Below are 101,830 nucleotides of genomic sequence, written 5' to 3'. Positions count from 1 at the left end.
CAATGACCTCCACATCAAGGCCTCATGCTTAATTTTTTTTTCCCACTAACTATTTTCAACTTTTATTCCACTCCGACGTTGCAACTTAACCATATGTTCCACTTATTTATACCACTTTTTGTAATCATCGTCATTTAATCCTAGATGTCAAACTCAAAATAATATCACCTTACAGTTTTACCAACTTCCACCAAACACCTTGGGACGAATCATTTTCCAAACCTATTTCACTACTAACTGATGGACCCTTACAAATGCCATGTCTCTCACATGCAAGTCTCATCCTATAGGAATCTTTGAAACTTCATTATCAAGTCACATAAAACTAAATCCATCCTTGCCACTACTTATACAATTTCGCACCGATTGGTATATCAATCTCTCAGAATATTCAAAGCTACCACAAACACTCGACCATACCTCGTCAGTACTTAACCAAAACAACATCAACATTGTGCATTTTCCACGCAGTTTACCCTTTATAAGGACTAATAATTCACCGTTTTAACCTGAACTCTTGATCATCGCCAGCTTTCGTAGAAGGACACTTACTCCATCTGTCAACAATAAATCACATTATTATCTCTTTTATCATAAGACGAGAATTTCAACAAATTTACTACCTCACTTGGAGCCGAAATTATTTCATCAGACTTACTTTACACCCACAATAGTGCTTCACTATCACACTTAAAAAAAATTTACACACTATGTCTCACCTCTTATATCCAATTATGACATACTATTGTCCATTTACAAATATCTGACCTTATATTTTGCGTTAATCATATGGCAAAACTCTCCCAATGCAGTGGGTAAAAACATTCTTAGGTTTTAACCGCTCGAGCTCTTGCTGTCCTCAGGGCCCCAGATGTAATGACCCACCGATCAGAGAATCCACCCATATGATCCATGCAGTAATGATAACCTACCACCTGCTGACCCTGTTCTATTAGCATTTCCAACGTTTCTTATTGGTGCATTTATATAATTCAACTCAACTATACTAATCAATGCAGAACACTTCCCCGTCACCCATTACTCATATAAGATAACAATTGTCTCCGGGAACGTAATCCGCACGGAGATAACCATACCCTCCGGGCACATAAGCCACACAGAGATATCCATAACATCACGTCGTACCACATGCACCCAGTGCATAGAGAAATTTATATTCACAATATATCTGTATATCACAACCAACGTGTACCCAGTACACACCAGATCACACTTGGACCCTGTCCATTTAGTATCTGTATCATACCCGTATATAACGGCAAAATGTTTTGTATATCCACATGGGGTTGTCCCCCATAATCATAGTAGTAGTAGTATTATACTCATATCTCATATACATATAGTCCCTTAATTCTTCCTTGATTATTCTTCTCAAAGATTGTTTACTTCTTTTACTTAGACTCGTCACCTGACTTGGTTCATATTACAATCTTGATTCCGTGAATCCGGAATTTTTCTCAGAGTTCTGTACACATCTCACATCTCATAATATAATGTATTATACTTCCCACCTATAATTACCATCACACAGGGATCTTCTAAACATATCCGTCCTATCACAGAAAACTAATTTCACCTCCATTCTTACACTGGAAATTTTACATCAATCCTTGCACTGACACTCATACCTCAGCTCATTAACTAATCTTATCATTTTTCGTTTTGACATTACACATTAGCTCTTTTGCTAAACACATAATTCCACACTCTATGCACCTTTGGCAATTCAGTTCTCTTACTAACTACTTAATTTCACACTTTATTGCAACCTAGTTCATATAGTAATCACATGATTTCACCTTAGGTTATACATTAGCTCATTCTCCGATCATACTCTCTCACTTTGTGATAGTACAACAATAACTCATAAAATCCTGTCTCTGTTCTAATCCATTGTCTGCTACAGCTCACATATAAGCCTATACTCAATATTATAAAGCAACCCATCAATTTTCCTAATCACTTCCACCCTTGGTGGTTGTAGAATATTCCTTACATTGAAAATACCTCCACACTGTCTATCAATCCATATTAAATACCAACGATTTCACAAGCACACTACTATTAGTAGTACCTATATGTAGACCACAAGATTATAATTTCTTTACAATTCTCCTTACTGTCTTACACCTAACTATACAATTCAACCATACCATTCATTTATCACTGATAACTCTTTCAATTTGAATCAACGTTCATTAACCACATTAGTGCCTTCATAGTACATTACCTTATGCCATCCATGGCGATTTTCTCAATTTCTTCCTTCCACTCATACTTCATAATTATTTCATCTCATCTATGTTTACTCAGTACTAACTCCTTACAATGCCATATTTCAATATCTCTCAATTTAACACTTCACTAACATGACAAATTTTTTAAATTTCCAATCCCTTAGGATCTGATATCAAACATTCCATCTGTTTCTATATATTAACCATCCAGTTCATTCGAGTGTACACCATCTATCAGGGACTTATAACTCCTAATCAAACATAACATATTTAACTCATACTCACGCATATCTGTTCTCATTTCTCAATAATTCCTCAGGTTCTAAATCTCTCATCTTGATGAAGTTTATTCACCAAGTCCACTTGTACATACTATACTACACATTTATTTGGAAGTTTCACCAATACCATTTTCATATTATGGACTCATCTCAATTACATATCTTTACTATTCATAGTACTACAAGGTTCACCCATGCAATACCGTACATATCATAGATTTGTTTACAACTTTCACTTATAATCCAGCTTTATAAATTTCATCTACAAGGTCAGACAAAACATTTAAGTCTGTTTCCCTTAAGTCCTATAATATTCATATTTTACTTACTGCCATCTCTTGTCCATGGAGCAGTCAATACTGCAGCCACAACATCAGGCTAAGAACTTACACTCGGTGCTTCAGGGTTGCCATGCAGGCTTCTTACGATGACCACGCATGTAACACAAAGGAATGGGTTGATCAGACCCACACTAAGGAATCACATATGCAGTAATCGATAAGGATCTACATACAACGATGTAACACACAACACAACAATACACTATCAGAGTTCCCTAACAAAACTGCTCTGATACCATGAGATGTAACAGCCCGTTACGTACCGGTATTGTTAAAATTAATTATGATATTAAGCGCAGTTACAATCACAGCAATTCATTTATAAAAATACGAATAAACTTTTTCCGATTATTACGCGAGCATTTAAAACAATAAAACGCGTAATAATTAAAAGTTGTGACCATAACTGTTAACTCTTGCGGAATATTTATTTTATCTATTTTTACATCACACTTCACTTATTATAAGTTACTAAGGGGTTCTCATAAACCCACTTAGCCAATTACCAAACTTTACGTTTTTACCTATTCGAACATGGTTCACTCATAAATTTTCTTCGAACACACCGTTCACAACCAGACCTTCTTCTCAGATTATATCATTTTTTTACTTAATTCCCTTTTCAACAAGCTTTCACACGCTCAATTCGGAGCTCATTTGCTCCGGTTATCACCGTTTGAAGTTGGACAAGCAAAACAGCCAACCAACCCCAAAACTGCTCAAAACCACTCACACTTCTCGAATTACTGCACCCAATCCACTCATCCAATTGCTCTCAAATTTTTATCCTACAAACTAGACATCTCAATCTTCGATTTTATATATCATACGCTTAATTTGACTAAGAAACAAAGCGGAAATTAATTTCCCAAAACTGGACCAGAACTGCCACATGTGCAGTAGGCACATGAGCAGTCTGCGTTCCTCTAATTTTTCCAGGTCGAATACCAACCTCGATTTTATCCAAATTTTGACACAAGGTAGAGGACATCTCGACCTTCAAAATGGCGTATGGCACGTCCCTATTGGACCTCTGTGGAGGGAGATTTGCTCTCCCGAAGTTCGCCTAAAATCTGCCAATTCTGCAGAAAATTCGCGAGAGTTTCCTTTGTTTTTCCAATAATCCCAAATTTGTACAAGATCATTTAAGCCTCAAAGGTACCTAATAATCACATAATAATACAGTAATAATCCAATGGGTGGCACACACAAGGACCAACAACGCCTTGGGGCACTTACAACCCAATCCAGTTTATAGTTATTAGACATATAGCTCATATTTATCATTCTTAAATAGTTGCAATCACTAACATTATTTTCATGCACATTTTCATCATACATTTAATCATAACCTACAATAAGCCTAAGGCCCTTCCAACATAAATAGAGATGCATCAAGACACGATTACAATATTGCTTTACAACTTACAACTCCCAAAGAAACTTAATTACAATCTTCCAATATTACAACATAAATACAAATGGTAAAATAAACTACATGGCATGACCACTAGACTTAGGCACAATGACATGAACAAGATGCTAATGAAGCTCCTACAAAATACAAATGAGATGTTCATGCCCTAAGTCTAGCCTAGGCCACATGGCCAACAAAATGCAAAAGGCTAAAGCTCCACTGAGTCACTCTGCGGGCCTCTTGCCCGCTGCTCCAGCTCCACTGCTACCTCCTGAAATAAATGCCCCGAGACGGGGTGAGATATACGAATATATCTCAGTAACCCAGAGGTTCTGGAGAAAACTCCGCCCAATTGTTCACTTCGATGCATATGAATAGAATACAACAACCACTTTTTAAAACGGGATATAGCAAGGGTTTTAGAGAAACGGGGAATATAGAGATACAAACTACGACGATACGGGATGGTAGCTACCAATACCATGTACGCCCTGGGCATATATAAGCCTATGGGTATCATCCAAGGTGCGTTCCAAAAACCACAACCATGATGCCCCAACCATCCAAAACGTCAGAGACATTCCTATTGTGCTCCTACCCGGATCACACACCATGACCCTCGGTCAACTGGAACTCCCTCTCGGAGACCTATCCAGTGGAAGTCCGAAACTGTCCGAAGGCTAAGAAAAACTGTCTACTGGCCAGAGACTGGCAAGGTGGAACAGAAAAGGGAAATAAGCCCCAGTACCAAGAGGTTACCTTAAATATGATTCTCACTTAGCTCCGCAACAGCTTAAGTTCCAAGTCTGCTACTCAACAGAACGCCTACACATAGGACGTTCCCACTTACTCAAAGTTCACAAAATGCATGTTAATTCTCAATTTCACATGCATAATACAATCACTTACCTCAATCCACTTGGTCCAGGACCAAGGGCAATTCACTGTTTCACTGTTCAGGATTCAAGTCGACGTACGGCAACCTATACAACCATGTACAGCCGTCAGTATACGTCAATTTACTTCAAAACGCGAAAAAACACAAAAATCCTTCCCATCACCATGATGGTTCGGCCCTTGTAGTGTTATTTTAGGATTTATTTTTCTAAATTTTCTTTCTCATTTTATTATGCTTCCTTAGGTTGCCAAGAGGCCAATTCAAGTGTCATTTTTTCGTTTTACGTCTTTTACTCATCGTTTTGTTAAATAATTCACTCTAGGTTCATTTATGTCCCTAAACACAAGTTATTATTTTCCATTGATTCTAACACTTTCCAACCACCAAACAACCCATCTAATCACCATATAATTACACAACACATCATCCAAATGATTTTTCAACATCAATTCACTCATTTTCCTTAAAGGGTCGAATTGTGTCCTATGACACTCCAAGGGGTTTCCAATCCATTTCAACCATTCCACACCTCAACCAATTACATTATATCATCATTCAATCATACAAAAACTCATTAATCAATTCTAACACATTTCCAAAAATGCAAGTCATGACAATCCTCAAAATTTGTAAGTTATAAATTCATATTTTTCACCAATAAATTTCATCGCATTTCTAGCTCTAACACATCATTCTAACACATTATCATCTAATACACATTTTCCAATTGAGCTCTCTAACATCACATATCAACCATGCAAGGTCTAGGGTTCAAAATTCAAATCATCACATTCAATCAATTAAAATGCAAGAACACTCACCCAAATGGAAGGTACAAGGCTCCTCCTAAACATACTCCACCATTGGAGCACTTAGAAGCTCCATGAACACAAATCTCCAACTATGAGCCGCGGCCTTGAGGAGGGATTTTCACAAAATATAGCTAGATTCAAGGCTTGCCACTACTGCCAATGTGTTTAGAAGGTATTTTTCAACAAATTTCAACTCAAAAATCACTTGATTTGGTTAAGAAATGATGGAGTTATGGAGAAATTAAAATTTGAAGTGAAATGGTCCATGGGAGGGGAAGGGCTGCTTGTTTGCAAGGAAGGAGGGAGAGAGAAGATGATGAATAGTGAGGGGAGATGATGTGGCTTAAGTGAATTTGAGTGGGGTGGGTCCCACACCACCTCACGCGATTTAAAACTCATTTGAATTTCCCTTCGATACCACTAAACGTCCAAGATTCACAACCTATTTTGAAACTCTAATTTTTAACATTAACCATTCTCCTTTAATTATACTTGATCAGATAAATCCGGAGTTTTCCGGTCATTCGGAGAAAACACTGTTTTAAGCTACTGCGCGCGCTGTTGGCACGCTTCCCCAAAATGACTTAATTCCATCAAATTTTATCAAAAATCATATTTCCTAACTCAATAAACCATTTATAATTCATATTTGAAACCTAGAGCTCAAAACTCAATTGGCATGTTTTACGGTGCAATCGTACCGCAGTATTTTTACCCGCGAAAAACACTATTCACTGATTTTTCTGAAACTTGCCTGTCCACTCAATTTTTCGTTCTGAATCCATTTCCAGGGTTATTTTTACCATCTGAGACCTTCTACTCAATTTTTATCTTCCTAGGGTTGTGTGTTGGCAATTTACCGTTTTACCCTTTCTTTGTATTTTAGCCTAATCTTTAGGATTTTCACTAATCCATCACTTAATTATTTACTCAAGGTATTAATTACTTAATTTAGAATTGTGAGGTGTTATAAAATTTATGCGGAATTATTAATACCATAGCCTAATACAAAACAACTTTCGTTTAAAGGTTGCTAAGTGGTTCCCATAAACCAACAAAGCTAAAAACTCAATCTATCCATTATTAACACTATATGCCTTCGCCTTCTTATTTACTCTTACAATTTTATACCTCTCAAATGATTCTCATCCTTTAATATGTTATATATCTTTTCATTAGCTTCGTGTGAGTTTAAGCCGCGCTCAAATCGGAGCACCGTAGCCCAAGATATGGAACTTTTAAGAAACAGGATTTCCTAGTACACAGGAGCCCCGCGCAGACCGTGCCTGTCCCACGCGATCCGCGCCATAGTGCGCCAGAGACAGTAGCTCCGCGCACATTGGGCCAGAGTTGGCGCACCTTGTGCCACAGCCACTGACATCCCCCCTGTGGTTGGCACATTTTGCGCCACAGGTCTGCTGGAAAATGAATCAAGGGACCAAAAACCTATCTTGCCATTTTGTTCATAACTTGAGTTGTACTAAGCCAATTGATACAAAATTAGTCTTGTTGGAAAGATAAGACGAAGACCTACAAAATCCATGAAGTCCAAGGGTTCCAATTTATGACACCCTCCCCAGTACGCGTCCAAGGGAGTTGTCTGCTAAGCGGATTAGAGTCGAATTGTTAACGAGTAAAATTTCTTGTTCAGTAAAAACTTTTTCATTAATACCAATTAGAAGAACTTGCTTAGAAGACTGACTTTGAAAAATAAAACAGCAAGTAAAATTCAAAAGGCTTTCGCTGCGCAACTCTGATTTTCCTGAAGACAGCCTGTCTTGAAAATATCATGAAAAATTCGAATACAAAAATTTACAAAAATTTTCTTTGCTACGAAAAAACTAGACATCTGGGGCTTCGCGTACATATAAATTATACGCGAATAGGAGGAGAATAGCCCCACGAAACTGAACTCGTAAAGTTCTCGAAAATCCAGTGTGTTTTTCTAAAAACCTCCTGACTTGTAAAAATCATAATAATTTGAGTTTTCAAAATTTCATTGTAAGGTTTACATAATATGAAAGTACACAACTGGGGCTTCGCATGCATATAAAGTAAGCCTCATTCGGAGGTCTGTAGCCCCAGAACGACAACTCGCAAAGTGCTCGCAAAAACCGTTCAAAAACTCCGAATTTGTGGTCTTTACATGCTTAGTTTCATGACTTTCATCTTTACATGCTCAATATGTTGTTTGTCTGCTACTTAAAAGCCTTACTTCTTTCTTAATTGTTTTTGTTTTGTCTTGTATGCATAAATACTTATATGTTTACTTGATTAGATGAAAAATAAAAGGATGAAAAGTTCAGGGTAAAAATCACGTCACACATGCTTGGTATTGAGTAACTCATTTTGCACTGCTTCCAACCAATTTTGGTAATATGAAAGCAAATTTTCTACTTTCTACCATGTAACTAAAATAAAACTTCTTGTCATACTCAAATTTCATAACCTTCTTCAACCGTATTGCTAGAGAATAGTATAAACCATTAAAAAGTGCTCAGCCACTAGCTTAAGTTTTTGGGTTAAATTAGTTCTTTACATGGTATCAGATTTTCGGTGTCACGGATTCGATCCTCACTGCCTCCCACTTTCTCCTGTGGAATTTTTTTAGAACAGGTAGATGGGCATGTGCATTGTCTACCCTTCAAGCCCAGTGGGCTCTCTTGTAAGGAGGCGTGTTAGAAAATAGTATAAACCATTAAAAAGCTCTCACCCACTAGCTTAAACTTTTGAGTTGAATTGGTTCTTTACACGTCTCAAATTCTGGTTCTAGATTTGTTTAAAGTTGGGTTTCTGAACCTGTTTTTCCAGGGGCAAAAATCGTACAACCCTCTGCATTTTACTGTCAGCATAATTGGACTTGTTTTACAGTTTTAGGTATAACTGATAAGGGAGTGTAAGTGAATAAACATGTTAACAATTTAAAAGATAGCAACTTATTTGATGACTAGCAAGAAGATGGACAAAAATAGTATTATGTAAACTGTATGTAACTAAAGTCTAAAACTACAAGTGAAATTTTTAGTTAAGGTTGCCGGTGAGATCTGTAAGTCCATGATGACTTGAATGAAGAAATTTTGTTAAGGTTAATTTTGTTAAGGTTGCCTCTGAGATCTTGCGTTTCAGATGTGTGTAAGTCATACTCTGCAGCTTTTTAAAGAGAGCACATCACAGTCTGCTATGTATAGAGAGAGTTTACCTTCACTCCCTAGTGACTTTGGGGAAGCAAGGGAAGATGACCAACTGTAACAGACAAGAAGAATTTAGGTATGCAATGTTCTCTAATCCTTTTGACCATTTTATTCCTATTCTCTTGCATTATACCGTATTTTGGTTAGTTAATGTGCTTTGCTCGTTTTGACTTAAAGTTGTGGAGCTATTGTTGATCTTAATCTTCTAGGAGTTAATAAAGGGATGGGGTGAAAGGGTTGAAACTAATCAAGTTGTGATATGAATTGATTATAGTTTAAATTGTTCATCATACTGATTTATTTTGATAAGGTTTCTGTTAAGGTTATCCCTAAAGATACTTCAATTGCCTTTGGTAAGGATGATGCCACGTAATATATTAAAGCTTCAAAATAAATGGATGCTTCAGCAGAACTCGTTAATTTTGTTTTTATTGCATGCATGAATGCTTATTATGTTTATCGGAAATCATTTTTTTATGCTGATGGAAAAGAAAATCTCTCACAAAAAAAAAAAATTATGTAAAAGAAAAAAATATTTTTACCCTTATAACTATGAGAAAAATAAATCTTATGTTGTAGGAGAATTCTAATCTCATGTCATAGATACATCAAGTGTAGGACTCATTTATTTAAAAAAAAAAAATGAGTGGCACACTTTTTATGGTGTGTGTAAGAAGGGTTTGTTTTCTTATGCAAAATGAGAAAAACAAACCCCTATAACTATATAATATCTTTAATACATAGTTTTTTTTTGACATGTGATAATTTTCTTATGCAACATGAGCACAATAAAACCATTAGATGAAAATAAAAGAAAGAAAATTTCTCTATAAAATTCACTTCTCACTTGCTTAGTATAAAGTAACTCATTTACAATGCTTCCTGCCAATTTTGGTCATTCTTATATATCATGGAAGCAAATTTTCTAGACTCTTCAAAGTAATTTAAAAATTAAACTTTTCGTCATATTATCTTCTGATGGGACGTAAATTCGTTCCCATCTAAACTCATTTTGATGGCAAAATACCATACGTTCCTTCATCTGATGAGCAACTTCAGCATGAAAATCACTTGTTTTACACATTTGTGACAAAAACACAGTGGGGGAACGGATGGTAACGTATTCCTTTAAAATATATTAAAAGGGGAACAGACTGAGACGCATTTAATGCACCTGCTCCATTCATTTAATGCTTCTGTACACTTTGCAGGTAACGTAGAGTTAAAGACTTCTAAAAAGCCAGGCGGTGTACCAACTGAGCAGCTGGAAACGTGAAGAGCAGAGAATCAAGAGTTCTCATTGGCTGAAAACAGAAGCAAAACATGGGAAGGCCTGCAAACGACGACTAATCATCACCAAACCCTGTTCCATTCAGCAATTCACGCAAGCTTCGCACTCTGCTGCCACCGTCCCGTCCCCTCATTCAAGCAACTAGCTCCAAGGGAATTACAGCCTTGCCCTCTTCCAGCTATAAATAGGACCTCCCTCACACAAAAACATCATCGAATCCTGGAGGGTTTGCAGTCCGAAAGGAAGAGATCACTTAGTAGTAGTTAGTAACTTAGTTTAATTTTTAGTTGTAATTATAGTTAAGCGACAACCCCTCTTCCCTTCTCTGTAAACAACCATCAAGACTCCTCACGAGCAATTACCCATCTTTCTCCATTTTCTGTTTCTTTTTGTAAACTGTCTTTTAAATTAATATAAGTTTTTTCTCTTCGTTCCAATCGTTATCTCTTGACTGAATCTCGGGTCTATGTGATCTCAGTTGAGAATAATTATGTTTAAACTATCAGCCATGAGCTGAACTATCTGTGGAACGGGTAAACTGTGAAACTCTTAAAGAACTGTTTTCAAAACTCTTGACCGAAACTTTTTGTATTTCTTTGGCTGAGTAAGCTATATTCATTGTGCGCCAATGGAAATTGGGTACATACTGAGAAAGGAACTTCCATAAGGAAGGGATTTCAGACAGCTTAGCCATTGGGGGAAGGTAGATGTCATGGCAAAAATGCTACTGGTCACCTTAGGAATAAGGGGCCAACTCGTCCATTTTAAGGTTCTGAACTAAGTACCTGTTAGAGTCAAGGGAGCCATAGGAATATGGAAACTTGTGAGCCATCTAGACCATGAGCTGAGGAATCAAAGTTGGCAAGCAAAAAAACTGGGACAAAGCCAAAAGGTGCTAAGTCTTGAGCAGAGAAAACAACCCCTTTAAGAGTGAAGCAGTGAATCCGTTCATTCTGTTAAACTGTTTTAACCACCACCCTGTTGTCTCTTGATTATGTTATTTCTGTTTTAGTAATTTTATTTTATTTTATTTAGTACTTATAAAAACTCCAATGATTGTTATCTCACCTTCTTCTAAACAGGAAGGATCACATACATAACGCAGCGAGCAACTGTTTGCCATCAGGTTGAACCTACTGTTCCTGAGGAACGTTGTCAAGACAATAGGGAACGTTTGACCAGACAGTTCATTTACTAACTCTTCTTCTCATTTTCACTCTTTATAAACAGTGATAAAACAATAATTAGCACTCTATCCTCGTGGGAACGATAATTTGGGCATTAATACTCCCTTTATTACTTGATGTGTGCACTTGCGCACTTGGGTTGGAACTAAGAGACGAATCTGTGTTCTGCAAGAACAGAAGAACGTCCCCTATCAGAACTTATATTTTTCACCATCAGCAAACCACCTAACATCTTCTACATCTGTTACAAATTATGGTTAGATTTTTTAGATTGGGGTTTGAATTACCCGCGCGGGGGATTGAGCTTACTAAAACAAATTAATGTTATGTAGGCATGTGTGAGGAAATTATGGGTTGAAATTTGTAATGTTAAAGTTTGACCAATTAATAAGTGCTTCAAACGATAGAATTTTCTGAACCTTAAAACCCATGACCTCGTAATTACATCACGATCATATACACATCAATATATACATTGTTATCGATATTCAAAACATAAGTATTGTTCAGAGAAGCATAGTTTTATTACAATATACTAATCATCAGTAATAACTTCATTAAGATCAAGAATTTAAGAGTGGGTGAAACACTGCTCCCTTGCATATTAATCACCACGATCATATACACGTCAATATATTCGTGTCGGAGCATGTCGGTGTCCGACACACATTTTTTTTCAAATTTGTGTGTGTCCGTGCTTTTCAGCCTCCTTATTCCATCTTTGAAGATGGGTAGCAAAATCGCCAAGCATGTGGTTGATGTCTAAATTTTTATTCCATTTAGTACTCATCAAACTCGCAAAATTAGGGTGATCCAGCCAAGAAGCAAGAAATCTAAAAGGCCTCATCTGTCACTAGTTCAATGCCGAAGATGTTGGACAAGTGTGGCTTCAATACTCAAGAGGGGGGGGGGGGGGTGAATTGAGTTTTATAAAAAAAATTCGCAAAATGTCTCCTTTGATATTTTAAAAAGTGTTTCTTCAATATAGTGATTTAATAAGGAAAAATCTAAGTGTGAGAACAAGTGTGTGATCAATAAAGTAAGCAAACAAATAGATAAGCACAATCTAAAAATGCAATTTCTATACTAAAGTAAGGAGTTTAAGGTTAGAGAAATTGCAAACTAGATGTATCCTGGTTCGGTCACCACCATCGTGACCTACATCCAGACTGAACTCGCTCGATCAAATCTTTTCACTAGCTATCAAGCTTGAGGGTGCTTGACAAACCACTATAATCTTTCAAGACTTCGGGCTCTTGATGCCTCACAATGTTACACTCTAAATTTTCTTAGGAATTTGATGACCTTTCAAGTGTAAGGGTTCACTGCCCTAACTATTCAAGAGATCAAATGGAGGTGTTTAACAATAGCTAAGTACTCTCAAAGTATATATTATACAAGTTGAAGAACTATGGGTGTTGACACTCTCACAAGAATAAAGCTCAAAGATAATTTATGATCAAGATGATTGAAAATAAGCAAATGATATATATGAATTAAGACAAAAATTATGATCAAGAAGAGTTGTCCAATCAATGGAACAATGGTCTCTATTTCTAGAGGGCCCCCAAGAGCCTTTGTACACCTATTTTCGCAAAACTAGTCGTTATTTTCGTCTTCTGGTACAATAAGAATCGATTCCTGCTCATAGGGAATCGATTCCCAACCTGTTGAAAAGGTTGGAAATACGTTTATAAGCAAAACATGTTTAATTGCTTGATTGAATGTTGAAAACATGTTTTTATAAATACGTGATGCTATAAATTCTTTGTGTAATCAAATGATAATTTAATGCATGTATTTCAACAGAAATATGTTTGAGATTATTCATGCAAGAACTCAATTACCCTCACAATTAATTCTAAGTCCTAAAGTATATTACTTGAGATTTCTTGGACTTAGATTCTTCTCTTGAAGCTTGAATCTTGAAGGACTTCATGAGTGTTAGTTTTTTTTTTTTTTTATTGTTGCAACTTGAAGCTTTCCTTCCATGCTTTGTTTGTTATCATCAAAATCCTAGAATCTTTATGTTCTGCATTGGTTCCATATAAGAGAGTTTCAATAAAAGAGGCTTATGATCTGATAACAACCTAGGAAGCACACGTACCTTAGAGTCTTGAAACATAGTCTCCAATTTAAATTAGTACAAACCCTATCGAGTTTTTTGTAAACTCTATTCGAGTGGTTCCACTTAGGGGTGTGAATGGGCTGGGCTGGGCTGGGCTTTGGCCTTCCTGGCCCAAGCCTACGTAAAAAAAAATTCAGCCTATCTAGCCTACTGGCCTATTAAAGGCTTTATTTGTAAGTCAAGCCCGGCCCATTTTTAAAAATAAGAAAGTCTGACATGGCCTACAGGCCTTGTAGGCCTACCACTGTAGATACTAAGCAAAAAAAATAATTGTGCAGAGCAAAGAAAGTTCTACTCATGCATGCACTAGTACTTCTCATAAGAAAAAAATGACAAACAAGAAAGAGTTAACATAATACCCCAGCTCTAGAATGTATATCATAGAGGAATAGAGTCAAAGAAATGGGGAAAATAAGAAAAATACAATTACTGGATGCTGAAATAAAGTCTACAAGAGAATGTCATTCATCTAAAAATCTTTAAACCACCATCAAGACAAGGGAAAGAAGAGTATTATTGAAAGATCTTCATCAGTAACATCATAATCCAGAAAGGTACCCATTGCTCCATGGTATTAAGCTGCAACAACATGTAAAAGACGAAGCCGAGAGTGAGAAGCGGCGGTGCACATAAAAATTAGGGTTGGTATTGGTACTTTGCCACATAAAATAAATATTATTTTATTATTTTATTTTAATAAATTAAATAGGCCAGCCTACAAGGCTGTAGGCCGGGCTTGACAAAATTGGCCTATGGCCTATTTGTTATAAAAACTTTTTTATAAGCCTAAGCCTACTCTATTTTTCTTAAAGGTCGGGCTAGGCCGGGCTTAATGTAGGCCGGGTCGGGCTAGTTGAGCCCATTTACACCCTTAGTTCAACTTAGGGCCTTGCAAAGTGAACTTGGGACCAAAGCACCTCACATCCTCCACATGACAGTTATTCAATAAATTATCAAACCTATCACATATGGCTTTATCCGGTTGAGAACCTCCTATTTTCTCTCCACCATTTTTAATGTCATTAAAATCTCCTGCCATGATCCATGGACCATTGACAGACTGACTAATTTGGCTAACGGAATCCCACATCTCATGACACTCATCTTCCCGTGGACTTGTGTAAATAAATGGTTGTGCAAAAAAATTCAGCGAACCCATCAATCCCAACCTTTAAATGCAGGAACTGATTTGATTATGTTATAAGTTGCACCTTAACACGACTAGAATTCCACATGGCCCATATTCCACCAGAGAAACCAACAGCTTCCTCAAAACAAGCTTTATTAAACTTAAGTTTTCTCATAATCTTCCTATTGTTATTACTACCTGTACGTGTTTCCATTAAAAATACCAAAACATTATCATGTTTTTCCATCAACATCTTTAGAGTTTGGCCAAGGTTGGGTTTAGTCGCACCCGTACAGTTCTGAAAAAGGACAGACATAAAATTAAATAATGGAATGTTGTAGGCTGAGCATGCACCTGCGACATGTGACCAAAACCTTCTTTCTCGTTCCACGCTGAGAACCAACAACTTTACCTTTATTAGGATTAATCCTCTACTGACTTGATCTTTCTCGTTCCACACTGCACCTTTGTCTTGCCATCCTCTCGAACTTCTAAAGTTACCTCTTCCATCGTTTGGGACAGATCATCCTTACGAGGATTGCTTTCATTTAATGGCATCTCGTCTCCTCATCAAACTCTTCTTCCTCCTCTGATCCCCAGTCCCCATTATGCTTCATGAAGACCTCTTTAAAGCTCGCTTCACCTTCCACCCAAGACTCATGTCTCTTTGCAAGAGACTGCTCATTGGAAAAAGCCCCCTCTATCTTTCTTCCTCCAATTCTCATATTTCCCCCCTTTTCCCTTCTATAGATATGCATTTTCAATATATATATATATATATATATATATATATATATATATATATATATATATAGAAAACTAGATAACTAGTAATATATATGATATTTTTCAGGCATCCTCCAAACCTATATTACTGATGTTTCGTCATTGAGCATAGCTAGGAAGCATGTTTCTAAGGGGGCGTTTTGTTGAAGAGAAATTTTTTGAATATTAGAAAAATGTAATTGATAGGGAAATGGTTGGAAAGTGAGTTTAGTAGGAAAATTTAAAAAAAGTTGTTTGGTTGACCAAAATATTACGGGGGAAATTAGAGTAAATTATCTGAGTCTATGTTTGGTTAAAAGTAAAATATTGATGGGAATATTGGTATTAATTACAAAATAACCTTTGATTTAATTTTTTAATGTTACAAAGCACAATCCCGTGTCTTCAACATATGCAGAAGCAACGTCTCCATATCTAGAACACACTCTGCTTCTTCTTCAATCTTCCTCTACAACTCAATAAGGACCAACAAAGTTTCAAGGGATGTTGAAGGCAGAAAAGGTGAAGGGGATCAGCTACTCCAACATGAAAAGATCAAGCCCTATACTTGAAAATGGGAGACAAGTGTCAAGTGTCATGGACACCATTGATGAATTGAACTTCATCTCAAAGAATGTGAAATTAGGTGATGCTCGTCATTGAAGCGTGTCCAACATAATGTTCAATATTATCCTCCGCATTTCTAGTTGTGTTCCCTTCTCGGTCACGCACCCCGCGGGAAGGCTCCTCCACCTTATTACCGAACTCCACTTTCAAATCCAAGTTTCCTGCACCCCTCATCCTGAAACAGCCAATGCAGCTTTCTTACTAGACTCTGCCTTACCACCACTTGGCACTGCAGACCCACCAGTACCCACATTATCATGAAAATATTTATCATGAACTCAATGATGGAATCAAGGTCTATATATAGATTTTTGCAAACTCTGTCGCCGAAGAGTGATGTGGTTTGCAACCCACAAATTGATATTTCTCACAGATGTTGGCGTTGTTTGAGGGTTACTTTGCTCATTGGTAAGAGGGGTAGTTTTGTCACAATTTTCATCCACTTGGTTTCATTTAGCAGGTTTTATGGAAATACCATGTTCTAAGTGGTTAAATCGCACATTGAATATCTTGCTTTTTTGCATGTGTTTGTCGATGGCTGGGGAACCAAGTTTCATGGGTATATTTTTGGTTTTCTTCTACCAAACGAAGACAAGTCATAATACCAAATATGGATGGCTGGGAAAATTCACAGAAAGCTTGAACCAAACGGCCCCTAAAAGCAAACATCTCTAGCTTTATTCAATGTACTTGATATTTTATGCTGATCTTACTGAATTTAGATTTGGTTCGAAGTTGTCTATTGCCAAATCACATGACAATTGACTAAAACCAAATCAACAGAAAAAGCTATTGCACTTGAATGTCTCAGATACAGTGATTGTTGAATATCATATTAATTGTACTTGTGTTCAGGGGCGGATCTACATAATGCTAGGGTGGGCCACCGCCCCCTCTAAAATTTGAAAGAAAAAATTGTGACAGATAAAGAGATATATGGTATTATCCAAAAAAGAAGAGAGATATATGGAGAAAGCTTTGGTTAATAATTTTGCTAAAAGGAAAAGATTCAGTTGTGACCTTATCCAAAACCAAAAGCCACACAGGTTTACTACTTTTGAATATGGCGAACTAGTCTATGAAATATACTTTAGTCTAGACAGGCTCTATTGAATGAGGAAGACGAAGAGATAGGAAAAAAGAAGAGAAAATGGTAGAGAAACGTAATATTATTTAATTTGTTAAGTGCCTAGAGTCTTAACAAACTATAATATTAATGTATTCCATATTCATTCATATTTTTCTAAATAAAATGGTTATTTATACAAAATGAGTAATATATTTGTCAAAATTATTTAGCTATGTTATAAAGGTGAACTAGGTAGATTGATTAGACTTGTCCTCACTCTTTAAGCTTCTACTTTCTCAATCATAAATATAATCAAGAACAAACTTCGAAATAGAATGGAAGACCAATTTCTTTCTTGATGATTCTTTAATTACATACATTGAAAAGGAAATTGTTTTGAGTTTTAGCACAGATTCAATTATAGATGAGTTTAACAATATAAAAACACATAGAATAAGAGTCAAGTGAAGTGATCTTAATTTCTATAATAAATTTCTTTAAAACTAGGTCTGTATTGTATATTTCAAATACTTTTATTTATAATATAGTATATTTTATTTTCGCAACCCAAAACCCAAATTCCTGTGTCCGCCCACCTTGTGTTAATCTTCAAAAAATATCCATATCAATCGAGCTAACGAGCACCCCATCATCTTCCCACTTCAAATCCTTTGCCATTGAATCTTTTCCTATCAATTGAAGAGGAACATCTAATGGGGGTGGACTCTGCACGAAATAGACAACTCAAAGTGGTCACTGAAATAATAATTTGAAAATAAATTGAGAGGTAGTTTTTCTTTATTTTTGGCACAAAAAGTTTAGGATGAGGGGTGAAACAACTGTTAAATTTTACTGGTTGAAACACGTCTAAATTGGCTTTGAGAGGACTTCTTTGAAAAGAGTAAATATGTTTCTAATCACTAACTCTAAAAAAGAAATCACAAGGACACTACCATGTTGCGGATTAAAGGCCAATTGATTCCGCGGAAAAAGGGATGTTGTTTGATTTCATTGGCACCAGTAATTGAACCTAGACGACTGGCAGGGTCTCTTTGCAATAGTGCATTAATCAATTGCCTAGCTGCAAGACTAGCCTGAAAATTGACGCATGATCAGAACAGTAGGTAACTGTAAGAATTTATATATGTAATTCATTTATTAGGCAATGTATTGCAGTAGTTGATGCATGATCAGAACAGTGCATTTACACATCTTTTTAGGTGGTATAGTTTATATGTATATGGATATCAATGAAATATATTATTTTCCACGAAACAGAAATTTGAAAGCAAATCCCTATATTTTTGCGTGCTTATGCTTTTCTATATGTATTTTACTACCCATTATTTGAAGTTGGGAATTGCATGTATTTGATGCAAAAACTTCTTAAATAGGTACCACCTTAAGAAAACGTCCCATAATTTTCAACTAGTAATATCCATCATTTTTTTTGTTTACCGGGATGCTGCTTGGAAAGGTAAGATCCTTGTGTAAGATGTTGGAAAATGTCTTCTGTCTATTCTTTCCTCTAAATGGTGTACGACCGTAGAGCATCTCATACAACAAGATACCTATATTCAGAACATGAAAAATAAAGTTGTGAATATTAAAATAAGGCATCAAGACATCAAAATTAAACATTAACTTAATAAAAGAGGATAAGGAATCCAACCAAGACGAGGGAATGACAAGATAAATCTAACAAAAAGGAGGAAACCATTAACTTTCATGTGCAAGCCCAGAAATGACTTTATATCTCCTATACACCACAAAACGAAAGGCCTTCAGGTTTGCAAAGTGAACCTGTATTGGCCCACTCGAACCTTGTGATGAATAATATTTAATTAAAAGAATGTGGGCATTTGATGAAAGAGGCTATGGTACTAAGTTAAGAACCAATTGAACCTATAAGTTGTTAGAGGGATGATAGGAGTGGTTTTCATCTTTAACATGCCCCCTAATGCAAAATATATGCAGGAAGCATGAATAAGGTATATTCTTCAAATTGTGTCAAGAAGTAATCATTTGGTTATTGTTGGAAACTATGTAAATAGTGCTTAGATTCATTGTATTAGAAAACCAAATCATGTAATTACATTGTGATATTCATATTTCTTACTATTTGACTATATGATTCATTTTCCGTTGCATAGTTCAAGCACATAGATTTCAGCACACGTCTCTCTTTTCTCTCTCTCAACATGGTATCATAGCCCGAGAGGCAACCCTCAGTCATGTACTCGTGTTTATCCAGTGGACCTATTGCCCACCAATGCCTTTCTCCCTCCGGCAAACGTGTTTTCCACTTCAGTTAGCTGTCGAATCACTGTTGTGTCATCTTTTCAGCAGTCTCCTGCCTCACCGTCATCATCAGCCATCACTGAAAGCCTTAACTAAGTTATGTTTTATGATTTGTTTCCTAGTTTAATTAGGATAGAATTAGTATAAATAGAGATTAGTACTTTGCAGTTTATATTACATCATTAATTTTATTATTCTTGGTACTCGTTTCTCTTTCTCTGTACCTAAATCCCTATGATCTCAACAATAGCTATTTATCCCCTCATAAATTTGAATGATATAACCAGAAAGCATGGTACAGAAATTCATTTGGATACTTAAACGAACAAAAAATAAGGCATGCCCCATTATTCGGATTCAAACACAAGGATGGAAGTGCTTACCGAGGGTCCACCAATCTATAGCACTAGTATGCCCAGCTCCGGTTATAATTTCCTGATATAAAGTACCTTTAAACCTTGAAAGATGATAACGATACTGATAACAACAAAAATAATAAAATAATTTTTTTGTGGGCATTATGCTTTTAAGTAGATTACATTAATATGCCCTCATGTTTGATGAAATTATAGTGATGTACCTCCCTTATTTGAATAAAAATTAATATGAAATCAATGCCAACTAGTTTCAAAGTTACAAAGATCTCTATTTTCTCTTTAGTACATCTCTACATGCCCACTTACTTATGAGCCCTGAGGATGAACCATGAACTATGCAAAACCCACCTATACTATGCTGAAATTATAGGGACTTAAGCGCGAAAGGAAGAAAATAGATAAAAGACTGAATAATATAAAATTTATATTGATTTGATATGTTATGATATGATACAAACTACGAAAACTGATCCATTATCCTAATATTAAACTCCATATCCTAATTAATAAATGAGGAAATAAATCATGAAGTATAAAGAGATAAGGACACTATTCCTAATAGATTAATATGAATCTTGGGAGAGCCTTTCCTCAATAGCTATCCCATGAGGTAGGAGAGTCCAAAATCCATATAAACCTTATATTAGTCACCCATATAACCAATATGGGACTCAAGTCCCATACCTTACAATTAGATCGTAACATTCCACCACACTTTGCAGGCTAGTTTTGCACTAGTCTTTTACTAGCCCTGGGCAAATATAAATTGATATGAACTTTGGGAGATATAGTAGAAGGCTCTGATATCAATTGATATGAACTTTGGAAGAACCTTACTCCAAAAGCTAGTCCATGAGGTAGGAGAGCTCAAAATCCATATAAACCCCAAATTAGTCATCCATATAACCAATGTGGGACTCAAGTCCTGTACCTTTCAATTAGATTATAAAATAGATCATCTAAGATACTTATTTTAAGATATAATCAAGATATTATGAGATATTTTTCATATATCCTAATTCCTAACTACTCTGATTACACTAACTTCATGATTTGTTTGACTATTGTATATAAAATAAGCCTAGACAATGTATACCCTTAATATATAATAATACAGTTTTTGAAAAGTTGTCCAGATAGCTACATTAATAATAAGCTTAATGCACATGATTTATAGGCTTCAACTTAAGGGGATGCATTGAAATAGATTGCATTAGCGTACAATTACTTCATTTATTGTAGATAGTTATACTGTTCTACTACAAGCTGCACATAGCCCACTATTTTCGAAACAAACATAAGGGGTTATAACACTTAGGTATTCAACTTACAATTGTTTCTTTCTCCCTCTTTCATTTCACATTTTCAATTTTAACATGGCAAACCTATTTTAAATTTAAAACAGAGGGATGTCAATGTAACTTTAGAAACGGGGGAGATTTACACATTAAACCTTAAGGGTGATCTTTGTCGTTTACTTATATAGTATGAAGCAGAATTGAAATTCACCATACAGGGGCAATGTATTCTTCAGTTCCAACAAAAGAGTTTGATTGTGTAACCGGCTCTGCAACAAATATCGGTGGTGGTTGACTTCGTGATCTTCTTCTATTAGTAGGTACTGAGTGCTTCACAACCTGCAGGAATAACTTCCAATTTAAGCATCTGATAATTATAAAGAAGAAAGACAACCCTAGAATATAAGTTCCTTTACTAATTCTAAGATGCAAGTCCCATAATGACGATGTATAGGAAAATAGAGAAAATTTTCTCAAGCTATGGAACATACATGGCAATACATTTTGTTTTATGTAGTAAGAGTTAACAAAAGTGCTGTTACTAAAATCAAATTGATTGAGATTGAAAACAAAAAGACTTGACATTTCCTGTAAAAGACTACAAGGATATGGTACAAAAGAAGAGCATCTAGACAAACCCAAAATACCATGAGACTTAGCTCAAGTGGTAATGAGAAGAGCAGTTGGGTTTTGATACCTTGTAACTCTCTTAAAGAAGTAACGAATAATCAAAATAAATTCTTTTAAAGAAAAAAATCAGAATTTTTTTTTTTTTTTTTCAAAAAGGAGAGAGAGAGAGAGAGATATTTGAAGACCTGAGTAATACATTTTCTACCAAACTAGATCACTGAAAATATAAAAAGTGTGTGTGCCAGGAACGCCATTTGATTTCTTATGGGTTCAGAATTTCCAATAATTTATATAAATTGAACGTGTTTATACAGGAATAAGGATACATACCTGGGGTTTACAATATGTCATAAATGAGAGGTCAAAATCAGTTAATACAACATGGCCATCCTTCTGAAGTAAGATATTTTCAGGCTTTAAGTCCCGATAAATTATGCCTAAGACAGATACAGTAAAAAGAAAACAATGTTCAGATAACTAAAGAATCAGACTCTTATTTTTTTTCGCTCTCATTATTGTGCATAATGGAAAATTCTTTCAAGACCAATTGCTTACAAGAGAATCACATGCAATATGTCATTGTAACATCCTAAAAATTTATAGGAACGATTAAGAAAGTATCATAAAAAGCCTACAAAAGGAATAAATACCATTAAAGAGTAGGTCATTGGACCATGGAGGAGAATTGGGCCCAAAAACAATGAAAGCCTTTAGTAGGATTAGCTCAAAACCAACAAGATTGACCCAAGAGCCTTAGGCCGCGTAGCCCAATAAGCCCATTATGGGAAGCCTTAACTAAGGTATAATGGAGGTTTAGTTAGTCTTTGAGCTAAAAGTTGGAACCATAGTTTATTAGATTTGACCCTAGTTAGAATAATCAATGTTAGATTAACTTAAGTAATGACTGAGATATACGATAGTTGAGTTCGCAAGCTAAGCCTAGAGCTTAGGACTAACCTAGGCATCATTTTCTCTTACCCTTAGTTAGTTTGTGTACGCAAGTGACCCTTGGTTTGTCTCTTATTAGCCGAAATCTATGAAGGACTAGGAAAACAAACTAGGTTCTAGGAAATCTTGGCTATATGATGAGTTGGTTGAAGTAAGAAAGGTCCTCATTGGCCAATTTGATGAAGGAGGATGTTATGAATGATGGGCCCAAGATGAAGAGAAGAGCTGGAGCCCTTTCTTAGGCCAAAGACTATGTTGTGTAGTCAGCCCAAGAATTGCAATACTGTCATTAGCTATTAGGCCATCACTTGGAGTGTCTGTTGTTATTAGTTGGACTGATGTGTGAGTCATTATATGGTGTCTTACGTGTCTTGTTGTCAATTCTGTTAGAGTATTGTTAGAAAACGCGGCATATATGCACGATAGGTGTCAATGGGAAACACACTTGAATATACAGAACTTTTTTCCAATTGTTTTTCTCTGATCTTCACGCGTTCTTCTTGTTTTCTTCTTTGAGATATCAGTATAGGATCCGCTATCCTATCATTGGTGCTTTCATCTCTTTGGAGCTCAACAAGATTTCACCATGCACGTTCAAGACTTGGCAGATGAGTTTGGAGCGTTCCAAATTCGTATTGATCGTAGCTTGGAAGGCATGCAAGCTAGGGTTGAGCAACGATTCAATGAACATCAAAATCAGTTCATCAGTATTAATGCTCAATTACAAGAGATTCACGCAGCGGTGGTAGGGGCAAATGTTCGAACACATGGTGTGCATTCTGTTTCCGGTACTGATTCTGGAGGAACTTCACAGCCGCGATTTGGTGCTGATGATCCTCGCTTACTCATGAAATCAATTCAGATGGAGTTGCCGGTTTTCAATGGCACTGATCCAAATAGTTGGAATTTTCGTACGGAATTGTATTTCGGGTTGCAGCAAGTTCCTGATGCACTTAAGGTCAGATTGGCTGGAATGAGAATGGAGGGTTTAGCAGGGCCTTGGTTCCAGTGGCTATTCAATGGGGGTTTAATCCAGTTGTGGGAGCAACTGAAATTAGCAATCCCTCAGCGATTTGGAGGTACTGCATATACATATTTGAGGGGAGTGCTTTCAAAGCTCACACAGGAGGGGAATTTGAATGATTATATCAAGAATTTTGAGGCTCTCATTAATCAGGTCACCGAGTTCTCTGATGAGGTGCTTATGAGCTTTTTTGAATCAAGATTGCTACCTGATTTATGAAGGGCAATTTAGCTACATTCCCCTACATCTCTCCATCAAGCAATGCAACTGGCCATTACATATGATGCCCATTTTGTAGATCTACGTTCCTCTTTTACATCTCCAGGGAGCAAGAAGAGTTTCACTAAGAGCTCTTATACTGTGGAGCAACCAAAATCGTTGAACTCCATCATGCCAAATCAGAAGCCTGTGTTTTCCAGCCCTGCCTTCTAATGTACCATTCAAGAAGTTGAGTAATGAGGAATTAATAAAGAAGAGGGAGTTAGGACTATGCTATACGTGTGATGAAAAGTGGAATTCTCGCCATAAGTGTAAGTCCCAGCATTTCCTAATGGTGGGAGATTGGGAGGATTTTGGTGATGAGTCTGAAGAACAAATTGTTTGGAAACCAGAATTGGCACAAGAGGTGACACATGAAGCTGCTTTACACTATCTGAAAGGTGAAAAAATCCTAGAGCTCTTCAATTTCGGGTTGAGTTCAAAGGTAAGTTAATCCCTATTCTGGTAGATTCAGGGAGTTCCCATAACTTCATCCAAAAGCAACTAGTTGATGATGTTGGCTTGCCAACTGTGAAAGTTCCTCGGATGCGTGTGTTTTAGGGGAATGGGGAGTTCCTCATTTGTGACAGGAAATGTTTGAGTGTACCATTGATTATTCAAGGGTATTCTTTTGTGGTCGCTTTGTGGATTATTGAGCTATCTGGCTTTGGAATTATTTTAAGCATTTCATGGTTGAGCCAACTTGGCAGGGTTATACATGACTATGCTAAGTTATCCATGGAATTTATGACTAAGGAAGGAAGGGTGATTTTACAAGGTGAGACTAATTGTAAAGCCGTGGATTCTGTTGAACAACAATGTTTGAGTTTAGAAGGAGAAGAGGAGAGAAGGAGGTGTCTGACATTCTACCAGAACTGTTGGAATTGAAACAAAAAATTCCTATTGCTATTTGGAATATTTTGGTGCAATTCCAACCTGTTTTTCAGTTGCCAAGAGGACTGCCACCTCCCAGGAGCTATGACCATGCCATTCATTTGGTAGACGGAGCACGACCAGTTAATGTCAAGCCATACAGATATGGTCATCATCAAAAGGAAGAAATAGAGAATCAAGTCTCTAAATTACTGGCTTCTGGATTAATTAAGGAGAGCAGGAGCCCATTTTCTTCACCTGTTTTGCTTGATAAAAAATAAGATAATTCGTGGAAAATGTGTATTGACTATAGGGCTTAGAACAACATTACCATTAGAGACCGTTTTCCTATACCAACCATTGATGAGCTACTAGATGAGCTCAAAGGAGCAAAGATTTTTACCAAGCTAGACTTGAGGAGTGGTTACCATCAAATATTATTGGTTCCAGAAGATACTCCCAAGACTGTATTCAAGACTCATGAGGGGCATTATGAGTTCTTGGTGATGCCCTTTGGGTTAACCAATGCCCCCTCAACCTTCCAGGCAGCCATGACCCATATGTTTAGGCCATATCTTAGGAAGTTTATTATAGTGTTTTTGATGATATCCTCATTTATCGTAGTTCTATGGAGGAACATTATAATCATCTTGTAATAACTCTGACTTGTTTGCAGGATATGGTGAAGCTTAGTAAGTGTGGGTTTGCATTGGCTGAAGTGGATTATTTAGGCCATTTGGTTTCTGGAGAGGGAGTGAAAGATGATCCCAAGAAGATTGCTGCCATGAAACAATGGCCACAGTCGAAGACAATTAAGCAGTTGAGAGGTTTTATTGGCCTGCCAGGGTACTATTGAAGATTCGTCAGACATTATGCAGCCTTAGCATCACCATTGACTGATATGTTGAAGAAGGATTCCTTCTATTGGACTGAGGAAGCTGCCCAAGCATTTGAAGCTTTAAAGGAAGTTATGTCTAGAACTCCTGTACTGTCTCTCCCTAATTTCTCCTTGCCTTTTATAGTAGAGACTGATGCTTCAGCTGTTGGTATAGGGGTTGTTCTCCAACAACAGAATCACCCTATTGCCTTCTTTAGCAAGAAGCTTGGACCGAGATGAGGGTAGCATCAGCTTATGTTAGAGAGTTGTATGCCTTAACTGAAGCAGTTAAGAAGTGGCGTCACTATTTGCTGGGCTCCAAATTTACCATTCGTAGAGATCACAGGAGTCTAAAGGAGCTTTTAACTCAGACTGTATAAACAGTTGAACAGCAAAAATATGCTTGCAAATTAATGGGTTATGATTCCTCCATTGAATACAAGCCAGGGACAGCCAATGTTGTTGCGGATTCAATATCAGAAGCTACTTTTTCATTAGTTGATCAAATCCGAGAGGAGAACAAAGTTGATTCTGAATTAATTACTATTCGCCTGAAGTTACAACAAAATGAATTGATAGATCCAGAAATCATTGATAGAGATGGTATCTTATACCATAAAAATCGATATTTGCTGGGAACAAATTCTGCATTGAAGGAAATTATTATGCAGGAAGCACACTCTACTTTGATAGGAGGGCATGCTGGAATTGCTCGAACCTTTTTGAGGTTATCTGCCTCTTTTCATTGGAAGGGTAAGAGGAAGGATGTCCATGAATTTGTCAAGAGATGTTCTACTTGTCAAATGATTAAGACTTCGACTTCACCCCCTCCAGGCTTGCTTCAACCGTTACCTATACCTGATGGGGTATTCGAAGACTTAAGCATGGATTTTATTACAGGAGTGCCAACATCTAAGGGGTTTAATGTTATATTGGTGGTGGTGGATCGTTTAACCAAATTTGCTCACTTTGGTGCCTTAGCCACCCCCTATACAGCTGCAAAGGTGGCCTCTCTATTTTGTGACATGGTGGTCAAACTATATGGGTTCCCAAGAACCATAGTTTCTGACAGAGACTTAGTCTTCTTGAGTCATTTCTGGTCACAACTTCTTAAATGCAGTGGTACAACGTTAAGGACCAGCACAACTTACCACCCACAGTCAGATGGGAAATCGGAGGTCATCAATCGTTATTTGGAGCAATACTTGAGAGCTTTTTGCCATGAGGAGAACCATAAGTGGGCATTGTATTTAGGATGGGCAGAGTATCATTACGATACTGCTGCACATTCAACCATCGGAATGACTCCTTTCCAAGCCCTTTATGGTAAGGCTCCAACAATGATTCCACCCTATCTTAAGGGTTTCTTCCGAGTTGAAGTCGTTGATGCTACACTGAGCCACCAAGAAGAGTTATTGAGGCTTCTCAAGGATCACTTATATAGTGCTCAGAATCGGATGAAGACACAAACTGATAAGCATAGGAAGGATGTTACCCTTTCTGTTGGTAATTTGGTGTTGGTTAAATTGCAGCCATACAGACAGATCACATTAGCCAATAGGAAATGCCAGAAGCTTGCCAAGAGGTATTTTGGTCCGTTTCCTATCACTAAGGTCTTGAGTCCTGTAGCTTACCAAGTGGGGTTACCTGAAGGATGTAGAATTCATTCATCTGTTCATATTTCTGTACTCAAGCCATTTAAGGGTGATGGAGCCACAATTGCTCTACCTTTGCCTGAAATCAGTAATGGTAATCATCTTGTTCAAGTTCCTCTGGCAGCATTGATGTCTAGAAAGGATTTGGAGATGCATGGAGGTAAAAGGCAATGGTTGATCCAATGGACAAATTCTCTTCCTGAAGATGCAACTTGGGAGGATGATGAGAGTGATGTCAACATGTATTATCCGGATTTTGTTTTTCCAGAAATGAACCTTGAGGACAAGGTTCCTGTGGAAGAAGGGAGCAATGTTATGAATGATGGGCCCAAGATGAAGAGAAGAGCTGGAGCCTCTTCTTGGGCCAAAGACTATGTTGTGTAGTCAGCCCAAGAATTGCAATACTGTCATTAGCTATTAGGCCATCACTTAAAGTGTCTGTTGTTATTAGTTGGACTCATATGCGAGTCATTATATGGTGTCTTGTGTGTCTTGTTGTCAATTCTGTTAGAGTATTGTTAGGAACATATATGCACGATAGGTGTCAATGGGAAACACACTTGAATATACAGAACTTTTTTCCAATTGTTTTTCTCTGATCTTCACTCGTTCTTCTTGTTTTCTTCTTTGAGATATCAATATAGGATCCGCTATCCTATCAGAGGATTAAACAACATAGGCTAATTGGTGATAGTAGGATAAGGAAATGATAGACCTTTGCCCTAAGAGGAAAAAAACCTAGGATCTACTAAACATAGGGATTAGTGCAACCGCTGTGTAAGTTGAAATAAGAAAAGCTCCCTCATTGGTCGACACATGTGATGGAGGATTACAGAGAATGTGATAAAAAATGAGATTCGTTTATAGTAAAAGGAGGCAAATAATTAGCAAGATAGGAGAGAGTAAAACAAGGGCTCTCATTGGTTAATTTCAAAAAAGAAGGATAAGAAGCTTCTTGCATGAAATTTCTGCATTGATGAAGGCATGCAAGAGGCTAGGGTTTAATGACCTGGACTACGTGGGGAAGAAGGTTGTCACGACCAAGAGCACAATAAATTGGGCAACCTAACTTCCCTCCAATACTCACCAACAACATTTGAAAGCTTTGAGAGAGAGCTTACAGATTGAGAGGGAGACCAAGAGCTAAGAATTATCGAGCTTTCTTTCAAAGGTTCTCAAAGGGGTAGGAATTATCTTATTTTTATACCATGGCATCTTCTTATTCGCAAATATCTCCAAACCAACTATGCCCACTGCATAGTAATCGTTCTAACGTTAATGGTGTAAATGAGTTGAGTTGAGTTAGGATTTGATTTAAATAGGTCATGTCTGTGTAAAATATTTTAGGCTTGACTTGATCTGTTAGCCTTATGTAGACCCAAATTAAAAATTTGGTCTGACCTATATTTAAAAAACAAAAGGCTTGCCTAGACCTGTTAGCTTGTTTAAGTCTATTACGCATTCAATAATTAAAAAATTAATTAAAATAATATTACTTTATAATTGAAATCATTAAAATAATAATTTTATTTATTTTATTTAAAATAAATAATATGATATAGGCCAGCATGTAAGCTTATATGCTAGTCCTTGTAAAAGAAAGCTTATAGCCTGCTTTCTAAAAAGTCTTTTTTAAAAGTTTGAGCCTGTTCTATTTTATTAGATATAGTAGGTCAAACTTGGCCTGAATAGATTGTCTAATCCATTTACATCCCTACTCATTGTGCCTTAATACTAGTGAGAAAGTCTTATTGCGCCTCCGTCTAGCAACAATACGATGTGCCTTCAACATTTGTAATGAGTAAAAAATTTTCTAACCAGGTCTTAAAATTCTCGAATCTAAAGCACCTTGTCCAAGTTATCCAAATCTCGGAGGCTTGTCATCATTTATTGCTACACATGCAGCCCGTGCCTTCAAAAGCCATCATATTTTAATGCTTTTTACACTGATGTTGGAATTCTAATGGAATTAGGGGCTAAAACAAAACTCTTAAGCTGCACATAAAGGTTTTTAGAAGAGAAAATTTGAGAGATAGAGTACTAAGTGAAGGAATTTTCCCCAGCCTTAGTCTTAGTTGGCTCAAAAGCTGATTTAGTTGAGTCACCAGAAAAAAGGAATTAATCCTCGCACATTAGTAAATTCAAAAAGTAATGGAAGGGAGACTTAGGAAGGAGGACTCAACTTCAACTATGGATTGAAGAACATTCTTCCCCTAAAGGTGATGACAAAGTATGACACATCTTCATGAAAGGTGATTGATATGAACCTCGATAGAGTCTCACCTTAAAAGTTAACTCATAAGGTAGGAGAAAAGTCCATATAAACCCCATACTAAACCCTTATATTTCCGATGTGAGACTCAAGTCTCATACCTTGCAATTGGATATAACATCTTACTAGCCCCGACGTCCAACAAACTGGCTTTGTGCTAGTCTTTTACTAGCCCTGGGCAAATACTGGAATGCCAGCATCACCAGCTACATAATTCAATTGCAACTGGGAGACATAGTGGAAGACTCTAATACCAATTGATATGAACCTTGGGAGAGTCTTACTTTAAAAGCTAGCTCATAAGGTAGGAGAGTTCAAAGTCCATATATACCCCATACCAGGCCCTTATGTTTCCGATGTAAGACTCGAGTCCCATAATATGAATTAAGTATGTGGTGAACAAGACTAACATTTCCAATCGACTGCTAATACAACTTCCCCACAATATGAATTAGGAACAGACATTTGGAATAGTACTCTTGTAATTTCCACTAAATGTTGATTCTTTCATTTGATAACACCATTTTCTGAGAGGTATTCAACATGTGAGTTCATAAATAATATCATGTTCCCTTAAGAAGGTAAAAAATGGCAAGTTGACACACTCTCTACCATTTCCAGAGCACAAGGACTTGATAGACTTTTCAAAATGTGTTTTAGTAATAAATAAAAGTCAACAAAATAATGGTATACCCTTTTGATTTGACTTTCATCTGGAATAACCAAGTCACTTGAGTATTGTAATCAACAAATGAAACAAACCATCTTTTATCGAAAAATATTAGAAATAGAACAAGATCCCCAAACATCAGAATTAATAAACGAAAAAGGTTCAACATTTTTTTGAGAACTGGGAGAAAAGGTTACCCCATGATGTTTAGCCAGTTTACAAGCATCACAGTGAAAATATTGAACAACTTTTGAAAATAAAAAGGGAAACAAAAACTTTAACAAAGAAAAAGGAGGGTGACCTAAATACCTATATTGAAGCCAAATTTGTGAAGCGCGAGACTAAGAATTGAACTTTTTAACTGGTAGCTTCTGATTGTGACTGCCAGGATCAGGTTTGTTGAGGATATAATATAACCCTCCCTGCTCTTTAGCAATGCCAATCATCCTTCTCGTGGAACTTGAAAGACACAATGAAAATGGAAGAAAGTGACTGCAGAATTTAAGTCTTTGGTTATTTTATGAATGGAAATCAAATTACTGGAAGTTATGGAACATGTAGACATTTTTCGAGTGTAAGGAAGGTTGGAGGTTGATAGTATCACAACCAACAACAGAGGTATGGGAACCATTAGCTTCGGTTGTAGTATGCTTAGTGTAACTAGGTTGATAAGAGTGAAAATGTGATGAACTAAAATTCATATCATTAATAGCTCTAGGGATTAGGTTTAGAGCCTATGAGCCTTTAAAGGCAGTACTAGAGGTAGTTAAGGGTTGAAAGAAAATTTCGTATTTTCCATAATTTAGTGTCTGATGGTAAGGACAACCCTAAACAAGGAAAAAAGTCTATTGGGGAGCACATCAAAAAATCAGAGAGTAGAGAAGAAGGCTGAACAAATACCAACGTAGGGTGCAAACAACTGGAAACTCACCAGATCTAAAGAAAGAAGGGTGCAAGCACCCTAGACAACAAAGGAGAAGGCTGGACAAACACCAAAACAGGGCCCAAGTAGGTGGAATAGAACTCACTAGATTCGGGAAGAGAAGACTGGGATAGATCGAACATGAAAATACACTTATGATTTGTGGGTTACCAGGCAGAAAGATTGCCAGAAAATTTTTTCAGTGTCGACCGATTGTGGGTGGCAACGGTGAAGGGCAGACAACGAAGGTTAGACCAGTAGTTTTCAAGCATAGTGAAGGCACTACAGATAACAACCCGCAATTAAGGCGGCATTCTTACTAAAGGCAGTGGATATAACAAAGTCAAACGACTGCAAGAAAGGTAGACTTACGGTATTGCTTGAATAATCAAGTACATGGATTTACAATATACAGCCTGATACAAATAATTGTTAATAATTACATACCTAATTAAAGGGATAATTTTAGGGAGGCATATTGGGAGAAACCATATATAAAGAACCAATTCAACCCAAAAGCTTAAGCTGTTGTGATTTTATATATCTCTAACACGTCCCTTCACACAAGAGCCTACTAGGTTTGAAGGATGGACAATGCACAGGCCCATTTACCTTTGCTAAGAAACTCCATAAAATTTAATTAATTATTAATTAAATGGATGGCGGAGAGGATCGAACCCGTGATATCGATGCTCTGATACCATGTAAAGAACAAATTTAACCCAAAAACTTAAGCTGTTGGGTGAGGCTACATTAATAGTTTTATATATCTCTAACACCACACTTATAATTTGTATCATAATTTCCCTATAATATGACTTATCATAATCTCTCTCATAAAGGAATACCAAACCAATAATAATTACAATATATACATGGAGTATTTACAATAGTGTTACTGAAGACACCAACAGATTCGGCTCAAAAATTTATTGTCAAGGTCTTCCCATTGACTAAAACGGTCAATATGAGAAATGATATCACCATTCAGAATCTCTCCGGGAAGCTTGGGAGAGGTACAAGAATTTGCTTAGGAAATGTCCTTCTCATTCGCTACATAAATGGCTTCAAGTTCAGATCCTCTATAACGGTATGTTGGGCCTTTATTCATAGTGCTATTAGGAGGAGCTCTTTTGGGAAAAGTCCATAGATGAGTCAAGTCTAAGATTTGCTTAAGCAATGGTCTCTAACAACTACCAGTGGCCTTTTCAAATGATGACTACGAGAAAAGTGGCCAATGTTCCAAGGTTGATGTGATAACTTCCTTATCCGCTCAAACAGCCACCATTGTAAACAAGACTGACACTTTTGGGTGTTCTTACGGACCAAAGGCTCTTTGTGAATGTTAAGTACGCAGAGATGAGAATTCTAGTGACCGCTGACCTTCTAATATTGAAAAAGCACAATATGTTGGAAATCAGGCAGCAAATTTATCCATACTCCGACAATTATTATCCAAGGCAAAGAATTGTCCAAACTTTTCATGGAACAATAATGAAGGACCTTCTTCTAATGTAGAGCAAGTATAACTTGCAAACACAAGCAAGAGCTCCACAACAGAAGAGTCATCATTGGAGGAGATGCTCAAGCATTACATTGTAAAGAGTGATGCGACCCTTCAAAAACTTAGTGGCATCACTAATGGCTATTCAGACAAATGCTATTAATCATCATTCTTAAGGAACATTTCCAATTGATACTGAACCTATCCTAGAGGCAAAACAAAGGAGCAATTCAAGGGTGTCACTTGTAGAAGTGGTATAGTGCTATAGAGAATATTCGCAAGAAGCTAGAAGCCCCAAGTGCGAATTCTAATGAAGAAGTAATTAAGAAAGAATATAAAGAGGAAGTTGTAATTGAAAAGAAGGAAAAGGCCACGGTTGAGAAGAATAAATTCATTCCAACCACCCCACCGAATTTTAACAAAAATTGTGGAACATCCGTAGGTTTTTAAAAATTAATTACTGTATGGTAGCACCTAACAAAAAGATCCTTCCAACTGTATTGTTACTGAACAGTGAATACCAAAATACCATAGAAGATATTATGAACTAAACCCATGCAACTATACAGATTGATGATATATTGAATAACAAACAGCCTAAGAAGGTAATATGAACTTATAAAATAATGATATAATCAGCCACGTACCTAAACAGTGGAGATATTCCAAACAAATGACAACCTCTGCAGCATAGAATCTGGTTACGTGATAGAAGTTAACAAAAAATATAAGGGTCGATATTGGATATTATAAATTTATATAATACAATCATCTGTTTTTTATTAGGTCTAGTTGGTATATGTCCAGGTTAAATGTATGTAGTTAGTAGTCAATTCAATTTGATATAGAATAGCTATTAGCTTATTATATGTGAAGAAAATCAGAATTCAAATATGTTTTCGTTTTTATTTCCTATTAATTAGGATTGATTATGATTGATTAGGATTGATTGTGATTAGGATTGATTAGTCGTCGCTGAGTCATTCTTAGCGATTCTTCCTTGTATAAATACACACTCATGTAATTTATTCAATATCAATATACAGAAACCTTTTTTCAATATGGCATCAAGAGCGGGTTCGTTCCTACCCTAAATCAGCCACCTTCAAGGCTGAAATCATCCAAAAATCACCCAAACACAATCCAACCTAAACCCAAATCCCAGAAAACCATATCTACAGACCTCCAATCAAGAAGGTGGAGGTACCATTCAACTCAGAAGGCTCCGACGAGTTGAACGCAGCCGGACCCGTTGCCGTCAGACCTCCCACGCGCCGCCACACGCGCGGCTCCTCTCCGGCGCGTGTCATGCACGCGCCGCCTTCCCGGACTTTTTTCCCGGCGCGAGCTGCCCAGATCACCTCGTCGGCCTCCTTTGTCCCTGTTCCAGTGGTCAAATATCAAATTGGAGAAAAAAAAAATTTGGGGTCCACGGTCAAACCTTCACTTTCTACTCATGGCTTCTTTGAATCGTTCTTCCGCCTCCTCTTCTGCCCCAAATTCTCAGCCCTCTGGAGACAACTTAGGTTTGCAGATCACTAATCACCGGTTGAACGGTAAGAACTTTCTGCAATGGTTTCAATAGGTTAAGTTGGTCATCCGGGCAAAGGGTAAGATGGGCTATCTCGAGGGAAAAATTAAGAAACCTACTGAGGATTCTCCTAATTATGATGATTGGGAGATTAATAATTCCTTGGTCATGGCTTGGCAGACTAATTCCATGGAACCACAAATTGGCCAAACCTATCTGTTCTTCGATACTGCCAAGGAAATTTGGGATACTGTTCAAAAAAATTACTCAGATCTGGAGAATACCTCTCAAGTCTTTGAACTGAGAAATAAGTTGAGAGACTTTCGTCAAAGGTGTATGACTATTACTGAATATTTTACTGCACTAACAAATTTATGGCAGGAATTGGATCTTTATTATGCATCCGATCTTAAGGGATTGGAAGCTAATACCCAATTTAAAAAACACTTGGAGAAGGAAAGATGGTATGATTTCCTTGCCGGACTCAACCGAGATCTTGATGAGGTTCGTGGTCGAATATTGGGGCAGCGACCGTTACCTTCACTTGCTGACGCCTTTGCTGAAGTTCGTAGAGAAGCCAGTAGACGGAGAGTAATGCTGGGAGAAAAGGAGTCGCTTGATAAGTTTGATGATATGTCTGCATTAGCTGCCAACCGTACCATTGACCGTTCCTCTGGAGAATCAAAACGGGATGGTCGTCCGTGGTGCACCCACTGCAATAAAATTGGTCATACCCGTGAGAAATGTTGGGAAATCCACGGGAAACCTGCAAATTAGAAGCCCAAAGGACAAAATAAAGGTCGTGCATATCAGGTCTCTACTGATGACAAGGTTGATGAGCCCCATGCATCCTCTGACTCTGATGGTGTCTTTCTTAGCAAGACTCAGTTTGAACAACTTCAGAGACTTTTGACTCAACCTCCTAAGGCCACTAGTAATATGGTCCAGCAAGATACAACTTTCCATGTTGATAGTCAAAATCATTGGATCCTTGATTCTGGAGCCTCTGATCATATGACAGGTAATCTTGGCTTGTTTTGTTCATACACTCCATATTCTGAACCCTTTCGGGTTAAGATCGCCGATGGCAGTTTTTCCCAGATTGCGGGACACGGAACCATTAAAATCTCTGAGCTGATTAATTTGACATCAGTTCTTTATGTTCCTTCTCTGGCTTGTAATCTCATTTCCATTAGCAAGCTAACTTCTGAGTTGCATTGCTTTGCTAAATTCTTTCCACATGGTTGTGTTTTTCAGGAACAGGACTCGGAGAGGATGATTGGCAGTGCTAGAGAGGATGGTGGACTTTACTACTTTGAGGAGGATGTGACTCATGAAGCTGTTTTCGTAGAAAAAAACTCTATGTTTTCTTTTGATTCATGTAATGATGTTATGTTGTGGCATCATAGGCTAGGCCATCCAAATTTTATTTATCTTCAGAAGTTGTTACCAAACTTATTTATTAATAAAAGTCCTAGTTTGTTTTCTTGTGATATTTGTCAACTTGCCAAGCATACTCGTGCTCATTATCCTTCTAAAGTTCACCATGACTCTTCCCCATTTTCCTTAATTCATAGTGACATATAGGGTCCATCCCGTGTTAAAAGTATTTCAGGTACTCGATAGTTCATTACCTTCATTCATGACCATTCTCGAGTCTGTTGGGTATATCTTCTAAAGGACAAGTCTGATGCTGCATCCGTGTTTAAAAAATTTCATGCCATGGTTCAAACCCAATTCCAAGTTGCTATACAAATTCTTCGTACAGATAATGGCAAAGAGTATTTTAACTCTATTCTTGGAGAATATCTTTCCCAACATGGCATCCTTCACCAAAGCTCGTGTCTTGACACACCCCAACAAAACGGAGTTGCGGAAAGAAAAAACCGACATCTCCTAGAAGTTGCTCGGGTTCTTATGTTTACCACGAGTGTTCCTAAATATCTTTGGGGAGAGGCAGTTCTCACTGTCTCGTATCTGATCAATCGAATGCCATCTTGTATTCTAAAATTTCAGTCTCCTCTTTCTAGTTTTTTTCGTACCTTCCCTTCCTTCCGAGGCGTCTCCTCCTTACCTCTCAAGTTATTTGGTTGCGTTGTATTTGTCCATATTCCCTCCCATCAACGGTCTAAGCTTGATCCTAAGTCTCTCCAGTGTGTCTTTATTGGTTATTCTCCTACTCAACGTGGCTATAAGTGTTATTCACCCTCTCTTCATAAGGTCTTTGTCTATATGGATGTCACCTTTTCTGAGAATGACCCTTTCTTCCCCTTGACTTCTCTTCAGGGGGAGTCTATAGGAGTAGATGAAGATCAGTCATGGGAACCTACTGATGCCACAATATTACCTCTACTTTTGGAAACAGGGGGAGCTACAGAATCCTCACCATCAGAAGCCTTCTCAAAATGGGGACAAGTTTATAGCAGGCGAAAGCCTCCTTAAAGTGTGAATAACCCAGAGCCTCTACACTGCCAGGATTCTGAACCATGTTCTAGTTCCAGCACCCCAACACTTGAGTGTCAAGGTGAAAATGATCTACACTTGCCCATTGCTCTCAGAAAAGGTACTCGATCTTGTACTACTCATCCTATTTCTAATCATATTTCATATGGAAAGTTGTCCCCAGGGTTCCGTGCTTTCAATACTATGTTGGATAGTACAAAGATACCGAGAAATATACATGAGGCTCTCGATGATAAAAAATGGAGGGATGCTGTCTTTGAAGAAATGAATGCTTTAGAAAGAAATGGAACTTGGGAGATAGTGACCCTACCCAAGGGAAAACAGGCAGTAGGATGCAAATGAGTGTTTACAATAAAATTCAATGCAAATAATAGCATCAACAGATACAAGGCAAGATTGGTTGCAAAGGGTTTCACTCAGACTCATGGGATAGATTATCATGAGACTTTTGCTCCGGTTGCTAAAGTCAATACCATCCGAGTTCTCTTATCTCTTGCTGCCAACCTAGAATGGCCTCTGCAACAGTTAGATGTGAAGAATGCATTCCTAAATGGTGACTTACATGAAGAAGTCTATATGGATCCTCCGCCTGGTTTTGAAAAGAGAAATCGATCAGTGTGTAAACTAAAAAAGTCTCTATATGGATTGAAACAGTCTCCCAGAGAATGGTTCGACAAATTCACACAAACAGTTAAAAGAAGAGGCTTCATTCAAGCACAAACTGATCATACTCTCTTCCACAAACACTCTAAGGATGGTAAAATTGCTATTCTTATTGTATATGTAGATGATATAATTCTTACAGGTGATGATATTGAGGAATTGAACACCTTGAAGAAATTTCTAGCAGCTCAATTTGAACTCAAAGACCTTGGGACTCTCAAATATTTCCTTGGTATGGAAGTTGCTAGGAGAAAAACAAGCATCACTCTCACACAAAAGAAATATGTTCTAGATCTTTTGTTGGAAACAGGAATGTTAGGGTGTAAACCTGTTGAGACACCTGTGGAACCTAATACCAAGTTAGGTATTGAAGATGGGAATGAGGTGGATAAAGAACAATATCAGCGATTTGGTTGGTAAACTAATTTACTTATCTCATACGCGTCCTGACATTGCCTTTGCAGTGAGTATGATTAGTCAATTCATGCACTCACCCAAGGAGAAGCATCTTAGTGCAGTCTATAGGGTGCTTAGATACCTCAAGAACACTCCAGGAAGAGGATTATTCTTTAAAAAGGGGTATAAAAGGACAATTGAAATTTACATTGATGTAGATTGGGCAGGCTCATCAGTAGACAGGAGATCTACCTCAGGCTATTGCACCTATGTGTGGGGAAATCTTGTTACTTGGAGAAGCAAAAAGCAAACAGTGGTTGCGAGAAGTAGTGCTGAGGCAGAATTTCGAGCTTTAGCTCATGGAGTTTGTGAAGGAATCTGGTTGAGAAGACTTCTTCAAGAATTGAAGATTTCATATTCCCTACCAATAAAACTATATTGTGACAACAAGGCAGCTGTTAGCATTGCTCAAAATCCTGTGCATCATGATCGAACAAAGCACGTGGAAGTTGATCGTCACTTCATCAAAGAAAAATTAGATGATGGAAGTGTGCGTATGATATATGTTCCAACCAAAGAGCAAACTGCAGATATCTTTACCAAGGGCCTACACCGTCCAGCATTCGAAGACTTGATTGGCAAGTTGGGAATGATCAACATTTACCTCCCAACTTGAGGGGGAGTGTAGAAAATCAGAATTCAAATATATTTCTGTTTTTATTTCCTATTAATTAGGATTGATTATGATTGATTGTGATTGATTAGAATTGATTGTGATTAGGATTGATTAGTCATCACTGAGTCATTCTTAGCAATTCTTCCTTGTATAAATACACACTCATGTAATTTATTCAATATCAATATACAGAAGAAACCTTTTTTCAATAATATGATATTGGGCTGCGCCTATCATTCTTCTACTGGTCTTTATTTCTCAGTACAAATAAAGTTTTAGGAGAAATAAATGTACTGATCATTCTGGTCCGTGAAGTTCTGTTAGATACTTAATGGGAAACCAAAAATACCTTGCTGATTCTTCTTTGAAAATCTTCATGGGTTGCTTGTCAAGCAATGCAAACATCTCTCCGCCGGAGCAAAAGTCAGTAATCAAACACACATGTGTAGAAGTCTGTTAAGACAAAGGAAATATCAGAACAGACGGCTAAAAGACAACTGAATTGGTACCAGCTCGAGTTGTTAAGATTTGGGTATAACATTGACACGAGAGGTTCAGTTCCTCTAAGCCTTTCTCCCTCCCCTACCTAGAAGCTTGGAACAAACACTAAAAAAAGGAAAAAGAAAAAGTGGGCTAACAACTCTCCCTCAATAAGACAGCATTAAAAAAGAAGAAGGAAGAACATACCAGTATAAAAAGAAGATTATGGAAAATAGAGTAACTAAAGACTCATAATTTGGGTGTATTGTACATCATCACTATGCATTTTACTTTTTGTACACTAAATGAATTTGGGTGATACTGTTTAACATATTATGTAGTAATTTTGTAGGTAGTATTTTTAGGAATTTTATTTAGTTAAGCCAAGTAGCTTTGAGAATAACATTGGAAGAAATAGAGTCCTAATAAGATACTATATAGGGTAGACTATTCTAGAAAGGTTTTTACTTGTCAATCAAGATTTGCTATAACTATAAGGCCTGGTAAAAATAAAAAGATGATACAATCATACAGAACTTTCATTAATTATGAATTGTTCCAGAGGTTCTTCCTCATTTCTAGTGGACTCCAAAGCCAGAGTTACTGCTTAATGGATTCTAGTTTGTCTGGTAGAACAATATCTAGCTAGAACTTCACAGTCCAGTCCTGTATTGATCTTAATAGATTTGTTATATTTACCTGAAATGAGGTATATAGTGTTGGAAGAAAAGGATGATCCAGTAATGATATAATCTCTCTTTCAATGCATGCTCGGTGAACCTGTAATAGCAAATATATTCCATCTAAATATAATGAGTGAGAAAACACTAGTTCTCTCAAGCCCAAGTAAAAGAATAGCTTAGAGAAAAAAACATTAAAAGAAAGGAATAGCACGTTGTATTTCCAGAAAATAGATCAATTAGCTTATTTTCAACAATTGAAGGGAAGAGTGCAGAAAACCTTTAAAAAAACTAGTAACTTTCTTACATATCCAGACCTTATTACGATTTAACATTACAGATTTTTCCATTGCCTTCATTGCATATAGTTCGCCGGTACCTTGGAGTTCCACCAAATGAACACTGTAGCACAAAACAGAATGACACTTCGATTAAAAAGCAGAACAACTTTGATTCTAGGAAAGTGAATTTTAAAGTATAAGCCCACAAACAGAAACTCATCAAAGTGTTTAATGGTACAAATGTGTTTTAGTGAAATGACAGATGAAAAGCAAAGTGAAAAAAGTTTGTTGCTTTTAATCAGTTAACCATTTACTTTTCAAAACCTTACTTTATATTTTTCCAACCATGATTGGTTATGAGGCATTCATAACAACTTTTGTACAAAAGCTTTTGCACCAAATAGCATTGTTATACGCAGAATCAGAATCCAATTTCAGAAACACTCATAATTCAAGCAAGATTTTCAGGAAAATCAAAATGTGAATGTTATTGACAATTCGAAACAAGTTGACCATCATATTTATGTGGATCTAATGCTTGAATGGAGTAAACATAGGGCTTTCCAATCTGTTCCAAATTTGAAATGTGATCATCAGCATGATCATAGAATTTATTGCCTGATTATCACAATCAGGGTTTTCATGCCAGTGCATCCTAATCAGAAGAACATTTTGCCTGATAACTATCATAACCATAGGGATTGTTAGCCTAATTAATCATCAGATAATGATCAATCTGTTCCAGTTTTTAAAATATTAGATGGCAAACAAACTGTGTTTGAAAGATATGGATCCATCCACTATAGTAAACCCAATATTAAGAAAGGTTGGGTTGTTAAGAAGTAGGTGAAAATCAATACGACTCTAGAACACAGCCATGCCAGGTGCTGCATCACACATTCAGTTGCAGATTCAGAGGGTATAGTGAGAGATATAGACATGTTTCAGCATTTGGCAAAATGCTCAACGTTGGCAGGTCCAATTCAAACAATGTCTGGTCATGCAGACAATGTTGAATATCATCATGATTCCTATTAGAATAGTATGTTAAAGTAGTACAATGTATATAATAGAATAGTCCCACATTTTGTATAAGATAGATTAGTTTATGTACTTGTTAATATATATATATATATATATATATATATATATATATATATATATTCCCTGTGTGCTCGTATTAGACACACAATCATTCCATCTTAAGTTGGTATCAAAGCTCTTTGTTCAGCAAACTTTCGCTTCTACTAAAACCCTAAGTCCACTGCTTAGGTGTTCTCTCCTTCCTTGTCGTGCGTCCCTCCGGCTTGCAATTGTCAGAAGCACTATTCACAGACAGAGTTACTGTTCACGTCACCGGAAATACTTTCCCAACGTCCTTTTTCGGTCGTTTCAGGACAGAACTGCTCGGTTTTGTCTCCTCTTTCCGGATCTGCTCTTGGTTCTTCGTGGGTCTCTTTTTTGGCGCGTGTTTCTTCTTGTTTGGCTATCAGTTACATTCTATTTTCTTTGTTGTGCATGTTTTATTTCCTTCATAAGGGCAGAATCATCTCCTGTTCACACGAAATATGAGGAGCATTGTTACACGAAGTATCCTCACTTGCGACCCTCTCATGCTGCATATATAGCTTAGTCAGATACTGCTTTATCTAGTTCAGTCTCTCTCTCTCCTACAGACTATGCAACACTCCAGACTCTTCTCAGGAAGGCTTCTCCTTAGTTTCAGCCTTCTGCTCCAGAAACTGGTAATCTTGTTGCTTGTGTTTCTCATTCTACATCACTTGGTCCTTGGATATTTGACTCAGGTGCTACCGATCACCTCAGTGGTAATAAGGAACTCTTTATATCTCTTACTTATTCCGATCATTTACCTTCATTTGCCCTAGCTGATGGCACAAAGCCCCTGTTCGTGGGATTGGACAAGCTCGTCCAACCTCGTATTTGACCTTGACATCTGTCTAGTACATTTCTGGCATCCCTTATAACTTAATTTCTGTTAGTAAATTGGTCCACTCCCTTACTTGCATTATTACCTTCTTTAACCATTCTGTTTCTGTGTAGGATCCGGTACGGAGAAGACGATTGGAATGGGCCATGAGTCACGAGGTCTTTACTATCTGATTGTGCCTGGTCCTTCAGTGGCATGCTCTCTCACAGAATCTCCACAACTTATCCACAATCACCTTGGTCATCCAAATCTTTCAAAATTGCAGAAGATTGTTCCTCTTTTATCTAGTCTTCAGTCTTTATATTGTCTATCGTGTCAGCAAGGGAAGCACACACGCTCCTTCTTTGTCAGTCGAGTCAATAAAAGAGCTTATGCTCTTTTCTCTCTTATTCATTTAGATATTTGGGGTCATATTCGTACTTTGTCTGTTTTAAGCTTTTGGTATTTTGTTACGTTTATTGATGATTATTTAATTAAAAATCGTTCTGAGTTATTCTCCATTTATAAAAGGTTTTCTGCTGAGTTATTCTCAATTTGGTGCCTCTATTCGTATTTTACGTTGTGATAATGCTAAGAAATATTTTTCTTTTTACTTTTCTAATTTCTTGGCTTTAAGTGTATTTTTTTTAGTTATTATCGCCTTCAAAAGGATTATAGTTGTTATTCTCCTAATCTTAAGCGTTATATTGTTTCCACTGATGTCACTTTTCTTGATCAACAACCCTTTCATTCTATCTCATCTCAATTGTCACAAGTTGATTAGGTTTTTCCTATTCTTTTTCTTGATTTTTCTTTACTAGCTACAGGTGACTCAATCCTAAAGGAGCGACCTCTTGTTTCCATCCCTGAGGACCGCCCTTCCTCACCTATCAACGTCGTCAGACTGTGCCTCCTGTGGACTTGACCCTGGTTGACTCATCGCCTTCTCCTGTCAACTCTTCCCCTCCGGATCCTTCACTAGAGGCTCTTCCCATTGCCCAAAGAAAAAATATACGTACTAGTCGTAACCCTTATCCTTTTTGTACCTTTTTGAGCTATGACCGTCTTTCTATTCCTCATTTCACCTTTGTTTCTAGTCTTTTTTCTGTTTTTATCTTAAAACCACATGCGAAGCACTTTCCCATCCAGGGTGGCGCCAAGCTATGCTTGATAAGATTATCGCTCTTCATCCCAATGGCACTTGGGATCTTGTTCCTGCTCCTTTGGGGAAGTCTATTGTTGGTTGTCGATGGATCTTTACTGTCTAGGTTGGATCTGATGGCCATGTTGACCGTCTCAAGGCGTGCTTAGTCGCCAAGGGCTTTACTCATATTTTTGGCATTGACTATAGTGACACATTCTCTCCTGTCGCTAAGATGGCATCTGTGAGCATGTTTCTTGTCTTCGCTGTTGTTCGTCACTGGCCACTCCTTAAACTAGACTTAAAAATTGCTTTTTTTCATGGTGATTTACAGGAAAAGGTTTACATGGAGCAACCACCTGGCTTTGTTGCTCAGGGGGAGTCTGAAATAGTGTGTAGACTTCGTAAGTCCTTATATGGCCTTAACAGTCTCCTCGGGTGTGGTCCAGCCGTTTCAGCTATGTCGTTCAAGCTTTTGGCTTGCTTAATCCATAGTAAGGTTGATTATTCTGTGTTTTATAGGTGCACATCTTCTGATAAGTGCATCTATCTGTAAGTCTATGTCGATGACATCATTCTCACTAGAAGTGATAAAGCTGGGATTGACCAATTAAAACAATATTTGTTCAGTCAATTTCAAACAAAGGATCTTAGTAACCTTCGTTACTTCTTAGGGATTGAGGTGACACAGTCTAGACAGGCCATTTCTATTTGTTAAAGGAAATATGCCTTAGATATCTTAAAAGAGACTAGTATGTTATGGTGTAAATCAGTTGATACACTCATGGATCCCAATATCCATTAGAACTGGTGTGTTTGTTCTAATGGAGACAAGCTTCTTACAACACTATTGCAGAAAAATAAACCCAAAAGCTCACCCTTTGAACCAACACACCTAGGTTCCTAGAGATCCCTAATACCTTCAAATAGTCATGGAACCAGAAAATTATATTAAAGTAAAATAATGGAGACAAGCTCCTTACAACACTAATTGCAGAAAAATAAAACCAAAAGCTCACCCTTAGAACCAACACACCTAAGTTCCAAGTGATCCCCAATTCCCCCAAATAGTCACTTAATTCATGCCTACCTCACTCTAGACACTCCCCCTCCTTTTATCCTATTCTCTAAGAATATTCTAGAACAATTCTCTACCTAACTACCTAACCCACTCACCACTTTTCAAGCCTATAAGTCTAATCACATTCTATTCTTCAAACAATCAGATGATGGAAAAAAAATCTGATTGTATATATGGATGATATTAAATAAACCAGAGATGATATAGAAGAAATAGAAACGGAAGAAAGTTCAAGGGAGTGGATTTGAAATTAAAGAACTTTAAGAACTCAGATACTTCTACGGAATGGATGTAGCAAGAAGAGAAAATAATATTACAATTTTCCCAAAAAAGGTACACTTTAGAGTTGTTGAAAGAAAAAGGGACGCTTGCTGTAAACCAGCTAAAACACCTATGGACTGAAATATGTGTTTTAAAAAGATTGCAGATGGAGTTTCATAAGACAGGGGAAGATATCAACTGACTAGTATGAGGCTTTTATAATTGTCCATACAAGACCAGATCAGAAATCTAACTTGAATCTCTTGGGTTTTACCATATCTGAAATCTACACTAGGAAAAGGCATATTGTTTGAGAAAAATGAACTAAGAAACGTGGAGGATTTTACTAATACAGATTGGGCAGGTTCAATGAAGATAGAAGATAAATTTCAGGTTATTGTAAAAAGGTTTGGGACAACAAAGTAGCCATTTGTGTAAGCAATATTTCGATTCATCATGACTGCACTAAGCATGTTGAGATAGATCGGCAATTTATCAAGGAAAAAAAAAGATGGAATTGTGATAACCTAAGAGAAATAATATTAATAACAGTAACAATAATAATAATAGTGTGTACCCTTTTTTGTATAATTATATCATGCCAGACATGTTGGGTTTAGCTTAAAGTGATGTTATAAACATTGATATATTTGGTTGACACTGAATGTTAGTAGTATTGGTTATCATTTAATTGGTAATATGAACAGTTATTTTCATTTTGTTAGAAATAATAATAGTTTTGTTATTATTAGTTTATTATTCTAGAAGGTTATTTGGGCTTAGCCCATTAGGTCATTTAACCTCTTTAAATAGAGGACTCTTGTACAGCATTATACAGAATATACAATACATTCATCCTTTTCAAGTTGGTATCAGAGCTTGTGTTCCAGGAATCCTGCTTCGGCATATCGTGCCGTGCATCATACCGGCAACCATCCTTTCACACCTAACCTTTATTTAGTCACAAATTTTTTTTTTTGTCCTCAACCTCGTATCATAAGGAAAAACATCGTCAGCCTCCGTTCATCGCCGGAAGCAGCCACAAAACCACCGTCCGCCACTGTTCACCGCTGTCAGACTGCTTTTCCGGCGACTTTTCCGACCAACCACCACGCGATCAGGAGCGGCTCAGGGAGGCGACCCTGTCTGTCCAAGCCGCGTGTTGATCGGAGCATCCACGCGCCGCCACGCGCCGGTGGAAGTCTCCGGCGGCCGAACCACTGTTCCGGCGCATGAGCCACCGTCCGGCCACCGTTCTAGGCCGGACCACCACCATCTTGCTCGCCTCCTCACCCTCTTTTCAGATCTGCTCTCCGTTCGTTGTGGGTCCCATCCGTTTGAAAGATATCAGTGAAAAACCCGTTGTTTTAACATTTTTGTGCAACGTTTTTGCGCGATTTCTTGCTTTCTTGTAGTTCTTTGCTATTTTCTGGTCATCTCCTTTTATTTTGTGATGGAGGGCTCAAATAATGCGTCCAAAAACACGACTGGCATCATCTCCGGTACTACCACATCTCCATTCTTTTCTCGGGCCAGTGATTCCATTTGGAACAGTGGACGCGGTCATAGACGTGGCCGCGGACAGAGGCCTCGTTACAATTATTGCCAGAATCTTGGGCATTTTGAAGAACGCTGCTATAGGAAGTACCCTCATTTGAAGCCAGCCAACTTTGCTCAAACTGATGCTACGCCACCTTCTACTGGATTAGTAACTCTTTCAAGTGCCGACTATGAGGCACTTCTCAAGAAGGTTTCTTCTCAGCATCCTACTCAAGACACTGGTAATCATGTTGCTTTTTTTTATCAATCATCTCTTGGACCCTGGATAATAGACTCAGGTGCTACTCATCATCTTTGTGGTAATACAGATCTCTTCACTTCACTTTCTTATTCTAATAACCTACCCCATGTCACTCTTGCTGATGGCACTAAGGCTCCTGCTCGTGGAATTAGGGAAGCCAATCCAACTCCCCTTTTAACTTTGAGTTCTGTTTATTATATACTTGGCATTCCTTTTAATTTAATCTCTGTTAGCCAGTTGATTCATTCTCTTTCATGTACTATTAGCTTCTCTAAACAATCCTTTTCTATGCAGGATTCGGGTACGGGGAAGACAATTGGAGCAGGCGTTGAGTCACGAGGTCTCTACTATCTGATTGCACCACTTTCTCCAGTAGCCTGTTCTCTCACAGAGTCTCCTGAGCTAATTCACAGCCGTCTGGGTCATCCAAACCTCTCCAAGCTTCAGCATATGGTTCCATTTTTTATCCAATCTTAAGTCTTTAAACTGTCATTCTTGTCAGCAAGGAAAACATACTCGCTCCTCCTTTGCTAATAGGGTCAATAAAAGAGCTAATGCTCATTTTTCTATTGTTCATTCTGATATTTGGGGTCCGAGTCGAACAACGTCTGTTTTGGGTTTTCAGTATTTTGTCACCTTTATTGATGATTTGTCACGTTGCACTTGGGTTTATTTAATGAAAAAACATTCTGAATTATTTTCAATTTATCAAAAAATTTGTGCTAAGATAAATACTCAATTTGGTGCTTCTATTCAAATTTTGCGCAGTGATAATGCAAAAGAATATGTGTCTCTTGAGTTTTCTAATTTTTTGGAGAAACGTGGGACGTTACACCAGACCACTTGTTCACACACTCCACAACAAAATGGAGTGGCCGAACATAAGAATCGACATCTGGTTGAAACTGCTCGTACCCTACTAATATATGAATGTTCCACTTCGTTTTTGGGCAGATGCTATACTCACCTCTTGCTTTCTCATCAATCGCATGCCCTCTTCTGTACTCAATAACGAACTTCATCATAGTGTTTTATTTTCAGGAGAACCTTCCTATCCTCTACCTCCACATGTATTTGGATGTACCTGCTTTGTATATACTCGTTTTCAAAAAGGGTATCATTGCTACTCTCCTGATCTCAAGCGTTATATTGTCTCGGCTAATGTCACTTTCCTTGATCAACAACCTTTTCATTCTATCCCATCTCAGATAACACAGTTGATCAAGTTCTTCATGTTCCTTGTCTTGATTTGTCTTTACCAGTTGCAAGAGACTCTATCCCGGGGGAGCAACCCCTTGCCTCCATCCCTGAGGACCGTCCTTTTCTCACCTATCAGCGTTGTCAGCCTGCGCCTCCAGCAGATTTGACCCTTATTGACTCACAGCCTGCTGCTGTCGACTCTTCCCATCCGGATCCTCCATCAGAGACTACTCCCATTGCCCTTCGCAAAGGTATTCGATCCACTCGTAACCCTCATCCACTTTATAGTTTCTTGAGTTATGATAGACTTTCTTCACCACATTTTACTTTTGTTTCTAGTATTTCGTCTATTTTTATTCCTAAAACCACAGGTGAAGCACTCTCTCATCCGGGTTGGCGTCAAGCAATGATTGATGAAATGCAAGCACTTCACTCCAATGGCATATGGGATCTTGTTCATGCTACTCCTGGAAAGTCAGTTGTCGGTTGTCGATGGGTATTCACTGTCAAAATTGGTCCTGATAGCACTGTTGATCGCCTCAAAGCTCGTTTGGTGGCCAAGGGATACACTCAGATATTTGGTCTTGACTATGGAGATACTTTTTCTCCTGTTGCCAAGATGGCATCTGTTCGCCTATATCTTGCACTTGCTGCCATTCATCAATGGCCACTTCTACAACTTGATATCAAAAATGCATTCTTACATAGTGACTTGCAAGAGAAAGTATATATGGAGCAACCACCAGGTTTTGTTGCTCAGGGGGAGAGTTCTGGCATGGTATGCAAGCTTCGTAAATCTTTATATGGCCTGAAGCAGTCTCCTCGGGCCTGGTTTAGTCGCTTCAGTTCTGCTGTTCAATCCTTCGGTTTAACCCGAAGTCAAGCGGATCATTCTGTCTTCTATCGGCATAGCTCTTCTGGCCAGTGCATCTATCTCCTGGTCTATGTTGATGACATCATTATTACTGGCAGCGATCAAGCTGGGATTGATCAGTTAAAGAAGTACTTATTCAATCAGTTTCAGACCAAAGATCTTGGCAGACTTTGATATTTCTTAGGAATCGAAGTAGCACAATCTAGGAAGGGCATTTCCATTTGTCAGAGGAAGTATGCACTGGATATCTTAGATGAGACTGGTATGTTGGGATGTAAACCCATTGATACAACTATGGATCCTAATATTAAGTTATTGCCTGGACAGGGGGAGCCATTGGCAGACCCTGGTCGTTACCCGCCGACTAGTTGGAAAGTTGAACTATCTTACTGTGACAAGATCAGACATCTCTTTTTCAGTTAGTGTGGCAAGTCAATTCCTTGACTCTCCTTGTGACTCTCATTGGGATGCAGTTATCAGGATTCTTCGATATATCAAAAAGGCACCAGGAAGAGGTTTATTATACACTAATAAGGGGAATGCAGAAGTGTCTAGCTATTTAGATGCTGACTGGGCAGGTTCTCCTTCAAACAGACGATCCACCTCCGGGTATTGTGTTCTCTTCGGAGGAAATTTGATCTCTTGGAAGAGTAAGAAGCAAACTGTGGTTGCCAGATCAAGTGCAGAGGCAGAATATCGGGCCATGGGAAATGCGACCTGTGAGCTCATCTGGCTAAAGCAATTGCTTAAGGAATTACATCTCTGTGAACAACGGCCTATGAAACTCATTTGTGACAATCAAGCCGCATTGCACATATCCTCTAACCCAGTCTTTCATGAGAGGACTAAACATATAGAAATTGACTGTCACTTTGTTAGAGAGAAGATTCAGTCAGGCGAGATCGAGACAGCATTTGTCAATTCCTGTGATCAACTTGCAGATGTTTTCACCAAGGCTCTTAGAGGTCCCCGAATAGATCATATATGTAACAAGCTGGGTGCTTATGATATATACGCACCAGCTTGAGGGGGAGTGTTAGAAATAATATTAGTTTTATTATTATTAGTTTATTATTCTAGAAGGTTATTTGGGCTTAGCCCATTAGGTCATTTAACCTCTTTAAATAGAGGACTCTTGTACAGCATTATACACAATATACAATACATTCATCCTTTTCAAGTCATTTAAATGTGACTGTTACAATATATTAATGATAATTAACGTAATTATGATGACCATTAATATTACCTACAGTTTCAACAATTGAAATAAGTATGATGACTTTTGATATTACCGCAATTAATGTCTCAGTTACAAAACTTCAGCTATAAATAGAGGCTTAACCCAACCAAACCAAATCACTTTCAACCCTCAACATTTCTCCATCTTCTCTTCTTCGCCTCTTTCTTCTTATTTCAAACTTTTATTTTGTTATTATTTTTCTAGCTGCCGACTGCGCTTCTCTTCTCTAATCGTATTTCCTCCTAGAAGTCATCAAACACAGAGACCAGGTAATTCTGATCCTTAGGGCATCTAAAATTAGTTTTAGATGACATTTGGTATACATAATCCTCTAGGTTATCATAGGATAATTTTATATTAAATTTGTGAAATGTAATCTTAATCCTTCGATATTTTAGGATGTTTTCATATATTATATGTAACACTTAGGGTATTTAAATTAAATTATTTTAACCTCTAGAAATTAATTGGATTAATTATTGGACTTTGGCTTTACGCTAATAGATGTGAATATTTGAATTATGATATGATGATAGGATTTGAGTTTTACTCTGGTGGATGTTGAATATGAAAATTATGATATTCTTGAAAAATTGAATTTGGAAATTGTACTCTTGATTAAATTGATGTGGAAATTATGAAAACTATTTGAAGAAATTTTCCAATTATAAGAATTGAGACAAGATTGAATTTTATTGATTGTGTGTGATTGTAATAAATAATAGTAGGAAGATAGCTTTTGGGATGGTACCTCCTGAAAGTGATGAACACAACCTCTGGGCTTTATGCCTTCGATATTACATGATGTGACAATGATGTTTTTCATTCTTCTCAAAGTAGTATCTGGCAACAGGGTTTCCCGGGATACTAGTAGCAACTTTGGGAAGACGTGTACACATTAGGATTTGATATTTTGATATAGCCAATTTAGATTATACATGGCTGGCAACAGGGTTTCTCGGGTCACGGGGTAGACTGGCAACAGGGTTTTCCGAGTCTACCATTGTTCTCTTCCCACTAAGAGGACTAAATAAAGATTAATATGATTAATAACGAGTTGATACTTGATTGGAATTTTTGAGTTATATTACTTTATTTGATTATTATGAGTTATATTTTTTTTGGGAAAAGTGTGTATCATTTTAAAGGATGTAAAGTTGTGTCATTTTAAGTGAGAGAAGAGATAGATAAAGGAGGACAGAGAGTGGACAAAAAAATATAAAGATGTGGGTCCCACCTCTTTGTGAGATGAAATGACATTAGTTGTGTCATTTAAAAGAACAAACATTTTTCCCATTTTTTTTTGTATATTGGATTGGGATTACCAGCTTTGCTGACTGTTTGTGTTTGTGGTTGTTTGGCTACAGTGATCCTTCGGAAAAGCAGATTTCCTGTGAAACAGGTTCAAAGGATGGGGCTAGCTGTGGGCAGTAAGGATAACGACTCAGATATTTTTAGCTAGTTCTAAAGTTTAGAAATTTTATGAGATTTAATAAATGCATAAGACATATATCCTTTAGTTAAACTTTAGTCTTTGGTTTTATTTAATGTAATAAATTTAGTCTTGCACTTGTCCATAGTACAAGTGCGGAGGTAACATTTCCCATATTTGGTTAATTTAAATTTCACAGTTATTTACAGCTTTCGAAATTCTACGTTATTATAAATTGTTAAAAATTTGGAGGTGTTACAAGAATAAAACATGACATGTGTGCCTACAAAACAAGAAGCAGCAGATGTTCTAAGTAAAAGGTTTCCTATGCCAAGTTTTGAAAGCACCGGAAGACAAACTAGGAATAACTAACATCTACTCATGAGTTTGAGGAAGAGTGTCCTGACAACTCTTTCCAGACATGCTTCCCGATTTCTACGAGTTTAGGAATTTTTTTAATGATTATTTGCACTCTATTTTTTTCCAGATTCTTAGCTTCCTTATTTCTTGCAAGTTTACTGATTTTAAGGTATGTAGTTTTTGAAAGTTTTCCTAGCATATATTTTGTACCTAGTAATCTAAATAAAAAGATAACAATATAGAATTTCATCTCTGAATACATTTTCCCCTTTTATTGTGGGCATTTTGTGGAAGGAGTTTCCCAGGAAGGTTTGGGACAGTTGTGGTGGTTTCTTCTTCTGTTTTCTCCTTCGGATGCGTTTGCTCATGGTTTCCTATTGGTATGGGGATTTTACTCTTTGTTTTTCTTTTGCATTGTGGTTTCTTAAACCTTATCTTCACATGTTTCCCCTTGCTATCTAAAAAAATAAAAGCAAAAGCAAAACAATTTATGTCATACATGTAAGATTTGCATATTCAAGGGGAAAAAAACACATTGAATGAAAACAAAAAGATGATCAGCAACGACGTATTAAAAGAAGTAAAGATGTGCATCAAATTCTAAGTTGAGAAGATAACCAGAGGATGCATGCCACCTATACAATCTTGTTTCCCAAAGCAACTTAAACATATTACCTGCCAGTATCTCCACAACCCAATGGTCTTATGGGCAAAAAATGATGCAGGCCCATCTTATCACCACTTGCAGCTATCTAAGAGTCAGAAATAAAATTAATGAAAACAACAACATAAAGACAACTTTTTCAAAACAAACCAACATACCAGTTTGTAAACCTGTCATACATATTCAAATTTAAAGATGAACACTAGTTTGTGACTACCATGCAACTAACCTGCATAATGAAAACCCTAAACACTGAAAAAGCAACGAAACACATCACAAATATCACCAATAAACATATACTACAGTGACTACAGATGAATCAAAGCTGAGCTAAAACTATATATTAGGTAAACCAAATACCAGAAGTAGTACTAACTAAGGTTGACAATTCAGAACTTCGAGAGTTAATGCCACAGTTGTCCTAGTTTACCCAAAAAAGTTGAGCATACATGTCACTTAAGGATATGGTTAGCACAGAGCCTAGAAGTTGAGTATCAACCTCACATTCGATGTCCAAATCTACCAAAACGTCATTGCAGAACTTGTGTTAAAGTGGCTGGTCTGTATTAGGCTCTCTATAGAGCACGCTTTCAGCTTTCAGTTTGGGTTTCTGTTGGTTCTCTAAACTGAGAGCTGTTAATATAGGTAGTTAGTTAGAGATAGTTACAGCTGCCTCTGGCTATATGTACCTTGTAAGAGACTCAGATATTTTCTTAACACGGTTGCAGATTCATTTCCAGAATATTCCCATTCGCTCAAATCTTCTACAGTAAACTTTCTCTCACTTACCCTCACTTTCAGTTTCTCTTTGGTTATTGAAACTCAAAAATCTGAGACTCAGACGACTTTTGTTCTTGTATTTTTTGGATCTGGTTCATGAGAGGAAATATAGTGCTCTTGTCTTCAAAAGCCCTCTTCATTTCCATGTAGCAATCAAATAGTATCATATCTTTTGACTAGCGAAATACAAAATTTGCATCTAGTAATAAACATGATTCAAGTCTTGCTTCCTAACATACTAAACTCAATCATTGACTTCTTCGATGTCTACACAGTTGGTTAAGAACCAAATGATTCAGGAATTTGATACGAACCTTGGGAGAATCTCACCCCAAAAGCTAGTTCGTAAGGTAGGAGAGCCCAAAGTCCATAGAAACCCTACACCAGAACCTTAAGTTTTCGATATGGGACTCCAAGTCTCATACCTTGCAATTGGATCGTAACAAAGTTTAAATACATTTTTATTTTAATTATTTTAATAGCTAATTTGGCTATTCTTTTTTCCTGGTGTTGGGAGTGTTGGATTATTGTCAGCCTGAGTAAAAAGGAGAATGAGCATAGCTTTGAAACCGATGAAAACAATAGGGGAAGGCAAAGATTGCTGTTAATACTAAAAGGAAAATATAGATTATTGTAAATTTAAAATTGGTAGGATTGGAAATGAGATTTTGGGAAAAAACAATAGCCTCTCGAATGCTACTGAGTCATTTGTTTCTTCTCTGTAATTTTTGTTTACTTTGTAATTCCCTTCATTGTGTGTTGTTTCCTGTTTCTTACTAGAATCAGTTTACAGAAATGCGAATTCAGTGTTTTAGTTTCCAATATTTCTCTCCTTGTTTCTGGTACCTTACACAGTGCTATACGAAGAGCACAGACAAGCTAGATTATCTCTTTGAAGAACCTCCCAATGAAAAGCATGTTGAGGCTAGGGAATAATAAATTCTTAACAACTATAAAGTGTACAAATAATCAAATTGAGAGGACAGTATCATAGTCTATTTAGGTCACAACCAACCATTCAAATCCTTTAAAAGAAGGAGAAAACAGTCTTTGAGTGCTCCAAGGAACTAAATATGATCTTCGAAGATAAGAGCACTAAGTTCTTTTTACCAAATATGTTCAAGAGATGCAAGAATACATAGAGTCGGATCGTGACCCTCTCAAGAAGACCTATACAAGAAAGAAGAAGGGTGACCTTAAGGAATTGGGTCACAAAGACACTAGGGAGGCAGACCCAATGAATGAAGAGGAGATGGACCCAAATAAACCACAACATACATCAGAGGCCCAAGGACAGAATGGGGAGGAACAAGAATAAGCATAACAGAATGTGTGATGTGGGATGGATGCGTGATATGGAATGATTTGGTAGTTATAGGAGAGAGAATATAGGAAGCAGATATAAAAGGATAAACGTATATAGTGGGGGGTTTGATAAGTTTCATTGTCAATGTCTGTCATTGGGTACGAGGAGGTAGAGAGGGACTGAGAAGTCCTCTTGAGTGAGTATGAGAGTCAGGCTATGTTAGCCATATCAGTAGTGTCATTTTCATTCTGCAATTTCCCTTTGTAAAGTGTCTTTCGTTTGTTGGGTCATTTTAATACCATCAGTGTTGTTGCTTTCCTATTTTACTTGTTGTGTGCAATCTGATTCCATCAATTTGGTATCAAAGCTCTCGATCCTTGGAGCATTGAATGGTAAATACAAGAATGGAGGGACAAGTAGATTCGGTGGAAAGGAGAACGACCCAGTTGGAGGGAATGCGTCAGCTTCGTGAGACGTTCTTGGCTTTTATGAACAGGGAGAATGATAGAGGGAGAGAAGGGAACATGGGAGGAAATGGGAATCCAGAGGGGGATGGTGAGATTAGAGGAGAGAACAATGGAGGAAATGGAAGAGATGAAGATCGGATGAGGCATCTGGAGGTACCATACTTTACGAGAGACAATCCGTATGGATGGGTATATTGGGCCGAACGTTACTTCGGGCTCAACCAAATTCCACCGGAAGAGCAGATGCAGGCCACATCAATTTATATGAAAGGAAAAGCTCTGAATTGGTTCCAATGATGGGAAGCCCGAAATCCAACCGTCGATTGGGGGCAGCTGCGAGCAGCATTACTGCAATGGTTTCACAACACCACTTCAGGGAACCCATATGAAGCTTTTATGTGCCTTCGACAATCCGGTACCATCTCTGAGTAATGAGAGAATTTCAAATTGTTAGTAGTGCCTTTAAGGGGAGCAGACGATAAGGTGATGAAAGCGGCATTCCTAAACGGTCTTAGGGAGGAAATTCGTGCAGAAGTTCGATTACAACCGACGACTGATATGGAGGCAATCATGTCGTTGGCTCTGTGTATCGAAGATAAAGAAACCATACTAGGGAAGAAGACAACCCATATGGGCCGTAGTGGGTCATTTACTAATGCACTAGGGGGAAGTTTTCATTCAAGACCAGCCTTGACCACCAACACAGGAATGCGAAGTGGACTGGGCTGGTTCTAGTGTGGGTCCAATAATGTTGGCAATAAAAGTAATGGGCCTCAAACCCGGCCCGATGAACCTAATGTCATCTTAAGGAAAGGAACAGTTGAGGCAAGTGAAGGCCAATGATCGAACAATAGGGGAATGCCTGATAACGCTAGTGGTAGTGATCGAAGACCAAGGATCCGGTGGCTGACGATGGAGGAAATTGCAGACCACCGATGAAGGAACCAATGTTTTAAGTGTGACGCACCCTTATCTCCTGATCACGTCTATGGAAACCCACATCTGCATGCCATGTTGCTCGAAGGGGGAGGTGAATGTGACGCGAAAGAGGACGAGGCAGCAGTGATGGCTATGAGCCCCGAGGACTTGACGATGAGGCTGAGTGTTCACCGTATTGTAGGTGTGACTTCGAATAGATCGTTGAAGGTTTGGGGGGGAGATCAAAGGGAGAAAGGTTGTGGTTCTTGTTGACTCAGGAGCGTCACACAACTTCTTGCATGACCAGATTGTGAAGGAGCTAGGGCTAATGGTGGATGCTACAAAATCGCATATGGTGGAGGTAGGCGATGGACATCAAGTTCAGAATAAGGGCGTTTGCCATCGACTAACATTGAAGTTTCGTAATACGGAGGTAGTACAAGACTTCTATCTTTTTCCATTGATGGTGATAGACGAAAGGAAGCAGAAAGGGAAGTTAGAGGAAATAGCTCAGGTTTTGCAAAAGTACCACGACATTTTCCAACCTTCAACAGAGTTGCCACCTACTTGAGATTGTGACCACCAGATCAATCTAATAGTAGAAGCGGCTATTCCAAACATAAGGCCTTACCGCTACCCTCACCACCATAAGGAGGAGATTAAGAAATTCGTGAATGAGATGCTGATTTTGGGGATGGTTAGGCCAAGTACCAACCCTTTTTCAAGCCCGTTGATACTGGTCAAGAAGAAAGATGGAAGCTGGAGATTTTGCATGGACTACCGAGTATTAAACCGAGTAACTATTACTGATAAATTTCCTATGTCTGTCATTGATTAATTATTAGATGAGTTGAATGGGGCAACAATGTTTTCTAAACTAGATTTGAAGTCTTGTTACAATTAAATTAGGATGAGGGTGTAGAATATTGCTAAGACAGCATTCCGCGCTCACGAGGGTCACTACAAGTACCTCGTGATGCCATTTGGGCTTATAAATGTCCCCTCCACTTTTCAGGCATTAATAAATGAGATACTTAGACCTTTTTTAAGAAAAAATTTCATGGTCTTTTTTGATGATATCTTTGTATATAGCAAGGACACCACAATGCATGTACAACACCTAACTAAGGTATTGGAGGCACTAAGGCAGCACAGATTGACTGCTAATTTAAAGAAATGCAGCTTCGAACAACATGAATTAGAGTACTTAGGGCACATAATCAGCCAAGAAGGTGTGAAGGCGGATCCCAACAAGTTAGAGGCCATGAGATCTTGGCTGAAACCAAAGAATGTCAAAAGGGTCAGGGGTTTCCTTGGAATCACTGGTTACTACTGAAGATTTGTTAAGGAATATGGCTTGATTGCACGGCCTTTAACACAGCTGCTTAAAAAAGCCAGTTTTATTTGGGGAAAAGAGGCAGACAAGGCATTTGAAAATCTTAAGAAAGCTTTAATTAATCTGCATACGCTGCTAGCATTGCCTGATTTTGATAAGCAATTTATTATTGAATCAGATGCCTCTGGTCCTAGGCGTTAAGGCAGTGTTAATGCAAGATGCCGTTCCTATAGCTTTTCTCAGTCAAGCATTTTCGGAAAAAGAAAAACATTTATCCGTTTATGAAAGAGAATTGAAAGCTATTTTGTTTGCAGTTCAAAAGTGGAGACATTATTTATTGGGAAAGAGGTTCATTATTCGCACGGATCAAAGAAGTCTCAAGTATCTTATGGAGCAGTGGGTTATGCCCGAAAAACAGCAAAAATTGGTGGTGAAGTTACTTGGATTCGATTTCGAATTCCAATATAGATTATGGGTAAAGAACAAGGTAGCAGATGCCCTATCCAGGGTCATGGAATTTAAGGAGTTATCTATGATTTCCAATCCTAATTTGCATTCATTAATAGAGGAGGTAGAGACTGACCATGCCATGCAGCAACTAATGCTCGAAGTTCTGCAAAAACGACAGTCTCATCCAAGTTATACAGTAGCCAGGGGGTATTTATGGTTTAATGGTTGTTTAGCATTACCATCAACTTCTGTCTATATTCCTCAATTTCTACGTGAGTTCCATTGTACTTCGTGAGGGGCCATTCGGGTGAATTGCGGACTTTTAAGAGGATTTCTGCTTTATTCTTTTGGAAAGGGATGAGAAGAGATGTATCCAATTATGGTAAGGCTTGTAACACTTGCAAACAATAGAAATATAGCCAATTAGCTCCGGCTGGTCTGCTACAGCCCCTGTCTATTCCAAAATAGGTGTGGGAAGATATTTCAATGGATTTCATTGGCGGATTACCGAAATCACATGGCATGGACACTATCTTGGTTGTGGTGGATCGTCTCACCAAATATGCTCATTTTGTAACCTTATCCAATCCTTTTATTGCACCAGACGTGGTTGCTGTGTTTGTTAAGGAAATTATTAAGCTGCATGGGTTTCCTAAAACAATTGTGTCTGATCAAGACGGAATATTTGTAGCAAGTTTTGGGGGGAAATTTTTCATTCGGTTGGCACATCTTTGAAATTCATTTCCGCGTACCATCCTCATATGGTTGGGTCAAACGGAAGTGGTGAAAAGAACACTTGAAACATACTTGAGGTGTTTTGTTGGGAAACATCCCAAGTGTTGGGTTAAGTGGATCTCTTGGGCGGAATTTTGGTTTAATACCTCTTTCAACCGTTCCACACAGATGACACCTTTCAAGGCGTTATATGGACGTGATCCCCTTTTACTCATTCAATTTGAAGCAAGTTGTACTAAGTTGGATGCAATGAATAGGCTGTTATAGACTAGGGATGCACTGCTATCCGACTTAAAACAACACCTTTGCCATTCTCAGAAACGGATGAAAGTTCAGGGTGATAAACATCTATGTAAGGTGGAATTTCATGTGGGAGACCGAGTATTTTTGAAGCTCCAACCTTACAAACTGAAGTCTTTGGCCAAACATGTCAATCAGAAACTCAGACCTAGATTTTATGGACCGTTTGAAATTCTAAAAAAGTAGGTCAAGTGGCATGTCAGTTACAGCTCCCTGCATATATGAAAATACATCCTGTTTTCCATGTCTCTCAACTAAAGAGGGCTGTCAATCCAGCAACAATTGTCCTAGATCTACCAAGGTATCTGACTGATACTTTAGAATTGTATGTCCAGCCTAGTGAGGTTTTAGAGGCGCACAAATTGTTGAATAAGTGTGTTAAGGTTTTGGTGCAGAGGACAGGTTTACCTGAGTGTGTAAATTCTTGGGAAGATTTGCATATTTTTCAGGAGCAATTTCCTCATTTTCACCTTGGAGACAAGGTGAGTGTTAAGCAGGGAGGTATTGGTGAGCCTCTCAAGAAGATATATACAAGAAAAAAGAGGGGTGACTTTAAGGAATTGGGTCACGAAGACACTAGGGAGGCAGACCCAATGAATGAAGAGGAGATGGACCCAAATAAGCCACAACATACATCAGAGGCCCAAGGACAGAATGGGGAGGAGCAACAATAAGCATAACAGAATGTGTGATGTGGGATGGATACGTGATATGGAATGATTTGGTAGTTATAGGAGAAAGAATATAGGAAGCAGATATAAAGGGGTAAACGTGTACAGTGGGGGGTATGATAAGTTTCACTATCATTGGGTATAAGAAGGTAGAGAGGGACTGAGAAGTCCTCTTGAGAGGGTGTGTGAGTCAGGCTATGTTAGCAATATTAGTAGTGTCATTTTAATCTGCAATTTCCCTTTGTAAAGTGTCTCTGTTTGTTAGGTCATTTTAATACCATCAATGTTGTTGCTTTCCTATTTTACTTGTAGTGTGCAATCTGATTCCATCACAAATATGTTCAAGAGATGCAAGAATACATAGAGTCAGGATTTGCAATGTTTTCTAGAAGGATTTGACCTGAAATATCCTTATATGCATACTCAATTTCTTCTAGTACATGAGCTTCCTACCTCCTTGAGTAAAGTTTATGCTCAACTTCTCCAGGTAAGAAAGTTTAATACAAGCAAGTATAACACCGTAGACAGTTCTGAAGATCTGATTTTTCTGCCTTTTCTGCTAAACTTAAAACAGAACTTAGGCTCATTGTTTTGAGAACTTATAATGCTAAAATACATTTTTCTACTCATTTATCTTCTTTTCTGTCACAACTGGTTATGATACATTAGTCTTCTTCCATAGTTAAAAATAGTCATCTGCTAGTGTTGTTCTTTTCCCGTGATCCAATCCCCCGTCATTCTTAGGCCCATATAAAACCTCCTCCCCAACTACCATAATGATATCAATACTGCTCTCCCACACCAAATCAAAGTCCCTCGTGATTTTCTTTATGAAGAAACTCCCAACTGAATTCAAAAAAGAACGAAAATATTACAAGGAAATGCTAGACAAATAGGTTATCAAAAAAAAAAGCTATAAGCAGGGAGGAAGGTTAAACCCGTTGTTATTCCTATGTTCCAGATAGTCCCTTTTTAATCCTTTTCCTCTTCAATCCCCCCTTTCCTTCTTTTTCCCTTCTTGTCTTTTATCTTATTTTCCCCTTCCCCAATTTTTTATTTTTATTTCTGTATTTATGTATTTATTTATTTTTGTATTATTTATTTATTTTTTTTTATTTTTTTTTATTTTTTAATCTCCTTTTATTTATCATTGGGTTCATCTACCACCGACCCCAATTAACTTGGGTTAAAGGTGATGTTGATGATGTTGTTGTTGATGATGCTAGACAAATAAGTTATCCCAAAAAAAAAAGGATAATCAGACCACCTAATGAGTCAAAAAAACCCTTCCAATTAGCGTTTAGAGATCATATGATTCAAAGGGTGCCAAGAAGAATTAGACTCATTAGGTAGAGGATTGCCATCCAAAAGAAATCCCAAGTAAGCACGGAAAAAATCTTTATATATTGTGGCAGAACAAGACACATATCTTAAACGAGATAATTGTGTAGAGTGAATCAAGTATTTTCGCATTGACTCCACACAACTCTTCTCGTATGTACAACTTCCATGAAATGAGATATTATTTGTATAAATGTCGTGACATAGCAAGTGAAATACATATATTGGTACCTTTTGAATTGCTACCCAAGAGGGATTGTCCTTTTTGTGAGGTCGTGGAAAGACAGGTTGAGAATGAATTGCCCACAAATCATCTGGTCTCTACAATATAAAAGAACCATAAGATATCATGGAACAAAATTGATAAAAAATACCACATCTCTTCATACAATTACATAACTATAGCAAACACAAAATAATGCGTTAAGGGACAATCTGAAGAATATATATATATATATATATATATATATATATATATAGTGTTATGTTACCATTCAAGCAAATAAATCTTATAAATATTATTTTGAGGTCAAAATAGTTTCGATTTGGCAGCTTCATGTGAGAGCTTTCGAAAAAGGAAAAAATAAATTATTGCACTTGAAAAAAGCTTTCCCAAACATGCATATAATCATGATATTATAATACATTCTCTAGATATTCTAACAACGTCTAAAAAATGCCACTAGTGAGAACATTCCCCATACTAGTTAGCATTTGAGTTAGATTTTGGAAGAACATATATACAGCATATATATGGCACACCAACAATGGTGTCCATATGGGTTTGTACATTATATTAATGATGTTCTTGATATTCTATTCTGCTTATGAAAAAAGAAAACGAATTATCTGTTTCTTTTGCATAAAAAATGAAGCACCTTTAGTTTAAAAAACCGAAATGCTAACCCAAAAGGAATACTTTACCAAGTTGGCATCAGGAAGTTCACGGACAGCTTCATTAACATTTTCTGCCGTGGCTTTCACCTGATAAGAGAGACAAATCGACCAGTGAGACGAACTCAATTGTATACTAAGAACCTAAGTTAAATCTCATGGTGAAAAAGATTCTTTTGAAATCAGAAATACATACTAAACTAATAACAAAAGCAGCATTAACTCACGATTTCCTGCTCTTTGCATCTATTAACTTCATACAAATAAGTTCATATTTTCTTATGTCTTACCTGCTAACAGTCTAACAAAGTAAGTATTTGCACTAACATTTTACAATAATTCTGAGATACTAACTGGATGAAGAGCCATATAAAATGTAGCAAGTGGATTTGATGGAAATGAAAATAAACATAAAAGTCAATAAAATTTGAACTGAGCTAAAGCAAGCATTTACTCTATCAATTTCAAGGTGATTTCTACTCTGGTTCTGCCAAATAAAAATCAACTACTAAGCAGGCATTTTTTTTTATCAATTTCTACATTAAAACAAGGAATAATGAGTACCTTACATGATGGGAAAAGAAAGATTATGTGTAACTGACAAGTTCAGACCTATGAACAAACTATGACAATCATGGAGACCATAGAACAAGAACACAGAAGCTGAAAGTCCCTCCATTTGCGTGGATATGTTTGCATAGGTTTGAAACATTATGTTCATAGTCTTCCACTTAAAAAAAGAAACAGCAAACCCTAAACCTCGGTGCACAAGGCTCCCGGCCTTTGCAAGGGTAAGCTGGTTAGATGTGAGGCTTACATTTTTACAAATAGGTTGTTTTGCAGACTCTAACCTGTGACCTTCCAGCCACAAAGGAGCAACCTTACCGCTGCTCCAAGGCTTTCCCTCATAGTCTTCCATTGTAAATATCAGAAATTTTTGCTATTGAAAAATGAAAATGCTAAATATGTAATCAAACTATTCAGAAAAACATATTAATAAGGGAAAATATCCAGTTACTCCAGTTACATACAGAATTTGCAACCTTTTAGTTTTACCCTGAAACAATGGCAGGAGGCTATCATAAAGTCAAATATAAAAACAAAGGATTACATTATTCTGGACCAGTAAATAAAAAGGTAACTAGATAAAAAAATTAAACAAGAATGCGAAGAAGACTAAAAAGAAATTACACAACACTGACCAACTTAGCACTTTGCTGCTCAGCTCTCTCAGACAGGCGGTTTTTCAAGGGTTCTACATGATCACTTCCATCTAATTGAACACCAATGAAGTATTGAAGTTCACCCTAAATACAAACCATTGAAAATAAAATAAGAAACTAAAAGCGGGGGGGTGGGGGTTGACTTTCCACAATCTAAATTAAATGTTTCTAGAAGAATGGTATCATCATCACCTTTTGGTCACGCATTGGTTGCAAGTGAAACAAATTCCAGAATTTCTTTCCTACAGATTAAAAATCGTAAGAGTCCAGCATATAAATAACAAAACAAAACAAAAGGACACTAAATTTGAAAAACAAAATCTGTTAGGGTAAGAACCCTAAGAAAAGAAGAACAGAGCAAGAAGAAGGAAAATGGGTTATTTGTATTATTCAATTCATGCCTTTCAGTAACCAGAGTTCTCCTATTTTATACATTCCTCCCAAAGCATTATACAGTCAGCTAGCTAACTACAGAAGTGACACGCAACCTATGCTACGTGGCAACAAAACAATTAGTTGCCCAACCTAATACATGTGTCATTACATTGCAAAGCCCTCTAATCTCTTAGGATATCTACGTGTGCGAGTGGGACATTCCTTTAATGTAACAGTCGCCTCCCCATCACAAGAGACCTTGTCCTCAAGGTCGAAAATGGGATAACAGCAACGAAACTCCACCTCTCTCTCCCATGAAGCTTCCTCCAGAGAGCCATGAGACCATTGGACTAACAACTCACGAACTGATTTACCACGAATCAACGTAGAACGAACATCCAACACAGCTACTGGTTGTTGTACCGGCATATCATCTACAAAATCACCAGGTAAAGGACGTGAAGAAGCAGTATCAGTATTAGAAGTCACATAGGGTTTAAGCTGAGACACATGAAAAACAGGGTGAATTTGGCTTCCTTCAACACTGGACCCAGCTTCTTAGAGATTGGGAGAGGACCAAAATACCTTTTACTAAGCTTATGATTGGCTCTGCGTTCAACACTTATCTTCCTATAAGGTTGAAGACGCACCCAAACTCGATCTCCAACAAGAAAAGAACATTCCTTGTGATGTTTGTCATACTGAGTCTTCATTCTGTTTTGGGCGCACTGAAGATTGATTTCCAAAGGAGCTAGTGTCTCACTGCGTTGTTGGAGCAGCATATTCAAGGAGTCAACCTTCCCCAATCCTCTAGGACAAAAAGGAACCATCGTTGTTGGTTTACCATAGACAGCTTGGTATAGTGACATGCCAATAGCTGAGTGAGCAGCTGAGTTATAATGATATTGTGCCCAACATAGACATTCAGACCACTTTTTTGGTTGCTCAAAACAGAAACAACGTAGGTATTGCTCAACATATCTATTCGTAACTTCGGTAAGACCATCAGATTGAGGATGGTAGGCAGAAGAAGTCCTCAACGTTGTTCCACTCAACTTGAAGAGATGAGACCAGAATTTGCTGACGAAAATTGGATCCCTATCAGTGAGAATGGAACGAGGGAAGCCATGATTTCGGACTACCAAATCACAAAATAAATTGCTTACTGAAGCTGCAATGTAAGAAGAAGATAAATGGCCAAAATTGGCATACTTAGATAACCTGTCAATGATAACTATCGTGGTGTACCCTTTTGATGTAGGTAAGCCAACTATGAAGTCCATTGAAAGGTCTTCAAAAATTCCATCTGATGTGGGTAATGGTTACAGTAATCCTACTGACTTGGAAGTTTCATACTTGACCTGTTGACAAGTTACACATTTGCTAACAAAATCTTGAACATCCTTACGCATTAAACTCCAAAAAAAAATTAGCAGACAGCCGAAGGTAAGTTCGCAAAACTCCTGCATGACCACCACTCAAAGTATAATGAGCCTCAGATATTAAAGTTGGAATTAGGGAAGAGGTTGGACTTACCAAATATCTCCTTTTATGAAACAGAATGTCGTCCCTACTCAGAATATTTGGTACACCCGCAAGCTCATCACATAGCTTCCTATGTAGTTGTACAGGGAAGGGATCAGAGTTGTTTTGTTGTTTAATAGTTGTCAGTACATCAAATTTAGGTTCGGACAAAATAGTATTCAAGGAGCCATCTTCATATACTCGCGATAATGCATCTGCCACTAAATTGGAACGACCAGGCTTGTATTAAATCCTAAATGAAAAACCCAATTATTTGCATGTTGTTCCGGAGTGTGTATATATTGGGTTAATAGCTCCCTAATGCTTCTGTGGTCTGTGCGAATGACAAACTGAGAACCCAATAGGTACTGACGCCACCTTTTAACAGCAGCGGTGATAGCATACAATTCCCTGGTATAAGTCGAAGCATTTGCCAATCGGTAACCTAATTTCTTGCTAAAATACAAAATAGGGTGGTCATTTTGCAATAAGACAGCTCCAACTCCAGAACCAGATGCGTCAGTCTCCAGAATAAATGGCTCTTCAAAATTAGGAAGAGTCAGCACAGGTGTGTATGCCATTGCTTCCTTGAGGATCAGAAATGCCTCATCTGCAGCTACTGACCAAGAAACACATGCTGAACCTTTAAGTAACTATGTTAATGGCATAGCAAGCATGACATAATTTTTAACAAAACGCCTATAGTAACTTGTAAGACCCAAAAACCCTCTTAACTGTTTTAATCTTTTCGGGATTGGCCAATTGAACATGGCTACAATTTTTTTAGGATCAGCAATTACACCATCTTTCCTCACTATATGGCCAAGGTATTCAATAGTTTCCACCCTAAAAGCACATTTGCTAATTTTAACAAAGAATCTATTTCTCAACAGACATTCAAGAGTTACTTCTAAATGCTTAACATGATCCTCCACAGACTTGCTAAAAATGAGTATATCATCAAAAAATACTATAAAAAACCTGCGAAGAAATGGCTTGAATAACTGGTTCATGATAGCTTGGAAAGTAGCAGGCACATTAGTCAAACCAAATGGCATGACTAAAAATTCGTAGTGTCCCTCATGCGTCCTGAAAGCTGTCTTTGGTATATCAGAAGGTTGCATACGAATTTGATGGTCTCCCGCGCAAAGATCAAGTTTAGAGAAGACTTGTGAGCCACCTAATTCGTCCAACAGCTCGTCAATGGTGGGAATTGGGAAACGATTCTTAATGGTAACCGCATTCAGCGCTCTATAATCTATACATAAGCGCCATGAATTGTCTTCCTTGCGACCAACAATACTGGGGAAGAAAACGGACTCTTAGAATGTTGAATGAAACCAGCCTCTAATAAGTCAGACACCTGTTTCTCGATCTCAGATTTCTGGTGATAAGCATAACGATAAGGTTTCACATTAACTGGTTCCACACTATCATGGAGGTGGATGGCATGATCAAGGCCTCTGAAAGGAGGTAACCCACGAGGAATGGTAAAAATATGCTGGAAACGAATCAATACCATCCACAAAGAGGGCTGAACTGATGCTTTCAATGCTAACAACTCTAGAAGGACATTTCTATCTTTGGTAGAACACTCTTGCACCACATCAGTTTGTGGAACCTCCAAAACATGGCATTCTGCTGCTACCTTACCTTGACAACCAGCATTTTGTATGCCTTGTAAGCAGACTTGTTGACCCTCCCAAGAAAATTCCGTAGACACTTGAGAGTAATCATGAGTAACACGACCCAATACTCCTAACCATGGCATGCCAAGAACAATGTTAAGGTCAGCCAGATCAATCACCCAAAGATCAACAATGAAAGAATAACCTTATAGAAATAGGAACCTTCAAGCACTTCCTATCAGCAATCAAAAATTCCCCATTGCCCAAAAATACCTGTATCCTATGAACATGGACCATAGGTAAACAAAGTTCATCCACCAACTGCCTTTGGATGAAATTGTGTGTGCTACCCGAATCAACTAAGATAGACACCTCCTTATCTTGTAGCTGAGAAACAAAGGATAAGGATCTAGGTTGATCGTTGACATGTAAGCATGTAAGGAAGCATCCTTAGACTCCATACTAGAGAATTCAGCTTGCCACAGTATCTGTTCCTCTTCACCCTCAAGATCGTTTTGCTCGTCATCAACAATCAATAGCAACAATTTATTTTTACACTTGTGTTTCAACGACCATTTCTCGTCACAATAGTAACATAGACCCAATTCCCCTTTTTTTTGCATCTCAGCATGAGAAACTTTCTTCACGTTGGAGGGAGCAGGTAGTGCAGGAATCGGTTGTACTGTATGTTGTTGTGCGCTACTTGTGGAGATAAGACTAGAATTATGAATTACATCAACTACTGCACAAGGTTTCGAAAAATGCCTTTTCTGTGAAGGCTGAAACGACGCCTTAAGCTCTCTGAAATGATCATCATAAGCCAACGCAAGAAGGATGGCTTGGTGAAGCGAAATGGGTTCTTTGAGTTGAACAGTGCTACGCAATTCAGATTGTAAACCCGAGATGAAAAAATTCATCAACAAATCATCATCGAGCCCAGGAACTTGATTCACTAAGCTCTCAAAGCTTTGGATATATTCCCTCAACGAAGTAGTCTGAGTTAACTTTGACAAGACACATTTCAAATTCTTGTAGCCTGATGCGCCAAACCTCTGCCTCAAGGCCACCGTAAAATCCGTCCACGAATTGATTGTTCCACTGCTAAAAGTCCATTGAAACCATGCAGAAGCCATGCCCTCCATACGAAGACCCGCTAGCGACACCTTGGTTTCTTCTGGTATATTCTAAAGGTTGAAAAATAATTCAGCCTTGAATATCCAAATATTTGGGTCACTCCCGTTAAAAATGGGTATCTCCATACGAACTCCCTTGAGTAATGCTCATTGATCTGAAAAATTTTGCGGCAAGGAATTCGGAGACGACGAAGACGTACCCCCTTGAGGACTGGAACGAGATCGTTCTCGATGATGAGCGTTCCCAGCCAAGACCGCTTCCTGAAGTTGTTGCATCTGGGTCATCAAAAGAGCCATCTGCGATCTTGTATCTGCAGCTTGAACACGGATCTCATCCATGTTAGAATCAACGCGTTGTTGAAAGGAATTCAATTCTTCTGATAATTCCTTAAGCCCCATGTTGAATTCAAGTAAGTGAAAGCACCAATTGTTAGGGTAAGAACCCTAAGAAAAGAAGAACAGAGCAAGAAGAAGGAAAATGGGTAATTTGTATTATTCAATTCATGCCTTTCAGTAATCAGAGTTCTCCTATTTTATACATTCCTCCCTAAGCATTATACAGTCAGCTAGCTAACTACAGAAGTGACACGCAACCTATGTACGTGGCAACAAAACAATTAGTTGCCCAACCTAATACATGTGTCATTACATTGCAAAGCCCTCTAATCTCTTAGGACACCTACGTGTGCGAGTGGGACGTTCCTTTAATGTAACAAAATCACAACAATAATCCAAATCAGCCGATTGCCACATTATTGCAAGCTTTAGGCAACTTTCAAAAGTGCAACTTTTTTCCTTTTGATAAAAGAAATTTCACAAAGGAAAATAGAGAAGTACAGCTAGGAGGGAGGATAAGTCATCCTGCAATGAAGAAAGAGACAGAGAGAGAGTCACAAGTGTAGATACTCAATAATATGACCAATTGTTACCACTCTTAGTATAGTTGATCAACTGAACAGTGATTTCCCTCTGTTCTCTGATAGCATCTCTAATCTTCGCGACAGTTGACTGATCTGTTTCTGGTCCTTGAAGAAACCTATACAAGGGATGAAGAGCACTCTAATGTCACTGGCCTTGCAAACAAAAGTTTGCTTTAAGTAGATATCCATCTAAGAATATCAGAAACAGGACATGATATCTCAACCATATATGATAAGTCATTCATTTATCTTGCTAACTTACCAGTGGTAAATATTGGGTACAAAAATCTATCATATAATAGAAAGCTACTGTAAATAAGAGTAAACCACTATTTTTGTCATGCAAAGATAAAAGTGTCATTACTTTTGTCCACAAAAAAATCTATTCATCACTTTAGTCCGTCAGTAATGTAAAGTGTCATCACTGTGATCCTCCAAAGAAATTTGACATTAATTTAGGCCTTAACGATGCAAATTGTTATCACTTTAGTTCCTCAATCATGCAAAAGTCAAAAAATTAGTCCCTAAAACACTTATTTTTCTCGATCAGACAAAGAAGGACCTATTTTGTGACAATTTTAAAAAAATTAGAACTAAATTCATCACAAAAGTTTTCTAGGATAAAATGATGATGATTGTATCTTTGAAAGACAAAAATATTGGTTGACTGAAAAAAAAAGGGTCCACAACCTTAAAGGTGATTGCCAAAAATATCCAACATTTGAAAGCATTCACATTCATTTCTTATCTCTTCCCTCTTTTACACAGTTCATATAATCCATTTTTTCTATATGAACAAGAAAATTTGAATGATATAAGAAACTACCTGCAAGTGATAGAGCACTACACAATCAGGAAAAACATAGACAAACTTATATAGTTGGCAGGAGACCGTAAGATACTGAGAACACAATTAATCTATTAAAACTGGACAGAAACTGATAAGGTGAAGTTACCAAATACCCAGAATTATTTATACTAGAAAAGGAAATAAAAGATCAGGTGAGCTGGCAAATTAATTCTGAGATAACTCTGGACTTAATGATAGCATCAATTCTTCTGTAATGTCTGTCAGGAGAGGAAAATCAGGATTTTGGTAGGTTTAAATAGAGGGAAACACTTGAAGAAGGGCAGGAAAATTTGGGTTTAGAACTTGGAATTGGGGTCGAATCTGAAAGGCTAGGACAGTGTTACTTGCATTCTTTATCTTTTATCTCTTTTTTTCTTCTGATTCTGTATTTGGGGAAGCTGCTACCTCAATTTGTCAGAAGAATTTATTTGAATAATACACTAATTTCTTCCATTGCAACTCTCTATTACTGGTTGAATCTAACAGAAACCCAGCATAATAATGTTTCTAAAAGAGCACTGAGCATAGAAGAAAAATTAAACTTCTTGTATATTAAACATTATACCGACAATTACGTCCCAAAATTTCTTCTCGCGTATACTCTGTAAGTTCAAGAAAGCTATCAGATGCAAATATCTGCACAGGAACCAATAGTAGTCACTTAAAAGCTATTATCAGCACACTCAACAAATTTCATATCCTATATGCCCATGACGGATGTCTGTTTGTGTACATGCACGCATGCTTCTATGTATATATGTACATAACAAAAACCAATTCCTGCCAAGATAGTAAAATACTACTACTATCAATACCAGCAGAAAATTTAAAATGATCCTGTGATATTTATTAGACATATAAAATAGATGTTTAAAGGTGGTTTACATGATAGCTAACTTGAGAACAAATATAGAAAGGACATTTGTGAATTGGTTGAGTGATTAGACACTAATCAGGCTGCTATTTACATACACAAAAGAATGATTATATTTACAAGAACAATAATAGTAACAGAGCTCTAGATGCACAGCTATTTATGACTAGTATTTCCAATGGCAATTACCATTTCCAACTCTTATCATTTCCAATAGCTGTTATACAATATGAGTGCAAATCTTCTATAGCAGGAAACTAACACAGAAACAGAGATGTACATCCTAGTTATATTATATCAAATCTCTAACACACACCCTTCACAAAAAAACTTCTTGTGAGCTTGAAGTATAGATAATGCACATGCCCACCATACCTTATGCTAAAATTTAACTCTAATTTAAAAGAATGGGGGACAACAAGGATTGAATTTTATATCACATTGTCATATAGGCTCAGATATCATGTCATGAACTAACTATTCCGAAAACTCAAGCTGTTAAAAGAGAGCACGTCAATGTTTATATTATGTTAAATCTCTAACCAGTGTCAAGGCTACATCTCCCAAAAGTTTAAGTTATTATTAGGAATAGGCCCAAAAATGGCTTTATATTAGGTAACCAAGTTAATTAATAAAAAAAGGCACCTCCCAAGAAAATCAAAAATAAAATTCATCTTACAATTGGGTTATCTGGAAGTCTAGGATCCGAAATCACAAAATTCTTTTCTATCCGCTCCAATGTGGTTGCTAGATCAATTCCCTGCCTTATATCCCTCTCTCTTTCAGAACACTCCCAACTGTTGAACCACTCTATTTCCTTGGTCATCAAAATCTCGGGTTCAACAATGGGCTTCTCTTCGTCTCTCCCTACAGAACTTAGAGATCTTCCTTTAAAACTGCGAAACAATGGAATACTTATCAGGCACATACTCTGAATCCCGCAAAAGAGTTCACAATTGCTAGCTAAACATTCATCAATAACACAATAGGAGATATAGTTAATGAATGAAATGTAAGCAAAGCACAAAAAAGTTCAAAATAATTTTTTAGCAGTCAGTTCTGCATGATTGAAAACAAGAGCTGAATAAAAAGGGGAAAAGGGCAAATCCCGATGCATAAGACTCACTGACTTTGGGAGGGTTTGGGAGAGGGTCAATTTTAGACAGCCTTACCTTTGCGGTTTCGCAAAGAGGCCGTTTCCCATACTCAAACCCGTGAACGTTCAGTCATAAAGGAGCAATATTACAACTACTCCAAGGCTCGCTCTCAAAATGAGACCTGAATGTTGAATAAAATTTAAGAAAAAAAAAAAAACCTTTTGAAAGAAATCCGTCCTGATTTTCTTGATGACTTGCTCCTATCCTGGCAAGAACTCAAATCCGATATATCATCTTGGAAGTTCAGTGAAGTTTGTCTTCCAGGTGCACTCGTATTCCCAATTTCGACAGACTTTGGCAAAGCAAAATCAATATTGAATTTCTCTTGCTCTGCATGCTTGGTGGCAGTATCATCATTCATAGCCCGAATAATAGATTTTGGATCCTTAACAGTTTGGACAACCTCAGTGATGGAACCCAAAGCTATCTCCTTTTGACGAGCTGTCAAATGAAATTAGACGATTAAACGTAATGTCAGAATCACACACACTCCCAAAATTGGCTGAATATATTACCATCATAACGAATTAATGACTTAGGCAATCCATTTGGTCGTAACGCCTTTTCATTCACACCTTCTGTGTGCTTGCTCACCTCAACCTGCATTCTGTATTAAAAGCTGTATTAAACATATTTCACCTATTAATAATACTAGTAGTTTACTTAAAATTATTATATAGTTTAAACTCACATTCAAGATACATCCTTGCTCTGTGAAAGCACTTTCTAGCTTTATTAAGCTTAGAGTTCTAATCCGCCATAGAGGTCATGTTTTTCTCTTGAGTAATGATACTTGTACACGTTTTATCCTCACAAGCCCTCACAGATTCCAGGGTAGATTCATCTGGATTATTAAAAAACAAAAAAGTTACTGCGGGACCAAGGTGTTAGCCAATCAACGGCAAGGATGAGAGACTGTGAGGGATTTGTGAAGATAAAGTTCGAGAAAGTATCATTACTGTTTTTTCTTAAATGCACTGCATTTTTAGGAGTGAGATTTTCTTGCATTGGGTGCATAACTCTGCTTATTCATTTCAATTTGATTTTTATGCACACATACTAAACCTCATTCGGGACAGTTTAAAACCATTTGAATTGAACTAACAATATATACATATTAGATTCAACTAACATCCTTTATAGTCCACAAACAAACCACAGTCTAGATAACCCGCCCAAGCAGCAAAAGACGACACTCAAATACCATGTCAAAGACCAACTCTCTAAAGCCCAAGAATGATTTAATATTTTTAACAAGCATTTTGCTTCAAACCTTTGGCTTAGTCAACCAAAAGCAAAAGGCATTTATCAGTTAGACAAATGAATTTTACTTATCACGTGAACTTTTAGTAAAAGTGACACAAGTCATTATACATGATTTAGTGAGCAAAACCTGTGATATCAAGGCAAGAAAAACCAGGTAGGAAAGGCAGGACTGACCCAATGAATTTGATAGTATTGCCATGGTCATCTTTGATGGGGGTGACAGTGAGTAGATTCCAGAACGGAGTTCCATCTTTCTTGTAATTTAAAAGCCTGCCACAATAACTTCTCCCATTTCTAGTTGCATCCCGAATTTTTGCAACTTCATTCTTGTCAGTATCTGGCCCCTGAAGAAATCGGCTGCAACCAAAAATTGGCTGCTTTGATTAAAAACAAATATATATTTTCTAGCTAAAAATCTACTAAGACTCACTCTCCCACATTTTCAACTTAAAATAGTAGAAAAGTTTGCCAGTTGAACAGTATGTTTTGTTCAGTTAACCAGCTTTTGGTGGTAAACTGGTAATGGTAGCTAAGGATGTAGACTGAAACAGAATATATCTTGCTATCTATTAAGGCAGCGCACATGCTCACCAATTCCTTCCAATAACTTCCTTTAAAGAATAACCAGTCATAGTAAAAAAGCCACTGCTAGCATAGATGATTGGGCAGTCTGGTTTGGTTGCATCTGAGACAACAAATGTCTGTCGCAGCGTCGCCAATGCTTCCTTCAACTCTTGTGAGACCCTTGGGAACACCCCTGATGATGACTCGGATCCATAATTTGATTCCCCAGAAGTCCTTGTTGATTCAACAAGTCTATCTGATAAGTTTTTGCTTCTGTCAGAGGAACTTCTATCTACTACTCCTGTTGCTTTGAAATTACCAGAGTTCATCACAAGACCCCATTCAGCAGTTCTCTCAGCTATGGTTGCTTCATCCATCAAGTCATTGTCTTTCATTATAATTTTATCCCCACAAAGATCCCTTTTAGTAGAGTTGCCATCAATTGTGAATTTAGACTTCCCAGCAAATGCCATCCATCTGTTGACAGATTCCCTACCACCTGCAGAATTAGAGGGAGCGATTACCGCACCTCCATCAAGTTTTACGGCTTTTCTATAATCCTCCTCACTTTTACTGTTATCTGGCAATTTGAATATCTGAAATGAACCTGGCTGATCACTGCTGGCATCAGGATCATAAGTAGCAGATAATTCTTGTTTCTCCATGAGTTTCCACGGTCAATTAGTCTGGACAAAAGGGTACTACTTACCTAGAAAACAATTAAGCATGTTCAGTCTCACCAACTCTGAAGAAATGGTCATGGAGGACCAGATGACAAGTTCAATTTCATGGATACAACCATCATGGCAAGTCACACAGAGACTAGTTAGTTAAATTAAATGCAAAAGATGAATGCAGATTGCAGATATTTTTATCATGCAAGTAGATTGCTGATGGAATGACAAAAACATTAATAGGTGTGCACATGTGTATAATCCATGCAGTGAACTACAAATTGAAGAATTAGCAGCTAGATTAAAAAAATTAATGGCATGCTATGTAATAATCCATATAAAGGACAATCAAACCAGTCAAAATTCATCAAATCCTGCAGAAAGTGAGAAACCCCTTTTTCACAATATATCAAAAAAGAGAGAAAGAAAGAGTTTCTTCAATTGAAAGTAATCTCTCACAGTCTCTTTTTGAGAAGAGATAGATTCAAACTTAAAGACTGTGCCTCAGAAAGAAAGTGGCAAAGCCTGAAAACACAAAAAGAGTCTTATGTCTGGCTTCAGTCTGATAATTAACCTACTTCAGGAATGTGCTCTGCTCTATTTTGATGTGTTTTGGCTTCACTTCAGTGCTCAGCCTCAGACAGAAAAGATAATGTTCAAGGTTCACATAAATACCAATAATGCATATAAGTCTTCAACGCCTATATATAGCAAAATACTAAATATTCTTATGAGTCAAGTGGAAACAACCATTTATTTATCCACAACTCTCATTTCTTGGCATATGATGGTCATCTCAGACGACCGTAAATCAAAGGAAGGCATTAATAAGCAGAGTGAAACTAGTGTAACAATGAGAATTCTAACATTAAATATTCATCATTGATTTGTTTATATGTAATATATGAAGACCGTTAAATATAGATAACATCAACTATCAAGATTGAAAATATAATTTACATCATATATAAAATAATATGACTCATATATAATATATATATATATATATATATATATATATATATAGAGTGATAGGTAAATTGAAAGTGAAAAAATTGGGTAGATATTCTTACTACTCAATTTTTACATTACCAATTTACTATCATTTTTCGGCAGTTAAATCCCACTTTTTAGCAAATAACTTTTAAAAAGTGTCTGAACAAAAAAAAAAAAAGCAATTTTTATTAGATTTTTCGAGATATATAATTATATTAGAGTGATAGTAAATTGAAAGTGAAAAAATGAGATAGTAAGAATACATGAGATAGTAAGAATATATATATATATATACATATACACGATGTAGGATCTTTGACACCAGTATCAATTTGACATCTCATCTAAGAATCATTAGATCAAAAAAGATCAATGATTCTGATTTATAAGCATGTGACATCATTGATCTTTTTTGATCTAACGGCTATCACGTGGTGTAAGAATATCCTGCCCTTATATATATATATATATATATATATATATATGGAGAGAGATCATTTGACTCAAGAGTAAGACTTATAAGTCTTACTCTCCATCCTAACCGTTGATTTCCGTCCATCCAACGGTTATAATTTAGGAAGTTATATTAATTAATTAATTATTAATTATACTATTAATGACAACCGTTGATTTCCGTCCATCAACGGCTGGGATTTGGAGTAAGACTTAAAAGTCTTACTCTGGAGTCAAAAGAACTCTCCCCTATATATATATATATATATATATATAAGTGTGGAGGTGGTAGAGACTTGAATATTTGTGAGGCCAGAAAGTTGTTGGCGTGGCATGTTGTTAAAGATAAAATTCGCTATTGCTAATAAATATTGTGGTCCCGTTTTGAAAAAAATGACAAGGATCATAGTGCGGTGATGATGAAGAAGGTTGGGGATGGCATTGCGCTGTGGTGGTGAGAACTTCCACGTCAACTCAACGGTTCAACGGAACCGACATTAACCCTTCCAATTCCAATACACGCATTATTTATCGTCTACGACAGGGTCCATGTGGAACTACTGATTTGCCTTTGGCTTTGGCTTTGTCTTTGTCTTTGTGATGCCCTGCCTGGGGCATGCAACTGCAAGAACGAATGTCTGCATCTCTTTCACTCTCAGCGATCCCACCCTTTAAACACAGTCACTAAGAATTGGACAAGACTTTCTTGACACCATTTGGGACACGATATGGTAAAATAGTACAAGTCCCTTTCTGACCAGTTTTTTTCTTGATAATATTTTTAGGACTGTAATTGCTGGCTCATCTTTTTTGAGCCCAATCACGGGGAACCTGAAATTGACAACATTTTTGAAATTTCACTTTCTTTTTTCTACAGTAGCTTGACGAGTGTAGTTATCAAAAGTCATGTCAATTATTTATTAAATATTAATTGGAAAAAATATTTTTAATTATAGAATATAAAATTATCTTCACTATAAAATTAAAAAATTATAATGATAAAGACTAATATAACTCTACAATATATTATAATTACAAAAACACCTTAATTTCTTTTTCTTCTTTTTTGTAAATAAAAAAAAACACCTTAATTTCTGTCCCAAAAGAATGTCGTTTTGGACTCACCATAGATAATTTATCTTCGTTGAGTGAAGAAATCCTTTACCCATATTAATTTCATAATAAATATGATAAAATTTTATGTTTAGTAATGATATTAAGCTAAGATGATGGTTGTGTCCTGGTGGCATGTGCGTTGGCTCTGATTATGGTTAAGTGCAATACTTGAAGTTGAAGGGTAAATCTTGCATTTATATGAGAGATATGAGTATTTGTAATACCGAAATTTTATAAAATTTAAGTTTCGGGATGTCTTCTCAATTTATAATAATACATCCTGACTGGTTTACTAGTATTACGCGTACGAAACTTATTTCATTTTTAGTTTAAAATACACTGCATAGAATATTTCAATTGATTCTACATTATAGCATAGAGATGACGGTATGTAGGGGACCTGCATCCAATGAGAGTTATTCAACCGGACCAGGTCATGAGACCCAAAAGAAACACCACCAAGCCCAAACACCTTATAGATTTTATATTGGACTGAGTCCCATTATTTTAGTTACCTTGCAAATTTACATTGATACCAAGAGTGTACACGTGGGATGAATTGCAAGTTCATTGTGGAGAATATATACAGAAAAAAAAAAAAAATAGAAAATCGTTGGACAAACTTCTCTCTAATTTCTCTAATTTCTCTACTTCTCTCTCTACTTTCTCTCTGATTTTCTTTCCCCAACAACTTGGTGCTTTTATTGATGCATCTCCTCCTATGGCAGAAAACACTAGGATGCAAGACATACAACAACAGATCACTGATCTTTGACAGCAGCTTCACGCGACTAAAACACGTCTTCAAACGGCGGAAGCATCCAATGCACAATTGATCACAGCATGGGAAGTAGCTCATGATCGACGTTTTGAGGCAATGGAAAACCAACAACATGAGTGATTTGACGAAATGCGAGCGGATCTGGAATGTGCTATCCAGCAAACCCCAAATCAAGGTATGGGTGCCCATCATGGTCGTCATAATGGTATTCTAGGTCCTGGATCTGGTGGCCGGTCACCACGACTGGATCTACCCCGATTTTCAGCCAGCGATCCTTCTCGTTGGTTGTTCGCTGTCGAACGTTACTTTACGTTTTATCAAACACTTGAGGCTGATAAATTGTTACTTGCTTCGTTTCACTTCGACGATCCAACCGCGAATTGGTTTCAAGGCATGTCCAGAGATGGCCTTATTCTTACTTGGAACGCCTTTGTATTGGCTATCAACCAACGTTTTGGCCCTAGCGAGTTTGAGGACCCTGCCTCACTCCTTGCGAAATTACAACAAACAGCTTCAGTTCAAGACTATCAAACTGCTTTTGAACGGTTATCCAGCCGCGTTCCGGGTTTGTCACCCATTCTTACCGAGAGTTTATTCCTCTCTGGTTTGAAACCCCAGATTCGTAGTGCAGTGATTCCTCATAGACCTACAGATGTCCATCAAGCTTTTGCGTTAGCTCGTGTCTATGAAGATCAATTGAATCTTGACAGACCTTTCAAAACATGGTCTCCTAAAACCTCTCAAGCTCACTGCTCCAGCACAATCTTCAGGTACTCCATCCAGCATTCACGCTTCACCCATCGCTGCTATCCCAATTAAACGCTTATCTCTTGCCGAGATACATGCTAAAAGGGAGAAGAACCTCTGTTTCAACTGTGAGGAGAGGTATACGTTTGGCCATAAATGTAAAGCTAAACCTGATCTTCTGTATATGGAAGGTGATGAAAGCGATAATACAGAAGATTACACCACTGACATTGCACAAAACTCAGTGAAAATAGTTGAACCAATCTTTTCTCCACCAGAAATCAGCTTTAATGCTCTCTTTGGACATAGAACGTCCTGCTCCTTTCGTTTACAAGGGCACGTTTCAGGCCACACTTTGCAAGTTCTAATTGATGGGGGCAACACTCATAACTTCCTCACCCCATGCATGGCTTCTTACCTTCACTTGACATTACATGACATATCCCCTTTCACAGTTCAAGTTGGTAACGGGGACAAATTACTGTGTACGGAAAAATGTCTTGACGTACCATTAATATTGCAATCTGAATCATTCCTAGTGGATTTATTTGTTATTGACCTCAAGGGAGCTTACCTTGTTCTTGGGGTACAATGGTTAGCTACTTTGGGCTCGGTTATTACTGATTATCAAAAGCTGACTATGTTCTTCTCTAGAGGTGTTACTACTATTGTTTTACAAGGAGCCATCACTATGGATCCTTCCTTGATTTCACCGGCCCAGTTACAGAAGTTGGTGGCCCATGACTCTATTGATGCTTGCCTTATGTGTTTTACTTCCAGTGACCCAACCACCATCAGCCAGCCTCTATCCCATACGACCCATAACACCACCAACATCGGCATTAATCCAGAAGTTCAGCAATTACTTCATGAGTTCACGGATATATTTACACCACCTACCTCACTACCCCCTGAGCGCACTTTGAATCATAAAATTATCCTCCAACCTGGAACTAAACCTGTTCAGGTGCGTCCTTATCGCTATCCTCATTTTCAAAAAAAATGAGATTGAACGTTTGGTGAAAGAAATGTTGGCAGGCGGTCTTATTAGAGCAAGTCAGTCTTCTTTTAGTTCCCCAGTATTATTGGTTAAGAAGAAAGATGGAACATGGCGTTTTTGTGTCGACTACAGGGCCCTAAACGCAGTTACCATTAAGGAAAAATTCCCAATACCACCATTGATGAATTATTGGATGAATTACATGGTGCGCACATTTTCTCAAAGCTTGACTTGCACTCAGGCTACCATCAGATTAGAATGGAGCCAACAAATATTCATAAGACTGCTTTTCGGACACATCAGGGACACTACGAATTTGTAGTGATGCCATTTGGCCTCTCCAATGCTCCGTCCACTTTTCAAGCTACCATGAATGAGGTTTTTTCTGCATTTCTTCGTCGTTTCATAGTTATATTTTTTGATGATATTTTGGTCTATAGCGCTAACCTTTAGGATCATATTCATCATCTGTCTCAAGTTTTGTATACACTACGAAACCACCTGTTATATGCGAAGCTGTCGAAATGCTCATTTGCACTCTCATCTATTCACTTTTTGGGTCACATAATTTCAGGTTGTGGAGTTACTCCAGATCCAACCAAAATTTAGGCTATTGTGGATTGGCCTATACCTACTACACAAACTCAAGTCCGAGCCTTCTTGGGTCTCTCTGGCTACTACCGAAAGTTCATCAAACACTATGCCATGGTTGTTTACCCTTTATCAAATTTGTTAAGCTAGGCAGGGTTTGTATGGTCCACAACTACAAATGAAGCCTTTCATAAACTTAAGTCATTAATGACATCTACCCCTGTCCTGGCCTTGCCCAATTTTTCTCTTCCATTTGTATTAGAGACAGATGCATCCGAAACTGGTGTGGGTGTCGTTCTGTTACAGAACAACCACCCAATTGCATTTTTTAGTAGGAAACTGTCTCCCACTTTGCAAAAAAATAATAAAAAAAATCAACATACGTGCGTGAGATGTTTGCGATTTCAGCTTCAGTCGCAAAATGAAGGCAATATTTATTGGGGTCACATTTCATTATTTGCATTGATCATCAGAGTCTACACCACCTAATGTCACAAGTTGTCCAAACTCCGGAACAACAGCTTTTTCTTGCCAAGCTACTGGGATTCAATTTTACTATTCAATATAAATCAGGGAAGACCAATATTATTGCTGATGCATTATCCAGGCAACCAGCTGAGATCATAACCAGCTCTGTTCCACAGTTGGCTATGCTATCTGGACCTATTTCTAATTACACAGACATATTACATACTGAGTTACATAATGATGTTTATGCTCAACAGATTCTACATGATCTAGAGCTATCTCCTAACTCATGGCCAAAGTGGCGTGCCCAGGGAAAACTTCTACTCTGCAACAACCGCATATATTTGCCGGCAGATTCTAGTCTCATTCCTAAGCTGTTGCACGATATGCATTCTTCACTCCAAGGAGGCCATTCCGGGGTCAAGGCTACAGTGCATCGCATTTCCAGCACTTTTACCTAGAAAGGGAGAAGAAATGATGTCAAGCACTTTGTTAAACATTGTGCTGTTTGTCAAAAAATTAAACCATAAAACCATGCTCCTTTTGGCCTACTTCAACCTATTATAGACAGATTTGTCCATGGATTTTATTACTCATTTACCTCCATCAAACGGCTTCACCGCCATATTGGTTGTGGTAGATAGGTTCTCTAAAGGTTGCCACTTTACTTCCTTACCCTCGGGTTATACAGCTTCTTATATAGCAAAAGTTTTTTGGGACTCCGTAGGTAAGATTTGTAAGAAGCTTTTTGTAGGCCATGAACATAAAAGAGGGAAAAATTAAATTTTTTTATGCGGAAGAAGCAACCTTTGCCCACCCTCAATCATGTTTAACCCATGAATCATGCAATAGACATGTTAGGGTTTAAAGTAGATACCTTTATTCGGATTATTATTCCTGGTCAAATGCGTTCTTGATCAATTCTTCAGACTTGAAGAACACAAGTCCTCCAATGGAAATCCACACCACCTTGTTGTCTTGTAAGAGAAGAACATTTCCTCGAATGTCTAATCTCCTTCAATGGAGGTTGCTAAACTCAAGAGAAGAATAGAGATTGGGTAGTGCCTTTGGTTATTCCAAGAGAGAGATAGCCATCACACTGATGTGTATATTGGCTAAGGTTTCAGTGGAGAAAATTAGAGAAAAAGAAGATATATAAAACTAAGGAAGAAGATGGGCTACATATAGATATGGCGACTCATTAACCTAATACTAGGTCAAATCAGCGCCCTCATCAAATCTCAATCTTATTGGGTAATTTCCTTGATTTTATCCAATCAATCTGATTGATTGGTTTCCCCAATTTCAGCCAATTAATTTAATTAATTAGTTTTCTTAATTTTACCCAATCAATCCAATTGATTGGTTTCCCAAATTTCAGCCAATTAATCTAGATAATTGGTTTCCTTAATTTTGGTCAATCAATCTAATTGATTGGTTTCTCTAATTTCAGCCAATTAATTTAATTAATTAGTTTCCTTTAATTTTGGTCAATCAATCCAATTGATTTGTTTCCCCAATTTCAGCCAATTAATTTAATTAATTGGTTTCCTTAATTTTGGTCAATCAATCCAATTGATTTGTTTCCAATCAATCTAATTGATTGGTTTCCTTTATTTTCTCCATCTTCAATAAATCTAATTTAATGACTATATTTAAATTCAAATTTTAAATTCGAAATTCAAAATTAGAATTTAAATTAATTTTATTTAAATTCAAATTTCAAATTCGAAATTCGAAATTAGAATTCAAATTAATTTTATTAATTTAACATTTAAATTAATTAGGTTACATCATGGATCAAGTCCAACTTGACCCATGATGCCACCTACTCTCTCTTGGCCCAATATCTGATCTTTTTCAACTTAGGCCCATTATGCCTTATTGGGCCCAAAACACATATGCTAGAATTCAAGACAACTTAAGGTGTTTATGTGCGACCCATCAGGCCCAACATAGCCACTGACATAAATGGGCTTGGGCCCATTAGGCCCAATCCATCTAATGACAACACATAGCACTAGCAATGCTTTGTTGTCCCAGAGCTAGTTGAGTTCATCGAATGATCAACCTGTTATACCTATTTGGTTACCGTGTGAATTGTCCTTTGGTCTCGGTTATCCATCCCATTGACCTAGGTCAAGGAAAATGTATCAACCCATGCGGTCTAGGGTTAGCTTTTGCCGAAACAGGGAATCTTCATTTACGAACTTTAAAGAGCGGGCCATCTCATGACTCCTTTACTATGCATAGATTTCCGAGTCCTGTAAATGTCATCCCGATTTCACCAGTCTACGGATAACCTAATCTCTCACAGAGATTGACGAATTCCTTTAGCTTGTCACACTAGCCCTGAGGCCTTAGGGCATGCCCAAGAGTATACCTACTAGTCTTTTTTCAAGCAGACAAGATATACAATCAAAGCAAGCCTTCCAGAGCACAGGTCTATACGACAACGTTAGGTCTAAGGAAAGACACACCCAAATAATAAGAGACATTACATATTGATACTATCTGTGACATTTCCTTGTAGTGTCTCTTTGTGGGTCAGTTAAGTGCGAGCTATTCTCCAATAGGTCCACCCACGAGTTAGCTAAGACATCTCCATGTCTGTAGCTCACGAGGACTCTACCTTGCATCTCCATGCAAGTAGCTGAGTCGTGCTAGTCTTACCCGAGATCACCAATGCCCATTATCGGTATCTCTAGACTAGGAACATATTTCTGGCAATGGACATGTGGTGTCATTGAGCCCTCATGATCATGATCCCTATCACAAATCCTCAATGTGACACCCGTTCCATTCCGAGGGCTTTATCCAGTTACTCATATTCAATATTTGAGACATGCAATATGAAACAAGATAAATAATACTTTTATTCATAAAATATATTCATAACAAATAAAGAAGTACATGGGTCCATCTGACTCTCAGATTGTCTCTAGGACACCTATGTACTAACAATCTCCCACTTGGCCTAGAGCCAATCTGACCGAAATCTATATCTTAAAGCCTCATAATGACTATCATGTTTTCTCTGAGAAACTCCTTTTGTCAGAGAATCGGCTAGGTTACCTTTTGTGGGAACATAGTCTATATTTACATTCATCCTATCAATTATTACTCTAATCATGTGATATCTGCGGAGCACGTGTTTTGATCTTTGATGAGACCTGGGTTCCTTTGCTTGCGCAATAGCACCATTGTTGTCACAATACAACTGTATGGGCTCACTAACGCTGGGAACACCCCAAGTTCAGTGATGAACTTCTTGATCTGCACTGTCTCCTTAGCTGCTTATGAAGCCGCTATATATTCAACCTTTGTCATTGAATCTACTATAGTCTCTTGTTTGGAACTTTTCCAAGTCATTGCTCCACTATTTAAGGTGAATACGAACCCTGATTGTGATTTACAATCATCTTTGTCACTTTCGAAGCTAGCATCAGTGAACCCTTTCACTGCTAGCTCATTAACTCCACCATACACCAGAAACATATCCTTAGTCATTCTCAAGTACTTTTGCAGATTGTTTTGACTGCTTTCCAGTGACCCTCTCTAGGGTCTGCCTGGTACCTGCTCGTTATGCTTAAAGCATAAGAGACATCTGGTCTTGTACAGATCATGGCATACATGATGGATCCGATAGCCGAAGCGTATGGTATCTCACTCATGTGATCCTTCTCTTGTTGTGTCTTAGGACATATAACCGTAGAAAGATGCACGCCATGATTGACAGGACGAAAACCCCTTTTCGACCCTTCCATACTAAATCTCATTAGTATTTTGTCAATGTACGTAGATTGGGATAATCACAGTAGCCTCTTAGTTCTATCTCTATAGATATTTATACCTAGTATATAGGCTGTCTCTCCCAAATCTTTCATGGTGAAGCTTTCAGAAAGCAACTCCTTAATTGTTTGAAGTGTAGGGATGTCATTCCCTATCAGCAGTATGTCATCCACATAAAACACCAAGAAAATAACCTTGCTCCCACTAACCTTCTTGTAAACACAAGACTCATCCTTGTTCTTGATGAAACTGTTACTCCTAACAACCTCGTCAAAATGAATGTTCCAACTCCGTGATGTTTGCTTTAGCCCATATATTGACCTTTGAAGTTTGCATACCATATACTTCTGGCCTTTGGATTCAGAACCTTCAGGTTGTGTCATATACACCTCCTCCTTCAAGAACCCATTCAAGAAGGCATTCTTGACATCCATTTGCCAAATTTCATAATCATTATATGTTGCTATAGCTAGCATGATCCGAATAGATTTGACCATGGCAACAGGTGAGAAATTCTCGTCATAGTCAACTCATTGTCTTTAACGATATCCTTTCGCAACCAACCTGGCTTTATAGGTTTGAACATTGCCATCTGCATCAGTCTTTTTCTTAAAGACCCATTTACATCCAATAGGAACCATTCCTTCTAGATGTAGAACCAAGGTCCATACCTAGTTTTGATGCATCGAGTCTATTTCAGACCTCATGGCTTCAAGCCATTTGAAGGAGTCAACATCCTTGACTGTTTCCTCATAGTTACAAGATTCGTCATCCTTAATGGTTTGCTGATTCTCAATTACATAACCGTACCTCTCAGGTGGTTGACTAACCCTAGTTGACCTACGAAGTTGTGTGTTTACTTCTCCATTGGAGAATGTCTCCTGCAGAGCATACTCGGGTTCCTTAATCTGTTCTTGTGGGCTTTGATTTTCTTCAAGTTCAATTTTACTCCCACTAGATCCTTGAGAAAGAAGATCCTCTGATGTCAGCGCTTTGACATATGCTTGAGATCTCCAAACCTTGAGGTAGCTCAAGTTTGGTCTCTTACCAGTCCATATCTCATATGGAGTGGTCTGAACAGATTTAGAAGGTACCCTATTCAGAAGGTATGCTGCAGTGCTTAAGGTATACCCCAAAATGATTTTGGGAGTTCTGTCTCACTCATCATGGACCTAACCATATCCAATAAGGTTTGGTTCCTCCTTTCAGATACACCATTTGGGTGTGGCGTGTAAGGCACGATAAACTGTGAGAGAATCCCATTCACCTTTAGATAATCTTGAAACTCGTTGCTCAGATATTCGCCACCACGATCTGATCGTAATGTCTTAATCATCTTGCATCGTTGTTTCACTACTTCACTCCTATACTCCTTGAACTTTTCAAAGGCTTCGGATTTATGTCTCATCAGGTATACATACCCAAATCTTGATCTATCATCAGTAAAGATAATAAAGTAGGAATATCCACTCTAGCCTCGACAGACATTAGACCACAAAAATCAGAGTGAATGAGTCCTAATAACTCAGTAGCCCTATGACTCTCAAACCTTTTGGGCTTGGTCTGAGTCATTTTCCCAGCTAGACAAGACTCACAAGATCCATAGGATTCTAAATCCATGGAATCTAGGTGTCCATTTGCATGTAGCCTATAGAGTCTTGTTTCGTTTATGTGTCCTAGTCTACAATGTCAAAGATAAGATTTATTATTTATCCTAGGTCGTTTCACATTCACATTGAGGACTTTATTTTCCATTTATAGAACATATAAGCCATTTACCAAAGAAGCAGTAGCAAAAACCAATATCATTCATAAGGATAGAAAATTCACTACTCTTAATAGTAAATATAAAACCATCTCGTTCTAAACAAGAAATAAAAATAATGTTTCTAGAAATGTTAGGAACATAAAGACAATTCTTCAAATGCAGCATAAGGCTCGTACACGAAACAAGGTCAACATCTCCAATAGCCAATGCAACAACTTTTTCTTCATTCCCAACTCGAAGATCCACCTCGTTCTTGTCTAGCTTCCTCGGATTCCTTAACACACCTGCAACATATTGCAGATGTGAGAACCACAACAGGTATCCAATACCCATGAAGCCGGGTTAGCACAAGAAAAATTAACCTCAATCATGTAAATACATGAGGTAGAAGCATCACCATGCTTCTTTTCCATTACACCTATGATGTAGTCATGACAGTTCCTCTTCCAATGGCCTTTCTTGCCACAATGGAAGCACTCAGCGTCATTTTTATCCTTGCCCTTACCTTTGGCCTTGCCCGTCTTCTTATTGGACTTTCCTTTGGGCTTGAGAGGATTGGGCTTCGCAAGCTCTTTCCTTTTACCCTTATCCTTGGTCTTGGAAGACCCACCAATAAGAAGAGCTTGTGTCTTATCCTTTTTGATAGACACCTCAAAAGTAGTTAACATGCTGAACAACTCAGGCAGTGTAACATTCATGTTATAGTTCATAATGAACCCACTGAAAGAAGGTGCAAGTGATGATAGAACTAAGTCATTAATTAATTCAGCATCCATTATGCAGCCTAGACCCTCTAGCTTCTTAATGAGCGTTATCATCTTCAGGACATGGCGGTTAAAAGACATGCCTTCATTCATCTTGCATAAGAACAATTCCCTAGAGGTCTCATACCTCTCATGCTTTATCCTTCTTATCATACAACTCCTTGAGATGAAGTATAATGGAGGGGGCATCCATATGCTCGTGCTGCTTTTGCAGCTCGGGTGACATGGATGCCAGCATGATGCAAAAAGCCAACACATTATCATCCATGTGTTGCTTGTGGGCCTCGAAATCAAATTCCGTGAACCCATCTTCCCCTTCCTTAGGCGTAATATGTAAAGCAGCGTCAAAGACATAAGCAACTTTTTCGACCCGTAGAACAATTTTGACGTTCTGATATCAGTCCATGAAATTAGGACCGGTCAACTTATTTGTTTTGAGAATAGTACGCAGAGACAAATGACCCGACATATTAAGCTGAATAGGATGTAAAAATAAAATATTTAAAATTGTTATAAATAGACTATATTATTAAAGACTTCAAATAAATGGCCCCTCCCACTATTTTGTCTAAGTCAATGACCTTTTTCCTTATTGACCTAGGGCTATTCTTCTTAAGAATTTTCGTAGTGGGTTAAGAGAACGACCGTTTCCTTTATTCCCCGTCTGAGACCGCAAGATCAAATTAAACGATGGGTTGATCATTATCAATAGTATCTCATCCCCGTCAAGGAGCTTTCTTGGTAGCAAAGATCCAAACTTTGATGGTCAAATTCGTGGTTTTTAAAGTCAGTAGCTTGGTGCTGTTGTGAGTGCTCTAAGTCACTCTCATTTTCTGAGTTTGGGGCTCTTGAGGTGAGCCATGATCACCTCTTTGTCATTTTGAGGTTTTAAGCTTGTTTAATCGGTTAATAGGTGAAACTTGGACCATTTAAGTAAATGAATGTGTTTATGGGTTCATAACATGTTGTTGTTTATCTGTTTAGGGAGTCATTGGACTCCCAATCGCATTTGGACCCTTAAAAATGGGATTATGCAGATCACTGTTCGTATTTTTGCATTCTGGTGAAGAAGTATTCGAATACTTTTCGAGTGGTATTCGAATACTTGTTCACTGGTAGTCGAATACTCCTTGCAAGAGTATTGGGATACTTTTCTAGGAAGAAAAGTATTCAGATACCTTTGAAGAAGTATTCCACTACTGGAGAGTATTCGAATACAGTGAGGTTTAGTATTCGGATACTGTGGTATTCGGATACTGGGGGAAAAAGTATTCAGATACTTTGTAGTATTCGAATACTTAATTGAAAGTAATCGAATACTTTCTAGAGAGCTAGAGTATTCGAATACTATTCGTGGAGTATTCGAATACTTCCTGCAGAAACAACATGTGATGAGTTAAAATGAGTAAGAAATATTTAATCACTTAATGTAATCTTAGCTATGATTATTGTTGATTAATTATGGTATGGGCAGATTGTGATTGTGCTATTTGTGGGCCTTGAGCTTGTGTGGACTCTTGGTTTGGATAGCTAACTTACAAGGTAAGCTTTCGTGTCCTCGGTTAAGCCATTGTTGGTTCCACCATGTCCCATGGGGGTATGGTTATATGCATGATGTTGTTTTCATGATATATTGATTTATTGAAATGATGTTGAGCTGTTATATGCGAGTGCCTTTATGATATGCATGTGGTGTTCCACCTATACGATAAGCCTGAGTATGTGGTACATACAAGATGGTGAGGTTGTGGGTGAGGTGCAAGCGATGTTCCTTGTACTAACTGTAGGTAAGAGACGTATTCCTGCATTTCTCTAGCCAGTAGAATTGTTATAACACACATGGCATGAATATCTGTTGCACTGCATAGTTTTGGAACTGATATGGAATTACTGTTTTTGAACTTATATTGCACATGTGACTGAGCTTGGGGTGGAAGATCCTTGAGGACCTCTTGTCTTACTGAGATTTCTTGTTTACAGATCTAACCCCACGTTTGGGGACGCTTATTTCAGGTTCAGGTAACTTGGGGGCTGATGCCTCTAGCGGCGGGAGGCCAGAGTTTCTTGTTTATGTTTTCCGCCTTTATATTATGTTGTTGTTGTTGAGACTGTTGTTGGGCTTGTGCCTTATTATGCGAGTATGGGGTTTGTCCATGTCGCTTGATGTTAGTACCTGTTATTTGAGTTGTATAAACTATCAGGGTTGTCCGGTCTACGTGTTGTAGTTCTGTGACTAGAGACTTATTTACGTTATTTATATTATGAGGTATTTCAGTTAGCTGTCTATTTGCAATTTACATACAGGCGATGTTTTAAAAATGATTAAGTAATCAAGTTGGTAATAATAATGACGTCATAATTGAAAAGAAAAAGATATTTCGCATTTTTAATTAAGTGCAGCTTAATACGATGATATGATAACATACCAGAAATATACGGGGTGTTACAATTTCCATGCCATTGGAAGCTTCAAGGTGCCATTTTGGTAGAGAAAGGACCAAGCTTTGATCATCCATTTCGTGGCCTTGTGCAGTCTGACTTTTGGGACTGTTTTGAGAGCTCCAATAGCACATTGTTCTACTGTTTTTGAGACTCCATAGGTATACCATGATCATTCCTCTTGAAATCCATGATTTTAGCTTAATTAAGTCACTAAAAGAGGAAACTTTGGTTAATCAAGTTAAAGGTTGTTAATCTATGCATCCTTAGTGTTGTTGAACATCTGTTTTTGAGAAAAACTGAACCTTGAACCTTAGGGAAGCATTTGGTTCGCGGATTATGTAGAAAAATTCTGCAGAAATCTGTTCTGCTCGCCTGGGAATCAATTCCCTCTCGTTGGGAATCGATTACCAAGTGCAGGAATCGATTCCCAATGCTTGGTAATCGATTCCTACCTGTCAGAATGGCCAGAAATCAGTTTTTAGTGCGTGGGAAAGTCCCCATTTGGGCATGAGGCCCTAGGAAGTCAGTGTTACTGTTGGGAAACATTAATACCTTTAATTGTGGGGTTTAATGCTTAGTAATTATGAATTAGAAAGAATGAAAATGAAAGAGAAGACCTTGTTTAATGGTTATGAAATTAAGATTTCTGAATATTAAATTGTGTATTCATAACGAACAGATTGCAATTGACTTGTGGTGAGACTGTTGGGTTGCCTGTTTTTGCTGAGCCTTTGGATAGAGATTTTGGCACTACAGGTAAGCCTTTGTAAGAACCCGTACCGTTAAATTAGGAATTTAAATAACTAATTATGAGCTTACAAAATAAATCCATAATTAACCTTGAATAATTATGAGTGAGCTTAAATAATTAATATAAGGGCTTAATAACGCTGAAAGTCGTTTTTCTTACGGAAAGTGCAAATATCGGTTCTGCTTTGCGGTATAAGTGCGTACCGATGAATTATCCCGAAAAATTATGAAAAGTATGTATATATTCCTAGAATAATATATAGGACAGGAATATCAAGTTTGAAGTCGAAATAATGAGAACTGATGTCAGAACTAATATCGACTGCGTGAAAATGTGTACGGGAAAAGTGTTGCGAAAAATTATAATAAAAATATGAAAAAATTTAGAAAAATGGCTAGGCTCAGAATATGAAGTTTGAGATTAAAATGATAAGCGTAGCTATTAGCACTAATACCGACGGATTAAACTTAAGCGTACTATAAATACATGGGCACAAGGCCCTAAGTCAGAATTCTTCCTCCTCCTACAGGACATTCCTGAGCTCTTGGGTGACAGCTGTTAGTACATAGGTGTCCTAGAGACAATCTGAGAGTCAGATGGACCCATGTACTTCTTTATTTGTTATGAATAAATTTTATGAATAAAAGCATTATTTATCTTGTTTCATATTGCATGTCTCAAATATTGAATATGAGTAACTGAATAAAGCCCTTGGAATGGAACGGGTGTCACATTGAGGATTTGTGATAGGGATCATGATCATGAGGGCTCAATGACACCACACGTTCATTGCCAGAAATATGTTCCTAGTCTAGAGATACTGATAATGGGCATTGGTGATCTCGGGTAAGACTAGCACAACTCAGCTACTTGTATGGAGATGCAAGGTAGAATCCTCGTGAGCTACAGACATGGAGATGTCTTAGCTCACTCATGGGTGGACAATTGGAGAATAGCTCGCACTGAACTGACCCACAAAGAGACCCAAGCCTTGCTAGTGCTCTGTGTTCTCATTAGATGGATTGGGCCTAATGGACCCAAGCCCATTTATGTCAGTGGCTATGTTGGGCCTGATGGGTCGCACACAAACACCTTAAGTTGTCTTGAATTCTAGCATATGTGTTTTGGGCCCAATATGGCATAATGGGCCTAAGTTGGAAAAGCGCACATATTGGGCCAAGAGAGAGTAGGTGGCATCATGGGTCATGTTGGACTTGATCCATGATGTAACCTAATTAATTTAAATGGTAAATTAATAAAATTAATTTGAATTCTAATTTCGAATTTCAAATTTGAAATTTGAATTTAAATAAAATTAATTTAAATTCTAATTTTGAATTTCGAATTTAAAATTGGAATTTAAATATAGTCATTAAATTTATTGAAGATAGAGAAAATAAAGGAAACCTGTAACATCCCGTGAAAATTAGGAGCTAATATAAATTGCCATTAGAATTGTGAATGCATGTCTTGAATTCGATTTACATACATATCACTAGGGTAGGGTGAATTTTAATACTTTTAATTACTTTGTATGTAGAAACATTAGCTACTACCTAGTGGTCACATGAAATAATAATTGTTAAGAAATTATTTAAAATTGCAATTGGGAGTGTGGAGTCATGTCATGAAATCGAACTACATGTAGGTGTGGGATAGGATTAATTGTTACATTACATCCCCTAATAAAACCATAGATAATACATAGAAAAGTACATAAAAATATGATCAGTTAGAGGGTGAAACTTTGGTCCTAATAACCCTTAGGGGCCACGACCCAAGTCCATAGTGAGGAGAAAAAAACAATAGATTCTGATCCAATGCATTCGCATCCAAATCCATTTCAGCCAATGCATGCTCCATATGTGTCAAGCTAATCCTCTTCTTTCCCTTGCATGTGCGCCACCTATGCACTAAGGGAAAAATTTTGCTTCCCTCCTCCATGCTTCGGCCAAACCCCATCTTTGGAACAAAAATTCACTTCAAATCAATTATCTAAAAACTGATCTTTTCGTATATCCCCTTCAAGCACGGAAGAAAAACCAAGTTAAGCATCATCCCCCTTAGCGCACAAAAAGAGCAAAACAGAACCGATTGTGCACCCTGGCTATCAAAGCCAAAAAAACGCAGCCTCTTCCCTTCATCCTCCACACATCCGTGAGCTTCACAAGAGGAAGCACCAGCAACTAACGTTCCATTACCTCCCCTTCTTGCTTGGCCGAAGAGCAACACTCAAGGGGATTGTCACATAAGCCCAACATTCCATCTTCCTCCTCCCTTGTTCAGCCGTGAACACTCGTCAAAGAGGTGAGATAATTCTGGTTGTTTCTGCTTCCCCTAGTTTGAATTGATTCTGATCAAATCTTCCCTTTTGCATACACCTGGTCAAGCTTTGGTCGAACTCTTACTCTCCTTGCATGCAACTGGAACCGGTCTATTGGAGCCTAGGGAAGTGAGGAGTTGCTCCTTGGTCGAATTGTAGCCCGTGTACGTACCTGAGGAGGTAAGTCCGAGTTGCAAACCTCCCTTTCTCCTCTACATAGTTTTGGTCAGTATGTAGGGCCTGTGAGGATTACATTGTTGTTATTAATATTCTCTGTTTCTGCTCCTTTGGACCGCACAAAGAACCAAGGCATGCAAGCTGTAATAACAAATCTTGAGCATGGAATATAACTCATCTTGAATTTTGAAGCTGCCCCTTGATGTAGATAAAATACCCAAACTTGCATGAGTAGGAAAACCCATGATAGTATGCTAAAATATAAATTTTTCGTGCCTTGATGATGTGAGTAGGAATTTTGGTAAAGGCAAAACTGTGAGCACCAACTTGATGGCTAAAACTGTATCTGTGTGTGTAACATCCCGCATAATTAGGAACTTATATAATTTTTAATTAAGAAGGTGAAGCATGCTTGAAATTCGAATTAAAATTATGTATAGAGGGAAACTAATTTAATTAGGAAAATTACCTTAATGGAAATTATTAGGAATAACCATGTATATTTTCGGAACTTGAATCTAGTTGAAAGTGGGTAATTAATTTTATTATGACGAATAAAAGTCTTGAATAATTTGGTACAATGTATAAAAGTTTTAATTAATATCTTGAGTATGCATGAAATATCATTTAGTGGTATATTGCACATAATAGGTGATTTACTAGGAGACTAAAGTTCTTGGATTCCATGACCCTTTAGCCTTATCCCCTCCTTACCCAAGAGAAATCTGCATAATTAATACTTATTGGTCAATAGTGGCCACATGGCAATAACCATCAATCCTCATAACCCTTAACCATGCAACCAATGAGTGAAGAGAGAAACCCACCTTGTGCCATTTGTCAAATGAAATAGCCAACCTTATCTTCCATCAAAACTGAATGCATGAAATAACATTGGCCAAAAATCTGCACCCTTTTTACCCTCTTATTTGTGCGAATGAGTATCTGAAGGGTTAAGAGTATCCTGATCCTAGTGAACATGTAATCAGCTTCCAAATCCTTCACCCTTCTTGCATGCACGACACCTTGACACCAAGAGGACACGTGGAAGCTCTCTCCATGCCTCGGCCAAGATCCATTGTAAGAAACAAGTTGTTCTTTGATGTCACAAAACTCACTTCTCATTATCCCACCATCCTTAAGCATCTTGCAAGTGGAGGAAATAAATAATTCTGGTCATATACTTAAACATCATCAGCTTCACTTTATTCCCTCCTCCTTTTACGCTAAATAGTGGAAGTCCAAGGTTGATTACTAGTCTTCTTGAAGCAGAACCAAAACCCAGCCCTAATCCCCTCCAACCGTGAGCCATTCCAAGAAGAATACCAAGAAGTATTTGTTCGCCTCTTGACCAAGGTCGCTGGTTACGACTTCCCTAAACTTCTTCTGCAAACAGTGAGCTTCAGAGGTGAAGTTCATCACAAAATTCCCATCTTCTTCTTTGTTCCCTTAGTCGGCCTAACATCAAACAGAGAGGAGGTTAGGGGTGGCAATTCGTGTTCATGGGTCGGGTTCGGGTCAACCTGGGTCTAACACGAACACGAATAGGCTCAACCCGAACACGACACGATTAACAATTCGTGTTATAAAACTCAACCTGAACACGACCTGTTGGTTAAACGGGCTGACACGATACAATCTGAATTTGACCACAACCTGTTTTTACACGACACGACCCGACACGACCCAACACGACCCGCGACCCGAGTACACACAAAATGATATCAATTCAAATCATATTAAATCTGTTTGATCTAATTCAAATCAAAATAAGTTACATTTAACTTCATCAATCCAATATGAAACATAATTAAATGCAACATACAACAAATGTCTCATTCTTAGAGCAACTTCTTCCACCAAAATACACATTAAGATCACAAATCCATAATCATTTCATTGGTTTCTTTGGTGGCAAATTTGTGTCTACTGATCCAGCTGTATTAGCACTCTCAACATTTGCATCTTGAACATCAACCTCCTACTCCATCATTTCAGTGTTGTTTTGTGATTCAAATTCATCTCCATATACAAATGATGACAATAATATAAAACAAAAATGTTAATAAATCAGAATCTAACTTAAAATCTAACTATTACATAACTTAAAATGTTAATAAATGTAATCTAACTTAACCTATAATTTCCTTTGGAAGAAAAACCCTCTTTCCTTTTGAAAAAACAAAAATAGAAATCATGTCCATTTGGACACACGAACCACAACTCCAAAATTTGTCCTATTTTTATAATAATAAAACAAAATAGAAATCATGTCCATTTGTTCATTTGTTTTAGATTTGTATTTTTCTAAAAAAAAACTGAAAATTAGTCCGAACTTTGAGTGATAGGAAAAAAATTGAACTGAACTGATCCCTATAATTTGAACTGAACCGTTTATATTTAACATAGATATCATAGATTGTATATATTTTTTGTTTTGTATATAATCTAGTATACGAGATTTGGTTTTTGTTATCTGTTGTTACTATTAAATAAATGGGTTTTATAAGAGTTATGTTGTAGGAAAAGTGATTGTGTAATGTTATAGAGATTCGTTTTGCGTGCCTTAACTTTTTTAATTTTTTTTGTTTTAAAAAGTGCGGGTCCCACAAAATGTTGTGTGTGTAGGAAATTTGATGGTGTCATGTTAAAGGACAAACTACAATCCCTAAATAAATATATTGTGCTTTGGAAAAAAAGGGAACTCTGGAAACAAAGCAGAGCTATCCCCCTAATTGGATTTACGATAACATGGCAATAAGTAGTCAAAAATCATATACGAAATCCGGTGGGTTACTCATAAATTAAAAATAATAACTCGATAATCGGTGAAACTATATATAATATATATATATAAAGTACTGGAGATGGTTATGTACGCAGGGGCTTTGGTTATATATATACACAGTGGGTTTCGTTGGAAGAGAACTGTAACAAAGATGGGCAGATTTATTCGTACCTGTTTGGTTGAGGTTGAACCGTGGAAGAAGGTTTGTGTAACATCCCCGTCTCGAGCCGGTTCAATTAACATACATATGATACAAACAGAAACAGCGGAAGACTTAACTTACAAAAATATGAGCTAACTTTTTTTTTTTTCTAACTTAATTCTTACTCGGCGTAAACGGAAATCGGGCAGAGTTTCCTCTATAAATCGGACAACTGGGGATTTTCCAATCCCACTCAGAAGCATTTCCTGATAAACAGTTTATACAACATATCAATTCAGAAATACCAGATATCCAAATATAATCAAATACCCATACATGGGCGCATGCATAACATGGCTCCGTGCCACTAAATCTAACAGCATGCCATCAAAACATAAACCTATCTGAATACTACATCATCATATAACGTTCCTGAATACTCAAATGTACATGCATCAAACTGATAGACATGTACAAAACATATACAGGCCATATACAAAATAAAGGATCAATATCATGATCCATCAAATGCGAAAATACTAGAATACATCAAACACTCCAAAAAGGTAGTAGCCTACAGCCACTCAAAATCCGGTCTGTCAACTGCCTCAGCCACGTGTCGTGTCCCTGCCTAGTGAGGACTCACCGGAAATCTGGGCCCCTGAAAATGTGTCCCCAAAGAGGGGTGAGATTACAAATCTCAATAAGCTCCAGGTTTATAGAGAATTCTCCATACCCCTGGCTCACTCCTGCATGAAAGTCAGATACAGAGTATACAAATACAACATATAACAGATATCATAACAGAACAGAGCATATATCCATATCATATCAGAGATGTGCGCCGTCATTCCCAAGGGAGGACCCCAAGCGGAAATCAACGCACGTGTTCCCGAGGGAGGACCCCAAAGCGGAACCAGACATATCAGAGGAGTACACCATCAGTCCCGAGGGAGGACCCCAAAGCGGACGTCCGGGTACTATACAATCAATGGCCAGAGATTGTTTCAGAAATCAAATTACAGAAGTCACATCAGAGCAAAACATATCATGTTATCAAATAACTCTATATGAATGCATCTATACAAAGCATCTAAATCACAGTCATACAGTCCAACCATAGTTCACTAACCATGGTGGAGCACTCAAGCAGGAAAAGACTCCTTAAACATAGAGCTTACCTCTTGAAGCTTTACCAATACGCTTACTTGTGGAACAAGTTACTTTTATCGCTTCAAGAGATTTCCGATCCTTCTCAATCCCTAGGCACACCTAGAGAATAATTTACAATGCATCAATAAAATGATGCAATACCATAATTATTTCATAAGCATACATTTTATCGCTTATTTTCCTTTCTTTGCATTTTTGCCAATCCTATGCCAATACACAAGTCTAGACCTCTTTATAACCGTTGGCGTTCTTTAATTTAATCAACCATTCCCTTAGGAATTTTCAACATAAATCATGCTATTTTTCTTCAAAACTCATCACCTTTATACAATTTGTTACAACACATTTTATTTACAATAAAATGTACAAAATATGTCCCTAAATACCCTATAGGTCGAATCCTACAAGGGGAATTTCCAAAGATCCTTCTCTTTTACAATGCATTTTCGTTACTTCATTACAACTTGCAAACACCTAGGAATGCTTCCACTAAATTCCTATTTTGAGTTTAGACACCAAGTCCTTTTTACTTAGGCATTCTTACTAACTCATCCATTTTCACTCATTTCCAACACACTATACCTTCACAATACATAATATAATTTTTTCCACAATAACTCCTACTCACTCCATGATGGCCGAAACCTAGGAGGAATATGCAATAGGACTTTTAAATTTTTATATCACATGTGGATGCTTACTCAACACTATAACTTCCTAAACAACAATAATCCATCATAAATTTCACATTCTAACATCAATTATTTCCCAACAAAATATGCTCATCAATTTCATAACTTAAATCATCAAAATAATATCATGGAAATAGAGGTTTCTTACCTCTAAACACTTGTACAAAGCCTAGAGAGCAATCTCCAAGCCAAGCTCCATCCAAAAACTCACTTTTTCTCCTCCAATGAATAGTAACTCGAAAATGAGAGGAGGAATAACTCTTCACACACTCAACTATAGCTCAAATGGATAGGTGGAATGGATTCATTGAGTGGTTTCCAATCAATTTCATGTGGTGGGTCATTGGATTTGGTGGATGGATGATGAAGAAATCAAAGAAGGAAAATTTGAAACCCTAGCCCCTTCCCCTCCATGTGCAGCTCGGCCATGCAAGAGAGAGAAGAAGAAAATCTGAAATGAATAGTGTTTCATTTAAGTGACAAGGCTATATAGGCACATGTGGCCATTTTCATCGGATGTTTTTTTATCGCGTATTTTAACTTAAATTGACCCGGAACTAACTCAAAGCTACAAACATATTTTTTATTTCCTAAAATCATTTACATTAATTTTTTATTTCCTAAGGAACAATATTCATAATTCACAGTATGGTTTTTGCACCGTTTTTGACGAAATGCACTGTGCATCACTAATTGTACTTCCTTTACTTACGAAACTTAAAACTTATAAACTTATCATTTTCTTGGGCCTATATTGACTTGCTTGGCATATATTGGACTTTCTTATTCTTATTTCATCAATTATTTATTTCTGGACTCTACCGGTTGCTTAAACAGCAGTACAAAATACCCGGTAGAAACACTATTCACGAGATTTTCACGGAAAGTGCCAGACTATACAATTTTTCGTTCTGAACTCATATTTGTCATCAGAATTTTCAAATTATGTTCCTAAAATTATTTTGCTCATTTTAAGCTCTACCGGTTAATTCACAAAACTGTAAATTCTCCGGCAGAACGCACTGTTCATAACATAGTCATGATTACAGTCAAAATACTCGAAATCGCTCACTGAATCTAATTATGGCATTTAAATCCTTAAATTAAATCTCTAACTAAGATTTACCAGTTAGGGTCATTATATTCACCCCACCTTTTAAGGATTTTGCCCACAAAATCAAATATCAAATATACATATACCTGACATCAAACTCAGGATATCGCTGGAGAATTTCATTCTCCCGCTCCCAAGTGGCGTCCTCAGGAGTCAATCCTTCCCATTGTACCTTGATCATGGGAATAGTCCTGTTTCTCAACACTTTTTCATCACGTGCTAGAACCTTAAACGGTCCCACAACAAACTTCAAGTCTTTTCTTACTTCGATATTGTCCGGCTGTACAATGTGGGATTCATCCGGCACGTATTTTCGAAGTTGACTGATGTGAAAAACACTATGCAAATTTGACAGATGTGGAGGTAAGGCAAGCTGATAGGCCACAGGTCCAACCCTTTTCATAATCTGGTAGGGCCCAATGAACCTAGGACTCAACTTCCTCACTCCTAGAGCACGCCCAACACCCGTAGTCGGAGACAAACGGATAATACATGATCCCCTTCTGAAAATTCAAGGGGTCTATGCTTTGCATCATAATAACTCTTTTGGCGACTCTGTGCTTTCTTCAATCGATCCTTAATCATCATAATTTGATCGGTAGTCTCTTGGACCATATCAGGCCCAAATAACTGCCTCTCTCCAATTTCTGACCAACAAGTAGGCGCCCTGCACCTACGGCCATACAAAGCTTCATACGGAGCCATGCCCAAACTGGCATGATAACTATTATTGTAGGAAAATTCCACTAGAGGAAGATATTTATCCCATGCATTTCCCTGCTCTAAGGCACAAGCCCTCAACATGTCCTCCAGGGTCTGAATAGTCCTCTCAGTCTGACCATCAGTCTGGGGATGATAAGCCGTGCTCAGCCTCAACTGTGTACCGAAGGCCTGTTGCACTGCATCCCAGAGTCTAGAAGTAAATTTAGGGTCCCGATCACTAATGATACTTTCAGGAACACCATGAAGTTTCACAATCTCTCTTACATATATCCGAGCCAACTGCTCTGTGGAGAAACTCGTTTTAACTGGTATGAAATGTGCAGACTTTGTCAATCTGTCAACAACTACCCAGATGGAATCAAAACCAGCCTGAGTTCTCGGTAATGCTACTACAAAATCCATAGAAATACTGACCCATTTCCATTCCGGAATATCCAAGGGCTGCAGTAATCCAGAAGGTCTCTGATGCTCAATCTTAACTTTCTGACATGTCAAACACTTACTCACAAATAGAGCAATGTCTTTCTTCATTCCCGACCACCAGAAATTCCGTTTCAAGTCTTGGTACATCTTGGTAGCACCAGGATGGATAGTGTACTTACCCATGTGACCCTCAGTTAATACCTCATCTACCATCTGACCTTTTGGAACAATGATTCGATCCTTGTAAAACTTAAGACCGAACCTATCAGTGGACACAAAGTCCTGCTCTTTCATAGACTGAATCTCTTCATCAAGCAATTGAGCTTCTTTAATCCGCTCAACTAATGAATTCAGGACTACCGTAGTAGTCAATAAATGCGGACTATCTTCTGTATTCACAGGAATGTGGAGATCCCTGAATTTCTCAATCAAATTATACTCGGAAATCATCAAATTGGCCATACCAAGCGTCTTTCTGCTTAAAGCATCAGCTACTACATTGGCTTTACCAGGGTGATATTGCAATTCAAAATCATAATCCTTCAGAAATTCCACCCATCGGCGTTGCCTCATATTTAGCTCCTTCTGATCAAACAGATACTTTAGACTTTTGTGGTCACTGTAGACAATAAAATCGGCCCCGTATAGAAAGTGTCGCCAAATTTTCAATGCGAACACTACGGCTGCCAACTCAAGATCATGTGTCGGATAATTCTCCTCATGCGGTTTCAACTGCCGAGAAGCATAAGCGACCACCTGACGGAACTGCATTAACACACAACCTAACCCAAACTTAGAAGCATCACAATACACCACAAACTTACTTGTAGGATCCGGCAATATTAATACCGGAGCTGTAGTCAACTTCCTTTTTAGCTCTTGAAAGCTTACTTCACATTCTTGGGTCCACACAAATGGGTTCCCTTTACGGGTTAACCGTGTCAAAGGTAAAACCATCCGTGAGAATCCCTCAATAAAACGCCTATAATATCCAGCCAAACCAAGAAAACTCCTGATCTCTGTAACATTTTTAGGACGTTCCCATTCTACCACTGCTTCAATCTTGCTCGGGTCCACTGCCACTCCTTCAGATGAGATGACATGGCCCAGAAATTGTATCTCGGAAAGCCAGAATTCACATTTTGATGGTTTAGCATACAACTGATGCTCTCTCAGAATCTGCAAAACAACCTTTAGATGCTCAGAATGCTCTTCTTTACTCTTTGAATATATCAGTATGTCATCTATAAAGACCACCACAAACTGATCCAGATAGGCTTTAAAGATCCGATTCATATAACCCATGAAAACGGCTGGTGCATTTGTAAGCCCAAAAGGAATAACCAGATACTCATAGTGCCCATAACGGGACCTGAAAGCTGTCTTCGGAACGTCATCCGGCTTTACCCGGATCTGATGATACCCGGACCGGAGATCAATCTTAGAAAATACAGTCGCACCACGCAACTGATCCAACAAATCATCTATACGCGGCAAAGGATACTTATTCTTAACAGTAACCTTATTCAACTGCCGGTAGTCTGTACATAATCTCATAGACCCATCCTTCTTCTTAACAAAGATCACCGGGGCTCCCCAAGGAGACACACTCGGCCTAATAAAATTTTTTCCGGATAAGTCTTCAATCTGCTTCTTCAATTCGGATAATTCCAGAGGTGACATCCGGTATGGGGCAAGAGAGATAGGTCCCACACCAGGCAATAAGTCAATTGCAAATTCAATTTCCCTCTCTGGAGGGAAGTGCGGAATTTCATCCGGAAAGACATCCTCAAATTCAGAGACAATCGGAATAACAGAAACTGGCTCCTTGTTGACGCCAACCAAACCTCCCAATAAAACATACCCGGAATCTCCTTCCTTCAAGGCCTTTACCACCTGAAGTACAGACAAATAAGGAGACTCCCTTTCTTCATCTTGAGATGAGACAGAAATGGTTTTACTGCAGCAGTCAATCTTCACACAGTACTTGGACAACCAATCCATCCCCAGAATTAAATTCACAGAAGCAAGGTGCAAGACAATAAAGTCGGCAGAATATTCCCTGCCTTCATACTTGAATTTCACATTTTCACAAACATAGTCTTCATTAAAAACTCTTCCCACAGCCGTAACAATACGCATAGGAGTTTTCATTTTTATCACATGCAGACCAAATGCTTCAGCTACATAATCAGCAATAAAAGAATGCGTGGCACCAGAATCAAACAAAACACTAAGCATTTCATCATGAATAGAAATCATACCTCGCACCAAACTAGCTGACCTCTCAGCCTCTTGCTGAGTCACTGCATATACTCGGGCAACTGGAGGTGGGAGAGGTAGAGATGGTTCCTCAACCACAATAGGAGCCGGAGTGGCCTGAATAGTAGAAACCTGTCCCCCATTAAAGGGGCAGTCCCTAATAAAATGCCCAGGTTGGCCACATTTGTAACACAATCTTTGCTCTTTTCTGCAAACCCCAGCATGAACTTTACCACATGTAGCACATAGAGAAGCAGGCTTAATATTTCCAGGCTTAGAATTTCCCGCCTTTTTGAACTTACCATCAGACTGTCTAACCTGCAACCCTTTTCCTTTAGAATTCCCAGAAGTGTTTTTAGGACCACAAGAATTCATCAATAGACATCTGACCCTGCTTTAGTTCTTCAAATTCACCCTTCTTCCTTATCCGGGCTTCAGCCGGAAAGTATTTCAGCAAGAATTGCCTTTCAAATAAAGGCCAGGTAATAGCATAACCCTGACATTCCAAGGGCAGACGGGTATTTCTCCACCAATCAGCTGCATCATTCTGCAACATATAAGAAGCATACAACAATTTCTGCTGATCATCACACTCCATGACAGTAAAAATGCGATCCAATTCTTCTAACCACTGAATTGCAGCAATAGGATCAATGCCTCCTTTATAATTTGGTGGTGCATGTTTTCGGAAGGCATTTAGCATTCTTTCTCTTCGCTCTCTATTAGTGGCTGGCTGTGCCACACCACCCCTGTGACTAGATTCTTCATTCACATCATTATTTCCTTCACCCTCCACAACAA

The 101,830-nt window shown here is 37.7% G+C and overlaps 1 protein-coding gene across 6 annotated transcripts; it reads right to left on the bottom strand.

Annotated features, from left to right (window-relative positions):
- Nucleotides 1-17,767: 17,767 nt before the first annotated feature.
- Nucleotides 17,768-74,264, bottom strand: LOC133296887 (phototropin-2). Of its 6 annotated transcripts, XM_061495934.1 has the most exons (24): nucleotides 74,122-74,263; nucleotides 73,477-73,578; nucleotides 72,897-73,368; nucleotides 72,480-72,662; nucleotides 71,555-71,646; nucleotides 71,198-71,480; nucleotides 70,562-70,778; nucleotides 69,574-69,644; nucleotides 68,168-68,274; nucleotides 62,771-62,820; nucleotides 62,558-62,662; nucleotides 61,386-61,445; nucleotides 60,693-60,782; nucleotides 52,169-52,245; nucleotides 40,210-40,294; nucleotides 39,912-39,992; nucleotides 39,082-39,185; nucleotides 33,651-33,700; nucleotides 22,331-22,437; nucleotides 21,587-21,709; nucleotides 20,079-20,130; nucleotides 18,853-18,965; nucleotides 18,348-18,488; nucleotides 17,768-18,120 (listed from the first exon to the last, which is right to left on the bottom strand). In XM_061495934.1, the coding sequence occupies exons 2-24, from the start codon at nucleotides 73,532-73,534 to the stop codon at nucleotides 18,004-18,006; spliced, it is 2,838 nt and encodes a 945-aa protein (XP_061351918.1). In that variant the 5' UTR covers nucleotides 73,535-73,578; nucleotides 74,122-74,263; the 3' UTR covers nucleotides 17,768-18,003. The 6 variants fall into 6 exon arrangements, 5 of the variants coding, with proteins under 5 accessions (XP_061351918.1, XP_061351916.1, XP_061351917.1 ...); XM_061495932.1 differs by having other exon boundaries at nucleotides 72,897-73,578; nucleotides 74,122-74,264; XM_061495933.1 differs by having other exon boundaries at nucleotides 72,897-73,578; nucleotides 74,118-74,256.
- Between the last annotated feature and the right edge of the window lie 27,566 nt (nucleotides 74,265-101,830).

This window comes from Gastrolobium bilobum, unplaced genomic scaffold (assembly GCF_033153095.1).
Source record: "Gastrolobium bilobum isolate Gb01-03AN ecotype WA unplaced genomic scaffold, APGP_CSIRO_Gbil_v1 utg27913, whole genome shotgun sequence".
Taxonomy (NCBI): domain Eukaryota; kingdom Viridiplantae; phylum Streptophyta; class Magnoliopsida; order Fabales; family Fabaceae; genus Gastrolobium; species Gastrolobium bilobum.
Note: the sequence above shows the minus strand (reverse complement) of the source record. Positions and strands in the feature narration are given on the sequence as shown.

Bases quoted from the DNA above. Each gene is read 5' to 3' on its own strand.
- LOC133296887 (XM_061495932.1), bottom strand. From the start codon at position 73,534: ATGGAGAAACAAGAATTATCTGCTACTTATGATCCTGATGCCAGCAGT. The intron at 18,966-20,078 runs GTAAGCACTTCC...TTCTGAATATAG, and splicing joins TATAGATTGGTGGACCCTCG to GTATCTTGTTGTATGAGATG. The intron at 18,121-18,347 runs GTAGTGTCCTTG...TATTTCGTGCAG, and splicing joins GGCCTTTAATCCGCAACATG to AGTCCACCCCCATTAGATGT.